This window comes from Passer domesticus, chromosome Z (assembly GCF_036417665.1).
Source record: "Passer domesticus isolate bPasDom1 chromosome Z, bPasDom1.hap1, whole genome shotgun sequence".
NCBI classification, from domain to species: Eukaryota; Metazoa; Chordata; class Aves; order Passeriformes; family Passeridae; genus Passer; species Passer domesticus.
This window is the reverse complement of record NC_087512.1, coordinates 56388915-56533093: the sequence shown is the minus strand read 5'-3', so window position 1 is coordinate 56533093 and position 144179 is coordinate 56388915. Positions and strand designations below refer to the sequence as shown.

The following is a 144179-nucleotide window of genomic DNA, read 5'->3' as shown; positions in this document are numbered from 1 at the left end:
CAACTGTTTGAAGAATTGCACCAAAACCTCAAATTTCTATATGCAAAGTAATGAGGAGTAACATTGAAATTTGGAGGATGACCTTTTTGCCAAGCATTTGCTATGAAGGTAAAGCAAAAATCCATTGTTAAAGAACCAAGGATTTCCAATTCTTGGGGTTCAGAGGCTGTCCTAGGAAGTTTTTTGGCCTAAACGTTCCAATTCAGTGTGGGATTGTTTCCATTGTCAATTTCACCTGGCTTACCATTGGATTGTTTTTCGACTAAAGGCAACTCTTTTACTGGCACACCAACCAGACAGGTTGAGAAAGGTTTTTCTGGTTCCGAATTAGACAAACATATGGTATCTGAGCCGGCTGCCTTGGCTAAGGTCACCCAAACATTAGTTTTTGGTTGCTCCACAGGCAAATCTGCACGAGAAAAGGAAATTAAAACCCACCAATACCAACATACAACTTGCATTTGCTTCATCTAATCCATGAGCTAAGTTTTGGCAGAATCCTTACATATATATCAATTTTTAAAATTTTGCTTTCAACAAAAACAAAAACCTAAACTTTCACCAAAAATCAGCTCTACAAAACAAACATTTGACATACAATTGACACACTTATAAATAACATTAACACAAAATCAGAATTTGCAGGTTCCACCGGTGCACAAGGAACGTCAGGCGAGACCCGGGATCTCTCTGCTCGGCTCACGTCTGTGTACTTGCTTCCTTGGTTCTGGACTCCTCAACACATTCTGGGGTGCGATATGGTTTGACGTTCTTGGCTGGGACCCACCTAATTCCAGCACCTGTAGAAACAGAAGCATACCCTTTGCCCCAGGTTATTAATCGGAAAGGACCTTCAATTTGTCCAGATTCAGGGTTTCTAATTAAAAGAGGTGGATTTTCTTTCAGTTTTGCCTGAGTGTTATTTGAAAAATGCCTAAAAATTGGTGGATCAGGTTCTGCAAATGAACTGTTTAGGAAATTAAAAACATACAAATCTTTGTTCAGTCTCATCTGAGGTGTGACCTCCGCTCCCCCTCTCTGTTGATCTAAAATGCGTTTTAGTGTTTGATGTGCCCTTTCAATAATTGCTTGGCTTGTTGGAGAGTGAGGAATACCAAAGATGTGACGAACACCCCATTCTTTTAGAAATGTGGCCAATTTTTGAGCTATGTATGCGGGACCATTGTCAGTTTTTACTTCTTGGGGTACACCCAATGAAGCAAAAGCTTGCAGAAAATGATGACAGGCGTGATTGCCTATTTCACCTGTGTGAAGAGAAGCAAACATTGCACCAGAGAACGTGTCTACTGAAATATGAATGTTTTTAAATTTGCCAAAGGAAGGGTATTTAGTGATATCTGTTTGCCATAACTGCAGGCTTTGCAAACCTCGTGGATTGACTGCTCCTGTGGAAACAGGAGGTTGCACAAGCTGACAGTCAGGGCAAGTATTGATGATAGCTTTAGCTTGACTTTTAGTAATTTGAAACATTCGCACAAGTGCTTGTGCGTTTTGGTGAAAAAAGGCATGACTCAGTTTTGCTTGTTCAAAAATGTTTGGCAAAGAGTTTGAAATGACCATCGTCAGTTTGTCCGCTCTCGCGTTTCCTTCCACTAAAAATCCAGGAAGCGAAGAATGAGCCCTGATGTGAGAAACAAAATATGGATTAGTTCTATATTGCAAAGTTGTATAAAGACATGAAAGCCAACGATATAAAGTATCGTTACTAACATCTTTTAAAATTGACCCTTCTAATCTCCTAACTACATTAGCAACATAAGCAGAATCTGTTATCAAGTTAAGAGGTTGAGGAAAGAGCTGAAAAGCTCGAACCACAGCAGCAAGCTCAACAATCTGAGGTGACCCTTCTACTATTTGAATGTCTGACTCCCAAGCATTAGTTTTTTGGTTCAACCAAGTTACGACTGATTTGTGACTTTTGCCAGAGCCATCAGTGAAGAGAGTGACTGCATTCAAAGGTTCTTCACTTAATTTAGGTTTTTCCCTAAAACTCAATTTTGCCTGCAATAGTTTGTGAGATGGGTAGTGAACAGAACAAGCACCTGGGAAGCCCAAGAAAGCATACTGTAAATCATCAGAATTTTGCATTGCCCAATTAAGATAGTCTTTTTTCAATGGCAAATAGATAACTGCAAATTCTTGGCCTGCTAAGGTTAACAATATGGTTCTGGCCTTAATTACAATTTGTGCAATCATTTCTAAGACTGTGAAAATTGTCTTTGGAGACCTGTAGGGAAGAAAAATCCATTCTATTATCAACAAAGGATCAGGCTCAGAAGGGTCCCACTGAAAAATGAGACCACAAAGTTGCATTTTTTCTCCTAAAACTGCAAAAAAGAAAGGTTTTTCAGTTTATTTGATCCCAAAAAACAAAGGTAAAAGCAGACTGCAAGTATATATTTTGAGTGTTCGCTTTTACCCAGACTAATAAGTCTTTCAGTTCATTTTTTGTGATATCTGAACATCCTTTATCTTGTAACATTTTCTCAAGCCGGCAAAAAACGTCCCATTCTGTTTTAGATAAATGATTTTTCATTTTCGTCACCCAGGAAGCCCCTAGAAAAAGATTACTTACAAAGACATCAGATGTAGAAGACGAGGGGATGAAGTATTCCTCCTAGGTCTCCGGCGCCCGAGTTTATCCAAGATTTTCTTTTTTATTCTAGTCTAAAGTCCTCCTCACAGAGGGGCACCATTTGATGCCAGCAACTATTTACAGACACGAACGGAACGGGACCACACCTGAACAGCGTCGTGAGCTGTTTATTTAAGAAGCATCAGTCTCATTACATGGCTATGGCAATGGATCGATGCGAGCAGCTCGCTATCCAGACAGAAGGCCAAGGAAACTTAATGTTGCAACATATTATAAGATAGTTTCAGACCTAGTTTCAGCCAATTACATAGAGCAAAAGCATATTGACAGTTCTATCCAACCACATGAAGCACACGTAGCTTTGGTTAAAACAATAGCAACTTTTTCTCTCATACAATAGTTCATTTATAAAAGACAAAGCACAGAGCCCTATTCATATTTAACCTTCTAAATATTTACTAAAATATACCTTTTTGCAACTTAGAATGCCAAACTACATAGCTTTATTGTTCTATTTCTCATGTCTTCGCTACTGCTGATATCTCTTTTCTGCTGCTTAAGCATTTCACTATCCTTACTGTCTCTGTGGCCTTTCTTTTTCCCACCTTTCCTAAAATCCTCTAATCCCATGGATTCCCACACACTTGTCTGCACTCACAGTTGAAGGCTGTTAATAAAAGCCTTCAACCCTGGCACGACTGAGATAACTATATAGCTTTTTTTAGCCTTTAGTTTTAATTTTGGTACAGCTTATTCACACACAACACACACACACAGATACACAATGAGATGCAGAGCACCAGAAACTTCTCCATGGAAAATCTTGTCCACCTGATTTCCTATGTCCAACAGAAGAAATAACAGTTATTCTGGAAGATTCTTAACATGGCAGCATCATCCCGTCCAGCATCTAAACCATGTAAAACTAGCTTTCATACATCCAATGCACTTAAAAAAAAAATTAGTTTTAGTATGCTTTCTAATTTTAGGTAATTTAGGTAATTTATTTTTGTAATCGATTGAGATGAAGGGAAAAGGAAAAGAAAGTGATAAGAATATGTGTGATCTCCCCAGAACGTTTTTCTTCTCTTCTGGAAGCAGTTCTGCAAGTCCAAATCCCCATGGTATGATCCAGGCTTGGAATGCCTTGTCTTCCCCCGTCCCCCATGATTAGCCAGGCTCACCACCCTGGCGACATCTCCCAAGTGTGTCAGTGACACCTTTTCCTCAGCCTCCACCCGGGGTGACACAGCTCTGCACTGCAGCATCAGCCACATGAGAGACACCACACTACAGTGTTACACATTTATGTGCATGGGGTGGAGAAAAACAAAACAGCGCCAACTTCACAACCTTGAGAATAAACTTATGGCATGCCTACCAGCTGACAAAGAATTCTACATTTCATCTCTGTTCTGTTAGCATTGCTATCTATTTCCCATTCCTTTTATCAAAACTTTACTTTCATTCTCTGTTTCATGTCCTTTACCTCCCCTCCCTTCTTCCCTTTTGAGCGATCTGTTCCTAACACCATGCGGTTAAGTCTGATACCTGGAAGCAATGTACCAGTGTTATGAGTAAAAAGTTATCTATTTTTTTAAGGTTGCAGAGTTAAAACAAGTTGAACCAGTTGCTGTTAAGTTAGCTTCATGTTGCAGTCACCTATTGTTGAGAGTTCTTCTTCAATTACCTGTTAATGGTTGGTGATCAGGCTGGCTGATTGCTAGGGAGTGACCCCAGACCCCTGCAGGTAGCAGGGGAAGGGTGTGACATCAGAGCTGGTATGCAGATGAGAATGCATTTCACCAGATTTTGCAGTTTTCCAAGAAAAAAAAAACTAAAAACAACGAGCCAACATAGAATTAAAAGACCTAAGTGATGTCTAAAGATGAGGAACTTAGTCCAGTATCTGCTAAGATCCTTTTACTTCTCACCCTAACCTCAAAAGATGTTAACTAAAGAGAGCACATGAAATGTTAGACTGAAAAAGCAGAATCTTCTAATCTCCCGTGAGGACAGAATCCCCAGCTCTGCCTGCAGACCAGTGGACACAGCTGCATCATCCTCCTCCTTCCGTGCCACTCCTGGGATCAGCAGCAGCGTGGGCGTGACCCGTCGATTTCTCCCCACCTGAGCTGATTCTTTTTTAATAAAGGCATTAAAAAGGAGAAAGATCTCCTGCCCTGTTTATTTCACCAATATGAGTCCCTCTGTATAAGTAAAAATGAAAATATGCCCAATTATAATAAAAATATAAAAAGAATTTATTTCACGACCATAATACAGTCCCTACAGCCAACAATCAAACAGACAGCATAACACTCCTGGGAGGTAAGCTGGGTGAATGCAGAAATGGCCTCTATCACACCAATCCCCCTCGTCCACACCGGCTGCTCCGAGGCAGCAGTTCTTATACGCTTTAATTTACCCGTGGCAGAGTCCCTTTGTTTCTTTCTGAGTTCTTCATATTCAAGTTGGTTTCTTCCTTCGGTTCGGGCTGCACAAAGCCTTCGTCTGGGAATTGAATAATACACTTTTATACATATTTCTTTTATATAATTCTATCTGCATGAATTACTAACTATATTTCTAACACCTCTGACAGTTTCCAAAAAGGAAAGATCCCTGATTATTTAGTGGGGAGATATTTGCAATGCTCTTGAGGGCAAGCTTTCTCATTTTGGCCACAAGCTCTGGCTTGGTTGCCATCACGGCCTGTGCTTCTCCAAGAGAAAGTCTATTTGAACAATTAATTTGCTCTTCAATATCAACCTTTCCAAGGAAGTTTCAATGACAAGGTTGAATTTAGCTGACAATCAAAGATATAAAGAGGGTCTGATGTGCATTTGGCTTTCACAACTGTGCCATCAATGTAACAGAGACATAATTACCTTAGAAATGTTATCAATAGAAGACACATCTCTAGATTATTGAAGTCATATTTCCACTACAAAAGTCTCTTAGACAAGTAGGAAATAAAACTGAATTAAATTTTTACATAACTGGAAGTCCCATGTAGTAAATTATGTAATCTAATTACTAAACTGCTACCTAACCTCTTAAATGAATGAAAATCCTACATGAGAAGAAGTGCAAGGTATTTATGTACTCCAAGGCAAATAACTTTGTGATTGTGTCATTAAATTTGATAATATGTTGCCCTTTAAATTGCTGTTAACAGATTTTTTTGTTAAGTTGCACTATAAATTTCCAAAGCATCAATAATCACATTACTATGCCAGTGTCAATTTTAATCTCATCTTCATGTTCTCTTCTGTCTTGCATCAACAGGAAGCCCATGGAACACACATCAGCAACACAGACCAATGACATCACTGTTGCTTCTTCTCTGCTGAAGTCTCCTGAGCTGGTAATTGCATATTATAATATCTAAGAAAAAAAATCCATAACTGGTGTAAGTAGCTATGTAGAATTTCTTTAGATTTCAGGCAGCATGCCTAACCACATCTTGAAACAAGCTATGAGCACTCACAGAGGTAGAAACAGAATATAGCTTTTTTATCAGCTTTTGTTGGAAACTTGGCATACTGTAAATCAGGTAACCTTCTTCTCTCAGTTTTAACTAAGAAAGAAAAAACAGGATTTGTACAAGAACTGTAGTGGTAGCAGTGTTAGCATAGGGTTTCATTGGAAATACTAAAACTTTTAAATTTTCTAGGTATGTCTAATTATTTTTTCAAAAATTTGTGAGATATTTCAGCATGAAATGTAATGAAAAGTTATTATTTTCTTAGGTTGTATTTTTGTTTTCTTAGTCTGCAGACACGAATAAGACTCCTGCAAGAGAGTGTTTGTGATTCAGTTTATGAAGTTCACAGAGAGGTAATGTATTTCAAGTACAGTGGACAGATACCTGTTCCATTAAGTTGTTGCATACAACTTCAAACACGTCTCACTGTTCTGCATCAATTTATGAAGGAAGAACACCATTCCATGTTTGTAAGTATGACAGACTGCTGTATTTCCAGTAGAACTGTACTTCCAATGAAGATTTTTCACTAAGGGAAAATTACTACTGTTGATTGCACTATTTTCATACACTAATTTCAGCTAAACTCCCTTTGCTGAAGTAGAAGCCAAATGTAACAGTAACCCTCTCACTTGGATCAGGAGCAGGAATCCACTCTATCAAACATCAGAGGTAAACACAGGACCTCTATTTCCTGGGCAATTAAATTCAGACAGCCGGCTTTTAGAAACATGGAACGTGATTTTCACAGTGTCCTAGCAGGGGTTAAAAATGTGTAAAAAGGCTGTATTAAGTGCTCCCATGACTGAAAAAAAAAAAAAGAGGAAAGCATATAACTACTAATATATATAACGTTAGGCTCTCATGCTGCAGTTCTACTCCAGTATACAATACAGCAGTATTCTTCTATCCTCTGAGATATTTGAAAAATAAAATTGAAAATAATGGAACACATTTTAATATTGCATGTTGATATACTCTTAAGTTAAAAAAAGTTAATAATGAGTTAATTTGTATTACAGCCATAGTAATTTGTTGCTGCCTGAATAGCTGCTAGTAAAGTCCAGGGTAAGGAAGCAAAAAGGGCATTTTCATGGTATCCACAGATGTTTAATTCAGCTGTATGGTGAGATGTTCCAAGTCCCCAGGCACACTCATGGGGAGATTCAAGGTTTCTCCCTCCCAAGCTGCAGGGGGTGAACTTGGTCTCCGGGCAGTACAAAAACGTGGGCCAATGAGAGAATAGGTAGGGAGTGGCTCAGGAACATGGCAACATACACAGGAACAGAGGAACGAGCCAATAGAATCTTAACAGTTTTTTGAGGGATGCTTCTTGTGCCTCCCCAACCCAGGGGATGCCCACCAGGGTCTCCATGGTAATTTACCAAACAGTTGTTTCTTCCTAAATCACTTACTTTGAAAGAAGATTATACTCTGATATTCTGATCATTGCTAGATGTAGCTAACAGAAGATAAATACATGCCTTTCAAAAACAAATTAACAAGGTTCCTAATAGGTATACACACTCCAACACAACTGCTGTGAAATGAAAATCACTACAAAACTACGTAAGTTTTTGTACAGTTATGGGATGATCAACAAAACCCTGCAGAGGAAGAGCTACTTCTTGGCTAAGAGAGCTATTCTATTTCTCTGAAACTGGCAGAGCCCCAAATGCAGAAATATTCATAGTTCTCAAGTAATGTAATTCATACTGCTAACTAGTTTGAATTGTATTCCTGGAGTTGTGTTCCTTGAATTGTATTCCTGGAATTGTATTCCTTGATTGCTTTAATCAAGGCAGAGTCCTTTTTTTATATGTCCAGTGAATCTAATCAGTCAAGGATTTGGCCATGTTCATTTCCATGATTTGGTCTTCTTTTAAACTCTTCCTTTCTAGCAAACTTGCTCTCCCCTCCCTTCCTCCCATCCCCCATACACCACCCCCCCCCAAAAAAAAAAAATTAGAAAACAATTTAATAATTTCTAGCCATACAAACTAAATTGGAAATTGAGGTCTTTCTTTGTGCAGTGGTATTCATCACTAATGTTGCTTTCATACTTTAGCTACTACAGACAAACTTTAGAGCCTTCAGAATAAGCTCTAGCTAAAGTAGAAGGGAGGTGCAGATCTGCTGTAGCTCATTTCTTTCCCCTAAGAAAAGTTATGACCATTTCTGTTCCTGTCACTTGCAATCAAGAAATCATTTCAGTTTTTCCTCTTCATGTTGTGAAGGCTCTGAATTCCTACAGTGGAAGAACACTCTTTTTTGTCTTGAAAAGTCATGTGATTTTGAGATTTATCACCTTTTATGACATTTTTCTAGGGATTTCATCACATAATTAAACCTTTTCTCTTATCTTAACTTTCCTTTGCTGTATGTTTCTACAACAATCCATACAGTAAACAGTCTGAAATTGTTTTCTGATTTTTCATCTGGTAGTGCACAGCTTTCCATATATTATCCTTGTTTAAATTTAAGACTATCCACACTGGGAACTGCAGCACTGCAGACAGGTCTCCAGGCTAGGTGACCACAGGGGAGCCTTGGGATGCATTACAAGGCTTCCCAGCAGGTCATCTGGACACTGCTGTTCTGCACAATTCTGGATATCAATATTTATTCAAGGAATAGCTTAGCATGTTTTTGTTTCCCCTTCAGTGAACAGAATCCAACATAATGAAAAGAAAGTTGTATTTTCATTTGTCTTGGCCTCAGGCAGCTGCTGTTTGCAAGCTTTCAGATTTCATATCCATTTTCCTTTCTTTGCCTATGGCTGATCAAATCATCGGCTGATAGATTTTGATGTATATCTGTTGAGATCAGTGAACTTACACCAGCTTTTGTGTAGTGAGAATTATCCTAAATCACCCCAGTTTTCCTTTTTTGTTTTAGGGGTTGGTAAACTTCAGAGCATTAAAGAATAATATTTGAACACTATTTAGTTATGAAGCTTTATTGTTTATAATGTTCAGAAGTATTTAAATGAAAGAGTATTCATTTTAAATATCACGACCCCCACTCTGTGGCAGTATAATGGAAGGACAGTGTAATGTAACAGGTGACTTTTGGGGCTCTGTTTCACTTCATGATTCTACATGATGAAATGTTTTATAACTAAGACATCAAGATTTTACTGAGAAATTACTCTTCTTGTTAATGATTTTGGACTGTACTGACAGTTGTGTGGACAGAATATTTGTGTCTGTATATAGGTTTGTATAACATCAGGATTATTTGCTCAATATGTCAATTAGAAAAGAAAAAATATGAAAAGAACAATTAAAAAATATCTGGAACCTGATGGATTTTCTTTCTGCTGACTGTGATCATCCCATGATACCAGATGTATGCTTGAAGAAATCTGCCTACCTGATTTCCAGAGAGGTTAAAAATTATAATTTAAAATCAATGTAGAAATGCAACATAACCACACAGATTCACACAATATTTTTAATAGGATCTGGAATTAAATTCTCCACTGTGGATTATACTTATGGAGACTTAGCAAAAGCTCAGTGAGGTTGGACACATATTTGAGTTATGTTGTTAATCTTATAAATTGGATCCAAGGCCTGTAATACTGAGTTCCCTTGCTTCAGAAATGTGTGCTTTCAGGGCAGTTTATTTCAGCTGAGTGTAGCAAACCTTGTGAATATTGAGTCAGAGCTGGCCTCAGTCACAATTCCACTCCTTCTAAACGTTAGGAAAACCTACCCATTAATCCTGCAGGCTTTTTAGTCGATTCATGCCATTGATAATAGAATAATAGAATCACTGAATGTTTGGGTTGGGAAGTGTTGTGTCATGTGGCAGATGAGCCCTTTGTTGCTGCCCGAGTGTGTACCCTGGGACCAGATCAGCTGGAAGCATGGCAACAAAATAAAACAGGAATGGGAACTACTGGACTGCCTGAAAATCAAAGTTTAATAAAGAAAAAAAAAAAAGGGTGCAAATAAAACATAAACCATATACCATGTAGAGCGATTGCAGAAGACCATGAAATGAAGCAAACACAACCTTATATATACATTAACTCAGGGCAGAGAACCAGTCAGCAAAGAGAAATAGAAACAATATCTTATATGGAACCAATCAGAAGGCAAGGTTCAGAACCTAATTAGGAATAACTTAATTTACATAAATGTTCCCATCATTCTTTTCTCCTCACCCACCTCTCACAATAACTTGTCTGGATGTTATCTATCCTGGCATCTGTGTCTAGGGGCCAATACTGTTGCCTGAGGTGTAGCTGCTTCACAGCCCTTTCTCTCCAGGATGGACCCCCCCACAGGGAAGGACTAGAGGATCATCTAGTTCCAATCCCCCTGCCAAGGGTAGGGAATACTTTCACTGTATTATGTGGCTCAAAGTCCCATTCAGCGGGAGTTTGAATACTTCTAGGGATGGGGCATCCACAACATCACAATTTAATTAGTTAAATGAAAGAGTTTTCAATTTACATTATGAATAGACCTGTCTATGGAATATGAGCAAATATGAGATAATCCACTCCTCCTTAACAAGAGAAGACTTACGATACTACAGAAGTAACATCTGTGGAGCAGCAATGCCATTGCAATGAGACATTTAAAAGAACTTTTAATTTAACAAAAGCAAATACAACATTTTTTTTCAAAAATAAATAAAAGCTAGCACTCTCAGCCTTAGTTAGTACAGTCTGGGAGACAAAGATATGGAAGACTGGACAGTTATCTGCAAAATCATCACTATTCATTTGCATTCATAGTGTGGGAAGCCAATACATTTTCAAAATATTTTTCTCTATTTTAAGAGTCTTTAACAAGGAAAGCTTGTAGAAATAAGTCTGATTTCCAACATAGCATGCAAAATGCTTTTGGGTTTTCAGGAAGTGAGACTAGGCTTACATCAAATCCTTGTACTGTATAAAGAGAAGTATTAATTTTACCTTGAGGAAAATCTGTTATAATAAACCAGAAAGCCTAAACCCAAGTTATTCTGGAATATTTCTCTTCCAGAACTCTAGTGGAAAAATGAATAAGCAGTCATTACAGACCATTTAGAATGTATTTTCAGAGTAATTGAGGAAATGTTAAAGCATTTCTCAGTTCCCACAGTGTTTCATCTGGCTTTGGCTTCTTTGGGTTTGTTGCGATTTTTGGGTTTGTTTTTAGAGATCAATCAGCAATTTTGTCAATAGGAGTGCTGCTTAAAAAATTAGTATCTGCCTTCTTATTCAGTGAAGCCTGTTAATTTTATGCCAAGGGCGACAATTTTCTTGCAGATTTCTCTTTTATTTCTTACATGAAGGCTATAGTAAATAGTCACACTAATTCACATTTATTAATAGAATAACCTTCTACATTGTTATTTCCCACCAACCTCTCCACTATGGTTTAAAGGAAGAATTTAATGGGAGGTTGTCTGAATTATGCAACCCCACCACTACTGTTAATAGCTTTTAATGGAAATGTAGCTACTCTGTTTTATGATCTATAGTATAAAGTTCACAAAGAAACAGACTGTAGTAGTATTCTTTTCCTCTTAACACCCCAAACAGAAGGCCCACTACTAGCAAAGGTGGTTTAATAGAACGAATGTCTTCCTTCCTGAAATGGTGATAGTGTCTGAGGTACGAAGGAAGGTTCAAGTAAATGAAGATTGGCTCACTATAACTTGTACAAAGACAATATTTCACATCTTTATAACAAGACCTATCAGTTAAGTGGAACACTGTTTTAGAGGACTTACAAACTGAGGTTTAGGGTTAGCCTCCTGTGCTCCATGTAGGAAAAGAGCTAGATGTCCTAAAAATCCTTAAGTGAAAGTGTGAGCTGGAGCATGCTCATGTTGAACATGAAATTCGTTAAATTTGAGCCCTAGTAAACACTAGAGCCAAAGGAAAGGAGGGAAGGAAGACAGACATCTTGAACCTTTCCAACACTGATGTGCTAGAATATAGGTTAAAGACCCATATATGCACTTAAGGGTAAAGAGACAGGTGGTATATTCTTAAAAGGATGGTGCTCTTTTTTCCCTTCCCTTCCCTTCCCTTCCCTTCCCTTCCCTTCCCTTCCCTTCCCTTCCCCTTCCCCTTCCCCTTCCCCTTCCCCTTCCCCTTCCCCTTCCCCTTCCCCTTCCCCTTCCCCTTCCCCTTCCCCTTCCCCTTCCCCTTCCCCTTCCCCTTCCCCTTCCCCTTCCCCTTCCCCTTCCCCTTCCCCTTCCCCTTCCCCTTCCCCTTCCCCTTCCCCTTCCCCTTCCCCTTCCCCAACCTTCCCTGAACTTCCCTTCCCTATCCTGAACTTCCCTTCCCTGAATTTCCCAGAACTTCCCATCCTTTCATCCCCTTTTCTTCCTTTCCTTTCTGTTCTTCCTATTTCCTTCCTTTCCTTCTTTTCTTTAATTAAGGGCTCATGACAAAAGTGTCTGTATCAAAAACACATGCTATAGGTTGCCATATTCTGTGTAAAACAACTTTCCAAGTGACCTCCTACCTGGATAAAATCACTATAGCATCACTTGAGCAGATAGAAGCTTCAGACATACATGCTTTGATCAGAAGACAGATACTACCTAAGTCTTTTACTGAACCTCTACTTTACTATCAGCTTCTGAATGTAAGAAAAATAGCATAGTAGCATTATTCATCCACATGCATTTTTCCCCCACTACTTGCTTCCATAAGATCCAAAAGACCTGCCTAAGCACAAGTATTTGTTCTACTGATCAACTTGCACCATTCTTCTAACTGCACTCAACTGTCTTTACCCTGTCTCCTCTACTGTTTTCTGTGGGGCATCTGAACAAGTATCACTATCCAGAACAGTCCAGAACCATCTCAGACTCACGTCTCATCACACTTTCCAATACATCAATAGAAACACTATATAATTTGCAAGACTTGGCTGCATCTAGGTTTGTTCTAGAACAGTTCATGACATGGAAATGATTGAATAAGACTACAACACATATTTCTCACCAACTTTTGAAAAAAAAGACAAAGTTACAAGAATTGCTGTTAGCTGTTCCAATGGCTCAGGCAATTATTCTGACCTGTCATCAGCAATCTACCCATATTTACAAAATTGTGACTCCTGATTAAGCTTTTTGTCCATAATAAGCAGCCGCCATGACAGAATTCTTTAAAACTCCTGCATGAGATTGACTGGAGATGTGTTTTCATCTGAATGAAAGAAAATACCATTCTGACACAGACTGAGAAATTCAGTACCTAGAATTTATAATAACACCTGCTATCAATGCACAGAGTATTTTAATATAAAAGTATTGCTGAAACATCCTGACATTTGCGTCATGCATCCACTCAGGAATTTGCAACAAATGCCAAAGGTAATTCAAGACATTGGAATAATGTGGTATTTCAAATCTTAAGTACATTTGGAAAGATGTTCCATGTCTTCATTGCCATGTGATTATTCTCATACAATACAGCAGATCTTTTACCAGCCAGTGAATGAATTATATATAATTTTTGATTTATAAACTATCAGAAGGTAGGTTGGTAGAAAATTTTACAAAAAAATAAACCTTGCTATTTTCAGGAGGACTAGAAGAAAAACAAGGGGGCAAATATTGAAATCTACAAGACAAGGATAAATATTTTACAACAGACAGATATCTTGATTTCTTTTCATTAGAATAAAACAAACACAACAAACACAAGAAAAATGCAAATCCTGAACTTTTGAAAAACTATTCTGCATCTTTGACCATGACAGGCATCAGAAGAACTAATTGCATTTTTGCTAATATTTGGTCCAGTGTTTTCACATGAAAATAAGGAGTTTATAATCAGGTTTAGTTTTGTATTAGAAATAAAAAAGATTGCAAGATGGCGTTAAACCTTTTTGTTTACATATAAGAGGCATCCAGATACATAATATGAATGACTACATCTGCCACAACGTTAAAAATGAGAAAAATCCCTACTCCTGGAGCCTACTTGGCTCCAGCAATTCCATGTTCAACTATTTCAGAAGAATAATGGACCAAGGTAAAAATTTTGTCAGTTGTGGGATCAAAATAAATTATTCAATTTCTGAAAACCTGAGTCCACTGACAAAACAAATAAGCATATCATGCATGAGGGAATGTCACATAGGCTCACATATCTTGCTCAGTTTTCTTCATGTAAACCAGAAGAAATTTAGTTTTGGTGGCATCCTGTTGGACTTCACACCCCTGACATATTCCAAATACACTCAGTGGCTTGCTGTCCTTCTCCATAGGTGATCATTGTTCACTTAAGAGAAAATGACCTCTGCAAATATCTAAACCTAAAGCACATCTGCCAGATCCCAGCACTTCCTCCTGCTTTTTATCCCAGCACTTCCTTCCTGTTTTGTTTTTTTTTAACTAATTGAAGGTATGTCCAGAGGGAATCTTTTGTCGTGTAAATATCAGTAAGATATAAAGGAAGTAAACTGGAAAAAGAGTAAATACATGACAAGAAAGAGAAAGATGTGTTGCTGTTTTAAGATTGAAATGCATTTCTAAGGTGCTGCATAGAGCAAATCTGTCTGATAAAAATGGTTGAATGTCTCTCTTCAGAGAACACAGGCAACACATGAGCTCCTCTGAAAGATGTCAGAGTCAAAGTGGATGTCTGAACTGGTTGCCCTGTTTTCAAGAAAGAGCAATTTGCACATCTATTAGATTTTACCAATATTACTGAATGGGACGTGCCTTGGCTTGTCTGGTTCCTGCTGCTGAACCAAATAGCAGCACCTGAGGTCCTTTCACCCCAGAGACGCTATTTAGCTACCTGTGGTCGCAGCTGAGCACATGCGGACAAGTCCAGGCATGTCCCAAGCTTCAGTGCTTATGGGCTGGAGCTTGTTGGTAGAAGAGGGTCACTCCTCAGGCCTCCCTGAGCTGGAGAAACCCTTTAAGGCAATGGTGAAGGAAGGAGTGGGTCATGGTGGAGAGTTTTTAATCTGGGCTGCATGGCCTCTGAATCCCGCAACAACTCCAACAAAAAACTCCCAACCGTGTGGTGTGCTTGTCCTTTTACCCAGGGGAGAGGGAGAGGGGAGGGAACACAGGGACCACCAATCAGGTATGGGGGAAGGGGGTCTCAGGTGAAAGGGACACCTGGATGGGTCAATGGCCCCCCAGTGGGTGGAGAGCATCCTTTGAACCTGCCAATCACTCGACACCCTCTGGAATTTCTGAGTTGATAGACAGTGCCCAGCAGAGTTCAAGGGTAGGGGGAAGGATAGGTGACTGACACCTGGGGAAGGACCTGGATAACTGAGGCAAGCTATGACATCACACCGCAACACACATCATCTTCAAACAACCTATGTTGATGGGATCCTGTCTGCTTCATTCTGGAAGGGGGGCAGAGTCTGTGATCCCTCCTTTCTGGTGTAATTCCTAGTGTCTTTTTTGCTTCCTAAAAGACAAGTAAATCCTGGGTTAATGGGGAATGGTGAAAATATACTAAGTCTTCAAATAATCAAATAATAGAATCATGAGACCACAGAATCCCAGAGTGATTTGTGTTGGACAGGACATTTAAACACCATCTATTTCCAATTCTTTCACTATGGGCTGGGACATCTCCACTAGATCAGGCTGCTCAGAGCCCCAAGGCTGGCCTGGCCTTGAACACTTCCAGGGATGGGGCATCCAGAGCTTCTCTGGGCAACCACTTCCAGTGTCTCATCACCTTTACAGTAAAGTCCTTTTCTATGCCTGTGTTGGTTTGGCACAGCCTGGTTTGTGGTAGCAGGGGGGCTACAAGATGGTTTGTGTGGGAAGCTACTAGAAGCTTCCCACCATGGCCAGCAGCACCAATCCCTGATGGCTCTGAAGATGGACATGCTGTTAGCCAAAACTGGCCCAATGAGAGAGGTTGGTAACACCTCTGTGATGACATATTTAAGAAGTAAATCAACACAAAGTCATGGGGTTTTTTACTTATAGTCAGAGAAGAGCAGGAGGTGAGAACAAAGTGAAAACAACACGGAAAACACCAAGGTCAGTGGAGAAGGAGGGGGAGGAAGTGCTCCAGGCACCGGAGCTGAGATTCCGTGGCAGGCTGCGGTGAAGACCATGGTGAAGCAACTGTGTACCTGCAGCCCATGGATGCATGGGGAATGCAGAGATCCACCCACAGCCATGGGGGAGGTGCCCATGCTGGAGCAGGTGGATGCCTGGAGGAGGCTGTGATCCAGTGGGAGACCCAGTGGAGAGAGGGGCCTTGCTTCTGGGCTGGAGCAGCCTGTCCTTGGAGGAATGCACCCTGTGGAAAGAGTGACCCACATCACAGTCACAGCAGTTTTGGGAGGACTGTCTGCCTGTGGGGGCAGTTCATGCTGCAGTAGGTGTGGTATGGCTACTGCTTGTGAGAGTGGACCCACACTGGAGAAGTTCATGGAGAGCTGTCTCCCATGGGAGGGATCCTGCAGCCTCAGAGGGGAAGTATTCCTCTCCCTGAGCAGTGGAAAAAAATCTTGGTGATGAACTGACCAAAAACTCCCATGCCTTGTCTCACTGTGCTGTAGGTGAGAAAGAGGGAGGGGGTGGGGGGGGAAGAAGTGTTTTAAGGGCTTATTTTACTTTTTATTACCCTCTTCTGACTCGGTTAGTAATAAATTCGTTTTGCAAGTTAAGCTGAGCCTGCTTTTGCCCTTGAAGTATTTTCTCCCAGTTCTTATCTCACTGATGAAGCAATCGTTAACATTTTTTTCTTTTTCCCTCCTCTGTCCAGTTGTGGCGGGGGAGAGTGAGTGAGCAACTCTCGTGGGTGTCTGGTGTTGAGCCAGTGTCAAACCCAATCTCTATCTATACTTCTAGAATTTGAAACAATTGTCCCTTGTCCTGCCACAACACACCTACATAAAAAGGCCTGTCTTGGTTTAGAGAGTATTATGAAGGGTCATATCAAAGGACTTAGGGTAGTCCAGATAGACACATCAGTATCTCTTCTCTTGCCCACTTATGTAGTTCCTTCATCATTAAAGGCCACTGGAGAAGTCCAGAGCATTTTGCTCTTGGTGAAGCCATGGTGACTATCCCTAGTCACCTCGCTGCATTCCATTCACTTCAGTATCATTTACAGGAGAATCTGTTCCTTATCTTACTGGTTAATAAAGTGAGGGATGACTGGACAGTATTTCCCAATATTCCTCCTTTTTACCCTTTTTAGGAATGGGAGTATTATGCTCTTTTCTTCAGTCACTGGGTGCTTCACCTCTCTGCCATGACTTTTCAAATACAATGTGGACTAAGCGGCTTAGTAATGATATCTTCCCATTTCCTCAGCACCCTGCGATGCAACTTTTTTCTTCTCACACACTTGTTATATTCAGCTTCCTTAGGTAGTCCCTAACTTGACCTTCTGTTAAGATGAGACATTTTTCACTCTTGAGGGTCTTGAGCTTCAGGGACTTGAGAATGACAGCCAGTGAAAAATAACGAAAAAGAGTACATCAGCCTTCTCTTTTCAGGATACATGCACCTGCACGCACTGCCTGTGCATTTATTTCCATCTTAATCACTCAGCCATACTTCTATCCTGTCTGTTGCCTCATATCTTACACATGGTAACCCAAAGCATTTTAGTTTCAAGAAAAACATAAGTTGCCATCTCTGTTCTGCTCCTGTATCCATGAGGGTAATTTTGCAGGGGGTCTTTTCCACTAATTCCATGAACAACTAAAGCCTTGCTCTCTTAAAATTCGGGGTATTTTTGACTGATAGTTCAATAAAAACACAATAGCATGGTGAGTTTGGCAGATTGTTAAATTCATTCTATATCCACAACTGGGTATCTTTATTTTCAGTCTTAGAGAAATGAAGACTACAGATTCTGTGAGACATAATGGGGCAGAACTTTGTTTTATGTTATTTACACTGCTTTTGCAAAGCTCAGTTAGTATTTAAATACTCCTAATAATAAACCAAAAGTATTACGTAAGTATTAAATAGATCCATTTTATTTGTTTCACTGCCCCTCTTACTGGTGTCATAACTTCACTTTTAATTAATTTTGAATGGGTGATTATTTTACTGAGTGAAGCAATGTGACAACTGGCTTCCATCCCACATCCCACCATTGCTTGATGTGGCACAGAGTCTTGGTCACATTGTATATTAGTGCCTGAATAATCTCCCTCAATGTTCATTTGAGGCTACATCCTTGTTGAGAATATTAAATTTTGTAACATTTTTCAGTGCCAGTGTCTAATAATTAGCTTGTAAGGAACCCACCATGAGTTATCCCATATCAAACTGAGCTACCTGCATTTTCAAAAGGTGTTAGATGCATGAACTCAACCTATAAAAAAGTAGTTTACGCCTGGCACAACACTGGTAAATTTACCCTACATAAATCACTGCTAAATGTTGACAGTTTTTCAAGGGCTTATTTTCCACACTTTAAAATAAAATCTACTTATTTATATACAGCTGTCACAGCATGATTACCTCTGCTTTGAAGACTTACCTCTGTTCATTTGATTCTGAATGCAGTTACCTTTCAAAACCAATGTTAGCATAGAATAAATGGATTCTAAAAGTTAAACAACAGTTGTTTGTACAGTAGCCTTTGTTAGCAGATTTACCTTTATTCTAGGCAAACAGTTATATGTATGGTCAATTAGGAACATACACGCAAGGGACAATTTGACATCACTACTCTTCTATCTTTATCTTCTTAAAGTTAAATTCAACTTTTAAATTCTTAAAATTTTTTAAATTCTTAAATTCAACTATTATGGCTATTTTTCTTTCAAGGTTTTGTAACAAATAATGACCTAATATCTCTTCTTTTCAGTGTACCTATGGTTAGTTTTCTAAAATCTGTAAGTATTTTATAGGTTAGTCTTGAAAGGGTAGTGTAAGTACATCTTAAATGCATGTAGTATAATATCAGCAAAACCCTCCAGAGCAAAAAGGACAACTATAGACTTAAAACATTTTCATTTGCTGGTACCTCTGTTCCTGTAAAAATAGTATTTTTGCACTAAGAGAAATTAACTTTTGAAATTATGCATCTCACTAAAGACCATATCTGCAGCTCAGTCATCAGGTCTTTCACATGTCAGAATTTGGCAGTGAGCTACTAAATTCCTAATGTAGTCTCAGTCTCTGCTTAATATAATTAGGTATGAACAAAGAATGCAAATCCACTGTTTTCCTACACCAAATTCTTAGGAGACAATCTAAGGATGAAATGTAAGTTCTAATTAAATTCAACTTTTTTTGCAAGTCTTTTGTTATTGCCACAGACATCTGACCTTTTTTTTCTCACAACAAACAAGCAAACAAATAAAAGGTAAGTATAGGAAAAATCCCAGCCCTTCAGAGATACCTATGTAGATATCCCCAGAGGCAAAATGGCAAGAGTAAGATTATTTAAAGACACACAAAAAGCCATAAGAGAAATATAGACAATGTCCCAAGGAAGCTGAGTTATCGCATTCAAATTAATGACAACTGGATTACCTGCACCGAGGCACCAGTGATCACTTATACATATGTTCAGCCATCTCATGTATGAAGATTCAAAGGATAGTGTATATGTAGGACAGCAGCACACAAATGGAAGGCAGACATACAACAATAAGCATTTTCTGTTCTGAAACAACTAGAAACCATTTTCAGAGGTATGCAAAATATGGTAATATTGTAATATGGTAGTATCACTCTAGGTAAGATGTTGTTATGAATAATTTGTCTTCAAAACACTGACATTAATTATTGTTTTATTAATTAAGCACGGTCCCAGCAGAGGTAGAGATGAACATCCTTTGCACATGGGAAAGGCATTACATAAACAGCAGTGACCCAACAGCTTACTTCATCTGCAGTCTGCAGAGACCATTTACTGCATGAGAATTGAAGTTTTGCTAAGGATGCAAGCTTGCCTAACTGGATTTGTTGCGTATTTCCATTCATCCAGATAAAATTAAGCCTCCAATATAAACACATTTGTTTTGTGTATTTTTTCTTTATACCAAGGTATGTACTTTAATGACAGCTGTGTTAATAATATGTACATATTTTCACTGAGACTCTTTTTTTACATTGAAATTTATCTTGATGCTAGAAACAAACCTAGGAAATAGTGATGAATAAAATTGCAGCCTGAAGGAGATAATGGGCTGATTTCTGTCATCAAAGGAGCTGTTCAAAGGCTTTCATCCTTTTTGCTGCCAGCATGCTGCTCCATTTGCAAAGTAAAATCTCCATGCAGCTCTCTAGTGTATGATGCAGTCTGTACTTTCACATATGCAAGAGAATAAAGAGAAAGTCTGTAACCTGTTTTTCCTAAAAACAAAACAAAAACAAAACAAAAATAATTCCAAAAACCATGGTAAAAGGAAATTAAGTATCTGTGGCAAAAATAGAGTGAATTGTGCTCAAAGCAAAGAGCTCAGAGCTTGGAATCAATTTACCTATCTAATATACTTCATCAAGGTATATGATCCCGACCTTTATGATTTAATACTTACTATTGTTACTTGCAAGTAACAATATAATTGTGTTATGGAAGTATAAACAAGAAGACTTCCATAACACAACTGAATGACTCAAAAGGGTTTTGCACAAATTGAAAGAACATTTTCTCACAGATCTATAAATGGCAGGTAGTGATGGTCTGGCATGGTTCAGGCATGGAAAATGAAAAATTTCCAGATAAATTTGCCACAATGCAAAAGCTCAGGACATTAAGTTAAGTCTACACAAGGAAGTCCAACTACTTTATCATGAGATTACAAGCACAGACCAATCTTATACTTTTATGTAAGTTTTATGTCAAAGTTCTAAAATTAATTGCTTTAGCATGTACCTTATCTCAAAATTCAATTCCTTGCTGAATTTGGACCTAATGCAGATGAAAAGATTAGCAAGCTACAGAAACCCCACAGATTTATTTCCCACACAGAGCTATTATGAAAGTAGATATCCAATCATGCAAGATAAGAAATAGTTTTTCAACTCAGTGAAGTCAGTCTTACAGGAAATCTAGTACTTTACAGGACGTGGGGCTTGCTTTGTTTATTTTTCAGTGCTTCACATTAGGAGGTAACAGCATAAGTCACAGAATAAAGTTTAAGACTTATTTTGTTTTTCTACATTATAAATTTTCAAATTAAAAGGACAGGACGCTGTAAACCAAGTCTCAGATTTCATAAAGACAAATATTGAGCATCACATTTTATTCTACTGATTTTTATTGCCTTTGTGAAGCAATATGAAAACAGCTTTTGAACTACTGAAAGCCGTATAATCAGATTGAGGAAAAATCTCATTTTTCTATGATATAGACAGCCATTAAACATAAAATCTAAGGTAGACTGCCTTATATTAAAATAAAACCAGTAGATTTGACGGGTTCTATTAAAGTTAATGACTTTGACACAAAGGTGCTGAGATTTTAATTAATTTTCTCTAATTTTGAAAAAAAACCCCAACTTCTACAATTCAGAAAGAAAATGTTAAAGCCTATCCTCTTAGTAGGTCCCAAGGTTGGTCTCTTTCACAGTTTCTTTTCAAAGAGTTGATAATATATCTTTTCAATGCTTTGCTCTTTCTTTCCCTCCCCCCCCCCCCCAAATAATTTGATTCCTTTTATTACTACCTGTAAGCCAAATATTCCACACTTAGAAAAAGGACTGAATTTGTTGGCCCCTAGCATTGTCATAAAACAAGACCTTCTAATTAATGGAATATTCCCACACTAAAGACTATTTTGAGGTCCTCCAAATTCTTGTCCATGCTTTCTTTTGCAAAGATTGCTTTGAGAATATATTAATCTACTCCAAATAAATAATTTACATAAAAGCAGCTAGCATGGGAAGCACTTCTAGAACAGAATATAGCCCCCTGTGAGACACTGCAAAGCTGCACCCTTCAGTAACACCATATAGAGCTTAAGGTGGCGGCAAGCCTTTGCGTTGCTCCTGCCTCAGCAACAGGTGTTTATTGATTTGTTATTTCACAAAAGCACCATGTGCTTTGCTCAGGGCAAAGTCCTGGAATCCTTAGACCAGGTCTTTGCAGTGTTCATCTTCATGAGCAAGATCAATAATGTAAGGGAAGTCTGGCATTTGACGATGGCTTGATGTGACAAAGAGGTCTACAACAAAATGCTGGTATGATTCTGCAAACCAATTGGAGCCAATAAGTCACCACTTCTGTTCAAAGAGCTTAATATTTCTTGTCATCAAAGACTGAAAGCATCTTTGGGACACATTAATCACTAATTGCTTGCTATGTCCTGTAGACCCACAAAAGCAAATTTTCACTTCTGAAGAAAAAGGACCAGGCAATTAAGACCAAGCCAGCACTCTACTGATGCACTTTAATTTAAAAAATATTAATAAGCTTTCAAATAATTAATTTGTGTTGCATTTTCCATTTTATATGAATGAGGCAAATGCTCCATCTTAATAACACATCTAGCTTTTTTAGAAATTCTGAAGCATCCATGACAGATCCAACTATCCAGATTTGTTGTCATAATGAGGTTGGTAGCTCTACTCAGAAAAAAAAGGAATTACTTTAATCTGAGGGTGGCAGAATTATGTTTTGCCATGCATATTTTTCATATTTTTAAGGAGCATCAGGACAGTCCTGTTTGATAAACAAATACTTCATCACAATGCCCCTGAAAAACAACACAGATTTGGGCCCTAACTCTTCCATTTTACCCATGCAGATAAACCTCTCGAAGATCTCCTGCACAAACCTGTTCAGCAAGGGATGTTGAACAGGCTCCCCTTCCATGCGGTGGGTATGTGTGGTTGAGATACAGCTCATTGTAACACATGTCCAAGCTTCAGCTGACTATGTAATGTTGCGAATTTCACTGAAATCATGTCATTAAAGTGCACTGAAGCTCTTGGCAGGCTTACAATCACAAGCGGCACCATCACCTTGGATCCTTCGTTACCAAGATCTGCCTTGTGCTATGCCCAGCACCCATCCTTCGGCGGATACCATGCCGCGGCTCCCCGGTGTCCTGAGCTGGTGTTACCACCCGCCCCTACACCTTGCAGAGGAGTCTGCAGAGCCCTCCCTTCAATTCGCTGACCACTGCTTGCGACCCCGCAACCACAGCCTTTCCTCTCCCGGCACGAAGGGCCTTCATCCCACGGGACTGATCGCACACCCGCCCGTTCCTGCCCGAGGGCAGTCAGAAGGGTACGGGGTGCTTTGTTACCTCCCTGCGGGCTCGCAAGGCTCGGACCCCTCCAAGCGAACACTGAGCCCGTTTCGTGCGGACTCCAGACCCTGCCCTGTGGACCCCAGACCCTTCACTGAGAACACGGAACCCTCCCCTGACGACTCCAGGCCTTCCCCTGCCAACCTCAGCCCCCCGCCTATAGCCGCAGACCCACCAGTCCCCGCTCCCGGCCCGGCCCAGTCCGACCCGGGGCAGATCAGACCAGAGAGGGCTCGGACAGCGCCTCCCAGCGCCGCAGTCCGGCGCAGCTGCCGAGCCGACGTGCGCGCCGCCGCGTCCCCCGCGCAGGGGCGGGGCGGAGCGCGAGGGGGGCGGTCCCGGGGCGGTGCAGGAAGGGGGTGCGTCGCAGCGGCAGACCTCAGTGTCGGCGTCGTTGCTGGCAGCGGCCGGGCAGATCGGCCGGGAATCAGCGGTGTGCCGTGGCGCGCCTTCGTCCCGTGAGTTCCACCTGCTCCGCGTTCGCCCGGGCACGGGGGCTGCGGGGAGGGGAGGAGCGGGAGCAGAAGAAGGGGATACTTTGAGTTGCGGTGATTCTCCCGAGCCCCGCGGCGGTGCCGGTGCCGCGCCTTGGCCGGACATTCGGCGGGCCGCGCTCGGCGCTGCCTCTGCCTGGGTACACGTGCGGCGGCGGCGCCTGCGCACTGCCCGAGGCGCGGCACCTCCCGCGGATGTCTTGGGGCGGGTTCCCGGACACCCGGGGGCCGCTTAGCACCGCGGTGCGGGTGCCAGGAACAGCTCTTCTCCTGCAGACTGCGGTGGCTGCGGCGCTGAGAGGCGGGGGTAGCTCTATCCCGCCCTCCCTGTCTCTGGCTGAGCACTGCCGCTGCCGCCTGAGGGGGTGGATGCGGCAGAGCCTCCGCTCTTTTCACCGGGACTTTGTGTTCCGTGCAAACCCGACGGGAGGGACGAGCTTCCCCGGGACGGCCGAGGTACGGCGCGCTCTCCACCGCCAAATTTTCCCCCGACGCCCCGCGTCGCCAGCACGAGCCGCTACGGGCAGCGAGCGGGGCCGTCCCGGGGCCGGTGCCTCCCGCCCGTCATCGGGTCCGGCTTAAAGGGCCGGGCGGCATGCCGGCGGTGGAAACATGGCTGCATGCGGAGAGGCAGAGCCCCTCCGGACTTTGGCGCTGGCCCGCTGGCGCTGTCATTTCTTCACCAAAGGGTGTCCAGCCATGAGAAGCATTCAAGTGCTGTCATTTTGTTAGTTTCGACTTCCAGCTGTTTCGAGTAGCGTATGGTTCCCGACTGTCGCTGGGAGTGTCTTTTTTTTTGTTTGTTCGTTTTGTTGTTGTTGTTGGGGTTTTTTGTGTGTTTTTTTTTTGTTTGTTTGTTTGTTTTGTTTTGGGTTTTTTTGGTTGTTGTTTTTGTTTTGTTTTGGGGTTTTTGTTTATTTTTTTTGTTGTTGTTAAGCCTTCACTCCTCATTCTGTTCCTTTAAAACTCATGTATTAATTTCAGTCATTACTATCAAAATATATATTTTTGTGTATCAATCTCTTACAAATTGGTTCACACATATTTTTGAATGTGCCATATAACTATCCACTTGCCAGAGCGTGGTTGTGCTGTGAGAACTGCTATGTGAAGGGGTGGGTCCCAAAGCTCTTCGGCAATGGTAAAGCCATGGTCAGTTCTGCAGTTGACTTATGGACTGCAAACACAGAGGTGCTGTCATTGGCAGGTTGGTAGGTTTTACTGTAGACTGTTGTCACATTGCCTACTGTATGCTTGCAGATAAGTAAGTGTTCTTATAGATTGGAATAAAAAAAATATAATTCACTAGCATTAGTTGGAATTTTTAAGCTACTTATTAAAAAAAAAGTGTTTGGCATGGAAATGGAAGTCTTCTTACAAGATAACAGGCATTTTTTGTGTCACAAATCTCTGTGATCTGTCACTTAATATGAATCAGATGTTTTGTTTCCTTTTTGATTTGGGGCACTCCTTTTCTTTCTTTGCAGGTATTCTCACATTAAAAACATTGGTAATAAATATATAGCTTTCTGAAAATAGCAGTTTAATACCAAAATTTTAACTGAACTTAATTTTTTTAGGTACTGATGTGTTGGATTCTTGTTTATATTTCTGTACTGTGCTGTAGATCTGAAATCATGAGTCTGTCTTGTACTGTAAATCTGAAATCAGGGGCTAATTTTCAGAAATAACTTTGCTGGAAGACTGAAGCTGACTAGTTTGCTGACTAGTGCATGTAGAAAGAATGGAAAGTGGGTTGAATTTAGACCTTAGGTACTCAGTTAGTTTCTTTGATATGGCAATCTCACTGTTGGGACAGGTGAAAATGAGAGAGATAGGAGGTAAGGGCTAGCAAGTAGCCAAAAAAGATATTTCCTTTGACATATGGAGGCAGAGGTCTGCACAAGTGTATGTGCAAGCAAGCTTAAAGTAATCTCAAAGATCCAATCCAAAATACAAATCCACCATTTTGATGCTTTATCTGCTTTCTTGTCAAGTGAGAGAGTCTCAGGGCTCCCAAGTGTCAAATAATACCAGATAGGATTGAATCTGCGTGTTGTGGAGGTTATTTCCCTGCATGTGGCTGATACCATAAAACAGTCAGAGAGAATGTTTTTTCTTGATTTCTTAGAGGTGAATCCAAAGGAGCTCTGTTGTAAAATGCATGTTCATTGAAGACAATTCTTATCACATTGCTTCTTATCACATTGCTTCTGTTTTACGTGTAGTAATGGCTCAAAAGGTGCCAAGAGGTTGGGATTTGTTCTGAAGTTCTCATTTTATAGCTTGACAGAAGTATTCATGTTGTATGCTCAAAAATGATGGCATGCACAATGCAATTAAGACTATAAGTTAAAGCAATTTCATAACTTGCCAGGTTTCCATTTAATCCATTAAATTGGATCTGACCATTGCTTGTGATATTCAAGATGAATAAATCTCCTGGGATATTTATAGTAGTACTATCCAAAGTTACAACTACTGCAAAGAGAGCTTTGAAATATATCACAAATGGAGCTAAACAAGCTAGAAAAAGTATTTATAGTGTATACTATTAAAGCAACTGCTAACAATTAGTATTAAATACTTAAAAGAGTAGATACTATATCTACTATGGTAGATACCATATCTACCATATTCAGTTTAGTACTAGTAGGCTATACCATGTTAGTTGTCTTGCGTCTTGAGAACGAGATATAGTGCTGGCTGATCTGAGCAAATTTTTGCTAGACTGGTTTACCAGCCTGATCTAATATGACAGTCTGTATAGTCAAAATATTCTGAATAATTAAAAAAATGTCTCTACTTAAGGCATCCAAGTTCAATGTAATGTTAAAGTAGCAGAAAGAAACACTGGACGTTCTCTAACTAGTAAGAAATATTTTCTTCATGCTTCAGAGCTTGAGCCAATCAAATGAATGCAAGGTGTTTTTCAAGGCACAACTGTTTTCCTCCTTTCTTCTCTCTTTTTCCTCCCTTTTTCCCCCTCTTATTTCCTGTCCACTCCCCTCTTTTTTCTCCTCCCCCTTTATTTTTTTTTTTGTCCTCTTCTTCCTCTCTCCTATTTTCCCTTATTCTTTTGCTCCTCTTTTACTCTTTCTTTCCCAAGTCCTTTTTCATCACCTTCCCCCACTTCTGTCACCTCCCCCCCTTTCAGCTTTCCCTCCTGTGTTTTGCTTTTCCTCACTACTTCTCACCTTTTTCTTCCCCTTTCACACTTTCCCCCCTTCTTTTTTTCCTCCTTTTTGTTTTTTACCTCCTTTCTAAGGCAGTCAGGACATAAAAAATTGAAATGCATAGGGCAACAGAAAGACAGTGAAAATTTACAACATACTCCTTATTGATTAAGCCCCTTCATTTCTCTGTGATAAGTGAAGGACTCTTTCATTTTCTCTCAACCTTGCCTGTACTCAAATGCAGTGTCTTCCAGTGGGCCATGGTAAGGAGGAGAGGGTGCTATTTATAAATTGTTTAGGCATGCAGAATCAACTAAAAGCATTTTCCTGCAGAAAGATGTAAAAGTTATATCTGAAAAACTTGATTGAATAGATCTCAAATTTTATTGGTTACTTCATAAGTTATATGAAACAAATATTTCAATGTGAATTTGTATTAAGGGTATGTGGGAATGCAAGTGTGGAGCACTTTTGTTATGACAACATTCTGGAAGCATAAAGTAAAATGAGGTAGGATTTTGAGCTATAACTTGGGACCATGTGAGCAAAGAACAAGTACTCACAAAAATCGTGTAGTATATATGGGAAGCAAAATTTATAGTTAATGTGTTTTTTTGAAGCACTGTTTTTCGGGTATACATTTTAAATTTTGGGGTTTATTATTACTAACATTGAGAAACAAGCTAGGTAGAGATTTTCTTTCAAATCTATGTGAGAATGTGAATGAAATTGAATACTAGCCTCTGAAAAGGTACACATAGATTGTATATGAGGCAATGCCAGAAGAAAGCAAGCTTTTCCCATTTGTTTAATAGGTGAAGGTCAGGCAATAAGTTTCTAAGGAAGACACTTAGCAGTCATTAGTTGGAAGAGCTCTGTTGCAGCAGTACTCCAAGCCCTGTGAGCACTTCCTATGCATTGTAGAGGAAGGGGTTTTCTTGCTTTCCCATCACCCATCAATGTTTTATTGACAATGAAAATACTCAGCAGAACCCACCTTTTTATGCAGAGAACAAAGTGTGTTTTGCAATAAAAGGCAATAAAATAATAACTTTGTCTCTTCATGCTGCAGTGATGACGTTCCTGCATTTTAGGCAACAGATGTAACTTGACAAGTACTCTAGTTTAAGATATCAAGGTTCTGCAATAGCCAAACAGAGTGTGTCATCATATGATATGAGAGTTTAAAGTGCAGCAGCTCACAATGGATCACTGGATAGGTGGAAACATGACTTCTACTTTTGAACAAGTTAATTTTTGTAAAGTTGTATTTGAAGTCTCGTAGATTTTTGTCATCCTTTCATTTCTTGCTTTTGCAGTCCTACATTTATGAGGACCAGGGCAGATGGCTATCTTGTCAGTATGATTACTTGCAGTGACAAGGGAGAAAGAGATGCTGTTTACCAAGTCCTCACTGTGTATTTTGTTTTATTCTTGACTGGTGATGATGTTGCATGATCTTTGCTTTATATTCCCTTTGGACAAATAATGCTGAAGGAGATGTTGAATCATATCCTATTTGCTGATCCATGAATGTAGTATGGTCTCATACTCCATCACTGCCTCCCAGTTCCAGTCCACAGTTACCAATATTCTTTTTTTGATCTTATGGTTCTGCTTGGTTGTTTAAAGTCCTGTTCTAGTACTTTAGTCTGTACTGTTGTACATTTGTGGTCCTAGTGTACTAATACAAGGATAAAATACAAGTACTTTACTGTAGAAATCCCTACAAAACAATGGTATCTCAAAAGTTTGTCTTTGTAAAATTGTCTATCTCTGTGTCAGAGTCCTTAGTGTATAGGGTTAATCAAGACTTAAATAAGCAAAAACAAAAAAAGTTTTCTGCTGATCATCATATGTTGCAAGTATCCTATTTGCTTTCAGTTTTCTGTGTTGTATATGCCTCAGGTCTTCATGCTTGAACAAAAAAAGGGATTATTAGTCTTTCATATTTGGGAACAAAAACACATTGAGGAAATGATTATATTGAACTTAAGGTTTCTAAGGTTTGTGAAATTTTTTTTTTTTTGAAGAACAGGATGAAGTTGACACTAGAGGGCCACTGCAAAGCTATAGAAGATTTGTTAACAATTACTCATTTTAAAAATTAGGGTGTACAGCATACCCTTTCTGGCTTGTTTCAAAAATGCCAGTCCAATTTTCAATTTGAATTATTCAGTCTTTGTATATACTCATTGTTCTTGTTTAGTGTCATTCAGTAGCTTAATTCATACTTTGTTCTCTGTAGATACTTCTGTATAGAGAACAGTTATTACAGTCATGTTTACTTTTAGACTTCATGTTGTTGGGTTGAAAAGTCTAGATTGTCTTTGTTTCATTACATACTGGGAAAAATAAGAAAACTAGTGGGTTCAGCTTGGAAAAGAGAAGGCTGAAGAGACCTCACTGCAGACTGCAGCTTCCTCAAAGGAGGAAGTGAAGTGGATGATGTGGATCTGCTCTCTCTGGGGAATGGTGATAGGACACAAGGAAGAGGAATAAAGCTGAATCAGAGGAAGTTCAGATATACAGATATAGGGCTACATTTATGAAACAGTTAATGAAATTACCATGCAAAACCTTGTTTCAATTGTTCTTGTTTAACCATTCATTTTGAATTTTTTTTTTTACATCTTCTAATCCACTTTCATCACATTTAATAATCCCCCATGTTGTAGTATGGATGAAAAAATAGCTAATCTCCCCATCCCTGACCAGCTCCACCACATTTTCTTTTGTCTTGGGGAATGATCTTTTGTTTAATTGAAGAAAGATGGTATAATTTGCTAAGATAATGTAAGTATATATTTTTCTGTCACTCTGTTTCTAATTTCTCTCAGTTTCTAATTATTTTTTACCTCAAAATGTGTTAAATTTTCTTTTCTCTTTGATTCACTTTAAATAAAGCACCTTTATTGAAACTAAGGTTAATTAATTTACTTGTAAGTAGCAGTACATTTCCATGGTACATTTCTAAACTACGGGATTCTGGTCAACCTTGACATCTTAGATGGCTGTCGTACACTTACCAGAGTAAGTTTCTGTATGTCTGTACAGTCTACAGATTGTAACATTGACAAGTTACCAAATATTGATGGTGAAGTCTTCCAGTTGAAGGTTGAGGTGGTGTTTTGCTGTGAAGAGAATAAGAGAAGTGCAAACAGAGACTAGAAGAGAATGTAGAGAGAAGTAGGTGAACTGAGGAGGAGGGGAAGTGTTGCATTGAAGGTCAGTCTGTGGGAGCAAATGGGCCTCAGTCCGTGCGAAGAAATGTGGTGGCTGTAGATACCATTGGGACCATGACCTGGTAGGAGAAGGAGAAACTGTGAATTCTGGGCGGACAAGGATCTGGATCAAGAGAAGAAAACTGGAATAGAAGATCAGCTTATATGAGCTAGTGACTGAAAAAAACTGAAGTGAAAGACTGTAAGGTTGAAAATCAGGCTAATGTGAAGTGAGGTGGAAGAGAAGAAGAAAGTCTGGAATGGATCATACAACTAACCTGTGTCACAGTAAATGTATTACTTCTTATATCTTTAACAGATATTTAAAGGATTACATTGGTAATTATTGAGAATAGTCAAATGCTTTGTTCTGTGAGATTCATTAACATGCATTCATTAATCAGCATAACTAGTTTGCAGTTATGCTTACCTTCTTCATCCTTATCTTTTCAGGAAGCCATAGCTTTTTCTTTTAGAAGCACATACCCATCTGTGATTTGTAGTTCCTCCCGCTACCCCTTCCCAGTTGAGTTAACACTGTGTGAAACTACACCTTTACATCTGTTCAGATACTGAAGGTGGTTGTAGTTGAGTGTTTTATCAAGAATAATAACAGTGCTTATTGCTTTGTGACTGTTCCAGGGTGTCAGTGATTATTTTGCTTTACAAGTCAGCTTGCTTTAATAGAATTCTCCCTGACTCTGACTCACGTGCCCTAAAGCAGGATTGAAGAAAAGGAATCTGAAAACAGATCAAGTCAGTTTTGCCTGCTTACAGCAGTCCACTTAAGAGGGAGATGGGAAAGCTAGTGTTTGTTTTAAATCTCAGCTCTGTTGCAGAGTTCTGTGCTGTATTCTTTAGTTTTCCAATAATTATTTCTATTCAGATTGGTTAAATTCTGTTGGTTTTAATTCCTTTTGTAAGCATGTTGTACCCTGACCTCAAATTAGGAAGATGGATTTTATGGTAATAAGCATCCCAGTCTCATTATGGCAGAGATTAAAGATTTGTGCTGGATTTGAAAGCATCCTTTTTATCCTGACTTTGAAATACGTACTGCTCTCTGCTTGTTTACTGTTGTTTGTATTGGGACAATGTCAATGTATTTTAATCACCATTTTGTGAATGTTAATTTACTGTGGTCCTTTCAGAAGTTAATTTGCTGTAGTATCTAGTTTGGAGAATCTAGCTGTTCTTATAAAAGCTGTTAGTATATAACATAGTTTTATTACACACGGCAGTTACTGGAATGTTAATTAAACAGTGATTTTCAGTTTTGTTTCTTTTCAACCAAAAAAGGTTTTTTTGTCTTTTCTTTGATTGTCTCACCCAGCTTTCTGCCTGTGAGATTAATATAGGATCACAGAGTGGTTGAGGTGGCAGGGAGCCTTTGGACATGATGTAGTTTAACTTCACCCTAGTTAAGTTGGACCAGCTATATCAGGTTTCATATGACTGTGTTCACTCAGGTTTTGAGTAGTTCTATGGATGGAGACTCCGCAGCTCCTCTTGGCAGCTTTTTCTCATGCTTGACCACTCTTATAATGAACAAGTGTATTCGTTTTTGCATGTAGAATTTCTTCTGATTCAATTTATCCCTGTTGACTCTTTTCTAGTCAGTGTACACTGCTGTAGAAAGTCGTACATGCTTTCATCCCATGTTGATCAATCTTTTGTTTACGTGTATTGATTAGGTTTCACCCCGTCTTAAGCAGGCCTTCTCTTCAGGCTGTAAACAGTCCCACCTCTCCTCATATGACAGATGCTGTAGTCCCTCAATCAGCTTTGCATCCTGTGTTTGGTCTTGTGCTGTATGCCCATGTCTCTTACACTAGGTTGGACTCCACCTGTGTGCTGTGTCCACCTGCTGCTATATGGTAAGGGTCCACCTCTGGAAATGGCTTGAAGCTGTTTTTACTGATGGCTTTGCACACCTGAAAATGTGTTTCTTTAGGATGTGATCTCAAAATTTAAAGTAGGCTTAAATTGTTAGTTAATAAGCTGAAGTAAAATGTAGTAATTTATGTGAAATTACCTTCCCATAAGGAATTTCCTATATAATTTTCCTAGGAAGAACAATTATCTTTAATATTTTCCTGAAGTCACAAGTGTCACAGCTTGGTAGTGTGTCGTGTTCCACTGTGGGGAACTGCGGGGTGTTCTTTGAAAACAGATGGTCTAGGATGAAAATAAGTCAAATGAGACAGTATTGTGTCTGAGAACCGTTTATTGGTAACAAAAAAAGAGGGAGTTGACCAACTAAAGAGGACTAGAAAAGACAGAAAAAGAAGGAAGGAAGGCGAAAAATAATGGAGGGGGGAGAAAGGGGAGACAGAAAAAGCGGGCATTACCACCAGAAGTCAGGGAGTGCCATCGACGTCCAAGTGTCAGGGAGTGTGTGCACGCTGCCTGCTGGGGAGCCTGCGCAGCTGTCGGAGAGACACGGCTCCCCAAGCACAGCACCCGCGGCCACGGGCAGCTGGACAAGAGGTGAGTGAGGGAGGGGGCCCTCGGGCGGGAGGTCTAGAACGCTGGACAGGACTGCCGTGGGGATCGTGGTTGCGGTCTGGACCGGCGCAGCAGGGCTAGAGGCAGGCAGTAACGCAGGAATGAAGCAGGTGGGGCGTCGGTCAGGAACACGGGGAGGCAGGACAGGCGACGGCTGGGACAGGCGAGGGGTGGGGCAGGACACAGGCTACACACAAGGCTCGGAGGTCAGCCAGTGTCCAGCCAAATGCCCAGGGAGAGGGAGGGTGAGTACTTGCGGGAGAGTAAGGGCCAGCCAGGGCAAAAGAGCCAAAAGGCGAGCTAGAGCCAGGGCAAAAATGACAAAAAACAGGCTAGAGCCAGTGATACGCGGACCTCAAGCCTGGGCAAAAAGACAAGACCAAATGCCTCAACATAGAAAGCCCTGACTCAAAAAGCCTGAGTCAAAAAAGCCCCAGAGCTTGTGACTTAGTTATTTTTATGCCCCCTGTCTCCTCCTATGATCTGCCTGCTGACAGGAGATCACTGGCACAGACCTCCAACGTTCCACTGCAGTCCATTGGTGGAGACCTTTTTCCATCTGTTGGAGAACCCCTCTGGAGGGTGCAGGGTCCCTTTTGGTCTGCTGCCTGCCTGTCCCATGTGAGACTTGAAATGATTGCCAGACAAAATATCCCCAGAGACACATTCTCCCATTTTCTCCTAGTTGCCTCCTGTAAGTGGCACATGTGCAATCCCTCCCCCACATGCCTCTGACATGAGAGAGAGAGAGAATCTAAATTAAGTCAGCTCTTCACATAGTGGCAGTAAGTTATTATGGTCTTTCTGCCATGGAATGGACTTATTCTATTAACTCTGGAATACCAAAGATGTTTCAGCATTTTAGTTTGTATGAAAGAAAGTTGAAAGCTCTCATTGATGAAAATTATTTTGCTCTGTAAGAGATCAGTAGTACATAGTAAGGGCAAGGTAAAGCGATCTCTTCAAGGGTCATCAGAGCATGGAGATCTTCCCCCACACACCCATTTTTGAGGCTCCCTTTGCAGTCATCCTTGGATGTTAATCAGCTCTTTTGGCCTTTTAGTTCCCACTAGAGTGTCTTTTTTGCCTAAAACTATGCTGGACAGGTGTGACTGAGCATCACGGTCACTCCCAGGTTGCCAACGGATGTTACTGCAGGTTTACTGTAACTGTGAGAATTCCCAGGGAGAATGCCCACGTGTACTGTCTGGTTGAAGGAATGGGAAGCATAATTTTTGCAGACTACATGTTGTAGAATGTATAAAGGAGTATCGGCAAAGTGTTGTGAAATTATGGACATAGTTTCTGGCACCTGGGCCAGTATCTTGGCAGGGATCACTGTAAACAAGATTGTCCTTCCAGTACCAAGGTGCACCTTCCCCTCTGTCTCAGACAGGAGCCTGTTGTCTGTTTCTGTGTGGTGATGACCTGACAATAGTTTGTAAGTGTTGTAACCTTGGACTCACACCCTCCTGTTCTGAAATATTAATACTCTTGTTGGCACTATTGGCCAAACCCACCAAAGGGCAGGTAGGTGGACAAATTCACAACTGGTTTGTGGTAAGTCTTTTAGTATGCTTTATTAAACTGGCTCCACAGTGTTGATAGGAATATGTGATAAACTCATGTTACCTGGTTCACCATCCTGCAAGTGGGCCATTTCTCCTGGAAATAATGACCCTTATTTGATTTAATGCAAGTGGGAATACCTAACCATTGATTTAAAAAGACCTTTCATAATGACCTTCTGGTTGGCACAGGAGGTGGGCAATACAGTCAGGTGCTTGTAGATGTATCTGCCAGCACCAGTATTTATTGCAAGCCCTGGCCTTTTGGAAATGGCCCTGTGTAATATCTGTCAGGTGTGGCCTGGGACCACCAAGTGCTCTGTCTTTCCCTAATGCTGTTGTGGCAGTTTTTCTTACTTGTATTATTTGTCTATTATTAAAGACATTTAGAATGATCTCTCTGGAGCAAGGATTGCCTCTTATTTTGTCTCCATTTATAGATGGCAAATATCCCTGAATTACTTGATTTCATAGGGGAGTCCACTCAGCTAACACATCATCACTAGTGGTTATTGAAGAAATACTTATCTTAGGTAACTGAGCAGCAGCAGCAGCATTGTGTTCCTGCAGTAGCTCTCCATGATTTGCAGTATAGGCATCTACATGTCTCTCATGGCTAAGCAAGCAAGCTTTTATATACTGGACCCCAGTGAGGTTTACTGTGTATCATCCAGTCATTGCTTCTCATTTCCTAGACCACAGTGTGAAACCTTTGTAAGCCCAAAAGTCAGAAAGAAGACTTCTGAAGCAGATTGCTCTTCCAGCACCATAGATACAGTCATTAATTCAGTGCATTGCCTGCTCCTCCCTTTCTTTGATAGATTAGGAAGGTTTGCTCAGCCATTTCAAAGAATGTTGCTTTCCATTGCAGTTTTTCTTTTACATTTATGTCCAGTCAGTGAAACATTATTATCTTGGGTTAATTGCTTGTACAGTGGTAACTGCTATGCCCAAAGTAGAGGCACACTTGTTACCCAGGACAATATGTCCTGTTTTCTCCTGTAAGGCACTTACTTTGTTTTGGCTGGGAGATGTAAGCTTAGAAATGCACCATTTCCACTTGATCTTTTTTTTTCTTATTATATGATTTTCATATCTGGGCCAAATATTGTATAAATTGCCTCTGCAACCATCCTAAACCAAGAATTTTCTGTATTTCTACTTTGCATTTCTGCTATATAAAGTATGATTTGTTCAGCTAATTTAGGCAACATTCTGTAAAGTGCCTGCCAAATTATTCTTCCAAATTTTGCTCCTGGTTCAGTTTCAGTTCTCTGAATTTTCTTAGGGTTCATTTCCCAGGCATGGTTTTACATTGCCTCAGTGACATTACTCAGTGTTTCTCCCACTTCTTGTTCAGTGATGTGGATAGCATCATCCCCCTAACAGAGTGATTTACAATATGGGGAAGTGTGGTTAGATAAAAGGTAGGAAAATAGAGACAGTGGTGAAGGTAATCTGGCCCCTAAGGAGTTACAGCTGTGCTAATTATCAAGCATAAGAACAAGCCTGCTCTTAATAGGCCACAGCTGGATCCAGTTAAGAGGGGTATTATAAAAGAGGAGGTTGGCTGGTCGAGAGGAGAGATGGAGTTTGTTGGCTGTGCTGAGAAGGAGTCAGTGCTGTGAGGGGCTGCGTGTGAGAAACCACCGAGAAGGTACGGAACCTTGGCAATAGGACAGCAACAGGAAAGTAGTGAGGTCTTCCAAAGACCGGGCTACCAGCCCATGGCAAATTGTGGGCCTGTGCTGACACCTTGATGGCGATACGATACTGTGGGGGTGTATTGCTGAACTTGAGATGAGTGTGTGGATTGCTGCTCTGGCTCATTGCTGCTCTGGCTGCTCTAGCATTCCAAAGAAAGACTTCACTGCATCCCATGCCACAGCTTCAGATACAGCTCACTGGCTCAGAAGGTTTCGGCACTTAATCTTTGTGTGGGGCAGCCTTGTTTAGCAGCCGGTAGCCAGCTGTCATTCTCTGGGAGCAGTCAGGCATCATCACTATTTAGATGGTGCTGCTAAAGTGGAGAATGGGCCCTCTGAATGACTCCAGCCTCTGACAGCTGCAGTGGTCTGGATGATCTTTATGTAGCCTCTGGCCTGTACCATTTTAATGCAATCCATTTTCAGTAAGTCTCCAAATCACCAGGATCTGTAGCAACTTTTCTCACAGTGATAGCAGGAACCCCAGAACAATATTTGCCTCCCTGTTGTCTTCAATGCTTTTCCTGCCATCAAGTCATACATAGTAATATATTGATGTACTTACCTGCACTTTTTCTGGAAAAGACAAGTAGGAACCCAGCTGTAATACCAAAGAAGTAAAACAAGTTTCTATGTTGTCCCCTTTCCTGTCTCTCCAAGTGATTAATTGTAATTAGTTTATTTATTAGGTATAGGGATGGCACCCTGTGAAGTACAGTCACCTCAGGCCTATAACCGTCAGAACCACCACCCACTGGCAGATATGAATGCTGCAGTGTACTGCCAACACAATATAAGGTTTGTTAACTTTCTGTGAGATCTCAGCCACCCATTTCACCTTCAAGACCGAGATCCAGTGGGGAAGACCCAGATCCAGTTAATTGATATAGGGTTTGTATGTGAGCTACCAAATTGGGGTAGGGAATGGTGCTGGTATACCAGGAGTACTCTTTTCCTGAATAGGAAAGCAGTAGGTATACTTATGTCAGCGATGGAGAGAGATGGGTAGACTGACTCAGTGATCAGACTCTGATTTTATTGTGGGATACAAGCGTTTATATACTATTTTAGGGAGACTAGAAATGTGTATTACAGTGATTAGGTTAAAATCACATACACAAACTTATGTATATAACAATATCTCCTGCTTGCAGAGTTTAATAGGATTTTCTTTTTCCAGTAAACCTGTCTGATTTGATCTTCTTGCAATCTAGGTCTAATTTTCAAAGTTCCGTTTGCTTTTGCCAAGGCATCCTGTTATCAAATCTCTTATGTTAAGCGGGTCCAAAGTCTATCATCTGTCTTGTGTCCCCCAACATTCCAACATACTTAGTCTATCCACTGCCCTGATTTGTTTTTGTGGTCTATTTTTATATTTTCATTGTTTATATTTTTTTCTGATAAATTCTCATAAACCATCCTTTCATGGTTTTCTGTCAATTTTGTATTTTGGGATTCTAGACTGGAGTAAAATTTACAACATTTCCTTTTGTGTAACTGTTTTATGTTGCAGAGGATAAATCTACAAGAGTGTTCACAATATATCTTCCTCTGACAAGAAAGTACGGATGTATCTTTCATGATAGCCTGCTGCCTGCAGCACGGGGTGGCATGGGGCACATTGGCAGATACTTTTGCAGGAGTGACAAAGAAGTTTGATACCTGGTTTTATTCCTCTGAGGTACCAAGTGCATATTGCTTCTTTGTAACTGCTTTTATATGGTGTGATCTGTTTCATCTTCAAAAGAAATTGAATTGAAAAAAATAAATAGCTATCAAATCTGCTTTGCTTGTGACAAAGGAAGAAAAAAATTATTCATACCTGCTTTCAGACATTCATTACTGTTTTTATGTGGTCTTCAAAAGACATCTCTGATTTGAAGGCTGTTCTTCTAACAGTATTCTGTGTCTGATACTTGGCCTTTTATTCCTAAGGATATGTGAGGATGATGCAGATAGATAATTCAGTCCTACATTATCTATATTACTAGATCAATTTGTGTACTTTAGTTTCTATCATGATACATATCAGTGGAAATTATGGGCATGTGTAGTGAATTGGTGATCAATTCAGTTCTTCCACTAGCCTTACCTGGCTTTTGAATCTAATCAGACTGGGAAAATATAAAAAAATTACGTACTCAGTCTCTTTATTTTATTTTTTGATAGGCATCAATGAGTTAGAGAATTGGTAATGTTTTTTTGGCCATCTACAAAAGTCTTACCAACTTGTTTGACATACTCCTGCTGTTGGGATAGCCATGTGGGTCTTGTGTGTGCACTCTAATAATTATTCTTTTTGATACTGCTGTGTTTCTTTACCATCTTTTTGCTTGCTGTAAAATGTGTTTCATAGTTGGCTAATGTAGCAAGAAGTTGTCTGTTCAGTTGATTACTTGTGACTATTTCTTGCAGTAGCTGCTGGATCATAAATTAGTTGCAAGTATGAAGCAATTTGTCTTGGAAAACTTGCTTTGATCTGGCATAATTTCTGTTGTGTCTGTGCTTAGGCTCATACAACTACTTGATTATGGGAGAGAATTTTTGATCTATGGATATGTTTGCTTCTTGGGTCTTCCCCAAGTGGTTTTTACTAAGGTTTGTCCCTATCCTGTTCTTGCTGCTTAGGAGTAAATAATTAGCTTCCAGCACCAGTTCTTTCACATTTTATACAATGAAATAATAGAAAACGTGCTAGTATTCTCAGTAGATTTATTATGTGAATGTTTTATTCTGTTTTGCAACCTTAAGCTTCAAGAAGATGACTAAAACATTTACTTTTTTTTATTACTTCCCCTTAATATAAATGCTTCCCTCTCAATATAAATAAATTGTAACTAGCCTTAATCTTTGGTTATGACCTCATACTTGAAAGGCCTGTTTCTTTGTACTGCTGTCAATATAGAGCTTGTGAGCTGTAAAACACTTAAAGATGAGCCTATAATTGTAGAGTTAGAGTGCACTGTAGTTGGAGATCTGGTGGCATGTTATGAGCAGGTATGTCATTGAGATTGTGTGAACTTTCTGTAAGTTGACATAGGATTTAAATGAGTGTCAGCACTTTAAATGTAGCGTGTCTTGTGAAAACAGTAATAAAATGTACATGTAATAAAAATGTACGTTTTAAAGTGTATTTTACTATAGTAGTTAAACCTTCATATCCTACTCAAAGATTTAGGTTTTTCTTTGCTGCATTTTTCATATTTCAGAATTGTTGCCTCACTAGCTAGTTTTGCTGTTGTATTTGTCACATGTTTTGCTTTCTCCTTCACACTTCTTGGTTTGGTTTGTTTTTCAGATGGTCTTGCTATAGATCCAGAACTCTGACTAGGTAGGAAATGGATCTGACAGATGTGGAATAGTATCTCTGTTTAGGGAAGTCAGTTTTCATTGGGGTACTTTCTTTATTGCCATCTCTGATACTTAAATTGCATAACATGAAACTTTGAAAAAATACATTACCAGTGTGATCAGCACTGGTCTTAGAGCTCTTAGATAAAGTAAATAAAACCTGAACTTAGTGTAGCAATAGTAACAAAGTGCTCTCAAGCCAATATTGTTGCTTAGATAACTTTGAAAATCTGCACCAAGGCTTTTCCAGTTGCCACATCACACCCCCAGAGAGAGGAGTGATTGCATTAGAATGGTACCTTAATGTAAACTTCCAGTGTTCTGTAGTATTTACTGTTAGAGCCTAACAGTGAATCAAGAGCAGCTGACCTTGGCCAAGCATGCTCCCTTGATTTGACTGGTTTTGGATGACATAGCACCTGGGGCCTTGCAAACAGAAAGGATTAATGATTTAATTCATGTCAAACCCAGGTGTATTTGTTCGCATAAGTACAGTTCCCTGTCTTCTTTGGGTAATTTCAATGTTTGGCTGCTACAAATAATGTTCTCAATATTGGTTACTCTGTTCTGTGTAGTCTCTTCTCTTGAGATTCTCTTCTGTCTGTCAATTTAGTGGATGTTTGTACACAATACATTTTAGAAATAGGCTGTAAATTATAATCTTCTTAGATGTGAGTGTTTTTTTGAAGAATTTGTGTTCACTGAAATATGATAAGAAAGTTTTTCAGGGTTCATGTTTCTTGGTATGTTGGCAATTTCAAGTATAAGCTACCATCTGTTTTTTACTAAGGTTTGTTGGTAATCTTGACAAATACTTGAGCTAGTAAAAGGGGTAGCCTTGAATTAAAGCTGCCTTTGTCACTGTTATTTATTCCACCCATGGCTCCAGGTCGCCATCCTCTCTGTTGGCTCTTGCTGGGGCTTGTATTCTAGTATTATTGTACTGTTTCTCTGTTTAATCAGTATAAATTTTCTTATTTCTTAAACCAATTTTTTAAAACCAGAAAAAACTTTCAGTGTAGGCTAAATTTTTCTCAAAGTTGTTCTCATTAATTTCTCTCTCCCTTGGTCTTGACAGGCAGTCTCCAACTTGAATAAAGAATATCTTTCCTTTAGTTTCTTCCCTCTCCCAGCTTCTTTGCTATTCTAGAGAAGAATAGCAAAGAAGCTGGGAGAGGGAAGAAACTAAAGGAAAGATAACTTTATTCTTTATTGCTTTTATTTCAGAGCAATCACTTGACCAGATCTATCACCTGACCTTGTCTTGTCGAAACCTTTTATGTCTGTGAGGAGAAGGAGTGCTATTTTGACAATACTCCTCATGAATATCAGAATGTCAGCACTGTTACTTTTGGTGCTTGTGGTCTTTTTGATTTCTTTTATTTTTTCTGTCAGTCACATTTATAATAGTTGCTTATTAAAAAATAGTATTACTGAAGGGTAGTTTTATGTGTTTCCCACATTTCTGAGAGTGTTTTGGTTTTCCTCCTTTTTTTTTATTTCTAAATTTCATTTTTTGGTGGTTTTAAAAGTAGCTCTTAGCTTCCTTAGTTATGTCTTCAAAATATGTGTTAAAAATATTTTTTTACCTTTTTTTGACTTTTCTGAATTGGTCAGGTTTTCTGTAGGTTTTGGGGTTTTGTGTTTCTATTTTTTATAGTTCATTAGTTTTCTTGCTTCCTCTAAATTTTATTTGCTTCTGTCATGTAGTTTGGTTTTTTTTGAGAAATGAATTTTGGGAATCAATATGGAATTATTGTTACATTGAATTCAGAAGGCCACTGTTGAAAACTGCACCTTAAGTTTTGAATTTGTGTTACTAGATTTTTTTTCAGGAGCAAATGTTTCCAAAGAATGGAATGTATTTTTTAATAGTATGTGATAGTCATTCTGTTGGTCAGTGTACCTATACATTCACAACAGGGCTCAGTCTTCTTATTGTGGTTATCATCAAGCATTAAATCTTTTCTTTGGTTGATGTTCAAATCATGAAGATCAACATTTGTTTCTTATTTCGTTTTTTCATCCCTGTCAAGACAACTTGACCTACATACAACCTGCAGGCATTTGGTTAGGTAGAGTTTCTGAGTTATTGTATGTGTGTATACATTATTTGAATATAAAGTCTCTTTTCAGTTATAATAGCGTATATTCACTTACTAGTAGGGAACTGATGCTTAGACCAGGTGCTTTTTGAGGTACAATCTTTGTCAAGTGTTATATCTGGTTATTACTTCTATTTGAAGTTGTGGATTTTTAGGGGGGTTGTTTTGGTGTTTGTTTGTTTTTTAATGAATGGATAGTAGTTGTCAAGGGTTGCAATTATCCCATGCTGACAGTGTTCTGCATTGCAAGTTGAAATTTCAGTTGAGGTTAGATTGGTATAGTCACATATAAAAATGACTTGCCTTGTTTCACGGCTGCATTACTACTTCGGTGAAATCAGAGTCTGAACAGTTGTGTCAATCACTTACTGAGTATGGCCTGTTTATTTTTAAATCTTCATGGGATATGGTATGGGTTGGCCTTGCTTGGCCTCACCAGATCCCCACACAGCTGCTCTTTCACTCTCCCTCCCCAACCAGGATGAGCTTAGAAATAGAGGTGGAACAGCTCAAGGTAAAGACTGGGAGATGCACTCATCAGTTACCATCATGAGCAAAGAGATTGACTTGAGGAAAATTAATTTGATTTATTGCCAATTGAAAATACACAAGAATGGACTCCCGGTGTGCTGCAGCTTCCTTCAGGGCATCTCCAGCTGCTTTGCAATGGGGTCTTTCAAAGGTTGCAAGGATGGTATCTGCTTCAGTGTGGGGCTTTTCAGGGGCTGCAGGCCCTGCTACTTGAAGCACCTCCTCCTCTCTTCCTGTCCCTGGTGTCTGCAGGGTTGTCCCTCACTTGTGGTTTTCACATTCTGGTGTGCAACATTTTTGTAAGTGTACTTCCCTGGAGGTACCGCTCTCATGGCTGAAGGGCTCAGTCCCCTGCTCTGGTCATGTGGTAGGTACCGTGTGTTCTTGGCACATTCTCTCCTCACAGAAGCCCCGCTGCAGGCACCTTACTACTAGTACTTGGGCATGTAAACCAAATAAAACTATCAATGAAAAATCAAAACTTCATGTTTAAGATAATATGAATGATTCTGGGGACTCATCTTATGTATGTGTAGTCCCACGGGACAAATTACATAGAACTAGTTAATGTTTTCTCATTGTGTTTGCACATACATCTCTTCCAGTTCAAAATAACTAGTGACAGATAAAGTAATTATTAGTTTTCTTTACAGAATCACAGAACAGTCAAGGTTGGCAGGGACCTCTGGAGCTCACTGTGGACACCCACCTTGCTGAAGCAGGACCACCTAAAGCAGGTTGCCCAGGACCATGTTCAGATGGATTTTGAAAATCTCCAAAGTTACACTCTCTACAACTTCACTGAGCTCCTAACTCACCCTCACAGGTGCCTCAGTACTTGTGCACCTTTCCCAATTGCCATGATTGATCAAAGATTATGAAGAGTAGCAGTCATGGGTGCATCCTGTCAGGACCCATGGACTTATGTATGTTCAGCTGGTTTAAGTATTCCCTGACATGATCAACTGTATGTCTTCCTTGCTTCCCCTGGGATTTGATAGTGTCATGATGTTTTGTATTACATTTCCTCTAACTTTCTAGCATATAAGGAGACCAAGAGATTGGTTCAAGTACGGTTCCTTATATGCTTCTACATGCATATAAAATATTTTATGCAGTAATTCAGTAGAGTTGGTTTATTTCAGTAGTGGTGATTTCTGCTGTTGGCAGTTTCATGTCCTGCTCTGGGTTATGGTCTCCGTCTCTTTGGGTGCCTCCCAGTGAATCACAGCTAGTCCCGGGTTGGAAGACAGCGTGGGGGACACTCTCTCGTGCCCCGAGGGTACCGAGGGCAGCTAGGCTAGTCGCCTTTGCATCAGAAAAGACACTGGAGACATCGGTAGAGGATAAAGGCTGAATCTCAGCAGGGGGCCAGTCCAAGGTTTATTCGGAGCTCCCGAGGGATCCCCGCACCTCAGTGATGCGCCTTGCTCAGAGTAAAACAAAAGGAATCTCAAGGTTACATTTAAAGGGCGGGAGGAAACCGAAGGTAGATGCATTTGTTGACCAATAAAGACCCTTCAGGGATGAAACCTTAGGGATGGACATTTGGGATAGCGTATAAAATAATACTTAGGGGGCTGACCCCTGGCCTCGGACTAATCACTGGACGACTTTGACTGAAAGTTCTAGATAGAGAGGATGGGATGCTGAGTGACTGACAGAGAGTCAGGGTGGGGATTTGGGGGATGATCTCAACACAGGAGAATGATTACACAGGTAGAGGAAGGGGGTACAAAAAAGGGGTACATCATTTGGGGAAAATAAGGGGATACAAAACCAAAACTATTACAAAGTATAAAAGCACGCTACAACAGGTTAGCTTTTGTCTAATATGTGAGAGAGCAGCTGCAGTCATCTGTCTGCCTTGAAGCACTGTTTTCTGTGTCAGTTTACTGTTTATATATAAGCAAAACATGTTTTTAATGAAATTGTGATATTTCAAGGATTATAAATGTATGTAGGTTACGTTGCTGTATTTAAAAGACAGCTAATATACTAGAGGGATCTTCTAATAGATTTACATGCAGATAAGCACAAAGGTGATTTGTTTGAATCAGTTAAAGTTCTGCTTCTCTTAGCAACTAGCTCTTTCTTTCCAATATACTATAGAGAAAATATCTTCTCTGCTTCTGTTTACTTTTTTTCTGCACACTGACAAAGCAAGCTCCATTTAAATAATAAATAAATTATTAAAATAAATAACAATCAAAAGCAATTTTCTATACTTTTTTACTCCATCAAGGATATATTGATTTTCATTTTTTGTACCTACATAGGTTTGTTATGCATAGGGCAGAGCAATCATTAGCAAAGACATGATGCAGTGGCATCTATTTTTTATGTCTATGCTTTCTTGTTTATAAGTGAAACCTTATTTGAGAAAATACTACAGCTTTTTGTGTTGCTCTTGGTTGCAGAGATGATTACCATAACTTTCATTTCACAATCCGTGGTACAAATTCTTTGTTTTAATTGAATAAATCAAGAATATCTGTTGTCTTGTAATAAATTTTGCCATTTTGAGTCATCTTCAAATAAAAATAAAGCTTCCACCATAAACTGTATTTGCTCACCATAAACTGTATTTGCTCACCTATAGGACCAGAATAAAAAAAAAGCCAGGAGAGCAAGTTGCTCATTTTGCTGTGAAGTCTTGTCTCAGCTGGGCTAAATTAGTAAATGTGTCTTGCCTTGCTCAGCTTGCCTACCAGTTGTTCTGCAAAGCATTCATATGTTCTAATTAAATATTAAGGGTTCCTTGATCAAAAATGATCTTTTATATTTCTGTGTAGAGGCTAGAGAGGAGCTGCTGGAAGACAGAAATACCACATTCATTGTAAAACACCTAGCGTGGAGATGTGCTAGTTGTGAAACTGTGAATCACGTGAGAATGAAAACTAGGTCCAACATTCTAATCCTTTTAACCTACCCCTCTGTCAGACATTTTGTGGTTACAAGGGAGAGATTGTAGCCACATGTCAAATTCTCTCATTTTCTTTTCATTTAGGGGTTGCTTGTCTGGAAGGGTAACTCACAAAAGTCCACTGTCCCAAACTTCAACTTGCAGTGGTAGAGTTTGAAGTTGGGAACATTAATGGGAAGTAATTTATTCTTGTACCACAAGCAGGCTGAGGTATTTTTATAACTCATTTTGCTATTAAAAAATAGCTACAGGCATCTGAAAATGTGGTGATTGTGAAAAAGCCCTTCTTCAGATAAGTTTCTGGTTTCAGAATTAGTTTGGTATGGACATGTCACTGAGACTTCATTGAGGTTTGCAGGCAGGGTAAATTGATCATGCTCCTTGGAATGAAAGTGTTGAAGTTACTGCAGGACTGTGGAGTGGAATGAGGAATTTTGAAATATGGGTATTTGGTTCTCTGAAGCATTTAGTTGATCTTTGGTGCATTTCTAGTCAGCCCTCAAATCAGCAAAGCAATAAAGAAATTGTGGCATTTAATGACTGAGGGCCAACCATATTTGAGGGCAAATCAGGAAATTTTCCTGTCAGATTTTCATAAAAGGCTCTGTTATCATTCTATTGGCAGAGCTGCAGAAGGCAGGTCATTGAGCATGCATAAAGTTAAGGTGGTGGAAGAAGGTTAATATCTGATTCTTTTTCAGTGTCTCTGAGGAACAGTTGGACAGAGCATGAATAAAATTTTTAGATCATGTAAAGTTGGGATTTATTTTGAAATTTTTTCTTGAAATACAGAAATGTAAAATGAAATGAGGTTTGAACAGTAAAGACAGCAGTCTTGGCAAGTGTCTCATTTTTTGCTCTCAAAAAATGGTGATGTTCTACCCCTACAAATTTAAGAGGACATCTTATATTTGCACTTAAAAATGCCTCTTGTGTACACTGAGAGTTCTTTTAAATAAATGTATCAGAGTTGGAAGAAGTTTTGTTTTCTACAAAAAAAACCCCTGTTTGTGTTTCTGTTACGTGTAGACCTTAATCTCCAGAGCTGTACTTGAAGTGTAGAGAAGACCTGCTGAGCAATTAGATTTTTCCAAATGTGAACATATAAATACCAGTGCCTAGGTACAACTTGTTAATACTTTACATTGTATCTATTTCAAAAGTAAAGTCCTGTCTCTTTCTGGTGTTCATTTTTGTAGCTTATCCCTCTGTTTTACATAAAGCAAATTTGCCCAGGCAGGAGATGTTCTTTTAAGAAGGCTAATTAAAGGTATACATAGACTTAGAGAAATAGGATATATTACAGGCCTTTGAGGGGAAAAGGTTGGTGTGGCTGAGATAAACAAGGTGGCCTGTTGAGAACACAGTTGTACTGCTGCTTTGCTCTCCCCACTTGCTTTTCCTTGAAGATACTGATGATGGTGGTGGTCATTCCAGAAGTTTGTGCATAGTGGTCCACTTCTCCAACATTGCAATATCAGAAAATGTGTTTATTGTGAAGATATGTGCAGGAATAAGCAATGTCTGTAAAAAGGAAGTGGTGGCAGCGTTCTGCTATTAATGCTATTTCTGTAAAACCTCTTAGGACTGCCCGGTCCAAATGTTTGAAGTGAAACTGGTGCTAAGAGATTTGCAGAGACTTGATAGTAGAACCACATGAAGTAATTAAAATACTTTTCTGTATATAATTTCTGTAGATTATTTTATATTTCTGTATATTTATAGTAAACAATTTTGTATTATTTATGTGTGTGTGTTTTCTCCATGGTATGACCGAGTTCAGGTACCAATGCTATAGAGTAAAGAGTTGCTGCTGGAGTGTTCTTTGCCTCCTTTTTGCCACTGATGTTGATTGTGATGAGAACTGTAGCTCTGTTTTGGCAACATGTCACTGTAGAAAATAGAAATCTCCCTTGTTTAGTTGCAGCTGTATTTATAAAATAAAACACAGTAAATCTCCTAATGCAAAATATTTTCTAATTTAACTGTATTTGTTATCCCTTACATTTCATAATACTAATAGTATGGATTTTTATGTGTAATACAAATTTAGTCATTCCTGGTTTGGGAAATAATAATCTAATTATTTTATTATTATTATTTTCAGCAATATTTTAACCATGTGGTAAATGTTCATTGCTGTGTAAGCTGGTACCTCTTACAGCTTGTTCTATACCTACCTGTTTAGCAGGTAGACAGTTACTGCCTTAAAGGGCATATGCCCAGATTTCAGTGTGGAGGGGAGATTTTATAGGAACTCATAGGATTGTTTAATGGTTTGGGTTGGAAAGACCTTAAGGATCATCTTGTTTGAACTCCTGTGCAAGGGACAGGGACATGTGCTACTAGGCCAGATTGCTGAGAGCCTCATCCAGCCTGGCCTGGAACACTTCCAGGGACTGGGCCTCCACGCTGTCTCTGGAAAACCTGTGCCAGTGCCTCACCACCCTCATATCTAAACTTTATTATATGCTATCTAAGCGTACTCTGTTTCAGTTCAAAGCAATTTCCCCTTGTAGTGGCAGTACATGTCCTTCTAAAGAAGTCCTTCTCCAGCTTTTTTGTAAACCCATTTTAGATACAGGAGGATGCTATAAGGTCTCCCCCTGTAGCCTTCTCTGCTCCAGACTGAACAGCTTATACTAAACTCTCTCAGCCCGGCTTCAGAGGACAGGTGCTCCAGCCCTCAGATTACCCTTTGGATAGAGGAAGAGATTTGTGGAAGAGTGCCAGGAAATAGGTTGAAATCTCTCTTAATAAAAGTACGAATTAATAATATGCTGTTGTGATTGCTTGAGCTACTCTGTGATTCTTTCTATTGCTGTAGAAATGAGAACCTTGAACGACTGTGGAATGTTAGTATAATAGTTCTAAAAGTTTAGGTATAACAGGAAGCCATTACATGTGGCCTCAAAAATGATGTCAGGATGGTTCTTCTACATGCCATTGTATTGTTATTCGCAACCTTATTCTGTGCTGACATCCTAAGCTTGCGCTTGTCCACAGACATACAGAAATAAAATTACTGCTTATTTCTTTTTTTTTTTTGCTCTCTTAAAACCAGACTTTCTTCAGCTCAAAGAAATACTGAGAAGAATGAAAAACTGTTATCTGGTATGTTTAATCTGCCTCCAATACCTGTCTCCCTACTTTACTAACCTAAATTGATTGGTTTTTTGTAGCAGTTACAGGAGGGATGTTGTATATACTGACCCTGACGGTATTAGCATTCCATACTAAATTAAGTTACTCTTTATGGACAATGAAGCTTTTCCTTTTATTTAGTTTTTAAAGCAGTCAAGTGAGTTAACTAGAGATGAACCGGAAGTTGTGGAATTGGCCCAGAAAAATACTTCTACCTGAGATTCTACTTGGAAAAAACTGAGATAGCAACTTAGCTGCTAAATCCAAACAATTAAGGCGTTGGATTTATTTATTATTACATCCTGTGAAAGGTTGGATGTAATTTACTAGATCTGCAGCTACTGTCTGATCCTCCCCTTCCCAAAACAGGACAGATTGTGGGAATTGTGTTTTGGAAAAATGTCGCTTTAAAGGCTGAGTGTGTCATCTAGCAATTTAAAATCATGTGTGTTTTCTTTTTAATTTTTTGTAATTATATTTTCCACTCAATAGTTAGAAGTTTATTGCTTCAATTTTAGAGCAAGCTTTTATACTTGGCTTCAGGCTGGTGTGGTTTTTTTTTTCTTCTTTTTTTCCTTTTTTTTTTTAAGCTGTTAACTTGGAAATTAATTTGAGGTGATAAGCACCTTTACATCTCATATCTTGGTTTTAGAGGAAGTTTCAACTGCTGTGGCTCTTTTGACTTGGGTTTCCTAACAGGAGCTATGTTTCTTGTAACAGCAGTCTCTAAAGGTGGAGTTGGAGGGTACAGTCTTCTGCTTTTGTTGAGCTATGGTTTTCAGCTGCTCTTTTTCTCTATTTATGCATGGGTTAGTGCTGTTAGTGTCCATTGGAGACATAATACTGGTCTCAACATAGGATCAACATTGTTATGACTTCCTGCATTGCAGGTAGCGGAATCTTAAGTGAGTTGTCTTTGTGATAAAGGCAAGTCTCCATCTATTTTCTACTGTTCTCTCTCTGCCTTTTCTCTGAAGTGTGTGTAGCATTATATACAAAAAGATACTAGGGCGGAGGTCAATACACTATTGCTCCTTAGATCAATGGTTTTGAAACCATGTGTGTACAGAAAATTTCCTATGAAAAGCAGGTATGTGAAACATCTGAGGGTATTTGCACTTGTGCTTTTTAAAAATAAGAGTGTAAAATTCGGTTGGCAAGACCAAATGATGTCTAGTTGTGGAAATGGTTGGCTCAGTGGTGTTCCTAATCTATGCATCTGATGATCAGAACTTTCAGCCTAAGTGGAAAAGCAAAACTTCTTCACAAGGGCTTGATTAATGTTAGAATTTAAACAGTGACATTGATTAAAAAACCTGTTTATGGTGACCCTTCTAGATCTCCAAACTGAGGGAATCCCAACAAAGTCTGTAATTCTGATTGGTTTGTTAGTCATGTGGTTATTCTTTAGTTTTGAGAAAACAAATATCTGCTGAGCTATTTGTATGCACAATGAAGAGATGGTAGTTCAGTTTTCTGGAAAACAGCCAAAATAATCTTATTCAGCTGTCTTTGGGCCATATCGTGTCACTGCTAGTAATATTTCCCAGAGTTTTGTCCTTCCTAAGTGATCTACTGACTAGTAGTCATTGAAGTTGAAAGAGACATGATACCAGGATAAATACCTTGTTTCACAGCATATCAATTTATATTACACCTGAACTTTAGTATTGGCTGGACTTTAGGTTTTGTTGTGAACAGTGTTTTACCCCCTAGTGCAGAGAATGTTCTACAGTTAAAACTCTTCTGTGACTTGAAGAAGATAATATCAGTGTTATGATGTTGATGCATGCAAATAGGGAAAACAGAAATGCTTATAAAATTACTGCCTGACAGTATTGCTTCTTGACCTCTGACTCCTGACAGATCTTATAGATATTAGATTTCAATAATAAATTCAAGCTATGACACTTGTAATTTAAAAAGTCACATCACAATTAATAGAATCGGGATTCAGTGCAGGGTTTTTTCTGCGCAGTAGCACACTCGCTGCCTCTGTGGCAACGTTCATTTCTTTCCGAGCAAATGGAAACCTAGTAGCGCAAGCCTCAGGAAGTTGTTAAAGCAATTAAAGGCTTCTCTCTCAGCACATTGCATGGTTACCATAGTATCCTTTGCCTCAAAGCCTTTACTGGTGATGTCAGTATGCATACAGGGGCTCTTCACAGCATCTATGTGAAGATTATTCAGCCCTCACTAAAGATCACGGGCCTCTCTCCATACATTCTGGTATCTAGTCTTATTTTAGTAATTAATAAGACTGCAAGGTAAGTGACTGTTGCTTCATATTGAATTGTTTTTATGTATCCTCACACTGAAGTGTCAGTGTTGCTTTTATTCCATTGCATTGTTCACTAAATGCATAAAGCATGTTTTAGATGAACCAATTGCATAGTTTAGTGTAATTTAAATGTAATGACAAAGTCGAGGTAATTTTCATAAATATTAAAAAAAAGGTAAAGTAAAAATCCTTGAAGTAAAAACAAATTGACTTATTATATAGTTAGAAAGTTTTTACAAATTAAAATTTGCAGCGATTTATTTTTAATCATAAGAAGATGATCAAAATTATGGGAGTATGAGGAGTATTACCTAAGACAAAAATGTTCAGTTAAAAAGAAAATTATTATTAAAACAGTAACTTAGCAATTAATGCCCTTCTCATATTGAGAAAGGGCTTTGATGTTGCAGGAAATTCTACATTAAGGTGGTATGTGTTGTCCACAAGTACCTCTCTTTCTCCCATGCATATGCAGTATGCAAGTAACTTTTCTTAACCTGTACCTGTTTTCTATTTTTTTGATCGTAACACTCCTTGGCTTATTTAGACATTTAAGTCTGTTTTGGAGAAAGAGGGCCTCTACTGATGTTTCTTAAGCAAAATGCTTAGTATGCACTGACTCATTTGATAGTTTTTAATGTTATTAATTGCAAAAGATGTGATGCATTAGAAGAATTGGAAAGACAGTCTAGTTACAACACTGTGCCTTTTGAGTATCTTTAATTCCTTGTGTACTGAGATTTTTTTTTTTCCTTTCTAATATAAAGATATATATGCTCTTTTTTTCTCTCTCTTGCTTGGCTAAGCTGTTAGTTTGGATAATAATATAGGAAAGAATAATATTTTAGATAAACTGATAACTCCCCTTCCAGTTCTGATGCCTATTAACTTTGACATTTGACACTTAAAAAAATAAAGTCTGTTTATATATTTAATGCAATTTTTGATTGTTCACAGTGTCTTCCTTTATGGCTTTAGGAATTGTGTGTCTTTTCTGTTTCAGCTTAGGAGGTTAGGCTAGGGGGCTTTTGTTCATTCTTTTTTGTTTGGTTGGGTTTATTCATTGTTTTTTTGTTTGATTGGTTTTCAGTTTGGTGTGTTAGACACAATCAAGCGGTATGCAATACATGTGTTTCTTTAATGATGCCTGTCTAAGGACGTAGTAGTAGTTGGGAGTTGGGAGCTTTTTTTCATGTTTATTAGTGGGTTTGATTTGTTCTTCCTCCCACCAAGTTTTTGACTCCATGTTTGGGTTTCACATTCAAACAGTTCATTACAGAAACAGGGTTTCTGTTTGTTCTTTCCCTATAATCCTGTTAGGTCATTTATAGGGGTGCATGTTTGGGTGCACTCTGGAGATCTTCCATTATAGTGATGTCATTAATCATTGCTGTTTTCACCGTTCTGAGCAGAAAACAAGCAGGATTACAGGAGGACTGAGAGGAAAGGATAAGAACTACTTTAAAGAAAGAAACATGTTTTTTTTCAAACAATGCTGTGGTACTGACCTATAGAAGGACATCACAGAATTAGCATGAGTATCAAAAAGATGAAGATGAAGAGAGAGATAGTTGCCTTAAACATGGGCTGAAGAAGTTCTTGAAGGAAAAAAAAGACTTGAACAGGGTAAATTGGGAATTCTTTCAGTTTATACTACCTAACAATAGAACAGATTAGAACATTATCTAAGGTAATGCTAGTAATTTTTGAGGATGCTAAGTTAATTCAATGCTGAGAAGAGTAATCTTGCTCTCCTGGTGCTCTTTTCTCTCTACAGCAGTCATGTGATGCGTTTGTTTAGTGGGTTGATGCAACATAAACCTAGTCTGTAGCAGAGCAGAGAGCTTTTCCACCAACTGGCAAGATAAGCCCTTTCCACTGGAATCTGTGGCCTCACAAAGTCAGTCGCAGTAGAGAAGACTGGTTTAATTGCCCTGCAGAGCTTTAGCTCTGAGCATATTCTGCTGCATCAATTTAGCCGTAAGTACAGCTTTACCCTAAAATCTTGGTGGGTTTTTATGGAGATAAAATCTCCCTGTTCAAGTACAACTGTGAGAAAAAGTAGCTGGTTGGTGCATGAGATTTTGTGGTCAGTTTCTGAATGTTTTCCCTGATACTTAGGGAAGTTACTATTCAGATAGACATCCTAGACAAATTTCTGATCTTGTTTGAACAAGGAAATTGAGTTCAAGAGCTGACGCTAGGAATGTGCTGGCTTTAAATGAGGGTGCCCTCCCCTTGTACCTCCCTCCTTGCTCCATGGCTGGTCATGTGTACAATTACATATGTGTTTTGTGTGCCTGGTGGGAATATATGCTTAACCTCACCATGGCTGGATGTGGGAGCTGAGACCACCTTGCCTTTCTTGGTCTGCATGATCTGGCCAGATTTTCTTCCAGCACAAAGCTTTAAGCATTTTTGCATAGTTATATATTTAAAGCATGCAGCTTGTCTTTGTTTGCACAGAAGTTAATAATAATAATGGAGGAAATGCATAGTCTTTCAGAATCAATAAAGTTTACTCAATAGCATCCTGTCTCTTCTGTCATTATTTGTACACATGCATGTGGAATGGGGCGATGAAGGCTCTGTGTTTTGCCTCGTATTTCAGTCAATAGAAAAAATCTTGCTAGAATTTGCTTACAGAAATGTACCTAACATTTTTGTTCTGACAAAATGTAATTACTGGTAGATAAGCATTCATGTATTTCTGTAAGATTCGATAATTTAATCAAGAGTGTTAAAAATGTAGAAAAATCCATAAGCAACTGTGCAACAGCTTGTGTCTTTTTGTCTTCTTTTTTCTCCCACATTATTCCAAAAATCATGCTTCAGCTGTGCCCCAGAGATACAGGGATTCCCTTCTGTAGCTGTATGAAAATGAGGAACAATCTCCATAATTTTATCTGTTTTTTTTCTAAGTGCTTTTCTTTTGTCTGGAACCATATGCACATGTTTGTTTAAATCTGTGTAATAATAATAAATCAGATGGAGCTGTTAGATAGGAAGAACTGACATTCTCCTGAACAGATTTACAAAGTTCAAGGCTTTTATAAATAGTTCCGTTCCATGTTGACTGGTAACTAGCATGTTGATTTCAAAAAATATATTCTGTTCTGAAAATATTGCCTTCTGGTGTTGGGAATATTGTCATATCCTGTGAATATGATAATTTTGTAGTGACAGGTGGCTTAGAGAGGAAAAAAACTATAAAGCTAAATATACAACAAAAATAATAGTATGCTAAGAAAAACATTTTAGCATTCTCTAGAGCTTGTTAGTCTGAATTGGCTGGTTTGTCTCTGTCATGTTTATTTATAACATCTAATTCTGGAGAATTTTTTTAAAACCAAGAGAATCCCTTGACAGTATTCAGTGTGTTCTACATGTGGGGGAAATGGGACCTCACTGATACTTTTTTTCTTAGAATTTAATTTTGAGCGTCTTCATTTGTACATGCAAACATGTATAGGTTCTGTTGTGTTTTTCAATCCCCCTATTCCATACCCTCTTAGCCTCCTACCGGCTAGATGGTGACAGGGAAGGCAACAAATCCCCACTTTGAATCCTCGTTGAATCCCAACTACCAGTGACAGCGCAGCATAAACAAAAGAGCAGCACACAGGTCGCGGGGTAACTTTATTCAATGGTAAAACTTTCCCTCTTCAGCATCCCAGTACCCTGAACTGGGGGCAGACAGTAACTTATATATGGGGTCAGGTCCCAAGGGAAGGATACAATATTTAACAAATTAGGAGAATTGGGAGTAAAAAACAAGGCGGGGAATGCAATGTATGAAGCAATAAAGAATTTCAAGGGAGGAGAACAGTTTCAGTGAGCTAATAAAGTTTGGAGAAATACAGAACCAACAGGGAAATTTCTGGAAAAAAGGCAGGTTCGGGGCGAGACTGGCATTTAACTAAAGGAGGAGTAAAAAAGATCTGCAAAGAGGGCAGGGACAAAAGGAACAGCATAAGGAAACTACAAAATTACAAATTCTACAGTAAACATACTAATAAAACAAAAAAAACAGTGTTGTGCATCTAAAAGAGGCATTAATTTATGATTGAATAAAATAGTGCTGTTTCTAAGTTTACACCATGTGTTCCCTCAGGCTGTAGGTGAGGGTTTGGTTTGTTTTTTTTTTTTAACAGTGCTATTTTTATATTATTTTATATGCACTAAAATTAGTATTAAAGTAAATTACTTCAGTTGGAGGTGCTGCTGGAATCTTGGCTGAAAAAACTTATATGTACTTCAGTGAAAGCTGCACATTACATTGATCCTGAATCTTATTTTCTGTTTTCTGGATGTAGATCTGTAAGCTCTTTATGGTGGGAAAGGGTGGGAGTCAAAAGGGAGCTTTAAGTCTAGAACTAAGCCAGTCCATCTGGTTTTCTACAGGATTGGTAGTCTTGGACCTTCCTGCAAGGTTTCCATGTATGACTTCCATTACATGCTGAGACACTCTGAGTGTTTGTCTTGTTTTAGAGCCGAGTGATAGAAGTAGGCTGGTGAATCTTGGTGTAAGGAGTCTCTTACCAGCTTTTCTCCTTACAATACACCTGAAAGAAGCTTTAGTGTATGAGAAGCACAGTGGATCCATCACTTGTAAAGAAAGGTCAGACTGCTACGAGGAAACAGAACTGTTACAGCCACTGTACAATTTCTAGAGTGGTTTGTTTGTTTGTTTGCTTGTTTCTTCTTTAACTAAAAAATTAACATAATTTGAAGGCTGTATTTTATTCCATCGTGCTTTCTTAGAGAAATCTCTGCAGAAGTGGTATGTGTATTTAAAGGAAAAAAAGGAGCAAGATCTTCAAAAAAGTACTGTAGAACTGTAGTGTTGCCACATTCTGGTGTTTAAAGAAGTCTGTACAGTTCATCAGAAGGAATGTCACAGTACAAACTTCTTAGAGGTTTTCCTAAAAAATCTAGATTGAATCTGAACCACTGTGAAATACTCCATTTAGTGGTATGCCATCCATCCCTGTCCTTTTTGAAGAAACCTACCTGCAAACGGGAATGCCTCAGGAGTTCCATGGCTGCCAGCTCAGGTGTTCACTGCTGTAGACTTCTTGGATATGGTAACTGTTCAGTGAATGACCAGACTAGTGTGGAGTGCTTTTTCTTAGGCTTATCCCCCATCCTGGACCACATAGATGAATTCACAGAAGGATCCTGGAACAATTAATCAGTTTGTCTGAGTATGAATCAGTGCAGTTTTGCAAAACTGCTGAAAATAGTAGCTGTTTCCTCTTCTAAACTGACCAGATTCTTAAGGAGCAAATGGCTTTGCAGGGGAGATAAAAGGCTGATTCAGTTTCTTCTTTTCTGTGAGGGTCATCTGGCAGCATTAAAGAAAAACAGAGGAATGCAAACAGCTAAGCATACCATCCATTCTATTAAAGACGCAAAAGGGAGAAAGACACTTGGTCCCAAACTTGTGATTTCAGGAAATCTTGGAAAGGGGACTGTCTGGTTTCATGTACGTTTGTGTCAAATAGCAAATTATGCATCTTGGGACATAAGAAAGCCATGTGAGGCCATCTTGTTTGGGGCAGTAAAAGAATTGTAACCTGTTACTTTCATCCTAAGAATGTGATACTTGGCAATTTCTTTGTTTCAATACAAATTTGTTTTTCAACTCATCCGGCTAAAAAAAAAAAATCACAAAGCACTTCTGTTCTTGAGAGCTAATGAGGCTTTATAAATATATTGTCTTTCAATTAGAAGTAAGTTTGAAAGTGTATATTTTATTTTACTAGTTGGTTGCAGTAGCTCACCCATTAATAGGAGTTACCTTGTAAAAACTACAAGTGGAAAGTATTGTATTTCTGTTTGTCTGTAACTAAATTAGATATTGTAATTGGGCAATACTCCACCTGATAGTCGACTCCAGAGTAAGATTTTTGAAGTGTCCAATTTAATTGTGGTGTGTACTTTCTCTGGTGAGCTTTATTAAGGGCAGCGTGACTTTGCAAGAACTGGGGTGATGATGATTTGTTGCAGGCAGTGCGCTGGTATACATGGGCTTGATTTTAGTTCTTGACATGGTTACAAGAGGCCTTGCAAGAACACGCGCTGTGGTTCCCAACCTGTGGTGAATTAGCTACTTGTATCATGGAAGCACTAGGAATAGAATTCCATGGAAACACTTTTGAATTAGTCTTTTAAGATATATCTAAATTATATATAGGGTTCACATGATACCCACAGAGAGATATAGAGAAGTATGTAGTTATTTTTTTAAAGTGTTTCATACTCTTCATCCTTGGTGTTCTTTGGGAAAGGTTTTCTTGTATCAGTTTTTTCTTAGCCTTATTTATGTGTCAGAGCTCTGTAATAAGTGTGCTTACTCGTCAAGTGTGATTGAATATTATGCAGTTCTTTGTTATGTTTAACAGTTGTGTGTTACATCTTTTATCTTTCAATGTTTCATCAGGTTTATGTGGGACAACAGAGTATAAGATTCTTTATTGTTAACGTAGCCTTAAAAGCTTTATTGGTGAAGTTTAAAGAAGAATGCTTCAAAAAGGAAGATAAAGACCCAAGTATAATATTATTCTTTTTGTACTTGTGTGTAAACTGTAAGCTTGCACTTTTATTTATTGAGTGAATGAGAGTTTAAGAAGACATTTTCAACATCCACTTTTACAGAAAACTATTATTTTTCAGGAAGCTATTAAACTTTATCAATATTTCAATATTTTAACCATTTCCTCTGTAAGCAGTGCCCTATGACTACCATGGATAAATTCCTTTAGTTAAAGGAGTTTTTATCTTGTAGTGTTACATAACTATGGAGCCATTGTAGGTGTAGTGGATGTTTTTGCTATAGTAATTAAAACACAGATGGAGCTCATAGGTGAAGTATGTCTGAATGGCAGTCAGTATTACTCAGTGTTGAGCGTGAGCTAACAACCAAGCAAGCAACTAAAAATCCTCTTCAGTGAGGTCAGCTAGCTGCTGGAAAGATGAAGATATGTCTGTTGTCTTGGAGGTACCATACACAGACAAGCATTACAGTTGTTGTATGGGATATACAAGAGGGCATGGGAAAAAATATATAATTTCTCACTTTTAATATGATTAGTTATAGCTATCAGTGAAATACATTTTTGGGAATATTCTAGTAAGATTATTATGGACAATTTAACAAAAATTTAAAACAATTTAAGCTTTTTTGATTGTATTTAAAAGTTGTTTTTGCATCTTGTATATAAATAGGTAAACATTTGTGTTTAGCTGGCAGATTTGCATTATTAAACTATTTTTTTTCAAAAGCAAGTTGTCAGATTTTAATTTGTTGATTTCTTTAATGGGCACTATTATTTATGTTCTAATTATTGGTTTGTATAACATTATGACTGACAAAACTGAAGATAGGGCTACCACCGAATGCCTGGTTCCCCACTGTATTTGCTAATGGACCTTTAGGATTACTTTGTTGTTTAAAACCAACCAGTGTTTAGCAAGAAAACAAACTTCAGATACATGCTGCATCTGTTTTCAACCAGCATCTTGAAAGAGCAATTGTAATTTATGTCTTTTTGCTTAAATGTCTTTAACTGGATGGTAGGAAAGCACATAGTGCAAATAGGCTTTGGTGTCCATCTGTTTTCTGCAGTGCATCAGCAGTAGCTGTTAAAGCCCCCTGGAAAGCTGTCAGGCATTCTGTTTCGTACTTGTCATGATGAAGGAGAGCGGTACTGGCTTTTGTTCATGTAGTGCTAAATATAGCTTGTTTTAACACAGCTGTATTTTTTGCTGGTCATCACTTTTTTGTCATTCTCCAAAAGCAGCACAATTATCGTCAAATTCAATCAGCTCTGATTTCTAAATAACTTAAAGAAAGTGAGTGTTTTTCTTTTTAGTTTAATACCAAATCAGACTTAATTCTCTTTAGCTAAAGTACAGTGCCAAGACTGATAAATGATAGAGGAGTTTTGTCATCTGATACAAAACACTTGTGGATGTACAGGATAAGTAATGAAAGATTATATAGAATTGCCTGTTTTGAGAAAGGCATGGATATGAAAATTTGAATATATGGGGAAAGCAACAGATTGTAGAATAAATTCTAAATTTACTAGAAAGTGCTTGTTGCATCCTCTGTCTTTGTCTTCCCCTTTAAAAACCTTAATGCTAATTTCATATAAAGTATTAAAGTATTCTAAAACTGTTTGACAACAAATTTGAAATGGCTCAGTGACTAGCTATGAGGTTTTGTGTTCTTGTGTGGTGAGCGTGTGACGAGGAAATGAAAATCACCTTCCGTCTATGTTAAAAACACATTAAGAATTCATGCAATTAAACAGTGTTAGGTTTTTTTTTTCTGTACCACTTTTATGCTTCCTCGCACAGCCATTCTCCTTCACTTCTGTAAAGTTGATCTGTGTATGGAGCTGTCTCCTTATTTGAGTGCCTTTAAAAGGATCATGGAGCCAGAGTGAGGAATAAAGGAGTCTGTGGTGTTTCTGAGCCATCTTGTAATACTGATACTGATGCCTGCTGCTTCAAAGTTACTTCTTTCTGCTTGTTCCATATAGTTTGCTATCCTTCATTAGGTTCCCTGTAGGAAACAAAAGCTGTGTGACACATAATGGGATTTTGTTGATTTATTTTGTACAGTTATAGTACTAATAGAGCCTTTATGATTGAAATCCCATGCAACTACAGTGCAATTGTGCAGCTCAGACTCCTGGCCTCCCGGCACAGCTTGTCTTGTGGTGTTTGGGGAATTTGTGTGCCTGCTGCTGTGCAGTAACACAAAAAACTTTCAATCCCGTTGCTTCAGGTTGCTTATGTAGAGGAGGCAAGCATGCATACAGCCCTAAACTGGGAGTTAAACTTCTAGGTGTGCTCTGATGGCTCTCTACTGTCGCTACAGGACACAAGACAACACGACGCAGACACGCTGCTGCTCTCAGGCAGGGAAAAGAGAGAGTTTATTTTCTGACTCCTACATTTATAGATTTCCAAAGGTGACAGAGGATTGGAGGGTGAAGGTGCCACCTCTCCAGGGACACTGGACAAACCAACAGTCCATCAAATTTCTCCTCCTCCATAAAAGAATGCAAACAATAAGTTGTTTACAGAAAAGTGTGTGAGAAAGTTTTATACAAGAATGCAAACATCAGAAGGCTTCAGAAAATCTTAAAAAAACAGGGCGACACTCTACGACTACCTGAAAACAGGTTATAATCAGGTGCCTCCCAAGTAACAAGTGATAGGACAAGAGGAAATTATCTAATGAAGGGTGTAGTTACTTTCTGTATCACGTGGTAGATGTGGAATCTTTACCCGTGATAGGCATTTCTTCCTTGAAGGCTTTAGCTAGAAATGGCATTTATTAATTGTATTCCTGGTATTTGTTTTCCTCACAAGCACTGTGACTTAAAGTAAATCATTACATAGTCATACAAAGGTGATTGTAAAAATGTGTTATCAGAAGAGTCTGGAAGTGCTTACTTGGCTGATATGAGTAGCTGTTAGAGTAATCCAGCTTTGAGGAGAGAAAATTGACATTGAGTTTTCAAGCCTTATTTTCAGAAGAATATATATACCTAAAATCCATACTCTTATTTTAGAGTATTTTAACAAACTGTTGGCTAACACTTTGCAATGTGTGTCCTAATCATTGGATACAAAGTGCAGTTTAGACCATGGTGTTTCAGTGGTGAAGTTTTTCCCCACCATATCCCAGTTTCCTCTCTAGTAACCCCTTGAGTATCTCTGGCACACATTTGTATTTCATCATCACAGAGCAATTCTGACTTTCTTTTTCTTATCTTAAAAGATCCAAATTTAAGTTTGCTGTGGCATTAGTGAGTCCTTTATTCAGTAGACAACAATGCTGACCCTCAATTGCCATATTGTTGTGCCTGCCACTCTCTTCAGCAGGCATGTTGCCAGCAAGCACTGGCACGTCTATGGAATGCCATACCAGATTGTGTCTTGATACAAAGATAGATGTCCCTACAAAAATTTTTGCTGAGCAAAAAGGCAATCTGAAAGGCAATCTTAAAGCTAGGTTTCTCATCTGGATTTTTGTGACAGTAAGTTTTTATGGCTTTTGCTTAAAAACTAGCGGAAATTATTCTGTTTATGATGCAATTTATAAAATGTAACAGCTTTACAGAGGCTACCCAAACCCCACCAAAACTGTGCTTCAGTAACAAACATATTGATATTATTCCTTCCTGCTGCTAAAGTCTGTTTCAAAAGTTGGACATCTACTTCTGGAGGATAAAAGAAGACAGAAATCCAAGTCTGAGTCATTGAGGCTGTCACGTTTGGTAAGAGCAAACAGCCATGTTTGGAAAAGAGCTGCATATCACCAGACCTTACAGCCCTGTCTTGGGGAAGGGTTTGAAGGTACCTCTTGAGTAGAAAAAGGGAAGGGAAGCATGGGATGTGATTTGGACCTGAGAAGAAGACAAATCTCTTCTTGCTGTTGTGGAGGTTCTGTTACCAAGTAGTATCAACTACTTCCACTAACACTTAAAATGTCTTGATTGTAGCTGAAAAATGCTGTGACAGTTATACTGTTTCATGCAGAATTACTGTAATTCTTTATCATTTGGTCACCTGTCTTCCATCTTTGACTTTAGCCTTGATCTTCACCTTGATATGCCATGTTCTTTAGTAGCTTGATTTCAAGCCTGAATTGCTGGAAGGCAGCTTGGGTGAAAATGATGGATTTATGGTGTATTTGTGGAACTTACATCCTTAATTTGAGAGTTAGGGCAGGTAAGCTCCAAGGTGGGTTTGGAGTATGTATTATGTTTCCTGTCAAGGGATTATACCCTAATGCTTTCATACACACTTAAGAGTATCAGAATTGGAACTGATGTGTAACACTAAACTCTTTCTCCCCTTTCCATTATGGTTGGATTTTTTAGATCCCTTTTGTTGTAGTACTACCTTATTTTTATTTTACATTGATTTGTATTGTTAGCTAGTGAAATAACCTGTCTTATACTAAACTGTCAATGTAGTTCATTGGAAATAAAGTGTTTCCCCACTTGAGATCATAATAGAGTTAAAAACTTCCAACTATTCTCAACAACAGAAGTAGGTACTGACTTTGTGATAGTGTGTTTAGTCTGCTGATAGCTGATCTACTTCTTTATTATCTTAAACTGGGCAAATTTTGTTGTACAAATTTCTTGTCCTATTTTACACCAAAATGCATTTAAAAGTCTGCTTTCTTTCTGTATTTTATCAATGGTTAAGGAGGACTTATTAGGTGACAATGAAACATTTTTGATTTTTAGTGCTGACCTGAAAAAATATTTCTCTTTGGAGTTTTTTTTTTTTTTTACTTTAGTCTCAGATGTCTTCCTGAGTACTTTAACTACTGCATCTCTGGAAATGGTTGGTGTTGGGGCCTCAGGCTGAATAATTTACTTATGACTAAAAATTTGTCTGAAACAGAAAGTACCATAAGCTATGTAATGTTTTATATAGCACTTCAAATTGAGCATTTTGGAAAATGCTGTACTGATCTTTCTTTTCTTGCAAAAATGCATGACTTTGACCCAGAAAGAAGAAAACTCAGGAAAACAAAATAGCGTATTTATAATTTACAGTGTAATAGATATATTAAAAAATTGTGTTCAAAGTATTGCATGAAAAAGTCCTATACAAAATATTGTCTGCTATTTCTATGTGGTGTGACTTCTGTATTTTCTCTCCTCAGCCCACACCCCTCACTTCCTGATAACTTTCACCTTATGTCAGAAAAATCAGTTCTGTTGAGTGGGGAACTGGAAATGGGGGATTTGGGCCTTCTTGCTAAAGAAACCGATGGTGTGATTAGGAGGAGCTAAAATGCTACTTTGACAAGTTGTTGCATGCAAGTAGGTGAGTGGGTGTTGTATTTGGAAAAGCTTCTCATAAGCACTGTAATACATAATATTTAAATCAACTGTTCTTACATTATCAAAAAATTTGTTGGTATACCCTTAATAAGCATTGGTGTGTTAATTAGTCTTCTGTAGAAGAAGTAAACACTTCTTTTTTTGTTTTGTTCCCTGTTTTAGCTGGGAATTAATGTACTGGCTGAGTACTAACAAGCTTTTTGTTACTACTTACAGAATTTGTTGGAATATCAAAATATTGTGACACAGGGTACAATAAATGTTTTTTAAAATCTGGGACTCAATGGGTTTTTGTTTTCATCATTGTTGTTCTTGCAAAAGTCAGAGAATATCAGGTTGGAAGGGGAGCTTAAGGGTCATTTCATCCAGCCTTCCTGGTAAAAACATGGTCCAGTCAAGATCACCAGCACCTTGTCCAGAGGGATCTTAAAAGAGTCAAACATTGGGAAATCCACCACATCTGAGGGGTGATTATTTCAAGGGCTGATTGTTCTCATTATGACAAATGTTCCTTTGCTGTCCAATGGAATCTTCCCAGGACTAATTTATACCCATTACCGCTTGTATTTTCCTTGTTAAAGAGGAGTCCCCTTCTTTGTAGCCCCTAATGATAAGAATTCCTGGGAACATTCTTTTCTCAAGGCTGAACAAGCCTGGTCCCTGTTAGTCAACCCTGGTCCTTGTGGTTGCTTTCCAGGGCTGTTCTAATCCCCTGCAGATACCTTTGCGCTTCCCCTGGCCCCCTGCTTGCCCCACCATGCTGGGTGAGCTTTGTGCCAAGTGTTCTGAGGGTTTCCCTTCGTCCAGTTCCAGCAAAAGTCAATGTTTGAAGCAACACCTTTTTCTCTTTCTCTGTGGGATGTTGGTTTGTGGTTTTTCTGTATTGTTATTGTTAAGTAAGTAGTTGAATATTGTTAAGCAAGCTAGCAGAAAAATTGGTAAAAGGTCCTGTAAGTATAAGTTTCTCTCTTTGCTACTTGTATTCTATATTCCGCTATTGATAAGGGACATTCATTTATGCCCAGTTACAAGCTAATAGAGGTGGAATATAGAGAATAAAGAGAGGTGGAATAGACAAATGAGAGTGCATCACAAAAATTCACTGCAGCTCTAAGCTGCTTTGTTTAGGTTGCTTTTAGCTCTGTTCCATAACATGTAATCTCTAAATAGAATAAATAGGGGTAATGTGGTAGAGTTTTTGAGCTGGCCTGTGGTTAAAATTATCTTTGAAAGGTTTCTTCCTGTGATATTCAGTTTTTTGCTGTTGTCTATGAAACTGTCCCATCCCCTCCTCCAGTAGTGGATTGATTGCCAATAAATTCTGTATTTCCAAATACTTCCTGGCTCACTTTTTCATAGGAGGTATTACTTAACAAACACTTACTAGAGAAGTGTACTGCCATGCTGGTGTGCACAAGGTGCTTAATGAAAGAGAAGTCACCAAGGAAAACAATGGTTTTAGTTGCTGCCTTTTCAGCTAATCAAAATAATCACTTGACAGATGGAATAGCACAGGAAAGAGATTGCATTCTGAACCAAAAGGCGTAAAATAATTACCTAATATTTTTTAAATTTTCCAAATTAAAAAAAAAAAAAGAGAAAGCATCTACCTACATTGTTGTGTGCGGGAGCTAACTCACTTGCAACACCAATGTAGAGTCTGTAATAGTGGTCATATGCAATAAGACAAATACTGAGTCCAAGAACTGAGTCTTTTGCCAGCTGGGATTAAACCACAACAATATGAAGAGATTTTATTATAGCTCTTGAATTATCTTCTATTTCCTTCCCTACAGTGGAATTCAAGAGTCCAGCCATGAGTAGAATTCACAAGTACTCAGATTAGGAAAAATAAACTTTTTTTTTTTTTTTTCTGTTTGCTATTGGAGGTTTCTGGTATATCTTAAATTTAGTTTTAATCTTCAATGGTTATACAATCAAAGCTACAAAATCCAGATTGGGTTCTAGCATGTTCCAGTTTCTCTTGCCAGGTATCTACCAATGTCAGCAAGGCAAGCTCTTTAGTAAAATGCAGAGCTTAAATTTTTTTGCTTTCTGATATATAGGGTGAGAAATCATTAAACCAGACTACTTAGGTTCTGTTCAAACTGTGTATTGCAGAAATGCTTTTCATCTGAATTAATTCCAACAAATTAGCTAAGTCTTAAGATTCTTCTTTAACCTGAAATCATGGTTGTTATGCAGGAGTCAGAAAACATAAAGCTTGAGGATTTTGTAGAGTGGTATAGGAAGGACATAAATATGATGATTTATCTTATACCTACATCTGTCAGAGCTTTGTGGAAAACAGTAATAAATCAGTATCAAGCAAAGACATTGCTTCCTATATTATGATTTTTACCCATTCTGTGCAAGATTCTGCTCATAAACTAAAAAGAGCCTTACTGGACACAAACAATGGGAAAAAGTGGGTGAAGTGTACTGGTCTTCTAAGAATGAGAACAGATGATCTTGCAAATCTTTCTGATCTGAGCTGGCAGCCTCATACAAGATGCATGATTTTTATGTAGCTTTAAATTATATTATAAACATCAAAGCCAAATCAGGCTGACATGAAATCTGGCTCTACCCAGTTCTGAGGAGCGTTTGTCTACAGCAAAACTTCTAAAAACTTTCTTGAAACTTCTTATTTCATTGTTTTTATTGGTGGACTGAACTTGATTGTGTGTATATATATAAAAACTGAATTGTAAGTATGTGAAATCTAGTTAGTTTTTAACATTGTTGAATGAGAATTGCATTCCTGTGTGTGGGTGATGTGGTTTTGGTCTTCCCATTTGCTGCAGTTCTTCACTCTCAAAGGTGTGCCGCTGTCTGTGTGCAGTTGTCTGTCACAGAAAATGATCTTGTTTCTTAACATTTACGCATTGATTTGAAAAAAATCCTAATTTTTTGTGGTTCATAGTTAAAGTGTATAAATGTGTGTCCACCAACAGATTTGTCATAATTTTTTTATTTTATTTTGGAAAATAGTGCTATTTTGAAGTTTGAATTACTTTATTGCAGAAATCTGCCACAGTTTTTCTGTCTAATAGGTGTCGGATCTTTAAAAGCTAAGGTATATCTTTAATTTTTGGCATTTGTGAGGACCTCCTCTTGTAGCATGGAAGATTTCCTTCAGTAGTGTCCTCTCTTTTTTCCTTTTATGTTCAAAGGTATCTGATTTCTCTTCCTTTTATTCAAGGATAAGTCTGCTTTTAATCTGAGCTGTGAGTAATGCTGGCAGTAATGTATTTCCTTTAGCTAAGACAATTTGAAATCAAGACAACTTGAAATTTCTGAAATTACTAACACACCCTGGGAGAGAGAAAATATATATGACTGATGGCTCTTGACAATTTTTTTTTGTAATACCAGGCATGATTTTCAGAATGAGTAAAGCCCAGTGTTACTGAGAAACAGGAGTGACCAATATGTCAGTGAGCTTTTAAAATTGCACTTGCCATTGCTCTCACATGTGAAAACTAATTGTGTAAATGGTTTTATCGTTTTAATAGTGGTTTTTATGCTGAGGGAGAAGGAGCTATAGATTTTACCTACATTTTCCTGTCTCTCGTGCATATTTTTGACTGAACAATTAAAGGAAGTAAAAGGAATGTGAAGATGTTCTTCCTCGTAAGTCAAACCCTGATGTTGCATGAGACAAAACAGACAGTAGAATTACTGGAAAGTCTTAGATTTAAAGATTTTTATGCACCTGCCATTAAATGAACAGGGGATTAAACATCATTTGAATCGCCTATGTTTTGAAAACAAGTATTTCCGTAAAAATACAATTTAAAACTTTTTTTTTTTAATTCCAGTGTCCAGAAGGAATAAGCTGTCTTGCCCAACCTTGTCTAGTTTCAATTTCATATACCTTTTTTCTACAAATATTATCTTTGTCATAGTAAAACCATTTATTTGGGGATTGAGTCTAAAATTTAGATGTCGGGATGGGTATCCTACTATTTTACATTCATCATCATTTCAGTCCAATTGATGTATAGCTGAATAGCGTTTTCCAGGGAAGAACACTTGATTAACTTTACTCTGGAAATGAACAAGCTTGAGAATCCTTCATGCTCCAAGAACTAGAGTAAAATATATTTCTACAAGGAAATTTTATCAGGAGGTTGGGGTGTAGGTTGTAGAGAGCAGGAAACATATTCACAGTAGTGTAGACACTAATGCTGGTTATTTATTTTCCCCTTCATGGTTATTTCTCTTTTGGCTTGTTTTGTGTTATGGAGACAGCAAATAAACAAAACTAGTTGTGATTTAAGGCTGGTGGGCATGTCAGCAACACATAGATCCTCTCTCCCTGGCCCCCAGTGAGCTGGGCAAGACAGTTGCAAGAAAATGAGAAAGCTCATGAAGCTGGGATGAAGACTGATGAAGACAGCAAAAGCTGCATGCATAAGTAAAGGAGAATAAAGAATTTATATCCTCTATGCCATCAGCAGGTATTCATTGCCTGCAAGAAGTAGGGCTCCTTCACATTTGGTGGTGTCTTAGGAAGACAAGTGCCATCATCACTCCAAATGTCCCTACAGTCCTACTTTATGTGGTATGGAATATCTCTTTGACCAGTTAGGGTCAGCTGTCCTATGTCCCCTCCCAGCCTTCTCACTGATACAGTGGTATTACAAGCAGAGAGGGCCTTGGCTCTGTGCAACCACTGCTCAGCAACAACTAAAACGTCCGTCTGTTTTCAGTGCTGATTTGCTTACAAATCCAAAGCTTATATAAGCTACTTGAAAGAAAAAGTCCAAGCCAAAATCAGTACAAATTACACCCACAAACCCACACTTCATCCCCAGTTCCGTACTGTTCATATCATGCTCAGGTCTCATGTTATGCAATACATCCTTATTATCCTCATCACCTACATACCACTTCCCATCTTTTGATCTATACACAGATCCTTAATGTATGTAAACCCTTGTTAAATGCCCACAGATGTTCACTGAGTTATTTCAGTCCATGACTTGGAGCTTTATCTGGTGTGTTCTGGTGATTGCTCAGGACAGAGAGGTGGTTTGTTGTGGGGAGTTACTGGGCACAAAAGTCAGGTCAGGTCACAGCTGCGCTTGTGCTGCCTTGTGTGAGGCTCATCCGCTGCTGGTTGAGGTAGGTCCTTTTACAGGAATTCCTGTACCATAAAATGCAAATCGTGGATTACAACAATTAAAGGTATTTCCATTAAATCTCCAACCCTCATTTCTTTGGGTCAGACCATAGGATCTAACATCCTCCCCTTGCCTCTGCTCCCGTGTGAGGTCCCGTCTGTGAGGTATGGGATATAATTCTTCAAGAATGGTAACATGTGAGTCCTCTCCTTAGCTACAGTCTTTGCAGATGAGACTTCTCAACTGTGAGCCCCCTGCAGGGCCACTGCTCCTAATGGGTGTCATGAATTGGTGATTTAGATAGCTTAATGAACCACAGTCAAAGGATTTTAGCAAAAGCATTAATTAATAAGATGCTGTAAAACTGTGAAATACAGTTTGGTGCCAGAGTTCATTCTATTATTGTGTGGACCAATCATTTGAACAATGATTCAAAATTGCCAAGCACAAATTAAAGTTACAATTCTACGAAGGCTGTGTGCAATATCAATCACTTTAAAAATACCTACCTTTGGGAAAATGGCCTCTTCACTTCAAGGAACAACCTTGAGAGGCCCCCCAGCTTCAGGGTTAATTACTTCCCTGCTGCCTGGCAAGCAAAACTCAAGGCTTACTTAGGCTGTCATATTCATAGAATAATGTGGTTTGCTCATAACCAAATTGTGTACAATGGGAAAAGTATGCATGAGACTCCTTGTGCCCATAACTTCCTTTGTTCTGTGACAAATGATCCTTGGAAAAGCTACTTGCTATTAATTTTTTAATCACATGACCAATGTTCCAAGCTCATGAGAATGGATGCTCCTTTGTGGGTTTTCAGGGAACAGATAAAACTGGAGTTCTTGGCCCATTGATTTCTCAAATTTTTATCTTCCCTCAAACCTGTACTATTTGGCTAAGGGGACACATGCATCTCTTACAATGGGTACCTGTCTACAGGCCCCATTATCTACCAAGAGGTGGCTCTAGTATGGCATTTCCATAGGCTGAAGCTTCCTTTAGAGCACATTCACCTGCTCCAGTGTAGAGTCCCTTTTCCTGACTTCTGCCATAGTGTTGGATGTTTTGTACATCGCAATAGAGCCTAGTATATTCTTAGCACTTTCTTGTACTGATTTTCATTTCTGGTTTTCTTTCCCTTAGTCTTCCTTGCTGGTGTGCTTAGTTTTTCTTCCAGTTTCTTGTGAACTCTTGTCTTCCCATGTGTAGTGGTGTCTTCTAGCAATGAAGCTTGGGCTCCTTGATTATCCATTTATGTTCTAGTATATGCTATTACTGTACCTATATTTAGGTACTGCATAGAAAAATGTAGTGCTAGTAGAATCACAGCAATTGTGTTGTACTTACCCTTATACTTTAAAAAAATTCCACATAGTATTAATGAAATGCTGTTCTTTTTCATTGTGTTCAGTTATCTTAGTATTAGCATTTTTGTATTTTGTGATACTAAAAATCTGTATCTATAGAGGTGCTAGATTTCTAGCATTATTTTGATGTTTACAGAATTCTTTCTTTTACTCTTATGGATACTAGTTTTGAAAACAATGCGTTTAACTAGTAAAAAGTATCATAAAAAGGCCTATAATAGTTGAGGATTTATTTATCTGCTCTTAGCATGGATCTTATGTTGCTCAATGTTAGCAAATATTAAATGGAATTGGATTCATTGACTTGGTTTTCATCTTCCACTCTCCTCATTTTCGTTTTCCTTAATTGGGAGGTGTTGTTATCTGTGCCAAGATATCTGTGCCTTGTAAAGCAAGGAAAGACTACAACATTACTTTTGTAATGAACTCTAAGAAACTTCTGTTGACTTATTTTCATTAATTGAAATTGCTCATAACTTCTATGAAACTACAATGCTTCAGTTTAACTACGTGACCTAGACTGGATATGTAGGAATATGTTCCATATTTTTACCTGGAATTACTTAAAAGAGGCATACAATTAAAGGGGTTAGGAAAAAGTTCTTAATTTTTCTTATTTCTATTTCTAGTAGTCATATATTTGTTATCTAAAGAAGGCTTATTGAGGCATGATTTTGCAGGGGGTGTGTCTGGAGTTGGGGGCTGTTATGAATAGTATTTGGATTGGCAAGTCATTCCAGCATCCTTCTGAGCAAATAGAAACTGTGGAAGTAGTCACTCCAGCACTCTTATAAGAATGTTGTACTGAACTAGGAATTACCATTTGCAGAACAACAGGCATAAAGGTGCATTACCTTGGCATGTCCAAGGAGAGCTAGAAGCTTGCTAACATTAGCAGTGTTCCTGTCCCTGCTGCTGTTCTGACTCCTAGCTTCACACTGCCGTTTCTTTTTTTTTTCTTTTTCCCGTGCTTAGCTTAATCAAGTACCTTTGGCAACTGCTCCAACTCAGTAATATGATAAAAACATCTAGCCTGTCCCTGCAGTGGGAAGTTCAAGAAACCTTTGGCCTGTGGTGTGACACTTGCCTCTTGTACCACGCAGGGCTAGGAGTTGGACTTGGTGATCATTGTGGGCGCCTTTCCAGCTCAGGATATACTGGTTTTTTATTTATTACCAATTAAACTGAGTAGGATACTGAGAAATAAGAGCACATTTGCAACCAGCTTCCCTCAGCCTCAACTTCACTCTTGATTCCTTTTCGTTTCCTGAGCTGTGCAGGGGAATAGGGAATGGGAGTTGCAGCAGTTTATAATGCTTTCTTCCTGATCCAGAGTGGGTCTCTCCTGTGGGAGACAGTCCTCCATGAACTTTTCCAGCCCAGGTTCTCTTCATAGGTTCAGTTACCTTGAGAACAGGCTGCTCTAGTGTAGATCCCCCATGAGTTGCAGCTCCTGCCAGGAGCCTTCTCCATCATGGACTTTTCAGGAACTGCAGCTTCCTTCAGGGTGTATTCACCTTCTCTGGCATGAGCTCTATGGGCTGCATGTGGTGCCTGGAACACCTCCTTCTCCTCCTTCCTCAATGACTTTGGGGTCTGCAGTGTTGTTTCTCTCAGTTATTGTCACCCCTCTCAGCTGTTGTGCAGTGTTCTTTACCCTTTCCTAAATACCTTATAGCAGAGGCATCACCAGCATGGCCAAGGGGCTCAACTTTTGGCAGCAGCAGGTCCATCTTGGAGCTAACTGGAACTGGCTCTGTCTGACAGCTTCTAGTGTCTCTCAAAGAGCCCTGCAGCTGAGCCCAACCTAATTCAATGTCCTTCTTAGCGAAGGAACATGCAGTGAATTTAATTCATAGTTCATATGTAATGCATAATTGAACTTAAGTACTTGAAATGATCTCTCATCTACTTTATCCTTGTAGGCTAATCCTAACTCTCTAAAACATTTAATATTTTCTGGTTTTGCATAACAAAGGGAAAACAAAGAGCATTTCAATGAACTTTTATTCTTACATTGTGCTACTGCTAGTGGTCTGGATATTAAATGAAAGCAGAGGCATCTTATATGTTTTCCCTTTAAAGCTAGTAATTAATATCATCCAGCTTGTTCAATTTTCATTATATGAAATTAACAGTTTGCTAAGATGTTGTCTTTCTATAAAAAGTTGATCTTTCTTGACAAGAGAATTTTGCCTGTTTTGATACCTGGTCAAAGCAGAAGCATTAGAAGGTGATTTATTGTCAATAAGATGTTTTTCAAATGCTGTTAAAATGCAGAGTGGGAGAACCAACACATGCTGTCTTGAGACTTCTAAAACATATCTGTGACTCCTAAGAGAAGATTAGGAGTGTTTAAAGCAGTTTCAGGCTGTAAAAGTGAATTTCTTCTTGAAGTCTCTGTTTTACTAATGCAAGCACAACTGTATTAATATAAAGAGGAAGGAAATTTTTTATTTGGTGGTTTGCTTATATATTTCTGTTCTGTCAACCAAAGTACAATTCCTTGTTCTTAAACAAGTTTATGTCAAATAGTTTACAGTATGGTGATGGAGAAAATGAGTAAAAAATCTTACCTTGAACACTCTATTATGTTTTGAAAAATCTTGCCTTAGGATTCAGCAATTGATGTGAGTTTGCAGAATTTCCAAGAACAATAATTTTATTTTGGTTTTAAACACACTGGCAAGTGTCTCCAGATTGTGCAATATTAAAATTATTTTTCAGGTATTTCTTTGTCTCACACCTGAGTGTGCATTGTGTTGAGGAGTGGTATCTGTTGTATTTACTTCAGGAATAGGAGGAAAATGTAACTGGGAAAGTAGTCCTAGAACAACTTTACTTCTTGGCAAATAACTAACTCCTAAGAAGAGGCTGTTCAATAAGATCACATAAAATAGTAGTTAAGTATTTTCTGCATCTTTTTTTTTATTACACATTTTCTTCTGTTTCCACAGAGTCATCACACAGTATTAAAAAATTAACAATTCTAGATGTTTGTCTGACATAATCAAATAAAATCTTGATATTTTAAGTTTGTCCGCTCTGTCTGAAATCTGGGAGACACTGAGGGTGACAGCTGGGTGCAGTGGTTGGTGACAGCAATTCTGACTCCTTGAGTTGTGGTTTCTTTTCCACCCTTGGTTTTTCTGTGTTTTCTTATGCATATCCTGATGCTCACCAAAAAAAAAAAAATCAGAGGCCCATTTTAGTTTCTATATATTCTATAAATTTTTGCCCAGTCGCCCTTGGAATAGTATCCTTGCTTTTTCTTTACATAAAGAAATATTTATAAAATAATCTGTTTCTTTCCATCCTTTTGTTTGTGATTTCCATAACTACTATTGCTGTATGAGTTGCCTACTAAATACAATTGAATGATTCCTTTATTAATAGGGTTCCCTAATGGCTTGGGGCCATAGGGCTTATGATTTTCTCTTGTTACAGCACTTAGGAAACTGCATGTTGTGTTGTGAACACATTGATCTCCAAAAGGGAAGAGTGTAAAGAGCTCTTCATCCTCTGTTTCTTTGCTGTATAAAACTTCAATTAATTAAAAAAAAAACAAACAAAAATCTGTTTAGTGGGTAAAACTTGCCCAACTTACTGAATTGACAGAGCTTTTGAAGGGTTTTACTTTATTCTTTTGCTTGGTGCAGATAGTCCGTCTTAAGATAGTAAGTAGAACTTACTTTCCCGGTACGAAACCCATAAAAATGCTTAATGGATCATCAGAATATCTTAAAATAAGCTCAGATTCAGGATTGAACTTTTTCATATGTTGTGTTGCCCTTATAAACAATCCTTTTAAGGAGAGCTTAATATTAATTACCATTTTATTCTTGTTAAACGGGAAAGAAAAAGCTGTTGTCTAATTTTAACATACTTGGAAAGCATTCAAAGAATAAATCCTGTTAGAATGAATCCAGTTTCACTGCTGTAATGCATGCAAGAAAATTGAAATTACAGTCCTTTATTTAATGTATTAATATTTTTCTTCCTGTGATGGACTGGGCAATAGGTTTCTGTATAATATTTCTTTTAAAAATAGGCATCATACTTATTCTCAGCAGAACAAGTTTTGGAGAAGATTAATTTAAACAACATTAAGAGCAATCATGTTTCTCTTTTTTATTATCCCTTTCGTATTCATATCTGAAGTTTTTGTTGGTAGCAGAAGATAGGAATTTGCACAATATAAATTAAACCAAAAGGCAAGCCATATTTGAAAAGTTACCAGTGTAATTTTTTAAAACAATGTTTAATACTACACCAAATCCAGTGTGGGTTACTTCCCAAGTAGGGGGCAGCCCCAGCTATATGCTCACACCTTTTATGTTGTGATAGAAGGCCAGCATTGCCTGCTGACGCACTGACCAATTATGTAATAGAAAACTAATACACTGCTGGGGTGGGCAGGGGGAGGACATTGCCTTCCTGAATAAACACAAAGCAAGAAGAAAAAAATACAAGTCAGCCAGCAATTACACTGGGTGATTTGAGGTGCTTTTCCATGGGGCAGTCTTGTACTATAGAGGGTTGTTGTGAGCCAAGGGCAGGATCCCTTGGCCTTACTGAACCTCATCCAGTTGGTTTCAGCCCATTGATTAAGCCTGTCCAGAACCTTCCGGGTCTCCAGATCAACACTCCCACCAGCTTAGTGTCATCTATGAACTGTCTTAGGGGTATTTAATCCCCTGGTCGAGATCACTGATAATGTTGAATAAGTTTGCACCTAGCTTCATCCTCTTTGTACCCTTCCTTCATATATTTCTATACCTTGATGAGATCTACTTGAACCTTCTCTTCTTGGGGTTGAACAGTCCCCACTCTCTCAGCCTGTCCTGGTAGGAGAGATAATCCAGTGTCTTCAGCATCTTGATGGTACTTGCTTGGACTCTCTCCAGTATGTCCATGTCTCTCTCACACCAGGGAGCACAGGACAGCACAGGACACAGCACTCCATGTGTGGCTTCACCAGTACTGAGGGGAAGGATCCCCTCTATGATGTCCCAGCCATGCTTTGTCATGCAGCCAAAGGTATCATTAGTCTTTCTGGTGGGTTAGCTTTGGCTAAGCACCGGGTGCTCATCCCAAACCACTCAGTCACTCCCTTGCTGAGCTAGTCAGGGGAGAAGAAATATAGTGAGAGACTCATGGGTCAAGATAAAGACATTTCTCCTGCCTGTCAAGATCATTCTGCATAGTAGCACAATGCTCTGATGTATCAGTCACGTGTCCCAATCCAGTGTTATCTCTGTTATACATCTCCTAACACCTAGATATGTTTTGTGAGATTTTTTTTTTGATGGTTAGGTATCAAAAAGTTGTCTGATTTGATGGCTTCTTGTGAAATGCGTTTTCCTATGAATCTGTGTCCTGGGTGGCTGCATTTAGTACATTAGTTAATCCCTAACAAGATCCCACAACATATTGATTATCCTGTGTAATTAGAAGCAAAGTGTTCCAACCTGGAGGCTTAGCTGCAGTTCATTTGTTGAACTGGATATTTTTTTCTTGTTGTCTGTCCAGTTGTTGTCTAAGCTTAAAATTTTGCCCAAGACAAAATGTGAACTTGGCTCTGGCCGAAGACAGAATGTAAGGAATCCTTGCTCATTTCCATGACTTAAGTGTATAAGAAACAAAACCAGAGATTCATGTATGAGCAATTACTATCTGTGATAGACTTGAATATTAATTCCCATGTATTATCATAATCTTCTAATTTCTCTTTTCTTTGAAGGTAGTGGTGGTGGAGGGTGTAGTTTCTGCTTCTGGCTGTTCTCTTGGAGCTGTATATAAAACTTTCCAGTGACTAAACAGAAAATAAGAAAATACTATAATATGCTTTATAAACTTGTGATTAATACAGAACTATTTTATGTAGCTGAATTTTGGAAATTAATTGCTATTCTTTTAAAAGATGCACTTGTAATTTGTATAATGTCACACTGATATATTGTTACTCTGCTTTGCGTTCTATTTTGAATTCCAGCTTCTTGTCTGCCTCTCCTCCTCTGCCTCTTGTCCCCCTGCCCCTATTCAGCTTTAGGCTGTTTTTTTCTTCTTTACTCACTTGTTTTTTTCTTTGTTTGGGTAGAGCATGTGGGATAAAATTAGAATGTTTACGTTGCCCTATCTAATTTTCATCTCACTTTCTCTGCTTTCACTGTAGTCTTTGTCATTAATTATGCCTTATACTTTATTACTTCGGTTCCCTTGGGATCTCTTACCCTAAATTGAAAGCATAACAGTGGTATCTAGATGTCCACATAATGAACCTTAACTGTTTAATCTTCTTAATCTTCTGAATCACTCATCCTTGTTTTTTTCCCCTCATCTAATATTTTTCTGTATTGCATCATACCTAAAATTACATTGGAATAGCTTCAGGATAGTGCTGCCTCCTTAAATTTTTTCCTCTCCTTTCCTTCCAAATGTAAAATTTCATTGTGCAGGGATATAATCTGAAGTATTAGTTACATTAAAGCTCATATTTCATAGTCATCCAGCTGATAAACCTTAAAAAGCACTTGGAGATGAAATTGGACTGGTTTTAAGGACAATATACAGATGTCTACTTATCTCACTACAGCTTTATTTCTTTGGTTTTTTAGGACTATTCCAAATTATTGTTTTACCCCCACCTCCAGTGGTCAGCCATAAATTGTCACATATTCTGTTGACATTAACATGTGTTCTGGTGATTTTTGCTATTACTATGGTTAACTTGTAGTGAGAATTGAAAGCTGCTATAAAGAAGCCCTTGTATTTCAGATGGAGAGGGACTATTGGTCTGGTTTCTAAGTTCCTGTCTTTTTATTTCTTTTTTATTAAATAAATCTCCTTAATTAAATTGTATACCATGTAGATGTTTGTAACAGACTTGATCTAATAGATCTCAGAGATCTCAGACTTAGTGAAGCTGGCATAAGCTAAGCATTTGTTCTTATTTCTAGTTATTGGAAATATATTTTCATATTTAAAAAAATAGAATATTATAATTCTGTGTATGTCACAACTCCTTGTATTCTTCCTGTCCCTGTTCTTCAGATTTCTTGCTTGTCAGGTGCATTTCCATAATGGTATGGGGAAAAAAAGGACAGAATTTCTTGGGTAATACAACTAAAGAAAGGTAGTGGAATTTCTGGTCAGGTAGTTTACAAAGACGCTGAACAGTTACTGCTGTGTAGTTATTCCTTTGAGAGTGAAAGTAGTGAAGCCTTATGTTATTGTGGTTAACTTATGTGAAGCATATCAGCATGTCACACTTGTCTTTTTTGTTTGTTTTTAAATGATTTTTGGTCTTCATCACAGCACAGTCCTTTATATGTGTTGCAGATTTGTATAGTTCACCAATGAAAACAATTTAGATAACTTCTTTAAATAAAGAAGCAGAGACATTAAAATTTACATTAAAAAAAGGAAATAAGATTGTATCATTACTTGCATGAATGGTTTTGGACAGTCTTGGCATATTTTCAGCAAGCTGAAAACTAATATGTGTTTATTTTCAGTTGTTTGTGACTAAATCTTTTTTTGCCATCCTTCAGGGAATAAAATTTGTAAGTTTAATGTTGATTAATATAATCAGATTTTTAAATCTTGCTAGTAGTCCAAAGCAAATCTATTGTAGCTGTTTACCAACAGGCAGTGACTGTTTAGCCAGTATGGCTTCTTAATTTATGCTTAAGCACTTTTGATTTATAAGAAGCCTTTTTGGTACATGCATGTGCCCTGAAATGGGAGTGATTTTTTTTTAAATACATGGATTTTCATTGGTTTAATGTCAGAATTCTTATTTTCTGTTTCATCCTTATGAAAGTGTTTTGACTATGTGTTTTAGGGTCTGTAAGATATTTTAATTTGGGTGGAGTGTTTTTCTTATTAGTATTTATACTAATCCAGAATACACTATTTAGTATATTCTGTTTATACAAGTTTAGAAGAATTACTACATAGTACAGTTATGTATGATTATGACTGGAAACTTTCCTCTGCCAGAAGTGGAATTCTCAAAAAATAGAAGAATGCTAATATAAATGTCTTCAGTAAGACATGGTGTAATTTTCTAGATAATTATTGAAGAGCACTAAAATTTTGAATTTAAATACCATGTATATTAAAATGGGGAAGTAAGAACAGTTAAAATTAAACAGGAGGGAGACTAATGGTTTATGCTGACATACCCTCAGTGTATGAAAGGATAGAAAACTACTCAACTAATATAAAGCAGTCTGATGTCAACAGTTCTGGTTACTGTATTTCCAAAATAATTTTTTAAGTATCTTTTTCCTGAAATGGGTGTAAAAGTAGCTAAAGTACATAAAAAACAGATACTTGTTAATGACATAATGGTTTATTACAGGTTGAATTAAAACTAAAATATTCTCCCAGTCTGCAATATGTGCAGAAACATTTGGTGATAGTTAATAAAATTTATGAACCTTGATTCTTGCTATGTCAAGTAGGTGCTTTTTTTCCCTCTACTTGTAGAACACATTTTACTAGTGTTTGCATATGTGAAATACTCCATACTTTGCATTTTATATATTGAGGAGTTTTTTATATTTCTTCCCATCATGTAAAATATGTTTGAGAATACATTTTATATATCAAAATGAAGTGTGTCTCTTTCTGATCCTGTATACAGGAAAGGGTAGGAAAAGAAGGACTCAATAGAACCAACTGAGTTGGGCTAAAGCTCATGAAAAACCCTATTAACGTATTAAAATGCCTCAACAGTGATTTGCTGAGAACTAATGCTCTAATATGTTAGTTAATAGAAGCTCCTTCTATTTTTACAGATTCTGAAGGATGACTGATGCTGGTTTCTGTGATGCCACTTGAAGTCTTCAGTGCTGTGGATTGATAAATAACATGCAGATTTAACTGCACAACCTGGGCAGAAAGCAACATGTGTGCTAGTCCTTTTCAGCTCCTTTAGTGGACAGAAGTACAGCGTCATCCCTCAGCAAGGGAAGATTCTTCAACACCGTTTTATAGCTAATAAAACAGACAACATAATAGCATCCACCTTCCTGATTTACAGTGCATCACCTTCCAAGACAGATGGTCTGTCAGAAGTTGGAGGATGCCCGCAGAGCACATAATAATGAAGTAGTGAAATGATACTGCTGCTGCTACCTGATTGTCGAGATCACAGCTGATAGAACTACACTGCCCTTTTTCTGCTCGCTTAATCAGGCCAGAAATAGCAGGGTGAACATGGCTGGCTTTGTTAGCAACCTGCTAATACTGCTTCTTCTGTTTCAAAACATCTGTTTGGGTTTCAGAAGCCCACTGTCAGTCTTCAAGAGGTGGGTTATGCAAGAAAATACTATGTGTTGAATGCGTGCAGTCAAAATATTACAAAAATATGAAAAAACATATCTTAGATAAAAATGTGTTATAGTATTTGTTCAGTTTTGATCATTGCACAGAATTTTCTTTCTGCAATTTGAAATGGCACTGTTGTCATACTGAAAACAGAAATTCATGTTTTATCCATAGGGTTGCTCATTAGATAGAAGGATAAAATGGCAATTAATACAACTTTTTTAGTTAACACTACAGCTGTGTTTGAGGCTACACAGGGAGTAAATGTATTTCAGATGGTGGAGTTAGCTTGCAGGATAAGATCATGTTTTAACAAGAAAACGTCGACTAAGCTCAACAGTCCTGAGAAATTTAGGGGTTGCTTGAATTCAGAATTGCATATGTAAACTTTAATATAGTGCGGACAACAGAAGTAGCCTCTTAGCTCCTGGAAAAAGGATTTTACTGTTATTGAGGTTGGGTACCATGTCAATTCTGTATACATGTATATACATAGCCAAAACTTGTATCAGTGTTGCATCAATGTTTCTTATGTCTTACCATTCCGTTTTTTATAGTGATCTACATTTTTCTTACAATCCATTTATACATTGCACTCTATACAGAATTTGATATTTGTTTGATGTTGCCAAGTTTATTGTTTTACTTTGCTATTTGTAGTAGCATAGAAATTACTATAAATATAAATACACACTATATAGTGTTTGAATTAAAAGTTGCCCCCTTGCATGTAATTTAAATTTAATCTGTATAGAACTATAAATCATAGTCTCAAAAAAAAAAAACCCAAAACTGTTGTGAATTATTAATAGTAGTCAATATAGTGTAGTGAACTAATTCTCTGTCTGTACATCTGTGTGCCTCTGACAATTTCAGGATGAGATAATAGGTTACATTTTCAGCTAACATTTTCCAAACTAGTTATCTTATTGCTCAGCTCATGAACTACATCAGCAAATACTGCATAACTAAGATGTTTTCCTCAGCTTGTGATGGAGTGAAATTTTCAGATCACTCCTGGAACAACTCAGCATTGTCTAACTTTTTTACTAGTTTTGCAAAGACCCTTCTTTTAAGAAAGATGTAACAAAAATCAATATTTGAAAAAAAAAAATCTTTCTTCCTTCTTTTTCAGATATAAAGATACTAGCACATCTCTTTCCAGTGAATGCCTTGTAAGTGACCAGCCAGTGATTTCCTTTGGTCTGTCAGATTTTGCACTGGACATTCGCATGCCTGCAGTGACACCTAAGCAGGTGAGAGAATTGCAGTTTTTGCCTCTTTCTCTTCTTTCAATAAGCTAGGAAAACAAAGCCTTTCCTAAAATATCACTCAAATAAAATGAACAAAAAAATCAGGGTGACTTTTATAAATACATATCTATATGCACTTCTCAGAGAAAAGTAGACTACAAAAAGTAGCCTCAAATGATAGAAAAAGCTCTTCATTGAATTAATTATAATTGTAAAATGTTGGTTTCATAAACTGAATTGTTGAAGTTTTATAATGTGAAATATTTCTAGCTGTGCTAGTAAAACATGCAGTTGCAGTTTACACCAAATCTCAGATGATGCATCAGTGAATCTAATTACATTAAACTCTACGTTGCTGCAGCTTCAGCAAGCTGAGAGAAAACAACCAAAAAGCATTTCAAAAGGGCTAGTTCTTGTGACCCAGTATTTTTAACTCTCGAAATACTCCATGAAAGCTATTACAAAGAAGTCATGATTTTATACTCTTTAAGGTATGAAGTGTATTATATTCTGCTGAACCAAGTGAGTAATAGTGAAGACGGTTAAGATTTTTAAACTTAACATTAAGATGCACATAAAATATTGAGATTACACTGTCATGTGCATATCTAATTTCATTAAGCAAGATGAATAATTATTTTTTGTTCTTTTTGCACTAAGGCATTGTAGAGAACTATGTATATATATCATTAAGAGGTCTGCATCTCTTTTAAAGGGCTGCACATGCTTGAGAAGAGCAGTATGTTGTGGTGCAGTAGTTGATGACTCATTGTTGCAGATAGTGGTTTCTAAAGGGATGAAGAGAAAATGAGGTTTTCATGTTTTTATGGAAATCCCCTCTGGAACATGTAATTTAAGGCAAGAGGTGTTATTTCAGCAAGTGCAAAGCAGAAATATGGTTTCTGCTAGATCTTTTTTACAGCAAGATATTAAACTTCTCCATCAGAAAGAGTGAAAAGTACTCTCAGTTCATCCAGGTGCACATTTATAATTATGAATTATTGATTTTACCTAAGGAGCCATCAGTTGAACAGCTAGGAAACCCATACAAAGAAACCAGTCAGTTCAAATTCCTATTAAATCTGAACTTCTCTTTGTGTGTTGTAATGTCAAGGCTGGGGGAAAGGTTGCCAAAAACTGCATTTTTTGAATGAGTTACTGGGCATGTTGAAGGGGTGGGAGGGCCAGGATTTGTCTTACAGTTCATAATTGCTGTTGTTCTATGGGTGCATGAATGTCCAAGCCCTTATGAGACTTAGGAGTGTTCTACATATACCTGAGTTATGCATTCTTTTGGCACAGGTACTACACATGAACATTAACTGGGAAACTGCTCAATTTCTACTGCACTATGAAGCATTGCTGACATTGGCTTTTAAAGTTTGAATATAAGGTCCTAAATAGGTTGTGCTTTTTTAAAAAAAAAAATCTTCTGAACCCAGGTTAAATGAAAAACATAGAATATTTCCTTTTATATTTCTAGAAGGCTTTAGTATTTTAACTGTGTAAATGTATATAATCACAGTACACAAAGGCATTCACATAAATCATATCAGTTAACCTCCATTCATCCTTCCATTTTTCTAGCAAAAATACCAAAAATAGTTTCTTATAGGTGCATATCACTGCTCTGTGTAATCACATATTGTTATCACCATTGTAACTTCCTTCTCTGTTGCATTTAGTTGTTTACACCTATCCACAGAGCCTTCTTTTAAATTAAGCTTGAAGTTATTCATAGCAGGAATTTTATATTTATCTGTTTAGATGTCCTTATGAAAGTGAAGGCCTGTCAGATTTTCATTTCATAGGTGCAGTGAAATTCCAGTAGGTGATGTATTTCCTTTCCTAAACAGCCTTAGAAGTTGGAAAAAAAAAAACAATTAAGAAAAAAGAGGTTTAAATAGTTAGTAGTGTACCTACCAACCTAATAGCCACTTTGATAACCTTGTAGACTGATCTCTGTTACATGTAAATAAATTGTGGCAATAAATGTGTTTCTTACAATAGTAAATCAGATAACATATGTCGTATTTGCCCAAGTATCTCAATAAAGTACATGATATTTTTTCTAGATGGTCCTATTGTATATATTAATTTGTTCAGTGTTCCCACATTCATTTTCAGAAAGTGTAGGGAATTTTGATGCTTTGTTTCTATTTAAATTCTAAATTTCCCCAATTTAAAGGTAATTTCTGTTCTCTTTTAACAGTCTGATACCTACCTCTGCATGTCAGTACCCCTGCCAGTGAATGATGAAGCCTATGTAGGTGAGTATTGGTTAACTGAAAGAACTTAAGCAAGCCATTTTGAAGAACCTCAACATTTCCTTTTTTTCTTTGACTCATATTAACTTAATCTTTAGATGTCAGCGTTTCCAAAATGCATTTAACATGTCTAATGTGGAAACAAACTAGAGGGAGCTACTTAGAGTCAAAATAAAACTGTATCTGAGGAGATTAATGAGTAATAGCAGTTACAGAGCTGCATGCAGATGCCTCTGGCAGTCAGGACCAAACAGTCCATTTGCAAAGTATTGGGTTTCTGTCTCTGGCCAGATACTTAATTCTGCACTGCTGAGCAGACTGTTTATTTACCTCGTGGTACAGGTTGTAAATCCTATGTACTTACAGTCAGTGTTGGCTGTGGAAAGATTTTACTTGGAGGAGAAACCAAACCCACTCCCTCTTTTTTTTTTTAATGGCATGGCACGAATAAGATGGCTGACAAGTAAAAGGAAATCTTCTAATGTGTTACAAATGCTGTCATCATATAAATGAGCAGAAAAACACCATCTGTTCAGAAAATCTTTGCGGTAGTTTAAGTTTTATTGTGCCTTGCTGTGAACATACAGTTGTTCAGAAGGCTTATTAGTTTGGCTGAAGATGGTTTTGCTTTCAGAAGATGCTATAAACTGTTCAAAAGGAAACAATATTTTTCTTTCTTTACACTTGTGTTGCATTTTGAATACCTGTGCTTAATAAAAGTATGGTGGGAATCCCATGTAGTTTTTGATGTAGAGTGTTATGAGATTGGTGTTCCATGTGGATTTTATTGTGGAAATCCCTCAGAAGATAGAATATTGTGTTTTGATTTTCATGTTGTATTACAGTAACTAAGAAAAATGATTAAATTTTTTTCAGTGCTTTTGCTATATATCTGTTTTCTAAAGAGGTGAGAATCTAACCTCACATTTTGGTTGTGAATATGGCCCAAGAAAGAAAAATGAGCATAGAAGGAAGGGAGTGAGTGTTCACTCTCAAATAAATTATGCTGGCTGTGCTATGTTGTGCAATAGACTCTTCTGCTTGTGTTGATTCATAGAAAGGCAATACTACTAACTTCCTCCTTAAGCAGCTTTTATTTAGTGTGTCACTGAGTTGAAAAATTCCATAATTTATTGTTAGGTTGCTGTACATCTAGTTCTGTTGCTTGTGTTAAAGGAACGCAAACTTCTTTTAATGTTGTGCATGCTTAAAAGAGCCTGCTGAAAGAATTTGCTTAAAAGTTATGCAAAGTCTCAGTGCAAATCATGCAATGCAACCCATTTTAATTTTTTCTGCAGATCTAAAATTTTATATATTCTTCACCTGATTTTTACAGGATTTGGTCATCTTTCCAGTGATCACTGTTCCTGAGTACCCTTTATTACAAAGCAGAATAAGTCTCTGGATAGAGAAACCATTCTAGTTGTCTTGTAGAGCTTTGAAGAGCAAGAGGAACTTGATGAGCAATCTGTAAAAAAGCCCAGCTTGTTATGTGAAATTAAATGTTCTCATGATAGCATTCCTTACAAAGAAATATATATTGGAATATATATATATATATATGATTTGAGGGTTTTTTTGTATGCTTTAAATTTAAATGAGAAGAAAAATTTCTGTGTTTTCCCTCTTTTGTTTCTTCCATGTATGGTGGAAATGAATAGACATATGGTCAGTCTGAAGTGTGTGATCATTCTGTTTTGCTTCACTGGAAAGTGTTCCTCATGGAAAAGGCTCAGATTGGAGTGTTCATAATCCACGGAAGTTGCCTGATAATTAGAAAGAGTAAACTCTCAAGCTGTAGAATAGAAAGAATGTAGAATGACCTACCTTATAAAATATCTATGTAGAAAACTATTAACTTGCATAAATGTATTTTTTGTTGCTTAAATAAGCACAGAAGATTGGGACACAGAGAATGTTTAATCTTTTTGAAAGGATAGAGTCTACATTTTTATGATTTAAGTTGGATCTGCCTTAATTTCATTACCAAAAAATGGTGTAATTAACTTAACTTAAAACATACTGTTTTGCTTCGTGACAAAAACAACGGAAAACTAGCATATGAACTGTCCATGGGTTGCTGTTTATTGATGTTGAGAAGACTGTGTGTTCTGTAGAGTTTCAACATGAGGATGTGTGAGTACACATAACTGAAACAATAAACTGGATTCCTGAGATATTTTGGTGGCAAACCTGCATGTTCTGCCTTCAGTTCAATTTATTTGCTAAGTAAATACCTTGTGCTTTGTTTCCTTTTATGGTTTAAAGAGACATTTTTATGACCACTTGTCTTTACAGTTTCATCAAGGCTTGTTAATTCATTCTTTTTTTAACTTTGCCTTCCTATTTTTACTCTTGTTTCTTCCTTCATCCAAGACATTTTGGAAGAAAAGGCTCTGTAATGGAACGTGCAGCAAGATATTTTTGTTGCATATTGGTGAAATGTAAGAGCCTTGGCAGAGAGAGTTTCTTTTTTAGTGTTGTATGTGGCAGTACTACATTTGTTATTAAGTAGAAAAATTTTTTGTAACTTTTTTCAGAATTTTTATTAAATTTGTGTATAAGGACTTTGAATTCAGACTTCAACTTTGCTGTTTCCCTAAAGGACACCAGTAAACATTCATGTTTGCACAGGGACAGTTAGTACTTCAAAACTGGATGGAAGCTGTATCAGAATTCACAAACTTGTTCAGAGTGAGTTCTCAGACCTTATCAGAGGAAGGAATCAATCACACTTACTTAATGAAATGTTGCCAGCTGGAAGGAGAATTAGAGCAGGTTTTGCCCTATGGATCTTTTTCAGGCATGCATCTGTATAATTTTGCTGATGCTGTTTTCTGTATTAGGTTCTTTAGTGGAGCATAAGACTTATCAAGGCAGAGGTGTCTGTTTGAACCAATTGTTTCTCTGTCTCAAATGGCTGTAAATACTGACAAATTTGATTAAGAAGAGTATTGTTTTGTGAAGTGGGTTGGTGTACATTTAGGTTTATGTTAGGAACATACCCTTTGCTCCTGGGAAGTGAAATGGCTGTGAGATTAATATGTTGTTATTAGTGAGTGACATTAATATGTGATGTTCCAAGAAAGTATTACTCCAGTTTTATTTTTAAAACATATCACTGTGGTTTTCTTCTTCTGCATTCTGTTTGATTAATGTTTATGAATAAATAGCTAAACCAGAAACTCAGGTGAATCTGTAATGGTGCAGGCATTGATAAAAATCAGTTTTTCATAATTAAACTGTAGAAAGAGATAAATGGTGCTCTAAAGAGACTCACAAAAATTTAGTCTGATAGCAGGCCTCTCAGCCAAAAAGCTTGACTGTCACCCTAACCTGCTGATATTTATTTACATGGGTGACTAGTAAATAAATGTCTTTTTCTTACTGACTCATGATAGGCCCCTGTCAGATTGTGCTGTAGAAATGAAATTGAGCCTTCTACATTCAGCAATAAACATTGAAGTAATTAAATGGTTTATTACTTTTCATCTGTAATGGACTCTGAGAAGCTCTAGGTTGGTTACTTTGTTATGGGGTGTATAAACTTTTCTATTGCCATACAAAGATGATGTTGTCACTGTATTGGAGGTCTCTGATGTCTCCCTGTTTTGCCGAACTTCAGACACTGAATTCTTGATAAATTTCTTTAAAGTTAATTCTTTGATAGAGAAGACATTAATATTAAAAAAAATCTATCAACTTTATTTAATGGAATTATTGTTTGTAAAGATTAACTTTTTAGAAGTTAGTGTTTTCAATACATAGCTTAAGTACACACTAAGATTAAACTGATGTCATGTTCTGTTCATTCCTGTTTCTCTTTGAGTTTGTAGTTCTTGATCAAGAAATTAGGTCAGACTTCAATTTAGTATGTATATGAAAGCTGCTGCTGTTATCTTAGTAATCATTTGGATCACTTCTCCATGCATTAAAAAAATTATTATTGAGTAATATTCTGTTCATTACTGTAAAATGTAGAGGCTGTCATCTAGGAAAATAAGACTGCTGTTTGATATTTCTTAAGCCTTTGGTAGTGACAGTTCCCAGCACGGGGAGTTCTAGAATGTTGCTGCAAGTCCAGAGCAAGGACACAAAGATGATCAGAAATATGGAGCACCTCTGCCATGGGGAAAGGCTGAGAGAACTGAGGTTGTTCAGGAGGACAGAAGACTTTTAGGTGACCTAATTGTGGCCTTCAGCCCACAAGAAAGATGGGGAGAGACTTTTTAAAAGAGCATGGAGTGACAAGGCAAGGGGGAAAGAAAAGACAGTAGGATCTGATTAGCTGTTAGGAGAAAATTCTTTACTGTGAGGGTGGTGAGGCCCAGGCACAGGTTGCCCAGAGAAGCTGTGGTTGCCCTGTTCCTGGAGGTATTCAAGGCCACGTTGGATGGAGGTCTTAAGAAGCCTGACGTAGGGGGAGGTGTGCCTGTCATGGCTGAAACAAGATGATCTTTAAGGTACCTTCAAACACTGGCCACTCTCTCATTCTTTGTCAGGTACTGCATTTGGCTTGAATCCCACATTAATCTGCATGGCTTTTGCAGCACAGGATTTTTTAGTTGGATTTTTTTGTTTGTTTCTTTTAACCTTCTCTTTGGAAAGTTATATTCCTGGGTGTGCTGCTAAGAAAAAAGCTGTATAGGAACCATACTGTAACTGCCTATACAAAGCTGTCTTAAGCTTATAAAGTGACTGTGAGGTTTTTCAATACTTCCTTAAACAATGATGAGGTATATCAGCTAAAATAGTTTATGCCAGAAATCTAATTTTGCTTTGTTAGCTCTGGTGCATTATTTTCTCTTGGTAAGAATAGCATTTAGTCAGGTATCTGTAATAAGTTTTCTAAAACTGCTTGAAGTGCTGTCTTTGCTCTAGGACATCATTGTAATAGGCACTATGTGGAGCAAATAAAAGACTTCCTGAAACACTCATTAGAATAAATACTTGCGATAGGAGAGTGGTAGAAAAATAAAAAGAAACAGAGACAGTATTAAGCAGCAGGACAGGTGGTAGCTTTAGCAGCTAGCAGGCCTAACCTTCAATTTTGCCCTTATTGAAGGCTGCCTTTATAAGTGGTACTTACAGCACACTTTTTACAGATATTAATTTTGACAATAAAGTTAATGAAATTTCACATGGTGAACTGGTTATAAACCCCTTCAAAAATTTAATCTTTTGATTGATAACAGCAGTTTAAAACACCCCAAATATCTGAAAAGTAAAGTAGGAATTTCACAGAATGACACGTTGCCTCTGCCATGCAAGCATAAACCATAATTTCATTAGTAATCATTACTGATAAAAACACCAAACCAAGAATTGTCTCCATCACACAGATTAGGTTTTTATCTATGAAAGAAGTAGAATTTGCTTGTAGAAAAATAAAGATGTTGGGTTGTCTCTAGACTTTCTTCATGCTGTCAACTTTAGTAGTTCTTAATTCATATATGTCACTCAAAGTACCTTCTCAGGGTATATGGGTACATCTCTTATTTCCCAAATCAAGCCCTCAGCTGTGGCATGCTCATTTCCTTACAGTCTGACCACCTATCTTCAGGCGAAAACTTGACTTACATGCTTTAACTGTTGGCTGGTTTTCCTTACTTTCCAGGACAGAGCTCAGCTCCAGAAATTGGGTTAGAAGCTATTTGATATTTTTTCCCCTGTGAAACTGGGACAACAATCCACATCATCATTTATTTCAGAAACTCTGCTACAGATCTTTGTTAAAATACTGATTTCTGAGTGCACGTAGTGCCATAAACCTCAGGAGCAGAATATAGTTTCACTGGTTTGCAGCTTCACCCTCTTCCCTGTTAATAGCTAAAAGATACTTACTTGAGGTTTCTCACTGTCTGTGTACATATAGGGGCGGGAGTAACTTGTCTTCAGAATTCCTGCTGTAGTCCAAGGTTAAAAACTATTGCATTCCCTGCAATGGCATATTTTTTCTATAGTAATAAAATAATGTAGAATTTAGAATGCTTTTAGAAATGCCATATTATACATTCATGGTCAACATTACTCCCATGATGTTGGTAAAATTTTTACTTTGCTAAACAGGATCACAAGTACTTGAGAAACCAAAGTAGTGTTTTATCTGTGGCATAGTTTAAAGAACAGACATTTGAGAGGTAAACAAGAGGTGAACTTTCACATCTAAGTTTCTAATAGTGAGAAATATTTGGGTAGTGAGATCGTGCTGACTTTAAAAAAATCTTGGTTTTCATTTCAAAGGATTTGACATATGAAACTCAATCCATTCATGGAACTGTTGTCCAAAGAAAGATGCAGGAAAAATGTAATCAAGGTAGAATACTGGAAGAAGATATTACTAATGCATAAGATTTAGTTGCTCTTAACTGTAACTTACTGCTTGTTTGTATTTTTTATGGAGTACAAAAGAATTGGAAGAGTATTATTAAGTCACAAGTGCAGATTTCAAAGGAAGATTTCAATTAGACTGCTGACAGTAAAATTTTGTGGTTTGGGATGCACTGATATATTAACTTACTATCATATTTAACTTCTGTGGGAAATACAGTGGTTTTCATTAGGAACTTAGTTTCTTTTTCTTAATAAATAAATGAGGTACAGTGTTTTAGCTTAGAAGGAAGGCTGTTAAATGAAAATTTAAGGAACGTGTGTAAGTAGAATGCAAAAGGCAAATAAATGGGTGGGGATGTACTTGCCTTATTTTTAGAATTACAGGAGAAAATGGCACAAGATTATCTTGGTTATGTAACTTACGGTGAGATTGGATAGCTTACTTGTTTTGGCATATTTTTTTCAGTTGACTTTAAGCCTCATGCCAGCATGGACACAGTCCACCACATGTTACTCTTTGGATGTAATGAACCTTCCTCTACTGAAAATTACTGGTAAGAGCTGCATCTTGCTTTTGTTATTAAGCAACTTTTTTTCAGTGTTAATTGCTTACACCTCTTCCACTGTCAGAATCTCTTGGAAACAGAATCTCTTGGAACAATTTTAATATAGGTGTTTTATAGAGTTGTGTAACTATAATTTATCTGTTAAGTATTTACCAAAAACGTAACTAGACCTAGAATTTAGAACTAACAGTATACTATAATACAATTTCAGGAAAAATACCCCAAAACATTCTGAATGCCTGTTTTGGGGAGATGATTTTATTAGTATTTTAAGCATACACAACACATTTTTCTCAAAAGTCTTATCTCCCGTTTACCTAGCAACTAATAGTTCTAATATTGAAAATGTAATCTTGCACAGTGGTGCAAGAAAACCAGATGCTTAAGAAGTTCAGACCAAAGTAAAATTGAAAGCATAGAATTTCTATGAATTTCTTTTCCCTGCAGGCAGCTTTTCTGTGTTTTTTATTGTATCTCAAATAATAGAATATACTTGAATACTTTAATGTGAATAATATTCCAACATAAAACCTTTCCATTCTGACCTTTTAAAAACAGGTGAGTATCCTATTTAAAACTGTGTAGATTGTATTTGGGGCTTGTGCTGTTTTTATATTTCTGGAATAGTTTTAATAGAACCTTGGAATAATTTGTACATGATAGAATTATGTTGTTACAGATTGATCAGGAGCTTTTGTTAAGATGAAGTTATGAGACAGTGCCTAATTCACAACTAACTGATGTTCTGAGGTTGTAGAAGACATGAATGCAAAGCCAAAAACCAAAGTTTTTCAAAACTGAGTCAGACTGAAATCCCTGTTTTGAGTCTAGAGTTCAGGTAGTTTGAGCTCCTTGGTTGTACTTTCACTCTCTCAGCAGAAGACTCACCAATGACAGCCTTTGCAGTGTGGCAGCTAATGTTGCTTTTGTTCTTGATTGACCTACCTGTCAAATGACAAGATATTTATTTTGTTATGGTGGATTGAGCTTTGCTGGACGTCAGATTCCCACCAAGCTGCTCTATCCCTCCACTCCTCAGGATGGAAAAAACCTCATGAGTCAAAGCAAAGGCCGTTTAATAAAGCAAAAGCAGGTGTTGTGCAGAAGTGGAGGAAAAGAAAATATTTTATTCTCTTCTTTTCATCACCAAGCCACTTCCAAGCACAAGTAATGGTTGCTCTGAAAGACAAATGTCATAAATAACCAACGCGCGTGTGTGTGTGTGTCCCCACCCTCCTTCTCTTCCTTTCTATTACCTTTGATTGTTGAGTGGATATAATATGGTATGGAATATTTCTTTGGTCAGTTTGGGTCAGCTGGCCTGGCTGTGACCTCTACTAACAGGTCACAGTCTTTCCCAAACACTGATGTGTTATCAACACCTTTCTGGCTACTCATTCGAATCTCAGCACTGTGAGGGTTGCTGTGGTGAAAATTAACTCCATTTTAGCCAGACCAAATACATTAATGTTGTGTTTAAATCTGCTATTTTCAGTTTTTCATTTGCAGGTTTTGATTAGGTCTTTCTATTTTTTATGTGTGTTTTCTGAGGTTTTGTGTTTGCTTTGCATTTTCAAAATGAAAGCTCTGTCATCATTTCACATCCCTGTTTTTGCAGCAGTTTGCAGCTTTTTATCTTGCTCTACCCACAGTTATTTGCAAGGCTAGAAAGGTGATCATGTTTTCTACATAAAATAGACTAAAGAGTGCTAGAAACTTCTGACCTAATTTTATTAAAGTAATTTCGGTGACGGTGTGTTACTGGTCTTCATTGTTGTTTCTTTTGTTTGGTTATGTGCTGTTCCTTTAGTTACCTGAAGGCTAGCAAATGATGACTTCTCTTGCTCTTTCATCTAGTATGGAAGGAACAGTTGTTTGAGCGGACCACTGTAAGACTTGTTTAGCAGGGATCCTCTCCTTACTTTTAACATGCTCAACATTTTTACAGAGCCAGCTTTGATTAAATTAGGCATGCCACATAGATTTTTTTCTTCTAGTTTCTTTTTCAAAGTTCTGGAATATTATTAGTTACATATGGTTTTTCAAGTCAAGTTTTTCTTTACCATAATGATGTGGATTAGTTTTATTATGGAAGAATAGGCTGTTAGGAACATTCAGAATGGAAGGTCAAAATTAGTTTTCCTGAGTTGTGAAGTTTGGTTCAGGCCCGTTTTTAGTGGGGAGAAATGAGAAGCATCCAGATGACTTGGGATTAGCTGCCCTTTGGCCATAGTCTTGCGAAGCCAAAATCTGTGATGCCCATCTGGCCTGCTACCTTTTCTGGTGATTTGACACTATACTTGCAAATGTCACTGGCCTTCCGAAAGGCTTTCAAGTTGTATGGAACCTGCTCTGGTTCCAACATTCACTACAGTGTGGTAGAATCTTTATCTGAACAAATGCTAAAGGTTGTTCTCCCTTCTGAAAATACCCAGGCATTTCCACAGGGAAAAAAAATCATTTCCCAGGGTTCATTGCCTCAGGTGTTGCTCAGTGCATTAAAAAAATGGCATAGCTACTTCTATTCCTTGATCATAAGTGATCTAAAAACAGTTCAGCCACAATGACAAGTTTTGCCTGAGGTGACAAACTGTGTTGAAATTGAGGTAACATGCCTGAACTGATTGATAAAAGTTCAGATTCTCTGTAGATAATCAGGAATGCACTTGAATGCTTTAAAAGGAAATGTTGAACTATTCGAAACTTGTGAGTCTCCTGGAAAGACAAGTGTTGGGCTGCATCAAACCTAACACTGAAATAATCTCTTGTGAATGAGCTGATTCAAAGATAAAGCCATTATTTTGAGATCAGGCAGGGCAACTTTAAATAGTTACCTTATGCAAACAAATGTATAAGTGCAGGTCATAGATGGCCACCTGATGATTCCTCTATCAGATGGTTGTTTCTGTTGGCAGGAAAGAATGGCTTTAGATGCCTTTGACATCAATAGTTCAGTAGAGGTTGCAAAATATGTCATGACTAGTTCAGTGAAGGACTTTTATTTCACTGCATGAGGGACAGTGAGGACAGTAGAAAGAATTGTATTTTCAAGTGTAGTTTCTTACTATTGCCACTGCCCCAGAATGTTCTGCAATATTTAAGAGCTAAAAATTATGATTTGTCTTACTTAATCACCTCAATTATGTTTTTTTAAAGTATTGATTAGTATTCAGGAGTGCAGCGTAACAAAGAAAGAAATAAAAGAAGTTATTTGTTACCATAACCAATGCAAATGTGCTAAAGGGATAGCCAAATACTGGTCTTGCTGACATAGTGAAATATTTTACTTTCAGTCTAGGTAATCAGTCAAAACCCCAGTGCCATTAATAAAAACAGCTCTTGAGCTTACCCAGGACTGGGGAGAATGCCTTTGGGAAGCCCAGGAGAGTTTGCAAAAACCACAAAGATCCATGAAGCAGTCAGTAAGCTCTCTCTTACCCCACTCAACTCCAAATTTTGAGTCAAAATCAGTTTTTAGAACAATAGTGTATAATATGCAGCTATAGTCCATTTTTAAGGTATTCTGTGTCTCATTCGGTTTTGAATCTCATTTTTTGTATGTAAAGTAGGTATGAATTTCAGTGATTTTTTTGCTAGTTAAAGTTATACTTTTTACTAGCTCCCTGCTTTTCAATCTCTTTATCTTATTACCTCTTCTTTGCGATATCCTCTAGGTTTGTTTTTTCTGAAAACTTAATGTTTCAACATTATCATTGATGGCGAATGAGATGGTTGACCATTTTTTAAATTAAATGAAAGACCAGTGTCTGTAATTTACGTTTTCCCTTGCAGTTTCCCCCCTCCATTCTTGCAGTCTCTTGGAAGAAAGTTTGAAGCAGCCTGCACAGGGCTTTTTCCTAATTAATGTGTTCTTAAAAATAGTGTGGTATAAATTAAAGACCGTTGAGCCCAAAGTGTTGTGGTAAAGCTGGGACTGTGCTTGTAGTTCTTTCTGGCATTCCTCCTAAACAATCTCTTCAACATATTCTCAAGTTGTGCAGCTCAATAGTAGGTAGATCCATTAAGTCTTTTGCTTTTTTTGTATAGTAGCAGTGGAAAGCTACATAATTTTCAGTTGCAGCTGAATCCATCTAAACTAAAATCCATATCACTTATCTTGAAATAAATTTTGGTTGTCTTTTGGGACATGGGCATGTTTGAAGGGGAAGGTGAGCAAACTGTTAGTAATGAAGGTCTAGAAATACATGTTGCAAGTAAAGCTACTAAAAAAGAAGTGGTGTGTTCCCCTTTCTCTTGACACTCTCATGATTATGGCAGAGCTTTCAGTCAGACTTAAATACAGTAGCTAGGCTGCAGTAAAGCTCACTGATGAAAGAAATGCATGATATCCTGCTGATGTGGTTTGATATACATGCCAGAAGAGCTAGTTATCTCTGAGAGATACCTGGAAAGCATCATCATCATTTATTTGCACATATGGCTTAGCCATTCTCAGCAGAAACATGACTGAGGTGCATCTGCTAGATATCCTGGTCTTTTTTGTGTTTATACTCTTCCTCACGCTGTGACACTCTTTTTTCCCCACAATTTCAGGTGACTGAAACCATGCCTTACATATACAAATGTTTTCCCAAGTATCATTTTACTGGCAGGGATAAACAGAGCAGAGCCTGTGCCATTTCAGTTTTGAATGAAACACTTGCATAGACACCAACCTTTATCGCATCTGGCTTGAGTCCGTTGATGTAGTCTGAATAGTTTCAGGGTGAAACTTCCTAAAAGTCATACCTGTGTGTGCTGCACACCTTCTACACTCCGTGCTCAGGGCCATGGATGCTTTGCCATTGGAAGAAGGTACAAATACACCGTGTAAATAAACCTTTTCTCTAATTCAGAATAAAGAGGGAGAAGTGTATTCTAGGTGAGTGTTTGGAAAGCTCCTTAGGGTCCCGTGTTTGATTATCTATGAGTATCATCATGCAGCCTACACCCACATATAGCAGTTAATGCCTTCTTGGATGTGGTCCAGGCATATTGTGCTGTCTGTACGACTATGTCTGGCTACTGAGACTTGGTGGTGTCTCTGCCTCAGGTTTACCAGTTCTTGCAGATTTAAGGCATCTAGAATTTACCAGTCTTTGGGAGTCTTTTATTCTTCACCTTCAGTGTCACCTGCAAGGTGCTGGCTGCAGAGGCTAGGGACAACTCAAGGTCTCTGCTACTGTAAATATTTTTGACCTCTTTGTGGCCTGTTAACTTGGCAAACCCTTCTTTTTTCTTTTTGTTTTCCCTTGGGTTTTTGTTTTGCATTTTTTTTATGATTGGTTTTTTTTGTGTGTGTGTGTATGCGTATGTGTGTGATTTTTCTATTTTGAAAAACAAAAAATCGTGCAGTGGAATAAGAATTAACTTAAAGCAATGAGCTCGCATTAAGTACAGGGCATGAGTGTCTTTGATCTGTGGGTTCATATACAGCTTTCTGTTACTTTTTTTTGACAATGATTTTTAAATTAATTTTAAATAACCAATTTTATGTTTTGTGGAGTTTTTTTCTGCTTTGTGCGTGAGTCCTATTCTTCTGTGTAAATATTGTAATTTTGTATCACTTGAGTTAATAATGCTAGAAATTTTTGTACAGTTCATTACCATAAAATATTCCTTCATTACTTCCAACACTGATTAATAGGCTGACAGGGCCCATCAGAACTGTCTAACACTGCCTAAATGCAAAGGGAGGGAAATAAAAAAAGGTGGAACATATACCAATATCTGTGAATGCAATCTACATTAAAATAACTGTGTTTAATCAGCATACATTCAAAACTTCACAGATCATGAAGTTAGTGGTTTTGCATGTAACTCACCTGCTGTTTTCTGATTTCAAAACTTTAAAAATTGTATTCCCTTTTCTTTCCTCATATTTTTAGGGACTGTGATGAAGGAACATGCAAAGATAAATCTAACATTTTGTATGCTTGGGCAAGAAATGCTCCACCCACCAGGCTGCCCAAAGGTATTGGTCCTTTAGTATGGAGTTCTTGTGTGCAGGGGCAGGGGAAAAAGGAGGACATTGAAGTAAGAACCTGGCATATCTGAGAACATCCTGTAATATTTTTATTATGTCTAATGGATAGAAAATGTATAAACATCAGCCTAATTAACTATGAAATGTATTATGCTAGCTAATATACTTGTGGGTTTTTGTCATTCTGTTTGCTATACCATTATGGGTTTCTATAAGGGTAAAAAAGACAGAGATAAGTATAATAATATACTGTTTATTTTATATAGCATTAATCTTGCATTTCCTACTGTATGTTACTAGAAGGTTACCATTTATGTATCTTTCAGTAGCACACAAACTATATTAAAATATTTTTGTTTGTTTGGGAAAGCACAAAAAAATTCAATTGAAACATTGATATTTTCCTGTTTAAAGTATATGTTGACAATTTAATGTGTTTTCCATTTTTAATGCTTTGATGCAGTTGAGCAGCATGCTTTTACACCCATTTTCTTGTATAATAGACAACCCTACTAAATTAAATCAAAACATTTTAAGCTACTTGGTGTGGTATGTCTGGAAAACAGGGTGAAGTGCTTCTTTTTAATAACCGCTAAGGGTCTTAGAAATATCTACCATCTGTATAGCATTGATCTGAAAATATCTTGAATTCAAAGTTTGGGTTTTTTTCTTTCATCTTTTACTGCCCATTTGCATAGCCAGAGGCAGTTTACACACTTGCCAACATGAATATTATTTGATTTGGTTATCAGAATGTCAAGTTTAAAAAAATTGTTAAATGGAGGATTCTATAGATGTTTTGTACTTAGAGGATTATGTAAAAGTTTTGCTGTTAAACCTCAGCTATTAATACTTTTCTTGTTGGTAAGCTGTGCAAAAATAAAAGGTTTTTAGGGAGTATTCGTAAAGATTCCTCATTTGTGCACAGAGAGGCTGAAGTCTCATTTATAAGGTGGCTTTGCCTTTTATGGTGGGATTCTCTGACCAAATACGAAGAAATTGTTTTTTCTGCTTCTTTTGAAAAATGTTCATTGTAGAATTGGTTTAGAGAAATCCCTTTTGGTGATGGTGATAATTTGCAATTTCATTATTTCAAATTATTTCAAGCTTCTCTATTGTGTTTTGTGCCTGTGCTTGCTTGTCTCATCAAGTAACCATAGCTGCATAATTTCCTCGATTTTTTCTGCATATAATATTAATTTAAATCTAAAAATATTTTACTGCAGACCTTTTTCTCTTCTCATTCTCAATGTCTTCTTAGTAAGTTAGTGTTAATTAGTTTGTATCGTGCACAGGTTGTATGAGAAATGAAAGGTCCACCAAATCCTGCGTGGATAGTAAGATTTCATTTTTATTTTGGATTTTTAAAACATCTGTATTAATGTTCTTTGATTTAGAGGGTTCTCTGCATAAAGCAGATACTTATTCATAATGAAGTTATGATCCTAGCTTTTTAGTCTGTTTGGGATCATGTGCTGGTGGTTTTCCTGGGTTTCAGGACAAAGTTCTATTCAGTGGTGTCTGAAATTTTCTACCCTTTCACTCTTAGCCAGTAAAGTGATTTGTATTTTTTTAAATTGTCAGTGATGGTGAATCATCTTACATTTTCTTTTTTCCTGAAAACAATACATTTTCCTTCTCTTAGGTGTTGGATTCAGAGTTGGAGGAGAAACGGGTAGCAGATACTTTGTTCTCCAGGTACACTATGGAGATGTTAGTGCATTTAGAGGTATGCATTTTGGAAATTTGCTCTGTAAGTTGTATCACCTACATCATCAAAAATATTTACCTGTAGAAAATAATTTTTCTGTTAGTGCCCTTTGCAAAGATCAGTGGGCATCTTTGGAATACCATTTCTGTATTAATTTGACTTCATAAACTTCATGTATCTCTGTAAATATCTGAAAGGTGGAAACCATTTTTTTCTTCAAAAATTGTGGAGCAAATGAAATAAAGTAATCAAGAAATAGATTAACAGTTTCACATTTAGGGAGAAACTTGGGGTTTCCATATATAATTCAGTGGTTTGTTTAATGAAGTTGAAACAAATAGGTGTGAACACACTTAACCAGTCATCTTACTTGAGCAGATTGTGAACAGATAATATTCACTAGCTAATCAGTCACAGTATTTGTATTTGGAAAAAATGTGACTTGTGGAGACAGTGTCTTTTTTGTTTGTTTGGCCCAGTTTTTGATTTATTTTTTTAAATGAAATGCTCATTTCAAGCATAGGAATATGGTTATTCTTGTCATTGAGTGTTTCACAGAATCACGTAATGGTTGAGATTGTAACAAACCTTTGGAAGTCATCTGGCCCACACCCTTCCTGCTTAAGTAGGGCCATCTACAGCCTGTTGTCCAGGCCCATGTCCAGGTATATTCAGGGGTAGAAGCACCCCAGGGCAACCTCTGCCAGTGCTTAGTCACCCACACAGTGAAAAAGTTTCCATATGTTCAGCAGAAACCTCCTGTGTTTCAGTGTGTGCCTATCACCTCTGGTCCTGTCGCTGAGCACTGTGAAGAGCCTGGCTCCCTCTTCTTTGCACCCTCCCTTCAAATCCATCTTTCTCTGAACAGGCTCTCTCAGCCTTTCCTCACAGGAGAGATACTCCAATTCCTTCATAATCTTTGTGGCACTTTGCTGGACAGAATTAATTTAATAGCTGGTTAATAAAATGAAAAATATTCTTTTTAGAATAGTTGAACATCAGAGTTGATGATTTTATCTGCAGCACTTTTTGCCTCCAAAACTGATAGGAAGTAGAATTGGGTGCTAATACATAAAAAAACTACTACATAAAGTCAAATATTTTATATTTGTAATTACTTGTAATACAGAATAGTAAATGGCTAGTAAACTATGAATAGTGAACAATGATTTGGAATCCTTGATGTACTACTGAAAGCATAACAAGTTAACTGAGCACTTTTCATCTTTTATCCTATGTTCTGAACTGCAACAACTGCATGTTCTTACATACGATCTGCAGTGACTGTATTCTTATACCTGTCATTATCAACAGACATCTAATTACAAGAAAATTCCCATTAGGTTATTCCTGAAATTTAAAAACACTTGTGAAACTAGTTGAAAATTATGCATTGAATATCTTTGAACACTACTATGAAGGTTTGGCACATTTCATTATATATTTTTATTATATTTTATTTTCTTTACTTTTTTAAAAGCCAAAATTACTGTGGAGTTCTGCCTGATAGTAGATACAAGTAAACAAGTAAAAAAGTGTTGGAAATTTGTCTGCCTTTTTATATAGTCATAAGTGTTTCGAGTTCAGATTCAAATTAAAGTATATCTAGCCATCTTTAGGTCTGTAAAGGGACCCAGTCAGCTTTGAACTTGGGCTGTAGGGATATGCAGTGCAGTTGTAATCCTGGTCTTATTTTATTATTCTGTGTAAGCACCTTTGAATCTGAATTTTAAAAAATATTGTATTTTTCTAATGCCTAGAATGTTGGGTTTTTTTTCCTTTGTATAACAAAGACTAATGTTGCTTCTAATCTGCCATATTATTACCTTAGTCCTTTCCAGCTCATTATAAGAATATAATTGTTATCCCCAAGAATCAAAGTGTTTAGAAGTTGTCAATGATAAGATCTTTTAGCTATTCTGAAATGGAAAGTTTTCACATTCTGTCATTTTGTATGTGTGCATCTGTTGCATTTTTTGAAGCAATTTATAATTTTTTGTCAATATGTTTGGGCCAAATTTATGAGGAAGTCTTTCATCTTCATTTGATGAAAAAAAAGCTTTGGCTTTTTTTTTTTCATTCCCTTTCTTGTTCTCTCTCTTGTTTTTGCACAATGAACAATGCATTCTTGCATTCTCAGCTTCTTCTTTTAACCCCAGCTTTTCACTGAGAGTAGATTTATTTCTCCCTGCTATCATGCTCTGCAAGCATTGTGTTGCCCACATTGCATATAATGACATATAATTTCTAAGTGGGGTGTAGGGTTCTTAATATTGTCTTAGGATTTGGTTTTTTTGGCTGGGGAGAGTAATTAGTTATGGCCACCAAGCTAGTAGATGTCTTAAAAAGATGTGTTTCCTCATAAGAATGTGAGTTGTATTTTCTCATTTGAACATTACTCTTGAATGTTATTCTGAGCATTAGATTTGTGTGCTTCTCTTTGACATTCATGAATATGAATGAATATGCCAGGGTCTTGAATAAAATCAGCCTTTCATATTCACAGAGATGCATGGCTATGATACATTTTTATATCCTTTTAGCAAATCAATCATCTGTGACCTTTATGAGGTCTTCATCTGTTAAAAAATTTATATTGAACCAGGATCAACAATTGCCTCCTTTCTGTCTGGAAAGTAAGTTGTGAAAATGTCACTGGGGAGTCTATGTTTGCATTTTGTTTTTCACAAACTGAGTAAGTTTCATTCCAGATTTCACACTAGACTTCTAAAAATAAATTTTTATTAATTGATACTGGATGAGTGAACAGATCGGCAAGTACAAGCACCTTATACATGAAAAAAAACAAACTAAGGTAGTTTTATGTATCCAATATTAGATACCAATATTAAATACAGTATTATTTGTCTCATTCTGTATTAGGATCTCACGTTCATTTTTTTGTGCTGCATGTCTTTGCTCAATAAATATAACTTGTACAAAATTACTTTCCCATGGGCATTAGCTTTGGAATTGACTTGCTCAGGGGTTGTGCTCACCTTTGAGGCTGCTTCTTACCTTTAATGAAGCAAAGCCAATTCTGAGACAGTATGTGGAAATTCCGGTGCAAATCAATGGCTGACTTTGAAATAACAAGGGGTTTGGAGCTTCATAAAATGTGCCACTCTGTTGCAGTGGAAATTTGTAAGTATTCTAGTCACCATGAATGAGTGCTATACTGTTCCTATGAAATACTAGAAACAGAGCAGTGAAGAAGTTGAATAAATAGTTTGAACAGAGTGCTCAGTAATATATAATCTCCATTCTCAGAGTGCAAAGAAATTAGGTTTTGAAGAGTGTTTGTTGTTATGAGTAAAAAACCCATACAATTTTAAGTGTCTAGGAAGTCCTAGAAGTCTCAATGTCTGTGGCAGATTACCATGCATATAATTGCTGAGTTAAGGACTGTAGATCTGGATAGACAGGTTAGCAGAAAGCCTATCAGGCTTCCTTCAGAAGTCTTAGCAAAATCAGTTTACAGAAGGAGAGTGTTTCTCTTTAGCATAATTTGCCTTCACATCAGGTGTGAGCATTTAATTTGAAAAACTGTTGAGTATTTATAGTATTTGAGATATTTCTCCTAGAAAACATTTAAACATTTATTGGCAGTTAAACTTTGAATGATCATTTTAATATTGTCATACACAATTTTTTGTAAAAATTATGTCCTTAAAATCTGAAGCTAATGTAACATGTACCATTGGCTGTGTTTGGTATGGGTAAATAAAGACAGCGAATATTTAATATGATTATGTTATTCTTGCACAGAACACAAAAGACAGAGCAGAACTTGTCAGCATTATTCAGTGAAGTGTTCAAAGCTTTGACTTGTCATCATTATTCAGTGAAGTATTCAAAGCTTTGAGTGTTTCAAAGAGGTGAACTGAAGGAAGAAGAAGCAGATCAGTTCCAGCATGACTCTATAGTTGATGGAAAAACATTTAGTTCAGTTATGGCTAAGTATAACTACAAACAGAATTATAAAGCACTGTAGGAATTCCTGAAAGATTTAGACTAATGTATCTATCCATTATGCTTAATGCAGCACTGCAGATCAGATACTTGTGACAGAAGTTCATTTGTGCTTCTCATGATACTGATTTAGATGATTGCTGTATATAGTAACAACTGTAAAAATTAGTAGCAACTTTCCAGCTATCTTCAGTTCATTTTGAAATTGCTTTCTTTGGATGAAAATGCAATCAGCATTTTTTCCATGTTCTGAAAATTCAAATTGTGTCAAAATACTTTAATATTACCAAACAGAAATAATATTTGAGGGTTTTTTCCCCCTCCTCCTATGGTGCTACTTTTATGGCTATGACCTAGTAAGGGCTAAATTGTTCAAATATGAAATCAGTTTGATGGCTTGGGGATAATTTTGCAGCTGTTTTCAAAAGATAGAATGGTGATGTTTTCAATTAAAATTCCAAAACTGAGAGACACAAAATAACCGATTGCATTTTAAAATTTTAAATTTCATTACTTTAAGTAATAATGTTCTGAGAGGGAGCATGCATTTTCCAATTTCCATTGAAATTCATGTAGTGCAGAGTTCTAACAATATTAAACTTATAAAAACTGAGTTCTGGAGCATCACCTGTTCTACATAAATAAGAAAAAAATCAGTTTAAAATTAGGAGGGTGGGGCAGAAGAGACTTTATAAAGACCTTGGTAGCAAACACTGGGATTGTAAGTGAAGCTGCCTGCAGGGAAGAAGATTAACAGTATATACATATATTGAACTTCTTCTAAAACCATTGAAAAGGAGTGTAATTTCTCTTTCTCTTGAATGTTTTCTTACCATTCCCCTTCTTTTGTCCTAATAGCTTAGTCTTTTTGGCATTTTTGGATTCTTGATTTAGTAGTCTTGATTCTTGTAAGTAATCTTGATGAAAGAGCTACTGTTCTTACTTTTCTGTGTACAATGAAGACTTAGATTTTTTGTTGCTATTTGTAAAGGTGCAACTGTTGGTATCATGATTCAGACTTTTAAATCCAAAAGTGTTTATTGAGATGCACAGAGCTAAAGTAACTAAGAATTTGTAGAAGCCATGATAATGGCATTATGAGAACGCAGTGCAATTGTATTAGAAGCTATTTCAATTGAATAACACATAATTAATTTATAGATCTACTTTGTGAACATAGTGAAAACAAATTCTTATAAATTTTACTATCGGTGATGGTGAAAAGCAAACTGAGTATTATCCCTTATTAATGACATGTGGGGTGATTGAAATAGCTAATGTGTGAAAAGCTGAACTGACAGTTTTTAATCTGTCAATTTTCCATGTGTTGTCCCACTTTGGCCATTATCCTTTTTTCTGTTCAAATGCGCTACTTTTTCCGTTTGGAATCTGGCTATTGATAGGAGGAAAAACTCTCAGAAATTACCGCTTGTTACTGTAGATACTCTGATATCTTTCTTACCCGAAACATATATGATTGGGTAATATTTTTTCAGAATGTTCTGTTTACTTGCTTTGGAGACAGATCCATCTTCTAACTACAGCTATTATTGTATAAACATTAGAAAAAGAAACTTGCTTAAAAAGGAGCAAAGATTGAACTCCCAGATGGCCAACTATAATTTAGTAACTGTCAAGATGACTGGGTCTTCAAATTAAAATGTCGAACATACCAGCTAATGATGATACAGCACACTAACAAATGAATTAGCTATTTTTACTCACCTTCAAGATATCCAGTTTTAAGTAGAATTGCTGTCTGTATTGGTATATCAAGTTCACCTGCTGACTTTCATTACAAGGATTTCTGGCAGCTGCGTTATTAATGTCTAAAATTACTGCTTCTCACAAGCCTTTAATTTTTCTAACTTTGATCAAAATATAAATTAGTTTGAAACAAAACTACTTTTGCTACTATTGTAAATATGATGCTGTTTCATTTCCCAAATGCTAGTTCATTAACATCTAAATTTTCTACAGTAGTTTTCATCCACCAAAGTTTTTTTTTCTATTAGGATTTCTACAAATGCAGTACTGAGATGATCAGGTTTGTGCAAATTTCAGTATTTTCACAGTATAACAATTTTACTGCACACAGTAAGATTAAGACTTGTTCTGTTTTCTGTTATTTTTTACACAGCAGAAAAATCTCGTTAATATGTAGTAATTTGCATGGATGCATGGATTCAGTTACTAATGATGAAACTTTTACAATTTGTACAGATAAACACAAGGACTGCTCTGGTGTAACTTTACATCTGACACATCAAAAGTGAGTATTTTTAAAAATGTTTACCTATTTTTTATTGGAATAGTAATTGTGGATTCCATTGAAAACATTTGAAATAAGAATAATACATACTTCACAATATTAAGAACTACAAAGTCATGTCATCTGCTGGCAAAAAATTTCATTTCTGCTAAGAAATTTGAAACAGCTGTGCTAAGAGTACTGGGTTAATACAGTTTAAGAGCTTCATATTTAGTATTCTGGGATGAGAACAGCAATTATGCAGACGATAGCTTTGTCCTATTTCACATACATTGCAGAAAATGCTTTAGAAATGGTAGCAAAAAAGAGAGGGAGAGAGGAACTGCTGTGAAACAGCTTCGTTTTTAGGAGACCTGTTTCAGATGTAATCCAGTGTTTAGAAATTAGTGGTATCAAATGGTATTGGATATGAAGTCACTTGCAGTTATATTTTACAGAGGACTTGTTTACCAGAGCTTGGATTTTCCATTGCAGGCAGCCTTTGATTGCAGGAATGTATCTTATGATGTCTGTGAACACGGTCATACCACCAGGCAAGAAAGGTGAGTTATCATTTTACAAAGTGATTATATAATTTCAACATCGGATCTATTATTGTTGCTTATTGTGGAAGAAAATTTGACAGAGGTTTGCTGATATGTAAATGGACAAATTATTTATTTGACTGATTGAACAAATGAGGAAAAAAATAGTTATGTTTTAGATTGTATCCTGTTTCCCTATGACTAAATCAGTAAAGGTAATCAATGCTGTATGAACACGTGTAGAAATAATAATGAGTATTTCTTTAATTTATTTTCATCTTATATTTTATTAAACATGCCCTATCTTTTTTCAAATTCCTCCTCTCACCTCTGAAAAGCCATGAACTGCTTTGGACTCTTCTTCATATGTTATTCATGACTTTTGTGATTCTACTAAGAATTCAGTTTTAATAAATTAATTTCTACCGGTAAGGAGCTGCTATTTAAGAATTGTATTCCCATGTTGGGAGTAAAGGTCCTAGGCAGTTAAAAGGTCAAAATGCTAAAAAAACCAAACAACAAAACAAACAAAAAACCCACCTGTAATAAAAAGTTTCTAAGCTGTTTCTGTTCAGAATCCTGAATTTTATCTAATCCTCAGCTTGGAAACTTCCCTAGCCTTTCTTTGGCTAACATGGGATGTACTGTTTAAAGGAAGTTGGACACTGACTGTACTGTGCTATACCAAATATTTAAGGAGATAACCAAGAGCACCATAATGAGCTGCCTAAATACGATGAGGTGGTCAAATGCTCAGCTGACTCTAGCTGTTTAGTGAATTGAGCAACTTGAAACATTTTTAAATTTGAACTGAAATTAAAAATATTTTGCTCTCCAGTATGAAAACCCCACCAAATTAATCCTGCACTATTCCCAAGAATATTTGATCAGTGTAGGAATTAATTTTTCACCTGAAAGGGTGAGGGAAAAGGGCAGACAAACGGTTCTGTAGTTGCTAATAACTTCCTTCTCATGTTCAGTTGGATTTACAGCTCTTAAGTGGAGCGTGAAATTTGTTAAAACAGGAAGTGTGGTGATATCTCTCATCAGGATTTTTCTGTAGGCTGTTCCTTAGGTACTGTTACTGCACCTAACACAAGTATTACCCTGTAAACATTTTAGAACATTTCTGTGATAAAGTCTCTTGTCTAAATCTAAATTAGGTCTGGGCCTTTTTATAATCAAGACTTCATTGTTAATTGTATTAGTTTAGAATTACATCAGTTTATGTTAATTTTCCCCCGAGTAGATTATTTACCATAGCTATGTTTATTTTAAGCAATCCTCAACATAGTCTGTAAGTAAATGTATTTCTTTATTTTGCTAAATAGTAGTAGTCTACACTGAAAGAAGTTCTGGCTTTCAGCCAGAGAGATTTTATATATGTGTCAGCAGATTAAGTAATTTTCAAATAACCTGGACTATATTTTATTAGTTTTTCTTTGCAGATGTCTTGAGATGGACACTGCAGAAATATAAAATACTATCTATTATCTTTTGAAATCATCTGTTGTCCATTGTACGTATGCTTTTTGTAAACCATGCTGAATGAAGTACAGTAATTCAACTTTTCTCTGTTTGATAAATTATCTGTTTGTCATTGTTTATTGCCATCATATTTTCACAGTGGTTGATGCAGATGTTGCCTGCCATTACAAAAGGTCTCCAATGCACCTTTTTGCCTACAGAGTTCACACACACAGACTAGGTAAGAGTAACATAGGAATATCAAATACCTAACAGAAAAACTTTGCAACATATTTTTTAAGTATACCTCACTTCTCATGTATATTGATCTTATAGGTAAAGTAGTGAGTGGATACAGAGTGAGAAATGGTCAATGGACATTGATTGGTAGGCAGAGTCCACAACTACCACAGGTTGGTTGGGTTCTTTTTAGTTCTGAATGTGAATTTTAATTGTCTTTGTTTCAAACTGAGCAACTGAATTGGAAATCACGTGTCCACAGATTTGCATCATGGTGTTTCCAGTGGTTATGTGCTGTTGTGTTCCTGGAAGTGAATGTTACCAAGTGTTATCACAATTAGATTATGATGCAAAAGTCATTTCAGATATGTAGTACCATCCTTCTCATCAGTGTCTATTAACAGAGATAATATGAAGCACTTTCACTGATTGTCATGAATCATCCTCTTTTTCAGGCATTCTACCCTGTGAAATATCCGATAGACATTAGCTATGATGATATCCTAGCAGCCAGATGTGTGTTCAGTGGGGAAGGCAGAACTACAGAGACACATATAGGGTAAATTTTATCTATTCACTCCATCTCAGAGCCCGTTTTACCAGGGTGTTGGTTATATGCAGAAATGTTTTTGTTTCATATCTTCTTCCAAAATAATTCTAAGAAACAGTTTCTGCCAGGATGTTTTGTTATGCTGTCTGATCTACTTATGATTTATCTCTGCACAATGTTCATTGACGTTACTTACATGAATATTCGCTTTGCTGAAGTGTTCAGAACACTTCTGAAGCGAAGCTGTACTGCCAGACAACTTAGTCAAATATTGGACTGATATGTTCTTAGAGAAGGATTCAGAATTCAATCCTAGAAAATACATTTTTTAATCAGGTGACAATATTAACTGTTTATAGTGAAATAATAAAGCTTCACAGTTCTCTGCACTGTTTCAAAACTAGAATGTATAGAAGCTTATAAAATTCTAATATTTTGACCTATTGCAAAATCTAGCCTTAAAAAATCTGGACCAATACTGAAATTACCTTTTTTCAGTATAAAAATGTGCAGGCTTTTATGAAAAACACTCAAACCAGAAATTACTAATAACAAAAAATAGGAAAATCTGAACTGTATTAGTCTCTGATGATATTCAGCTGCAGGTGACAGACACAGCCCTGTAAGATCAAGTGACAAAACCAGCTGTAAAAATACATATAATATTAATACTCTCTTAGCTGTGGTTCTTTGAACTGTAAATTAATGCATATGTAAAGAAACAAAAATAACATGTGGAAATCTCTCCATTCTGGGAGTGTGCGCTGCAGCATTCCAAGGAAAGAGATTTTTATGCATTGTGCACCCTAAGCTTGCATCTCAGTGGGGGGTTAAAGATTCAACATGGATTTATCACCTTCCAGTGGGCAGTTAAGATAGTGATGTGTAACAGTTGGAAAAAATGAATTGAGAAGAGGTTTTTACAAATAACATGACACAATTAAAACCTTAATTTAGCTGCTGACCTTTTTTCACAAGTTCAAAACATTTCTGTCATGTTTCTGTAACTTTCCTAAGTAGTTCCTATTTGTTGAATAATCCTTGCAGTTTAAGAAACAGTCTTAGAAAATTATGGTATTTTCTTTCAATGTACTAGTATGCTTTCAGTGGGGAAGCACTCTCTCTGTCCTTTTCATTACAGTAATTGTTACTATTATAATTATTATTTTGCTATATTTATTATGTGTTTGCACTATAATATATGAATGTGTATGGTATGAGTCATGCCCTATTATTAGTATTATTATTTTTAGTATTACTATTATTTATTTATTAATAAGTAATATTTAGTATTATTATATTTTACCAGAAGTTTTGCTTTGTCCCACTCTGAGGAGGGCAGGAGTGGGGGCAGTGAGTGGCAGTACTTAACTGCCACCTGAAATTAAACCACTAAAAATGATTAGATACAATAAGTATGTCAGGTGAACCACAGTTTGTGCAATTTCCACATCCCATTTTCTACTGGAGTTTTAAAGAGGAAGCAATCATAGTGATCGATATTGGAGGTTCAGCAGTGAAGTTTATGCTTTCTAAAAGCTTAAGCAGTGCTTGCTGAGTTTTGTAGTCTCCAAGGGATGCCAAAATTCCAATGCACAGAAAAATAACCAATTCCCCTTTTGAAACACTCCCTTCTGTGTTTCTCTTCCTCCCCTCTGGCTTGTGTTATTATTGTTGCTATGGTAAATAAATGAATGCTGCAGAATGGTACTGGAGAAGGCAGCACTGATGTCTTTTTGCAAACAGCTAATGGAACACCTCTGTATTTTTTTAATGAGTGTAGGCTCACTGTTTAATTGTGAAAACTAATTAAAAATCTTGATGTAAACCCCTATATGAATTTCTGTTAAGAAGTCCTTGCTTATTAACTTTCAGGATTGTAGCTCTAAACAAAAGGTACAAACCTATATTGCAGAGGAAGAATCAGACCACAGTTATAAAGAGGCCACATATGCTCTGCTTCACAAAGTAATATTTTTCAGAAAAGAAATCTTACTTGTGCCAGCTGTTTTTTCTATTGAAGACAGAATTATGTAGAGAAGGGCCACTTCTGTTTCAAGTACATGCACAACATTTATCAAAGAGCTGAATTTTGCTAGTGTTTTATCATTCCCCTTGCACTCATGTTATTGTTACAGAAGCTTACAAACAAGTTATTCCCAAGATGACAGTGCTCTACTCTCTTTAAGAGAAGCTTATGGTAGCTTAATATGTAATAAAAATAAATTTTGCGGTATTAGAACCAGTGTAATTGGACAGTAAATGAATACACTTGATGAGGAAAGGGGGAAGATCTGTCAAATAGCTGCTGAAATTAAACATGTATATTATTTGCAACAATTTCAAATTACATTCGTCCCAGATTGGTAGAAAAGTGATTTGTAATGTAATGAATGATACAGCTCTGTCATCTTTAATCAGAACATATGCCCAGTTGATAACACAATGGGAACTGTGTGGAGTATGCTGGAGAAATTAGAAGGAAGACCAGTTTAAATAGGCGATGCAATTTTCTGTGAAATCAAAAGCAAATTACTAGGAGGTTCTGAGATATGTGGGGTCTTTTATCTGAAGCAGATGTGGTTGTGCTTATCCTGCTGCGTTTGTCCACACTGCTTTTCTCCACTATAAACCAAAAGAAATTTCTGATATTCACTGCAATGCAGATATTGCATGCTTTGGTTTGGGACATGTAAACATTTGATTGCAATATTTCAGTGTCCTGTTAAACAAGTTGGATGAATTAAATAATAGCTATTCAGCTCTTTATTTTCTAAGTGCCACATCTTTTCTGTACTGTGTAGGGGTACTGCCAATGATGAAATGTGCAACTTTTACATCATGTACTACATGGAAGCCAAGCATGCTGTCTCATATATGACCTGCACGCAGAACACAAACCCTGAAATGTTCAGAAATATTCCACAGGAGGCAAATATTCCTATTCCAGTCAAGTCTGATGTGAAGAAGATGATGCATGGACATCATGAAGGTAAAAACCACTTGTAATCCATTTTATTTGTGCCATCTTATGCCCCCTGATGTATATCTCTGTGTTATGTTAGTATGCAAAACTTTCATGAAGAGGTAATGCAGTTCTGCATAAAATTCAAATTGCTAATTAAAGCATCATGGGATTCTGATGTTGGTTGTGGTGGAAATGTCTGCTATAGTCTTTTGTCTGTTTCTTTCTCATGTTGTCTTCCAATTTCTAACATATTTTTACAGTTGTGTGGCCTGTGTGCCCTAAAGACTGGCTTCTCTTTCAATGCCAAACTTTATATTAACTGTAATGTTTGTCTTCTGTCTCTTTCCTACAAAAGTGAATCATAACATTGCCCTAGTTTTCTAGATCCCACTGCTGTGTTTTGAAAGAATTCAAATTTTTACATTGAACAGTTGTAGGCATATAAATTTCAATAACAGTATTATCCAGAGGTAATCTGACTGATGTGTCTGTGTAGCAAGTACAAGTTTTTTGTTTTTATTTATTTAACTTTTTTATTTAACTTTTTTACTGTTGTATTATGTGGTATGACTACTATGATAAAAATACCACATATTTGATTCAGAAGGGCATTTTTTCCTCAGTAGGGTGGTAATTCCCTTCACATGCAGAGGTTAACATCATACTCTAAATCCATTTTTCAGAACGCAAGGATAGTGATACAAGTTCTTTGCTGCAGCAGGACAGAAAAGAAGAGGGAGAGATTTTGGATCAGGGTATGTACTTGCTTATTTCTATGTGCATTTTTTATGTCTGTATTTTATTTCTACTTATATCTTCTAATATAATTATTTTTTATTCTGGTTGTTTTAGTGCTGTGTTGTCGATACAACTACTGTTTATTTATATAAAAACACCAAATGTTCATTTCCAAAGTGTGTTTTTCCACAAGAGGTGGATACTCAATTTCATTCACATCCAAAGGCTAACATCATATCCTAAATCCATTTTTTAGAAACCAAGGATAGTGATGCAAGTTATTTGCTGCAGCAGGCCAAAAAAGAAGATGCAGAGATTTTGGATCAGGGTATGTGCTTGTTTATTTCTATGTCAAGTAAAGGACTCATTAATGTAAAATACATAAATCATTTAATGATTTATGAAGCTTTTAATTTGTTTATCTTTAATTGATGCAATTTGCAATGTTCTGTAAAGCTAATAGGGTTGCATGCTATATAAGAGATGATAAAAATAATTAGTTACCACTGATCTCTAGCTTTTTAGGTAAAATTTATTAGTGCATTTTAATCTCATAATGTTTTCCTGATCTTTGTTTAATTTGCTGACAAAAGTTGTGATTTATTTGTATGTGCATGTATTCTGTATTTAACTGTTTTCTATTAACTCTTCATTGATTTCGCAGTTTGTATTACCATGTGTGTATTAGGGAATAATGTTCTTATGCTTCAGTATTTGCTGTACGTGCAAATATGGAGTTGAAGTTGAGTGCAGCTGTTTCATACTCTATTCTTGCTATATTTCCATATATATATATGCTTTACAACTCACGTAGAAATGTGTATAGTACTTAGCTGGAGGAAAAAAGTCTATGATTGCTGTAAAGATTTAAAAAATACTCAGATTATTTATGTTTCAGAAGTATCTTAGACTCTACTTCTAAGTTCTTGTGAGTCATGTACTGTTAGATAAAAATTGCTTTAGTATCAGGATTTTTCTTTAGACTAAGGGGAAGACCTCATCAGTTACAGATTCGTACAGTTTCCATTGAACACTGTTGAGGTTCAAGGACTAAATTAGAGCACACTTACTTTTGCCTTTCAGAAGAGCAAAGATTGGACAGTGTTTAGAATTTTTGATAACAACTCCAAAAGAGCTTAGATTTTTTTATGTACTCTGCCATTTCTTAGAGTTAAATAATCAAGCTTTAGTTACATAAAATCAGCTTCTGGAGTGTGAAGCTGTTTTGAATGAAAGAACTTCAAACTATTAGAAACAGTATTCACAGTGGGATATCTGATACTTATCTAAGTCAATTCAAGATGTATTTTTTAAGAAAGAAAAGCAATTCAGTTTTTTTAATCCTGTTTCAGAGCAGAATGAACTATCTGCTTACAAATTTATGTTGAAATTCATGCTGACAATCTGGTTTACCCTTGCGTTACCATTAAGTGCATTAGCATTTGATCAAGGCTCTTGATATATATGTGTTATATTGAATTCAGTAGTATTTGAAAAAAAGTGTTGATGAACGTCCTGCTGTTAAAATATTTTTCATTTGTTTTTGAAACATATTTTGAAGACATTTCCACAATGCAGTTTGGTTTGCTGAGAGCACTAGTTAATATACGTCATCATCTAACCTGTTTGTATGGAAACACACAATTTTTTATTCATTTGAAATTACTTGGGTTCATTATGTGAAATACCAAAACACAGTAGTTGCTGTGAATTTGATTTCCTGTTTTTAATGGTTAGATTAAGATAAATTTCCCCATGATTTACAGGAACATGTCTTCAATTTTATATTGATACAGCTCTAACTTCAGTTGAATTATGTCTAAGTAAGCGAAACAACAGGAAAAAACAGTTCGGCTTTGCTCTTATTTTTGTCTTCAAAGAGGGAAAGTTGAGTGGCTGGCTTAGAAAGTAGGTTTTGGTTCTGCAAGTGCTCTCCAGATAGGCTGGGGAAACCAGGAGCTGAAAATGGTCTGCAAAATGTGCCTGTAAAAATGACATAGAAATTGGAGTCCAGTTTTGTGGAGCAAATCAGTTTTAAGCAATGGTGTTGCCAATTCATCCATCTCCTCAAGTAACTTCAGTGAGTTAGCCAGTAGGAACCAAATTTGACCTTAATGACAAGAAAATTCTACAGTTTGGAGGGAGGAGGCAGTGGACCCTAAATAGAAGCACATGCATACACCCACTGGGGTTGAGGTCATTATACAAGTACATCCGTTCACAGAGGTAAAAGACGTAAGGCTTTCCCTTTATGGTCTGGCATGACATATTCTGTTTGATAGCCTTATCTACAAAGCACAGAGACACCAGAACTGAGTCTTTGATTAGTTCTGTTGCTGCTGAGCTGTTGCTCAGTAAATTCAGCCTTTGATTTCCTCTGAAGAAAGCACATCAACAATTTTGCAATAATTCTGTGTTTGATCTTGCATGGGTTTATTTCTCTGTGATTTATTATGTTTTAGCAGCTTATTTTCCCCTTCTTAGTTTCAGGCAACTGAAATAAACACTGTTACTTCACTGTTACTCCAGTAAACTCTGACATAGTTATTAAAATGTTGTGCTCCCATGGAGGTGATCCCAGGATGTTTTTTTGCACTTTCTTTTTATATACCTTTTATGTATTCTCAGTATTCTTAGCATACGTACTTGTAATTCTTTAAGCCTGATATCTTGACATAGTCCTGGTATTCTGCTAGGTAATAAAAAACCCAAGCATCATAAAGGCCTCACAGTTGGGGGCTGAAAAGCCTTACACTATCTTGAGAAACCAAAGCCCTCTCTAGAACACACTTTGTAAACTGGATTCAAGCCCCGTGTAGGGAAGTATGCTTTAAAATAAAGAAATGTCATGCCATTCATTTAAACTTCTCATTAAGGAACCTTTGTCAAATATACCAATCTACAAAGTCTGTAAAATTATATATGTGTGTGTGCAATATATTGTTTGTGTGCATTTCAACATATTCCACCTTAACGAATTATTGCACCTAAGGATCCTTCTTAAATACCAAGATAACTTGCTTATCCCTTAACTGTGTTTGGCTCATAATTCTAGAACCAGAGAAAAGGCAGAGGTACTTACTAACCTGGAGGTTAGAGATAGGGCCAAATAGACAGTATTTATTTTCAATACTCTTAAATTTAAGAATTTGCCTCAAAAGGGGAAAACAAAAAAGTCTGCTGTATCAAAGTATCTGCCTGCAAATAATGTATATATCATATTTGCCTGGTCATAAAGGTACCTCCTGGTCACACACAGGATGTTTATTATGTTGGTACATCCAGGTGTTATCATTGCTTTTACATTAAATTTTCAATTTCATAATCTTCACTCATTGGAGGCACATTAATAGACAATGCAAATATATAGAAATAAGAAGTAACCATCACAAAGTGAGCCAGCACTCTGCATGAAGTCAAAGCCAAATCCCTGATGTGTTAAAATTTAACTGAACTTGTCTCAATGAAACTGACCCCATTATATAGTTTCTGAAACAGCAGTGAAGATTTACTTTTCATAAGAAGTGAATTGTTGTAGGAAATGCAGTTGATTTAGACATTTGGTGTATTGGAAAGTTTCCTGTTCCTGCTGAAGCATCAAGTCCCTAGTAAAACAAATAATACAAATGTTTATTTTTGTTCAATAGAAGTTTGATTAAATTGTACTCAATAGATACAGAGGAGTAAAAATAATTTATTTGTTAGCTTTCATTATCTCTGTAATATGTCTTTACCTGTTGAAAAAACACTTAAATGTGTTTCATTCTGCTTGTTGATCACTTTCCAATGGCACAGTACAGTGTAGTGTAGTTCAGGTTTCTTTTGGTATGCAAAGCACTGAAGCAGCCCTTACTGCTGAGAAAGTTTGCTGATGGTATACCTGAAAACTTTACAAACTTGTGTATATAAACAAGAGGAGAGTAGCTTCTTAAAACAATGCAAGTATAAGACAGGGGATGGTTAATCGGATTTCCAGTATTTAATATTTTGACTGACCCCTGATTTGATATCTCGTTTTTAGTGTGTTAGGTATAACCATAAACTGAAGCAGAGGGGCCAAAGTTTTTCTACTAAAATTAATACAATAATTTGATTATATTTATATTATTATAAAATATATTTCATATATTAAACCTAATTAAATATGTTTGGCATGGCACTTTTAAAAGTACATTTTTCCTTCTGTCTGGCTTAGGGAACTTAAGCGTTAGTAGCAAAACAGTAACATATACTTTGCTTCTGATGATGGAATCTGTGGTGATTCAAAGTTGCAGTTGCTCTCAGCACTGGTGTTGGTACTATGAATACAATGGGATTTTTTCCCTTATCCCTCATTATTTTTTTGTTGCCATGAGACTAGGTTATTACAGTTGGAGTAATAACTGACTTAGTAATAATTTACTTTGGGGTTCAAGTGGGAAAGTTCAGTATAAAGGAACATAAGTTCTTTCTTTTGCAGTGTCCCAGATAGATTCATATGAGGTCCCTCTTTCACAGCCGAATGTGTTAACTGAAATCCCATTGAATCTCCTCTGTTCAAGGTAATATTGCAGTTTCAGTCAAGCATTCAGATGTTAGCTTCTATAAAGCTGAGCTTCACACCTGCTGTCCTAGTGGTGAGATAGGTTGCACAGGAAACACCTCATTGCAATTCTACCTTGTTGTTTTAGAGATTAAAATGTGTATAGTGAGAGGAGTAGCACACAACAGGAAGAAAATAATATGGCTCTGTAGTCTAAGGCAATTTGATGCTCTCTTATTACAGTGTGTTTTTCTCTAGACTCTTACAAGAGTTGCAGAGTGGTTCTAGGTAGCTGGGTCGTCTGATGAGATCAGTTTTCCCAGTCTTTTAGGATATACAAAGCAAAGAAATTAAGCTAAGCCTGCATATACAGAGCTTCTGCTGAAACTGACTAGAAATATGGCTTGAATGTAAGGTGTGGAATATGATACAAAGTACCCTGTAAATTCACACTCAGATGTTTCTGGGTGGACATCCAACATAAATGACCATTCTGTTCGTCTAGCAAAGTAACAGTAATCATGGACCTTAATTTTGCAGTACAGCCTGAAGTACTTTCATGCATGCATGTGTTTCATAAACAGACATGATGGAATAAAAATATTAGGAGAAATCTTTCTGTTCAGTTAAAATATTTCTTCAGGAGTTTCTGGAAAGGGAATCTTCGAATCAAGTTAAATATACATATATTGTGTAAGCCCATTGACTGTAGGAGGAACTTTCTTTGTAAGGAAGTGTAATATCATAATCTGTACCAAATGGGGTCTGATTAAAGGTTACACATAAACCTCCTATTTATTACCTACCCCATCTTTTAATTATTTTCAGTTGTATAGTATACTTGCATATGACTGCACACACATGCACATACACACAGAGAAGTATTTTGCATGACGTATTTGTTAGACAGCTGGAAATATTTTGCTAGGTCATAGCTGAATCTGTGAGTTGGGAAACCAAAATGTCTGTGTTGAATTGTGTACTTTCTGTAAAGTTTTGCATTTCTTAGAAAAGCTGGTTATAATAAAAATATATTGAATGGGGTATTTTTGCATCTGGGATAGAAATCTCTGATTGGTTTAAGTGAAAGAAGGAGATACAGCTTCTCTGCTCTCTGCCCATCTCTCTTTTGTTTCCTTAAGGGGAAAAAAAATAAGAGGGGGAAATGTGGAGGGAGGCCTGCAATATCTTGTGGGGCAGGTGTTGAAAGGAAGAGGAAAGGAGAATCAGCATGCAGGCTGGTCTTTAATTATTCAATACTGTGTTTTTGTGGTAATGTTACATGGCAAAGCCATGGAAACAGCATCAACCAAGAAGATAATGTATTTTGGGTTATATTTCTTTCTAAAATAAATGTTTTATATAATTTACCCTTGCTGGTTTGTATATGACTGTGAGAAAAGAGAGGAGTTTGCTTTGGTAGGTGATTAAAAATCCTTAGGAGAAGCTTGCAACAAAAGAGAAATTTGTGTTCCAGTATTGATGTGGGATGTATAGAATGAAGTGTTTGAGACATTTTTAGATTAAGGCCAGACATACAAGAAAATCTTCAGATGTTTTCAGGCTTTGACAACACGTTGAGGGCTCAGATTTAATGAGATGTCTTAAAGAGAGTACAAAAGTGAGATAAAAGTGACTGGATTAAACCCTGGAAGAAAATGCTGCTAAAAGATACTAGGAGTGATATATACTGCTGAGAAATTATAATTAGGGAGATTCAGAAGAGCAGAGGATTTGCTTGCTCTCTCAACACTGAATGATCCTGCTCAAAGTTGTAAATAAAAGATGAGCCTTTGATTTGGTTAGGATAAGTTTATTCATAATCTTTATAAAAGCATCTTCAGCACAGTAAAAAAGAACCATCAGATCTAAGCAAAAAAAAAAAAAAGGCAATTGGTATAAATTGCATATCTAAGCAGGAAAAGTGTGTAACAAACATGGAAAGAAGCCATTTTAAATTGAATGTTTCGGTCTTCACTGTCTGACTCTTGATTTACATTCTCTGCCAATGTTATGATTTTGTTTGTAAGACTGTAAACCAAAGCATTGTTCTGTAAAAGTTTTGATAGTGTAGAGCCACCACAGGAAGTTTAAATTTACTGGAATATGCTTGTGGATTGTTTCAGTCTTGAGAGGCTGGTCTTGACAGCTATCACTTCTTCCAGAAAAATAAGCGGCAGGTGTTTGTAGCCAATCATCTTTTCCATAGAGGAAACTGCTGATAGCTTGCACATAAGAAATACAAGTGTCTTCTTTGAAAGTGACCTTATCAGGCAGCTTCCCAGAGACTGCACTGCTAGATTTCAGTTTCTTCAGTGAGATCAAGTTGTTGATTCACCCATGTCTTTGTCTAGTTATACTCAGGAGTTCTAAAGGCCAGGCTGTCTCATCACAAACAAGACCAAGCACTGACCGATGTTCCTTTCCTAGTGAGTATGTTCAGGCAAACAACACCTCCAACTATTCCAGCTGGTACAAGACCACTGCAAAGCAGTAACACAAGATCATGCTTTGATGTTTGCTGGATATTGCTTTACACAGAGCAGCTTTTACTCAAAATCAACATGAGTCTGCTCTTTTCTGGTTATGTTTAGTACATTTGAACTATTTCTTAAAATTACACTGCTTTCAAATTATTGGAATCTGCCTGGACATCACAAGCAAAGCTGAAAAAAGTTAGATGCACATACAGAGTGTGGAATTTGGGGTAGATTCAGACATTGGCTAATCACAAAATTAAATTCTTCCCTTTAATGTCTTTTGTGCCTTCTAAATACTCTGAGTGCCTTCTAAATACTCTGTCCAATGCCAGGACATTGACAGGACACTTCAGTGTTTGTGCCAGAAGTTTGGAGATACTGGTCACATATGTGGACTTGCTGGATGTTTTTTGATCTTCATGTGTGTTGAGATTCCATATTCATTTTCTCAAACACATTCATTTAAGGAAAGGATCACATTTTCAGGGCACCTGCACTTCTGACCACTTCTGTTCTCTGATGCACACCCTTTTCCATACATTCAGACATTTCCTAAATATTTTTAACTGCTGTGGTTACAAAACCTCTGCTTAATGAAAGCTCTAACAGGACAAGCTCAGCTTGGAAAATGCCTCATTTATGCCCATGGATAGTGGCTGTAGTACTCAAACTGCCCTACTCTATACACCAGTGTTTGAAGGTTTGTCATATATCTTATGGTCATAGGCTCAGCTCGAGGAGAAAACCAAAACAGATCACCCTACTGAGACTTGAATTCCCAGTTAATAGCTTCCATAAAGATGACTGACTTTTCATGAAAGCATCCTGTCCTAAAAATTATTCCCTGGGCATTTAATGTTTTTAAGTTGAATTCTACTGCTCTCTTTTCTTTTTGTCCTCTACTGAGCCCTGTCTTTTAACGTTTTCTTTTGAAGCAGCTAATATTAGACACATAAACAAAAGAACTTTTTTTGTCTTCTTTTTATTTGTTGATTCAACAAGCAATATCTATTTCAGTGACCGGATTCATTATTCTGTGACAACACTTGCACACCAGAGATAAAAAGCAGCACTTTTGGCTGGAGCATGAAGCTGTCAAACTTCTTCACTCAAGCAGAATAAGCATTTAAGCTGTTAAGAGTTCTTTGTAACAACTGTAGTATGTTGTTGTCCTTTTGCAGACTATAATTACAAGGCAGTTGATTGGACAGTTGATACGCAACTAGGAGAGGGTGACCTGTGCAAGGGTCATTAAACTTGCTTTAAAAAGGCCTGCAGTTTAAAAAAGCGTCAGGCTTCTTTGTTTAGGGAGACTTCTCCTTCTAACATTAAGGAGAGCAGTGCTTTTACCACTCAGACCTCTCACTGGAAATGATTGCTTATAGGTCATCTACAGGTCTCCAGCCACAGATGAAACCAAAACATTTGTTTTGTATGACATTAATGTAATTTTTTAAATGTTGGGAAGAAAAAGGCCAGTATACAGTATTTTAATACCAAATGTTTCCTTAGTAAAGGAAATTTCAGCTGCATTTCTGCTTCAGCACCAGTTGATGATTACTTTAGTAATTAAAAATCTTTCTCAATATAGATATGGTTTGTATCCAAAACTCCTGTGATATACTTTTGAAATGCTTGGATTTGTTTTGAATCAGTAGTTGGAGTTGTTAAATAACAGTATTAAGAAAATGGAGTGCTCTAGCTTTAAGGATTGCATTGAAAGCAAATAATTTCTATTTGTTGTATAGCTTAATGATTTTGTCTTTTGTCTAATTTGCTTTGGTAATATCATTGAAATTGACCCTGTTACTTCAGTAATTATTTTCTGACAGACTGTGTCATCTGGGATATTTCATTTCCAAGAGCAAGGAAGGCAATTCTACCCAAAGTCATTGAAGAGGGACTGTTTAATAACATGACAGATCCTCTAGGGATGATTTTCAGAAGACTTAATTTCCTCTGTCCCAGGCTGCAAATGATGATTTCTGGTTCTGAATGGTTTTTGTTTGTTTGTGGTTGGGTTTTTTTTGGTTTTTTGTTTTTGGGGGTTTTTTTTAGGGGTGGGGGAGGTGTTTGCTTTTTTATTTATTTCTTTGGTTTGTGTGGAAGCTTCATTATTTATAGTTTCACTTTTCTAAAAGATGTCTTATATAGCCCATCATAAAATAATACAGTTTTTAAATTACAAGTGATTTGCATTTGAAATAAAAGGATGTCTACTTGCAGTAATCTTAAAGCATATTGAATGTCTCTTTCCACTCAAATGATATAGTGGTATTTAATAGAACTGATAATAGTTTCAGGCAGCCAAGATACTAGGTTAATAAGTTCTGTTTTCATGATTTTTTTTGCTGTGAGCTATTGTTCTGGAATGTACTGAAATGTTTGTTGAATGCCTAAGAAAATTACAGTCATAACTTTATTGCTAGCAAGCACATTGAGAAGATAGTTTTCCCTCCACTGCCAGATGATGTCATGACTAAAGAGTGTTACTATTTGGAGTAAAAGGAGGAGTAGAACCGAGACTGAATAAATAAAAGCAAATATAATAGATCATGTCTTTTTTTTTTTAAGTGGGTGCTATGGAATCTGCTTGTAAATGGGAAATTTGGTATTCTTACAGCTTAAGCTCCTTATACAATGACAGACTTCAAAAAATATGTTTTAAAAAGTATCATGATTGTCTATTACTAACTTTGTAAGTGAAAAATTCCATAAAACTATAGAATTTTTCCCTCTTTGATTTATAACTCTGCAGTAGCCTGGCAAATCCAGATAATTTCATCATAAATATTCTTTTACTTAGATGTGCACACTTTTTCCTTTCCCTTTTGCTTTCATTTTCCCTTCCTCTTTTTCTCCTGTTCCTTGTTCCCAAGAACATCTCCAGAGGTGATGATTTTTTGATGCCAGAATATCAGGTACAAGTTAGCATCTATATGTAATTTAAATTCTGTAACAATTTGATTGTTATCTTTTCATACTAGAAACCTGGCTCATTCAGTTCCTGAGGCTGAAACAGTTCCTCTTTGCTACTTTTGTCAATAAGCGTTTGAATAACTTTGTTACATTATACCTTGATGAAGCCTTCTAAAACAACTCCATCTGTTATAATTTGCTTATTTTCTCTCTTACTCTTATGTTTTCTCTTTTCTGTACAGGTGATTTCTATTCACTCCTTTCTAAGCTGCTAGGAGAAAGGGAAGATGGTGTACATGTGCATAAGCCTAACCCTACAGAAAAAGCAGAATCAGATCTAGTAGCAGAGATTGCTAATGTAGTCCAAAAGAAGGATCTTGCCGGAGAGATCGCAAATCATGATGAAAGGGGCAATACTATTCTTGTGAGAGACAGAACTCAAAAATTTCGCAGACTAGAGTCTACCTTGAGGTCACCTGTGAACAGACATTTCTCTTTACAACAGTCTAAACATGGTGAGGGAGTCTGGGAAAAAGAACATAAAGGAGGTGGGTTGGGGTTAATTTTATACAATGAAATGCAATGCAAGAGCTGTGATCCACATTAGCAAAATCTGAAGGGATTTTCAGTGGAGACTTGGAAGTATTTTATATGATGTTCCTTCTAATTATTGCAATGTTCTCCCTCTGATGTAGTGGTATTTCACTGGGGTTCTTTCCCCTTCCACGTGTGAATAAAAATTGTGTGCTGATGGCACAACACCAGTACTGCAGTACAGTATTATTTTCTACTCTTACAACTTTTACTTAATGATTTTATTTTGGTTATACTAAAACAAGGTACACATAGGATATAGTAGTCACAGGAAGTGAAGAATACAAGTAATACAAGTAACTACCGTAAAATGGTCACTGGAATAATCAATAAAATTTATGAGTTTGCTTACTACCGTAATCTATCACAATTTTATAAAATTTATTGCTGTAATTCTATCAGATATTTTTCTCTAATTCAGAAAGAGTGCTAGGTAATCCTGAAAAATTCTTCAGAAGTAACATTTTCTGCATATTGATTTCAAATTGGGCTTGACTCTCCAAATATTATTGTACAGGTGATTTTGTTGTGCTAGAAATATAATCTATTCCCTTCAGGTTTCTATGACAGCAGAAACCATGGAATTACTGTGTTTGTTTTACTTGCATTTTGGTCTCTGTGATATCGACTGTCCGTACCTTACTTGCTAATGTGGAAAGCCAGATAAAGCAGCATGTGAAAAGTATCTCATAAAATAAGCTGATATGTGTGCATGAAAGCCATCTGTATCCATAAGCTGTATGCACACATACCAGCTTTTATGTTGTAACCACCCAGATTGATATTTCCAAATACTTTTGTACACATATATGTATCATCCATCAACCATTTGATTTTTATTTCTGTTCATAATGTTAGCATGTATTATCTCTGCTTATAAGTCCTGGGTTTGTTTTTAAAAGAAAACCAAAAGTGAGGACTTGCCAATGTTACATTGTCTGATCTAGTTTAATAAGAGCCTGTCACATTATTGTCATAGGGACAAAAAGCAGGCGGAATGATACTATGTGCCTGATATATGTGTAAATCATAAATAATTCCATAAACCTGACTGGAATTAAATGTTCAAGAAAGTAATGTGGCTAGCATTTCTTTCGTGTGGATAGTTTGTTCAGTTTAGACTAATAACATGTGATGCACACAAAGAAAGAAGAAAATTCCTTTCTATTTTCACTGATGCAGAACAGGGAATGTCAGTGAGCTGAATAAATGTCAGTTTGACATACCTTACAGCATGACTTCTAACTATGGAAAGTATTTTCTTGGATATGTCAGTAGCCATATATTCATTTGGGGGTAACTTGTTGGTAGGGGACTAATTAATAAATGAACTTTCAGTTATGCAATTTTGAGGTATAGAAAAAAAGGAAACTGACATTTTCTTAATTAGCATTTTTGGGGGTGGTTTTTTATGTTTGTAATACCTTTAATCACAGAATTCCTGACCTGCAGAAGCTGTCACTACCATCTTTTAGTAAAAGAACTTTTGTAGCAATAAAATATTTAAGCATATATTTAGTTTCTTTTTAGGGAAGTATTTACATATTTAAAACAAAATCTTCCATAAGAGAATTTTCCTCCTCAGGGGAAGAAGTAAAGTTGTCTTGATTTAATGAAAAATGTATCCCCTTTGCTAGACCTTTACTGCATTGAATTGAAAAAAATCTCAATTTCCTTAGGGCAAGACTCTGCTATTAAATTAATTTCCTTTAACTGTTTAAAAATCACCAGTATTAAAATAGTTTAATATTTTTAATCTTGCGAATATTCTAATTTTTAACAGGTAATTGGCCTGAAGTACCAAATACCTGAAATACCAAGTGGCTAGTAAAGTTGTTATAAATGTTCAAACTTTAATACTACTGCTCTTGCTGCACTGTGGTTAGCTTGTTAACCTAGACTGGTCAGTAATCTGTCAGGTTGTTTAATATCACTGCAACTGGTACAATTATAACCTCTAAATATGTCGAAGAGTGTAATTCTCCAATTTTCAAAACTCCTTTGTGTATTGCTTAATTAAATTTGTCAAGACTTAAATGAGTGCTGTGATGGCACAGAGTGCAACATGACTTAAAGTTCATAAAGTTAAAAGCTAGAATGATCTTCCAGGAAATTCTGGATATTAAATTACAATTGTGTCAGTAAATAAGGCTGTCATCTTTCACTTCTTTAGAGACTTAATTGCATGTTCTAAATTTAGGTAATTTCTTCCTTTTTTTTCTTTTTTAATGAAAGGAACTACTCCAAGTTGAAAACTAGAAGATCTAGTACCTAGTTTAGAGATCTCATTCACAAGAAAACCTGGTGATCTTGTTTTTTCTAAATAATTATAAATTACTTCGCTGGGGAAAGTAATTTTCATTAGTCTTATACGAAACTGTTCCGTGGACCACTTATTCTTGTAGGGAAATAAGTAATAAGTCTTAGATAAAGGAATTCTAAACCTAGTGAGTTTTTGTAAAAAGCTAGTTGCCATGAGATAAACCTGTATAAAGGACTTTCAGAATGGATTGCAAAGGAAAAAGACAATACTCATTAACAAATTTTGGAAAAATATGATAAAATCTAAAGATTGCATTGCGTCTAGAACTCTTGTGATTAGATTGTATTTCACTGTACATTCATTTTATTGCTTTGATCTATCAGAAATCTTTTATTTCTTTAAGTATAAACATTTTCTATTTTACAGAGTGTGTTTTCTGAGAGACTAAATAGAGACCAAAATAGATGTCCTATGTTTAGCCTTTTATTCTTGCTAGCTTTTTAAAAAAAGGTCAGAGGCCTCTGTAACATGAAATATAGACAAGCTTACTGGAGTTTAACATCAAGTGATAATGGATGAGCAAGTGAGGAAGCAGACGAGAATTTCCATTCTCGTATTCCTTCCACATCAAAACTTTTGTGAATATACTTGGCACTGCACCTGCTGTGATCAACTCAACTCTACAGAAGTATGAATATGTATAATTGTTTTTAACAGCTTTTCCTGTAGCTTGCAACTTTTGTTCAATTAAAATTCCCATGGGGTAGGATTTCTTGTTTTAGAAGTTTCTGATTACTGTCCTGGATACACTGCAGCTGCTGATAGCTTTTAAGTTTCTTTTAGGTCACCTACTCTAGCTTATGATATCGCAGTCCAAACAGGTAAAACATCTCCTAGTCTGCAGTAGGTGTTCAGCACCTACTGATGAAACACTGGTTTCATATTTCTCTTGGATAGGTTGTAAAGAATGATTTCCCCTCCACTTCATTCCTGTTGTTCCTTCTCAGACTACATCTCTTTCAAGTGAAATGCAAGGGGAGGGTATTATCAGGACAGATGGGTTGCACCGGTGGCTTAAAGATTTATACATGGTTTCCCATTAATTTTGATTTTAATTGGAAAATCACTTCCAGGTGAAGGTGGACCCTCTCAGACTCTTTGGGTGCTGTGTTCTAAGGACTGTGATCTGCCTTCCTTCAAAGCAGGATGCCCTGGCACTTTGTGAATTTGGAAATCTTTTTCACCTGCCTAGATGATACCCCAGTGATTGGTGTTTAGGATCAGAGCAGAAATCACAAACTTTGGGTGAACTGAAAATTGCAAAGTAAAGCATGGTTGCTTTCAAACACGCTGACTGTTAGTGAAGTGGCTCCAGTTTCACATAACTTCAAAGAAATTGGTTCTTATTTGCCATCAGTTTGGCTGTATGTGCCTACATGCTGATTATGCATTGTAGAAATACCTGAATTACGCTCAACAAATCAATTTCTGAAAGGAAGCAGTCGTGGATTTCCTAACATGTAGAACAAATTCTAGAATTCTTCTTTTTCATTTCTTTCTATTTTATCAGAATTAGTGAGATGTCTTTTGCCATTTTTTATTTTTGATAATCTAGTTCAATTTGTCTCAATATGCTGCCAGAGCCACACAAGAGCAATCTCTTCCAAAGAGTATTTAAGTAGGTCATCTGTGAGAAATTAATCCTTACAGTCAACTCTCGGCCACTTTTCAAATACTGAACAGTTTTTGCCTTTCATCCTTGTCAGTCTGCTTTTACATAAGAGAGATTGAAGAGACCATACTTTTATCTTTTTAATGCTAAAACTAAATTTCTCTCCCTTAGCTGAGTTTTACAGTTTTACAATTTAGGACAAGTACAAGAAGTCTTCTGTTCTTAGTGTTAAAAGCTTTAATAGAAAAAGAAACCAAATATGATTCACCTTCCACATGTTTGATTTAGTGATTCGTGGTATTTACTATGTATTTTTTAATCAAACACTGATAGTTAATAATAAAATTTTCTTGCTGATTTCAATTGTGTATTTTTGTAATTCTTCCATGTAGTAAGTATTTACAGAGCTTCTAAAACTTCTAGAGTATTTACACACATCCTTATAAGTTGGAGAAAATAATGGAATCAAAACCAGTTTTTACATTTCTGTCATCTACACATAGCAGGATGCCAGTGCTTGTGCATGCTTTACTATGTTAAAACTATGTTTGGAATTGAATTGCAATGCATTTAATGGAAATACTGCATGTAAGAAAATGTCCACCTAATTCCCAATAGTTTGTACTAAATGCCAGTTAACCATAATTTGATTTATTTAGAAATATGCTACATTATTATCTTTTTGGTTTTTCTTTTTTTTTTCTTCTTTTTTTATTTATTTGGTCAGATTTTCACATAGAAGAGGCCGTGGAGTGGACTGGACTAGACCTCAAACTAGGCCAAGTTTCTGGGTTGGCTCTGGACCCTGAAAATAACCTAGTTGTCTTCCACAGAGGTGATCATGTTTGGGATGAAAAGTAAGTAGAGACCCTTGCCGAATGGTGAATTAGAAGGTTGTGTGCTCTTTATATACCTTCTCAAGAAAAGACAGATTGAAGTTCTTTTTCCATTTAAAAATTCAGTTCTTTGGCTGAAAGTGCCTTTCAGAGACTCAGAACAGAAATGGTGACTGACAATTCAAGATGATGAGTTATTAGATCTTTAGACAGTAAGAATGTGTCTCCAGAGGAAAAGAACATAGCACATTAGGTCCTTAAACTGTATGACCACATTAGTATGATATTCACTGAGATTAATTATCCCTACCTCTCCATGTCTCTTAGCAGGCATAATTAGCCTGGGTGAATAATGTTTTAGTATGGTATACTACAGTTAGTACTTGGGTTTAAGACATGCAAAGCTATGTCCATTCTTCTTTCTGTTTATGTACACTGAAAAAAAAAGGGATTATTTAAAGGTACTCTCTCAAAACAAACTTTGTTCTATTCATTTGATAAAATTTACTACATTTAGCATCACTCAAAAAATGTCCGAACTCTGGAATGGTGATCTAGTGTTTGTAAAATTATATAGTCAGAGGTATATTATTTTAAGAACAGAACATTCTAATAAAGAGTACAATCTTTATTTTTGCAGTGTTCTTATGTCTTTGATTTTTAAATTTGTGTATGTATTTATACGGATACTTCTGAAATTGAAAGAGAATACTGGGGGAAAGCAGTACAAGCCTGTAACATGTTATGCGGTACCCTTTTTAAATACACCCTTTTAAAAACATTTCCTCTTTTTATTTTGTCCTCTTTTTCAGTATCTGTTCTCTCTCTCTATATATATATATAGCCATAAGGCTAAAGGGTAGGGCTGTTTTCAAATCCTGATGAATTCATTTAAAGATAACATCATGTCAGAAATATAGGACACTATTCTGAACATTATGATAACAAATTATACTTAGAATAGTGTTTCATGAAAGAAAATAAGTTATTTAGGTTTTAAGGTAAATAACATAATGCAGCAGATAAGGCAATCATTTGTTTCTCATATAGTATTCTCATGCATCAGTGATATCTCCAGCTCAAGTGTATATAAATACAAACTAAATTATGCATTATACAATTTATACAACTTGTATTACTCAGACTTCAAGTATTGTGTAAGAGCTGGTTTTTCATCCTCCTACTCAGGAGCATAAGTGCTGTTCTTTATGTTGTTGAATAACAAATTGTAAAAATATTTGAAAATAGGCTGGTCCTTATAAAATACCGATTTTTGAGTGTCTGGCTATTGTAGTATACCAACAATCCAGAGCACAAACTTGAGTTTTGAGATCCAGCAGTATTGGGAAAGCCTACAGGTTTTAAACAAAACAAAACAAATTCCCTAAAACAGCAGTTGTGCATGATGAATCAGCCATGTTGAGAGACAGAACTTCAGCTTCATTATGCTGTGGCTGCAGAAGAAGATTGGAGTTGTGATATATAGCCTGGAAATCCATGTATGTACCACTAGTACTCAGTAACACTACACATGGGCTTCCATAAAGATAACTAATCATTAAATCCTAGTACTTGACGGGTTTTGTTCCTAAGTCTTACATTTTTTCTTCTTCTTTTTGTGGAGCATAGTTAATCAATGTATAGAAAATCTAGTGTTGATAGGGACCCTTAAGTCACCTGAACTAGAACTCTGAAGGCCTTTTATATAGAGGATGATTATTTTAAAATGTGATTTTGAAAACATGGCTGTTGTTAAGCTCTTGATCCACATCTTGTGGCATGGAGGAGAAGCACACAGAAATGTGCTCACCCAACAAGCCTTCCCTTTTAACCTTTGGGTACATACATGGGCATTAAGTTTGAGGTCCCTTTCATGTGTTTTGATGAAAAGGGAGGGAGTAATGGGTATTCTCATTTTCAGGAAAAAAAAAGTTATTTGGAAGGGGTTTATCATGACAGTTGTATGAGGGAGGCATAAGAAGTTTTCAGACTTTTAAATTAACTTTTATCATTAGCTGCAAATACACAGTTAATCAAATATTCCTTACCAAATTGTAAACATGATAAATCAATAGCCTGAAAGCCCAGAATATATTTTCTGTTTCAATGATTCACCAGCTTAGTATAGAAGCAAATAAAACAAAAACAATCTATGTTGTTAGGCTATGCACAAATATTTCCAATTCATTTCTAACAAATGCCACAAAAGCTGAATCTTCATTCAGCTTAATATAGCTGGTTGAATGATCTATGCTGTTGCAAAAGTAACTTCAGTGTACTTTAGAGCACAAAGTTTATGCAGTGACAAGCAGTGTAATACAGTAGCAGCTTTGCAGTGGCTGCAGCATTCCTTCAGCATATGATTTTTAAAAAAGAATCCTCTTAAATAATTAAGGTTCTTCTACAGCATCGTCTCTTCAGTTTCCGGACAGTCTTTGCTATATGCAGCATGTATTGTGTAGAATGAAAAAAAATTAAAACTATTCAGCTGGCTAAGCAGTTAATCAGCTGGAAGTTATTTTGCATTTTGTGATGAAAAATGTATGCTATTTATCCAATTTATAAAGAACTTAATAGGGAATATCAGTTGCATTCTTGTTAGTGCATTCTTATCAAGGTAGGTAGGCTGAGCACAGTACCACAATCGTGGTGGATATTGATCAAGAATAGACCTCAGGATTGTGCTTTCAGAGGTTATGAGATCAGGTGGTCTGTCTAAATTTACTATGTAGCCCACAAGAAGGATACTAGATTTAGCAAGAAATTATTTGCATTACTGTGAAGTGGCCAGATGAGAAGAAGAAATATAACTGTAGAATTACATTGGAGTTTGAAATTAGAAATAGTAGATATGCAGTGGATTTTGTTTATCCTTCAGTATCAAGATGCAGGACCTATCAGGAAACCATGTTTTAGAGCAATATGACTACTGTCTTTAGTTGTTCTCTTTGTGTGGTTTTAGTCTTGCTGCTTTTAAGATGGAAGTAGTCAGCATTGTTTGTGTTCTTATTTATCAGTTAAAACAAAGGAACATTGCCTGGAAATTAATCTCAAGCAATGGGAAGAATAAAGTGACTGTGATTTTGTAGCATTCTAGTCATTCTTCTCGAAAATAAGTTTGACAGGAAGAAGATGAATGGAAGATCACTCCCATAAACTCAGGTTCACTAGAATTTCTCTGCATACCATACAGTCTCTTTTACACTGAAATCACTTAGTTCCCAGAAGAGCTGGGAATAGCAGGAAATACTTAGGCATCTAGACAGCACCATTACTAGGACCAAAATCATAACAAGGAAAGCCAATAATTATTTTAAGTAGTCTAGGTAGTCAGTTCTGCAGGTACAATCACGTTTTCGATGGGGCTTGTTTTGTACAATATCTGCCATCACTAAGATGCTTTTCTTTGGTTATTTGTGTAAATTTTCTGCCGTTATCTTTGTAGATTAAAAATAAGATCAGTTCAGTCTGTCCATTTTTGATGCTACAGTTTGGTAATCCATAGCTAGAACAAGCCCTTATGAGTGTTAGACCCCTTTTAAAATAAAACTTCAAAATGAAGGGAACTTGTCATGGCAGATTACTGTCATGAATGGTAAAGAATATAACAGCACCTACTGAATCATGTTCAAACAAGAAGGTACAACACCAGTACAGGCCTTTGTGTGTCATTACCATTTATCCTTTGTCTTCCTCTACATGATGGCAGAACTCTGGGGAGAGTTTAGTAACTTTCACTTTTGGTTGAACCATTCAGAGTCAAAAGGATTATTTTGACATCAGACATTATTTCTACCAGAAACTCAATAGTTACAGATAGTTACTATATGCAATGGCAGTATCTAAATACTATTTTTTAATTATAGCCTATGCAGAAACTTAAACACAGTCCGTATTGATTTTTCTGGTTATATATAAAGCCAATATTGCTTTTCCACATTAAAAATTTTAGACATACAAATATTTAATGTTATGGAGATGTGAGACTGTTAGAGCTATACAACATTTAGTTTTAATGGCTTTATTCATAGCCTTCTCTGTGACTACAAAGTATATTCTTGTTTACCAACATGCTTCAATCATTGCTGGATTTCTCTTAGGATTAACAAATGGATTTAAAAATAAAAAGTGGGAGCAGGGAATGGACTTTGTATTCATGCATTTTTCATTCACATAAAACACCATGCTCTAACATTTAGCCTGAAATGTTGTTAAAAATATTTTACACTCAGTTGATCTTCACTAAAAGCTGAACACATATTTTAACAGGTTAGAGTAAGAGACAATGTCTCTGTAAGGATACAGACAACTATATATTTATTTTTTGGAAGCATATGATAATTTCATTCCTAGTAAATGTCCTCTGGAAAGTTTATCCTGATTCTTAATGTATTAAATAATGACACATACAAATGTTTTTTATGAATATATTCCATGTACTCTGAAAATTGTGTGCAATTTTGTGGGATTAGGAGGAATGTACATAATATTCTATAGTCTTGTGTAAGCACACTGTGAAAAGAATAAGAACCATAAGAACTGAATCTTGTAGTAGTAAGCTCTAGCAACATACTAAACTGCATATGAAAAAAGCAGAAGACACACAAACATGCACAGACTGCCTTAGCTGGTACAAAGTCTACCTGGTCTTACTGGCAGGTATGCCCTGGTGATTCCCTATACTTTTTTTCTTAGGCTGTATTGTTGAATTTCTCATTTCTGGGTTGTCATGCATGAAATTATTAAACAAAAATAATTTGAAAAGGGTTTTTTACTTACTTGCTTTAGGACTATCTTTAATTGTTGTTCTGCTGATTCGGTGCTCCTTTAAACCTCAGTAGAAAATGCAGACATACAACACTATTAACTCTTATAATCATACAGTGATGTTATATAGTTCATATTTAATGAAAAAGAAGCCAATAACCCCACACTGGAACTGAACTACGAAACTTGGCTTTAAGTTGTGTGTATATTGTTCATCAGTAGAACCTTCTAATGCTGGCTTTCTATTCCACTCTTTTTGTACAGTTCTTTTGACAGCAAATTTGTCTATCAGCAAAGAGGACTTGGACCCATTGAACAGAACACAATTATTGTCTTGAATCCAAGTAATGCAAAATTGCTTCATTCCACAGGCAAAAATATGTAAGTTGGGTTTTTTTTTTCTCTTGCTAATTGAACTAATATTTCCATACATTTTATGCCAAAGAGTCCCTAAACTAATTTTTGTGTGTTTTATATTCTGTTTGTGCATTTATATACAATTGTGTAATTGTAGCCTGAGTATCTTCAAGTAAATAAATAATTATTTAGATCAACTGAATTTCATAACTGAGACACTATTGTCAAGAAAATTCTAAGCTGTAAAGCTGTATTTTTCATTAAATGTACATGTAGTTAGTATGTACCATGTTTGTTTTTGGTCTATAGATAAAAAATGAAATCTTCACATCTATATAATTCTCCAGAAAAATGATTTTAACTTCATTCTTCTACATTTGTTCTTGCAGATTTTATTTACCACATGGTTTGAGTGTAGATAAAAATGGTAACTACTGGGTCACTGATGTAGCTCTTCATCAGGTATGTTTCTGGAGCTTTAGTATCAGGACCATAATATTTTGCTAAAAAAATATTTTTTATTTTCCTAGAGATTTGATATACATTGCTTATCTAGGCCTGTTTAGAACAACATTAAGAATGTGCCTACAGAAATTCACCCCTGTGCACTTCATGGAATATAGTTGTGTTGAATAATTTGCTACAAGGATATAGCTTGTAGAAATAATAGAATCATAGACTCTGACCATAGAATCATGGTCTCAGTTGGAAGGGACTGTAAAGATTATCTCATTCCAGCTGCTCTGCCATGGGCAGAGACACTTTCCACTAGGCCAGGTTACTCAGAGCTCCATCCAATGTGGCCTGGAACACTTTCAGAGGTAGGCAGCCTCACCAGTGGCATCACCAACCTTGTGGTAAAGAGCTTCCTCCTAATATCTAATCTAAACCTACTCCCTGTTTGAAGTCATTCCACTTGAATGGGGAATTCTATTACTATGTGCATCTGTAAAAAATCCATTTCTGTCTTTCTTGTGGGCTCCATTCAGGAACTGGGAGGCCACAATTAGGTCACCCAGAAGCCTTTTTTTCTCCATGCTGAACAGTCCCAGTCCTCTCAACCTTTCCTCATATTAGAGGTGCTCCATCCTTCTGATCACCTTTGTGTCCCTCCTGTGGACTCTCTCCAACAGCTCCGTGTCCTTCCTGTCCTGGGACCCCAGGGCAGGAGGCAGCTCTGCAGGTGGGGTCGCACCAGAGTGGGGAAAAGGGGCAGAATCCCCTCCCTCCCCTGTTACCCACTGGGCCCTGGATGCAGCCCCGGACAGAGTTAACCTATGACTGTGAGCACACATTACCAGCTCATGTTGAACCTCTCATCAACCAACACCTTCTCCTCAGGGCTGCTCTCAATCCCTTCTCTCAGCCTATATTTGTGCCTGGGATTGCCCCAACCCAGGTGCAAGACCTTGCACTTGGCCTTGTTGAATTTCACAAGGTTCTCATATAGCCATCCTTTCAAGATCCTTCTGTAATTTTCTGCTGTGTCTTTTGCTTAACGATGCAGTTAAGTCTAGAAAGTGAAAGTAAATTGGTTGCTTTGTAATGACAGGAAATTTGTATTTTAAGCAGAAGTTTCCTAGAATCAGGGCTATTGAAAAACTAATAATAAATATTATGGTCAATATATTAAGATTATGTTTGGTATGTAAATTTATTTTATACAGAGTGATAGGAGGTTTTCCCTCTGCCACCTGGGTCTTAGGTTTCACCTTCCATAACTGAAACCTCTTTTCTTTTCCTTTTGACTGAAATAAAGGTTTTCAAACTAGGAGCCAATGACAAAGAACCATTACTGATCTTAGGAGTACCTTTGCAACCAGGCAGTGACAAAAATCATTTCTGTCAACCAACTGATGTGGCCGTGGACCCAATCACTGGCAGTATTTACGTCTCTGATGGCTACTGCAACAGTCGGATTATTCAGTTCTCTCCAAATGGAGTGTATTTGATGCAGTGGGGAGAAGGTACAGTCAGGTCCCTGGTACATTACCTATACTGCTGTTACCATGAGCTCATCATGAACCACAAAATTGCTGATGTTGCTATTATTTTTTTAAAATTAATTTCTATAACTGAAATACCTTCCAGGCCCTACCTGAATTTTCTCTTGGCTTTTTCTACACCTACTTGTAGTGGTTATATATTTACTAAAAATAAAAAGTGGGGGTTTGTTGTCTTGCTTTCAGAATAAATATTGTCGTGTCCTATTTTGTCTAGAAAATATTATGACTTTCATAAAGCCAAATGTTTTCTTAAACATATAAGAAAGGAATAATTTTTTGCCAGATTTATGCTGTGATTTCATCTATTTTAAGTTTTATGAATAATTATATTTCTGCCTGACTCAGATTTATGTATCTCTGTAACTATGCTGAATATTCTCAGGAAACTGAAAATTCTAAATTTGGGATTTATAAAGAAAAAAAAGTAGGCTTATCTACCTAAATGCTAGGAAGAAAGCAAGCTGAACTTAGTCTTTTCTCAGGATTACATTGCATTATGTAGCATACTGTTGTTTCTAAGTAAAACTGATAGTTTCAGTGTGTACTTTAACACAAACTTGGGATTTTTTTAATTGCAGAGACTTCTCTAGGCAGATCCAGGCCTGGGCAGTTTTATATCCCTCACAGCTTAGCCCTGATCCCTGACTTAAGTCAGCTGTGCGTTGCAGACAGAGAAAATGGTCGCATTCAATGCTTTAGGCTGGAGACTGGGGAGTTCACGAGAGAGATCAAACACAAAGCATTTGGAAGAGAGTTATTTGCAGTTTCATACGTTCCAGGTAATCCTTTTTCTTGTTCTTCATATTTCAAGTAGTCGCTTTGTGCCAGGATGTCAGTGTTATTTCCTGAAGTGCTCTTTTGTTATCTTGGGAGTATTGTGTTATCTTGAGTTTTAATTATCTTCTAGAGTAGTCCTGATGCAATGGAAAATTTGAGAACTACCTGTTTTCCTGCTTGCAGATGAGGGAAGATTGCATCTAATCTCTGTTTCTAAAAAAGTATTGATTACTCCCTAAATGTAATATCAACAAGTAGACAATCTTGCTGCTTCCTGATGACTGCAGAGTTAATCAGTAAATAATTAATTATTATTAATAATAACATTTCTACATATTCATTTTCAAGTCCATTGAAGACAGCAAAATTAAGACCAAATAAACAAGCAGGGTTTTTGGTTTCATGAAACCAGAGAACTGAAAGGAAGCTAAAAACATTGTGGTTTTTAATATCATAGTCTGGTTAACAATTACTATATTAAGTTGTGGGATTCGATTTTAAATACCAATACTGAAGGTAAGGGACATGTTAAGAACTGGATGAGGAATTTTGGCATGTTGGTCTCCTGACTCCTTAATACCAAATTTAATACCATGTTTCTCTCTTTTGCATCTGCAAGAATGTAAAAAAAATGCTGTGCTGGATGAGAGGCTTGATATCTATATGTCTCTGACAGCGGAAAGAGGCATTCTGAGAGTGTGTGTAAGCTTGGATGCATTTTGTAGTTGTTCCTCTCCTATTCACCATGCATCCACAAACCCTTTATTTAGCAGTTCTAGGAGGTAACCTCTGATCTGTTCTTCATAGTATCTTTCTACAGACATATTGCCCGTAAATTCTAATCCCATTTCAAACTGACTAGTATTGTCTGGTTCATTGGCCTTCCACCATTGCAGGCTCTGGAAGTTCATTATCTACTTTATTTATTTATTTTTAATATAAAAAGTGACCTAGTTTCATTGAGTGCTACTCAATCTCAGAATTTTGGGAGCTGAATAACAGTTCCAAACTTCCCCTCTCTGGTGCGCCTTCATCTTGCATTATCCTCTTCAAACCAAAGAACCCCAGCCACCTTGCCCTCTCCCCATAAGCTATTTAATTGCTTCAGCCACTTGAGTATTGTATTTGCCTTTCCCTTCCAATGTCTTTTGCTTCATTGGAACCTTTTTGAGATGCAGAGAGTAAAAGAGCACTCAGTACTCAATATGTGTGCATGCTAAGTTTAGTATAGAACTGTCCCCTCCATTCCTCATTCCTCTCCTCATGATGCCAGACATTCTACTGGAATTTCATCTGACACTGTACATGGATGTGGAGATTTCACTGATCTTTTAGTGTTGGCTGGGAGATGTCTCTCCCGAGCTCTAGCTGCCATTCTAAGTTCAAACATCACACAGGCATGATCTAGATAATTTTTTGGAAGAAACATCACTTTACATATGTCTTTGCAGAAGCTGTTCTGTCATCTGTTCAACAACTTATTTGTATTCTGCACTTCCTTAGTATCATGAAGCTTTTGACTTCTCCACAGAACTCACTTATCTTCCTCAGACTGCAAGGTGTTCTTGTTTGCCCCATTTTTCAGTCATTGATGAAATCTATGAATAAAATTTCTGACTCTGATCACTTCAATATCACACTGTTCAGACTTCTCTGTCCTGAAGAATTACAGGCTCTGCCCATAAGCTTAGCTCTTTGCTTCCTGTTCATTAGTGGATCTTTTGTTCAGCCCGTTGATAATTCACGTTCAATAACCTCTAATGCGCTACCTTGTCAAGAGTTTTCTGAAAGCACAAATATGTCTATAGAATCTGCCTACCTGTGTGCTTTTTCTCCCTGTTCAGAGCTGAGGCACAGCCCTTAGAGAAGCCACACCAACTTGTTCTGACAGGCTACACTTACCCATGTCTCAGTCTTCATTATGGATTCTACCATCTTACTGGAGATGGATGCCAGAATTGGTAATCTGTCTTTGCAGACACCCTTTTGTAGGTGGGCACTACTTCAGCATCCTGCTAGTCTTCTGGACAAGTGGCTGTCTGCAGTGGTGGGTTACTTATTTTGGCCTGAAGTCTGATTTCACATTTGGTTTCCTTCTGAATTTGAGTGAACACCATCTAAACCTCATAAATTAATAACCTCCAACTTGTCTTATACCTTGTGCTTCCCATTGAGCTGTCTCCTCTGATCTCTTTACTAAGAAAAAAAATTGAGCGTTAGAAACTTCCCAACATATTAAACAGAAAAAACTGACAAAATCCATTTCTTTGCCATAGGCCTCTAATCCCCGAGTCCCCATTCACATATTTTCTTTTTGTGATCCCCCTTACTCCCCATCTGACTTTCTGCTGTTGATGCATTGAAAGAACTTTCTGCTATCAGGTCAACCATCCATAGTGCAGCATTCTTGAGGTTATTTTTCTAACACCTTCACATTCCTTTTACTTTTAAACTGTATATAAAATATTGTCTTGCTGGTTCTTCTTATTTGAACTAAGTGTGCATCTCTTAAATGACAAAGTTTCAGTGAGTTTTACCTCGCTTAACTTTCCTCTTGTAGTTTAGCTTCTTGTTGAGTTATCTTTCTGTCTCTCTGTCTCTCAGACAGCCTTTTTTCATCTAAACTAATATAGTTTCGTCTTCACTGCAGTTTGCTATGTGTGAGTTCTTAAGGCAAATCTAATGTTGTTGCAGGTGGTCTCCTCTTTGCAGTTAATGGAATGCCCTATCCTGGAGAGGCAGAATCAGTGCAAGGATTTGTGATGAATTTCTCTACTGGAGAAATAATTGATACTTTCATTCCACTTAGAAAGGTAGAGTACTGCACAGCGTGCCTGTTACATATAATTATATATATGAGAACATCAGTAACATTCTACTTTTCCAACTTGCATAAGAAGTTGGAAAATTGTTTATTGCTAGAAATAAGACATTTTATAATATAAGATATTCAAAAGGAATTCTTTATAGTAATAAATAAAAACACTAGAATTTTGGATATTAGTTTCTACATGTGGTATATATTTGAAAATTATACTAACTTCTAGATGATTCCTAGAGATAATATCATCAGGCAGTATAAGCCCACTTTGTTACTGCCATTACAGTTCTTAAAAGTTAATTTAAGACAATAATGAAGTAATTGAAAGATTCATATATTTAGATGCTAGTAGTTTGTCAAAAAATAGAGCTTATTCCTAAGCAGAAATAATATGCAACTGTATGATTATATCCCTCTTTACAGAACAGTAATGAGTAAGTTAAGGCTAAATGTTCTTCATGCAGTATTGTACATTAAAATTGTGGGGGTTTTTAACAGTATCTATATATTGTCTTAGATTAAAAAATGAATGTTAATATTCCCACTTCTTGGTATCACATACACTCTTTATTTGCAGTCCAACTTTAAATTATATTGAGAGTTATTTTTTCTGAGTATAGAAAATAGCTGTTTTGCATATGAACTTTATCAAAAATTAAATGTATGGGCTTCAAACTAAGATTCTTTTTGACATCATGTATTTCAGTGGATAAAGTGGAATGTAATAAAATGAGTAGAAATAATATTAATATAATTTTTTTAGCATTAATGTATGGAATAATTTCTATGTTGTTATCCCTGGAGGAGGAAAACATTCAGTAGAAATAGAATTCCTTTCCTTTCACACATTTGGGTTTCACACCAGCACCTGCTGCATTTTCCAGTCTAAAGCAGGATTGAATATGACCAAGCTCAAGTTAGGTGTTAAGGAGGCCTCATGAAAGCATAGATACTTAGGGGTAATCTGTGACTGCTTATCTTCACAGAGCTTTGAGATGCCACATGATATTGTTGCTTCAGAAGACAGAACAGTATTTGTTGGAGATGTTCATGCCAAAGCAGTGTGGAAGTTTGCATCTGTGGAAAGTATGTTCTTTTTGTTCTTAATGTCCTAACTTCACATTTTGTACCTTCAGGTCAGTATCACTTACCTGGTGCCCCTCTACAAGCTTCACCTGCAGCAGTTGTGTGCTGCTGCTCAGTTTTCATTAAAAAACTGTTCTTTATCATTGTTGTGTGCCCTATCAAAGAAGAGTCCTGGGCACATGAGTTTGTCACAGAAGGAATCAACATGCATTTGTCTTACACATCCATTTTCAGTGTTTGCTTAAATAAACGTGTTACTCTAGTATTTTAGTAATTTCAGTGTATCCTTTGCTGAGAACTCAACTGCTTCCTGTGAGGTTATCATGAAGAAAACTCCCAAGGTATGAAGTAAAAACACAGGTCAGCTTAAAAATTATATTCGTTTCATTGGGAGCATTCATCACTAAAAAATTAATCTAGTATAATTTGAAGTCCTATTTTCATACAGAGGAAACACTTGCCAGTTTTAATCTAGTAGGTTTTTTTTTAATCTAGTAACCCCCAAGGCAAGCAGCCTTGTTCCCAAGTCCAAGTTAAGGGAGAGGAACCTGATTAGTCAGACTTAAATACAATTTAGTAGGATTCAGAGAGAGGTTACATGTTTTACAGGAATAAAAATATAATCCACTGCTCCATTATATGGGATTAAAAAAATGTATGACAGACATAAAGTCTTAGGCTTCCGGATGTTAGTCATCCAGTAAGAGTCCACTGCTATAGTGGACTAAGCTAGTTATTCCTTATTTGTCTTGTTAATGGATTTTCATTTGGGGCATTTCGTATCAGGTGCTGTTAATAACAGGAGACTGGACCAGATAAATTGTAATTCTGATTGGATATGTTTTTATCTGCATCTAGTAAACTGAAGATGAACAATTCTCAGCTTTTATTCAAAGAAATATGAGAATAAAAAAGTAACGGAATTTTTACAGGTTAGATGAGGGAAGTCCTTGTATAAAATTTTCTTTTTAGTTTTTGCTGAAGTATAAAAGAGCAGTAGCTAAGAAACCCTGATTCAACCAATTCAGACTTCAATTGTAGGCCTTTAATTCACTATGATTTTGATTATAATAAACAGTTTTATTTTTGCAGGAATCTATGAACATTTAGGCATACACATAAAATCTTTCTGTTTCATAAAAGCTGATTATTGCAAGCAACTTCCATAAACTGAGCTCTTCCTTGTTTTTCTCTGGCCTTGTGAGCTACTGAATAGTTCACATTGACTCTCTGTGGTGAAATTTATGTGTTGATGGGAATGTTTACTGTAGGATTGTACTGTACTTTTGAGAAAGCTAGCAGGAAGATGTCACTGAGTGCCTTTCTGAAATATCAGTTGTCCTGAAGAATGATTTTGTTTTACAGAAATGGAACATCGGTCAGTTAAAAAGGCTGGTATTGAGGTACAGGAGACAAAAGGTTAGTCTGATTCATAATGAAAATGAAGGGATCAGTATGTTTATGTAGACTAGGCCTGCTTCTGCCAAGCTGAAGGGACAAAATACTGACTAGTTTGACCTGTTTTTTGTGAGTTCCTATAGGAAGCACTAGAAGGAAGCTTGTAACACTGTTACTGGTAGATGCTATTTCACAGCCAATCTAAACATTTCATTTCCAGTGATGACAAGTACTTCACTGTCACAGAATAAAAATTTTACTAGTAGGTTAATTCCATTCTACCATCCGGTATGTTCCAGTTTGGTATCTGTGCCAGCTCCCTTAGATGCAGAAATAGCTGTAAAATACAACAACTACAGTTACTCCCCAGCACCCTCCCTTACTCTGCAACTCTCCACCACCAAAAAAAGGGTTCTTTGAAATGACAATTGGTTTATATTCCTGTGTAGTCTTTTTGTACACATCCTTGTCAGTCACACCATATGGCAAGAAATACTATTTTTTTTTTCTATTTACATTTCTTCCCATAGATTTACTATACTTTTTATTTATTTAATCTTCATGAAAATGGAAAAAAAAAGGAAAAAGAAAATGAAAGCATATAGGAACAATATAAGGAGACAGTACACGCAGAGGAGATTGAATAGAGTAAAATATTAATTAAGGTAGATGAAAAGTAATTTCAACCATTTGTATTCTATTATGTAGCTCATTTTCCTTTCAGAAAAACAGTATCACATTATGGTAGTATTTACAAAGGCTTTTAAAATGTTCAAATGTTCCTACCTGGTTTTCTTTGCTTAAATTCAGAGCTTATGTAGTTTGCTTCAGCCATATATACACAGACAGAGAAAAGTCAAAAAATTCCCAACTGCCAATTGAAAGAATAAGGAAGGCTAATGAAACAATGAAATGCTTACTGCCATCACTGTTATCCTTTTATTTTCTCTCCATTGGTACACCAGCCTGCCTGAAGCACTCAAAAGGGAAGTGTTGACATTACAGTATGCTGTATATCTAGGGATATGTAAATGCCTTTTGGTTTTCTTTAGCTGACACTTCTAATGTCATAGAGAAAAAATGCAATAGTAACACCAGGGTAAGAAAAATGTTTTAAGTAACAATGTCTAAAACTGTTTAGAGTAGGTAGGCTGAAATTAACATCTTTCAGCTCCACTGGGTGAAAAGAGCCAATGGACTTTGTGTCATCTGCTTAGTAAATGGAGAGGAGTAGCCTGCACTCTCACAGCCTCCTGGTGACTGTTACTAGAGCTTGTACTACTGTGACATGGGGCAAAATAACTGTAACTTTGCCCAGAGGTAGGAAAGATGGTGGAGGAAAATCTTCCTTAGCGGTAACTACTTCTTGAACAGATGGCATGTTTTCATTGTGTCAATGTTATCCTTGTACTTGTGATAACATGATATTATTTATCCTTGTATTAGTGTTGAGTGTACACTGAACCATTTGCTACTCCTTCAGAGTAGAATATCATTTTAATTTTGATACAGAATCAAAACAGTGTTGATTGAAAGTGTTTGTGATCCAGCTACTTGTTAAGACCTGCTGTTCAGTCTAAATTCAAAATACATAGCTGGACAGTTTTACTTGCTACAAGGTAATCACAAAGCATTTGCAACATCATAAAGGTTTTTCTTAAATAGTTTTTCTCCTTGTGGGTAGAGTTAACAAATTAGTCAGCAATGACTGAATGCAGTTTTCAAAAGCTCTCCAGATTTGTAGAACCAAAATTCGTTCATTGAATGTGACAAAAAAATTAACCCTTTGCCACATTTATTAGAAACTTTTTCTTTGTATTAATGATAATATTATGTATACTGGCTTTCTGTATTTCTTGTGGAAATGGTTTTGTCAAAAGGAGATGTTTAATTGATGTTACACCACACGGTTATTTGCAAAAATGGATCATTGGGGTATTTCCTATATTTTAAATAGTAGATACTTTTTAGGACAAAATTGTTTAACCTATCTCCTTTCCTCATTTGAGAAAAGGGGAGGGAATCTTTGTTAGTGAGTGGTATCATTCAGACTTGCTCTTCCTTTTATTTGGTATAACATCAGCAAAAACCAAAAATGTCTCCATAAGAGTTTGTCTTTTGTTTCCTTGTTACAAAGCACTTAAGGTATCCTAGCTTCTTGTTTCCTGTAACACCGTGTTCTGCAACAGCTCTTCAAGCAACAGCTTGATGATTATGGCTTACATATGGAAATTGTTTTCTTTTTAAAGAATCAGAAACAATTGTTGAAGCCAGATTGAAAAACAAGCCAGAATCAAGAGACCCTCTAAAGAATATAGATAAACAACACTTGGTCCAACAGGCCAGCAGCACTGGAGTTTCCTTGGTTCTTATTACAACCCTTCTTATTATCCCTATTGTTGTCCTGCTGGTAATTTTGGTATTTATTCGGTGGAGGAAGACAACTGTCTATGGAGGTAACCGTGAGTAACTGTTCTAGAGAACAGGCTTGTATTATTCTAGTTCCAAGTATCACTGAACACTGGGGGGTAAGGGTATGAAGAGAGCAGCTCCCTGTGCCTTTGCCCTCCTGAACAGTTGCAGTGGTGCTGCAAACTTACAGCTTGGCAGGTACACAGCACCTGCAGTCCCCTGAGCCTTTAAGCTAGCCTCAAGTTAGCGCCTCTTCAGAACATATATGAAAAACTTTAATTGGTGTCAAGGCAAAAACTGGTATCTCAGAAATTACTAGAATAAATTCATGTTGTATTGTCTAGAATTCAGAAATTTTAATACTGCAAGCAGAGTTTGATTTTTTAGTGTGGGATCTTTAAACTGCTGAGAACAAAAGATTCCATATGGGTATTACAGAGATACAGGCAAAACGAAAGCAGATAGCATTACAAGAGATTTTGTATTATTGCTCTCTCCAACCTAGTCAATTCTGTGAGTCAGACATGCTTCCATAGTACACCTTAATCCATAGCTCTTAAAGCTTTAATTGGTACTTAGAATGTAAATGGTTCTAAATTTGTATTGTATAATAACATTATTTTTCATAAATTCGCAGACTGCAATACGCATTTGATCACTAGAATTGTTATTTTGTATCACAAAATTGTTTTATCAAGATTTTTTCATCTCCAAAACATTTTCTTGGAGAAGAAAATGTACATGGAGTACACAATACAGTTCTGCTACTGGTCAGGACCTACTGTGACAGAGTAGGCCATTCAGCAATCTAATATGGCTATGCAACTGAATAGGATGTATTTTATTTCAAGATTTTAGCATACAGCTTCCTCACTTTTGTATTCAAATGTGTTAGCATACCCAATGTGCTACATAGCATATCAAATATGCTACCACTCTAGTCTATTGCAGTACTGCCATAGATGACTTCTTAGAGCTGCTGATTAATTTGTTGAATGTCTGTGATTTTTATCAGAAAATACAGGTACTTATTTGATCATAGAACACTCAGAGCTTAGCTTAATTTTGAAATTTACTTTATTTTTCAGCTGATGGGGAATGCAAACTTGATTCTACTTCAGGCAGAATTTTAGGCAGACTTAGAGGTAAGTAGTCACCGAAGATAATTTCAAATGCAGTAACTGGAGGCTTTTTTTCTGTATTCATGTTGACTAACAGATTTGATGGAACTTTCTCAAAGGAAGGACTGGGGGCAAAGATCAGGGGTTTTTGAAAATTTCTTTTACAACAACTTTTATCTGTCATTATCTGCCCACTAAAGAGGATGAGTCACTACCAGTGGGAGAGCAGGAGCTAAAATGAGTTATTGTAGATCTGGTGAATGAAACTAAGGACAAATGGGTAGGAATGCCAATAACCTGTGTAGAATTAATGAAGTAATGGATGCCAAAAAAGTATAGTCCAAAACTTCTAAGATTAATGGCCTTCTTCTTTCCTATTATATACACCTAGATTTTGTGCCACATGTGCTGAACCTTTAAAAACAGTTTCTCGAAGGACACTTAATCACCACTATACTGTTTAATTAGTAGATGGATTTTTATTCCCCCTTTACAGTTAAAGCAAACCTTACAAAAATCCTTTCCTTTCCATAGCGAAAGGTGGTGGTGGAATTAACCTTGGGAACTTCTTTGCAAGCCACAAAGGCTACAGCCGAAAAGGGTTTGACCGGCTGAGCACTGAAGGAAGCGATCAAGAAAAAGATGATGATGGCACTGATTCTGAGGAAGAGCATTCAGTGTCTCCACTGCCACCAGCACCTTCATCATCCTGAAACTAACCTTTGAGTTCTCCATTATATGGTTCAACCCAGAATGTCAGATTTCTTTTCCCTTTAGTACGTTTAAGATCTTGTATATTTAATTGGAAACTGTTCTAGTCTGTGTGGGGCTGTATACTGGTTCCTTTAATTTTTGTTTGGTTTTAGTTATGTTTTTTAAGTGAAGGAATATATTGAAATTCCATATCAGTGCCGTTGGTTTTTAATATGTGAACATATTAATAAAGCAAAGTCTCTAATTGCAGGACTGATTTAAAGCAGTAGTATTTTATCATCAAATATGGGGATCTTGTAAATAAGTCTTACTATCTGCTTCATCAAATATTTTTCCATAATTATTGAGTTGCCAGTTTCTGTTTTGTGCCTTTCCTCTTCAATGTCCTTAACCTGTTGCATTACAGAGAATATACAGTGCCACAAAAAATGAAGCTGCTATGTCTTCTTCTATTTTTTTAAGTCACTAACATGGTATTGCATTGAAGGAAAGAAAAAAGTCTCTATTTAATTTTTTTCTTCTTCCTAACTTTATGTGTTTCTGGAATGTCTTATTTTTAGATGGTATCACTGTTAGAACACTATTTTCAGAAGCTGAATGTAATTTGTGTAATAAAGTATTCGCAGAGCATTGGCTGTCGGAGTGTACTTTGGAAATTTTGCTTGCATTTTTTGGTAAACAACTTTTGTAAAAGTTATAGGGGGCACTTAACACAGTAAAAATTTTAATGTGTTCTACCAGCAGATAAGAAAAATGCAATTTTGTATGGAAGGTGGAAAAATATTTTGTTATGTCGTGAGGTTGTTTGTCTGCGTTTTTTTTAAGACTAATAATCTTCATACACATACAAAGTCAAACATCTAAAGAGGGATTTTACTTGTATAATAAAACTGCAAGATATTTCCTTAATAAAACACATGGTCACAGCTAAGAGGAAACCTGTGTCTCAAATTAAATATGCAAATTAGTCAGGGTAGCCATCTAATACTACCTGATTGGAAGCACTGATTTTCTTTTTTCATCCACACTTTCATTCATTCAACAGGAACCCTCAGTTCTGTAATAAGTTTTCTCATTTACCAGCAGACTTACGAAGTCCTGCTGGATAATTACCCTCTCTGGATGAGTCATCTAAAGTGTGAATCATTGTGTAACATCGTTATGACTAATCAGTCCTGTTTGAGGATCAGAGCATAATTAATGTTCTTTTAAAACTGCTATTATGAGCAGAGTGTACAGAGCTGAAATTGCCACAGGGTTTTATGAAACAGTTTTCATTGTCATCATTGCAGGTGTTGTAATAGGCTGCTGTTGGCATTGAGATTGGAAAATAGGCTTTAAGCTCCTTGTGGTGGTTTTGCATGGGGGAATAAGGGTAATGATAGTGGAGAAAAAGTTAAGGTTTCTTCCCCCAGCAAGTTTCAAGTTTTTATAAATCCACTTTTTCTGGAAAAAAACTGAAAAAACCAAAACCAAAATCCCAAACTTAAAATGCATTACAAGCTGGGTTTTTTTTCTCACATACAGCAAAATCTCCAGGATAGCTATCTGAAATGCTGGAGTACAGGCACAGTTTCATGTGAAATGTATTTAGTGCATACTCTTAATTTGCTTCCTCTCCTGCAAATTTTTGTTTTCCTAGTGTTGCAAGGAAAACAGTTTCTTTCTCACCTTTGAAAGCAAGGCAGTATTAATTTTGGCAGTGGCCTTGATCCTCCTATATATGAATAAAAATATATCAGTTGGGAAGAATCCTCTGAAACTGTCTGCAAAAATGCTCAGTCAGTAGTTTACAGGAAGTTTCCAGAGACAGCATTTAAAAAAGCTGTGGTGATACTGCTGTCATAGGTGGCATATATCTATCAGTTCTAAAAGATCACAGGGTTTTCTCAAAAGCAGTCAATAAGGGTATATTTTTGTAACATTTGGTTAGACTCACCTTATGTCCAAGTGATGTTGGGTGTCTTCTGCTTCCATTAGCAGAGCTCAGTGGAAGTAATAGGCAGCTTCGCTCTTTGTCCTTTCCTTTATTTGACCAGTATCTCCAGCTCTAGATAATGCTTTGCTGAGAGGGAATCAGCCAAACAGTTTAATTGCAAGTACAGGCTAAAATAGATTAACTGAGCTTTAATCATAATCTCAGCTTTCTGGAATTCAGATATTGGTCTCTACAATAATCCTGGGCTGCCTAAAGAGAACCAGCATGAAGGGAGGAGATTCTACTCTGATCTGGTGACACTCCCACCTACAGTGCTGCATCCAACCCTGGGGTCCCCAAAATAAGAAGGATGTGGACCTGTTGGAGTTGGGTCCAGAGAGGGCCACTGAGATAGTCAGAGGGTTGAAGTACCTCTCTTGGCGTTTTTTGGTCTGGACAAGAGAGGGCTCCCCAGAGATCTCATTCTGGCCTTTCAGTGTTTCAAGAGGGTTTAGAAAGAAAGACAAGAACCTTTTTACCAAGGACTATAGTGATAGGACAAGGGGCCATGGTTTTAAACTGAGAGAAGGAGATTTAGATTGGATATTAGAGAGAAATTTTTTATTCTGAGCAT

The 144179-nt window shown here is 36.9% G+C and overlaps 1 protein-coding gene across 11 annotated transcripts; it reads left to right on the top strand.

Annotated features, from left to right (window-relative positions):
- The first annotated feature begins 23613 nt into the window (after positions 1 to 23613).
- Positions 23614 to 142274, top strand: PAM (peptidylglycine alpha-amidating monooxygenase). Of its 11 annotated transcripts, XM_064404918.1 has the most exons (29): positions 23634 to 23753; positions 51722 to 51935; positions 52087 to 52289; positions 77504 to 78016; positions 79171 to 79291; positions 81501 to 81558; positions 88355 to 88442; positions 94343 to 94428; positions 96086 to 96169; positions 102347 to 102395; positions 102870 to 102937; positions 104547 to 104627; positions 104723 to 104799; positions 105082 to 105185; positions 107981 to 108168; positions 108828 to 108899; positions 109139 to 109210; positions 119046 to 119351; positions 124060 to 124189; positions 129200 to 129316; positions 129682 to 129754; positions 131052 to 131259; positions 131877 to 132077; positions 134770 to 134888; positions 135883 to 135982; positions 137348 to 137401; positions 139630 to 139842; positions 140881 to 140937; positions 141448 to 142274. In XM_064404918.1, exons 4-29 carry the CDS (start codon positions 77925 to 77927, stop codon positions 141624 to 141626), a joined length of 2997 nt encoding a protein of 998 aa, XP_064260988.1. In that variant the 5' UTR covers positions 23634 to 23753; positions 51722 to 51935; positions 52087 to 52289; positions 77504 to 77924; the 3' UTR covers positions 141627 to 142274. The 11 variants fall into 11 exon arrangements, with proteins under 11 accessions (XP_064260995.1, XP_064260994.1, XP_064260987.1 ...); XM_064404919.1 differs by lacking the exon at positions 51722 to 51935 and having other exon boundaries at positions 23629 to 23753; XM_064404921.1 differs by lacking the exon at positions 51722 to 51935 and having other exon boundaries at positions 23639 to 23753; positions 52090 to 52289.
- The last annotated feature ends 1905 nt before the right edge of the window (positions 142275 to 144179 follow it).

Excerpts from the sequence above, each read along its gene's own strand:
- PAM (XM_064404917.1), top strand. The coding sequence starts at position 77,925 with ATGGCTGGCTTTGTTAGCAACCTGCTAATACTGCTTCTTCTGTTTCAA. Across the intron at positions 79,292-81,500 it reads CTGCAGTGACACCTAAGCAG|TCTGATACCTACCTCTGCAT; the intron begins GTGAGAGAATTG and ends CTCTTTTAACAG. Across the intron at positions 139,843-140,880 it reads AACTGTCTATGGAGGTAACC|CTGATGGGGAATGCAAACTT; the intron begins GTGAGTAACTGT and ends TTTATTTTTCAG.